The sequence below is a fragment of the Heteronotia binoei genome, chromosome 5 (genome assembly GCF_032191835.1).
Source record: "Heteronotia binoei isolate CCM8104 ecotype False Entrance Well chromosome 5, APGP_CSIRO_Hbin_v1, whole genome shotgun sequence".
Lineage (NCBI taxonomy): Eukaryota > Metazoa > Chordata > Lepidosauria > Squamata > Gekkonidae > Heteronotia > Heteronotia binoei.
The window spans coordinates 169,672,809-169,816,987 of record NC_083227.1 but is presented as its reverse complement, the minus strand read 5'-3'; the positions used below and the strand labels follow the sequence as shown (position 1 = coordinate 169,816,987).

Here is a 144,179-nt window from a genome sequence, read left to right as displayed (position 1 = left end):
TTCCTCGCTAAGAACATAAGAACATAAGAGAAGCCATGTTAGATCAGGCCAATGGCCCATCCAGTCCAACATTCTGTGTCACACAGCGGCCAAATATATATATATATATTTAACCAGGCGTATATTCCACCCCACTTTTCTTCCCTCCCTCCTTCCTCCAGTCATCATCTCACCCAGGGCTGCAGCAATAGAAATTAACCATGCCAGCAAGGCAGACAGGCTGGTGGAACCTGCACTTTGATACAGAGGAAGTTATGAAAGTGCCGGCTTGCCTCAGTGGCATGGGCAGCCCAGGGCTGCTGAAGCTGCTCTTCTATCCCCCGCCCCTTTGCAAAACTCTCACTTGGATTTACACCCGCTTGCTTGATTACCCACCTCGCCATACCTGTCCACTCCCACCTCTTCCTCCTTTTTGGCGGATCTCCTTGGTTTGCATGGGTGGGGGGGAGCTCCTATATGCAGCTCCCTTTCTTCTCAAGAGGAGGGAGAAAAATGAAGGTATATGTAATATAGTGGGTTCTACGCATGGCAGAGTCTCAGCGTAATGATAACAAGCTCTTTATTAGGAATCACATAGTAAAGGTTACAATACAAGACTCTGGATGGGGCCAGGAGGCCCAAATTATATACATCTCTAGGTTCCCGCGCTAGCACATTATTGGGTCATTCAAACTGGTGGGGTCTTGTGATTGGTCTAGGGCTGCAGGGATTTGGATCCTGCAGCCCTTTGTTCCCACGTCCCCAAGCTCAGTCTGCCCGGCTCCAATGAACTGGCGAGAATATCCGAGTCTTCGAGTCCACATACATAACAGTATATTGGGAGCAAAGGAGCACTCAAACCCCACTCGCCCTACTGCCCAGATGCTCAACACCTTCCATTCCCTGCTTAATCTGCACCATCTTTTAAATATTTTCTTTAAATATCAGTCCTCACTGATGATGTGGTGCTATTGATTCTTTCATCCCATGCTGTCATTTCCTCCAGGGGAAGCAATCACTATAATTTGCTGATCAGTTGTAATTCTCCCCCTTGCCTCCTTCCTCTTTAGCTTGCTACAGTGGTGTGTGTGTGTGTCTAGTTTTTGTTGTTGGGCTCATTAGATTCGGGGCAAGGAGTTGTGGCTCAGTTGAAGAGCCTCTGCCTGGCATGCAGACAGTTCCAGGTTCTATCCCTGGCACCTTCGAAGGACCAGGCTGTGGCTTATGAGAAAAACTTCTGCCTGAGATTCTGACAGCCACTTCAACTCTGAGGGTGGGGGGAGCTCGTAATGCCCAGCCATTTCATGTTTTCCCCAGGGTGCTAAGTTCAGTGCATTGATTATATTAAATACTGGGTTCAATGCATAAGGAGGCTCTTGCGTAGTGATTAAAGTTATTTATTAGTGATTCAGCATCTCTACTAAATGACTATAAACTACTGCTAAGTACCAGAATAAGTGGCAATATATACAGTTGGGGCAGGGGAAATCCAGTCCCCAAGAAGCAGAAAACCTTCTGTTTTTGTGCCCTTTTTGGATCCTTCATTAGAATATGCATTCTTATTGGCAGATCCTAGGATCCTCTGATACTGCCTCCTGATTGGCCAGTTTGAATTAAGCAGCCAGTTGGGATGCAGGTCTTTGGATCCTCTCAGTCAATTGTGTTGCACCTCAAGCTCAGGACACAACACTCAACATGTCCAGTCATTCCTTCACATACATAACCCCCCTCCCCCCCCCCCCCAATCTGCAAGCCTAACATATATAGTCTTTCAGATGAGCTGGCCAGTATCAGTGTCATGATGAGTGCTGGGGTGCAGGCTGTGGCGAGGCAGGGGCTGGTGCCGTGGCTCCCGTGCTGCAAGCAGAGGGATGGGGGATGCCGAAGGTTCAGTTGGTGGCTTAGGAGCCACCGGGGCCATCAGTTCATTTGGTGCTGCGCAAACCGGTTCCTCAGATGGATTCGGCTCGGCTGGCAGTAGCGGGGTTGTCTCCGGCATGCTGTCAGGGGCCTGGCCAATATTGACTTCCTCTGTGTCTAGCCCTGATATTCCAAGAATGAGATCCTTTGTTATTTCAAATAGATGCATTTATTAGAATTCAGGTGATGCTTCACTGACATGGTCAGTGAAAAGACTGAGGAAATACCAGCTACACAATCACTATATAGGATAACATAAACCATTATTAAATGGCAGCAATATTCGAACCTAAAGGTTACCAGGGTAACATAACACAATAATTCTGTACTACAAAGCATTCTACCAGGGACCTGTAAACAGATAAGAACTCTGAGAACCAGGGAGGGTGACATCTCACATTCCACAGCAGACACAACAGGAACCATCCTGGGTAATAAACAATAGCATGCCAGATTGCCAGGCCAGCTAAGCAGTAAATAACAGAAGGCCTTGAGCAACAATTAGAGAGAAAATGGAGGGGCTTAGAACATAAGAACATAAGAGAAGCCATGTTAGATCAGGCCAATGGCCCATCCAGTCCAACACTCTGTGTCACACAGTGGCCCCCCAAAAATTATATATATATGTATACACACACACACACACACACACTGTGGCTAATAGCCACTGATGGACCTCTTCTCCATATTTTTATCTAAACCCCTCTTGAAGGTGGCAATGCTTGTGGCCGCCACCACCTCCTGTGGCAGTGAATTCCACATGTTAATCACCCTTTGGGTGAAGAAGTACTTCCTTTTATCCGTTTTAACCTGTCTGCTCAGCAATTTCATCGAATGCCCACGAGTTCTTGTATTGTGAGAAAGGGAGAAAAGTACTTCTTTCTCTACTTTCTCCATCCCATGCATTATCTTGTAAGCCTCTATCATGTCACCCCGCAGTCGACATTTCTCCAAGCTAAAGAGCCCCAAGCGTTTCAACCTTTCTTCATAGGGAAAGTGTTCCAGCTCTTTAATCATTCTAGTTGCCCTTTTCTGCACTTTCTCCAATGCTATAATATCCTTTTTGAGGTGCAGCGACCAGAACTGCACACAGTACTCCAAATGAGACGGCACCATCGATTTATACAGGGGCATTATGATACTGGTTGATTTGTTTTCAATTCCCTTCCTAAAAATTCCCAGCCTGGCGTTGGCCTTTTTTATTGCAAACGCACACTGTCTTGACCTTTTCAGTGAGTTATCTACCATGACCCCAAGATCTCTCTCTTGGTCAGTCTCTGCCAGTTCACACCCCATCAACTTGTATTTGTAGCTGGGATTCTTTGCCCCAATGTGCATTACTTTGCACTTGGCCACATTGAACTGCATCTGCCACGTTGATGCCCACGCACCCAGCCTCAACAGATCCCTTTGGAGTTCCTCACAATCCTCTCTGGTTCTTACCACCCTGAACAATTTAGTGTCATCCGCAAACTTGGCCACTTCACTGCTCACTCCCAACTTTAAATCATTTATGAACAAGTTAAAGAGCATGGGACCCAGTACTGAACCCGCGGCACCCCACTGCTTACTGCTTGACATACTGCCCCCCTTTAAGAGGCCCTTCGGGGTTTATTGGGATATTGCTTATAGAATTATTTAATTAACAACGGGGCGTCTACATTTTCTGATGACAGCCATTCATCCTGTGATTATGGGAAATGTTTCCATCTGATTAGGTAATACAGGACCCCCCATTTGATTTTAGCATCCAAGATCTCCTCTACTTCATGATTGTTCTGATCCCCCATGGGGATCAGGTCCGGCGTCGCTGGTCGGGGGTGCCACCTCATCCCACTGGGATCCCTGTGGAGCAAACTGGAATTAAACACCGGGTGATTTTACTACACATTTTGGATAGATTCAGTTCTACAGTCACTTTATTACTCTTCTAATACAAAATGATCCCAAGTACTTATAGGCCAACTTTCGGGATAGCTGCTGCAATGGTAAGTTCTTGGTGGATAGTAACACTGTATCCCTACTTTAAAGTCCCAAGAGGGTGAATGATGTTTATCATAATGTTTTTTAATATGTCTCTTTGGTAGCCTCTAGATTGTCTTGTATGGCTGACCAGGTGGTCCCTAGTTTGGACCACCATTGTTCTAAGATCGAGGGAGAGTCTTCCTGGTCCCCCCCTGGCAGCAAAGGAAAAGGTTTTCCCTCCTATCCATTAGCTACCCCAAATGGTGTGGCTTTGGTGGAACTGTGCACACTATTATTGTATCCGTCCTCTGCAAAAGGCAGTAGCTGTACCCACTTAGATTGTTGGTGGTTCACAGTAAATACTGTTCTAGCATCGCATTCATGCGTTCTGTCTGTCTGTCCGTCTGTGGGTGATAGGCCGAGTTAAGCCCCTGCTCTATTTGAGTTAGTTTGCAGAACTCCCACGAGAAGGTGGCAACAAATTGTACTCCGCGATCTCTAATTATCTTATCCGGAAATGAGTGGAGTTTCACCACGTGTTGGAAAAATAGTTTGCTAATTTCTTAGCAGTAGGTATCTTAGAGCAGCTTATGAAATTAGCTTGTTTGGAGAACGTGTCTACCACTACTAAGATCATCATTTTCCCCTGGGAAGGGGGTAGTTCCACAATAAAATCCATAAATACTACCAACCAGGGTCAGCTGGTGGTTTCTAAAGGTTGTAACAGTCCCGGGGTTTCCCCCCCTTCTCTTTGTCATGAGGCAGATAGGGCAGGAGGCTGAGTATTCTGAAATGTCTCATTTCATAAAGGGCCACTAAAATTGTCAGTTTACCAAATGTAACGTTTTGACATAGCCAAAGTGACCTGCTGTTTTATTATCATGACAATGCTGCAGTATTTCTTTACATAAGCACTGAGGGACGTACAGTTTATTGTCTTTATACCAAAATCCATTTTCCCCCTCTACTTCCTTGGAGTGGCTTTTGCCTTCTTAGCCTCCGCATTTAGTCTATCCCCCCACAGTTCTTCCACTGGCTGACGGAGTTTTTGTGAGCGGGTTGTTACGGCCCCCTCAATTTGGGAAGGGGGAATTAGCGAGTCTATTACTTCCTCCCTCTGGCTATTGTGTTGTGGGAGATGAGAGAGTGCATCAGCTAAGAAATTATGAGAGCCCGGGATTTGTTTTAGTGTGATATCGAATTTGGAGAAAAATCCCGCCCAGCAGATTTGTTTGCCGGTTAATTTCCGGTGACCCGTCAGCGCCTCCAGATTTTTGTGATCTGTCCATATTTCAAATGGTACTCGGGCCCCTTCTAACCAAAAGCACCAAGTCTTAGGGCATATTTAACCGCAAACGCTTCTTTGTCCCACACAGACCAGTTGTGTTGTTACAGATAAAATTTTCAGGAGATAAGTGCAGGGTCTTAGGTTCCCTTCTTCATCTGGTTGCATTAATATTCCTCCCATGGCCACTTCGCTTGCATTGCATTGTACCACAAAGGGTTTCAGCTCATTAGGGTGGACTAGCATAGATTCACTTGTTAATTCCTCAAACGCTTGCTGGCATTTGTTCGTCCACTCAAGCCTTGCCCCTGGCTTTTTAGCTTCTGGCACTTTCCCCTTAATTTTGAGTAAGCATTGTCAGTGGTATCATTGTGTGAACGAACCCCTGTATAAAATTACGATAAAAGTTCACGAATCTGAGAAAAGATCGTAATTGCTTGTGAGTTTTGGTGGTTCCCAGTCCAGCACCACTTGTACTTAGTTGGGTCCATTGCTAAACCCTTCCCCGACACTTGGTAGCCCAGGTAATCCAGTTCCATCTTATGGAACTCGCATTTCAATAACTTAGCAAATCATTTATGCTCGTAAAGGGTTTTCAACACTCTCTCACCAATTTCACATGAGACTGTGAGTCATTTGAATAAATAATTATGTCATCAAGGTAAACCACCACCCCTTGGTACAAATACTTTCTAAGTACTTCATTTATGAAATTCATAAACACTCTGGGGGCATCTTGTAGTCCAAAAGGCATGACTAGGTATTCGAACTGGCCGAATGGGGTGTTAAAGGATGTTTTCCACTCATCTCCTTCCTTGATATGCACTCAGAAGCAGGCATCCCTCAGTTCTAATTTTGTGACTATTTTCCCTTGGGACACGGTGTTCAGCAGGTCTTTTATAAGGGGGATGGGGTACGCATTTGATGCTGAAATTGCATTGATTCCCCTGTAGTCCATGCAAAGACTCAGCCCCCTGTCTTTCTTTTTGCAGAAACAGCATGGGTGTTGCGGCCAAGCAGATGAACCCTCTAGCTAGGTTCTTGTTGAGGAATTTATGTAGTTCCGCCTTCACAGTCCACCCCATTGAGTAGATTTTGGCTTTGGGGAGGGTTTGCCCCGGGATCAGTTCTAGAGCGCAATCAGTATCTCTGTGGGGTAGTAACTCATTGGCTTCTTTCTCGCTGAACACCTCTTTGAGGTCCCTATATTCTTTTGGGATAGATCTCACCTCTTTGATAGTTAAACACAATTTCTCGTTGATGGGTGGGGAGTTGGGGCCCCAGCTGCTTTTCCATTTGTGACTCTTGCACACTGGGTCTTTAAAATCTAGAATCTGATCTCCCCATCTTATGTTTGGTTCGTGTTTGGCTAGCCATCCTACTCCTAACACTAAATCGAAAGAGGAGGAAGGGTCTACTACAAAGATTTCTGTGCCCAAATGGTCTTGTATTCCCACTGGTACTGGTTGGGTCTGTTCAGTACAGGGCACCCCTTTCATCACTGATCCATCCATCTGTTCAAACTGGATGGGGTGATGCAGGGTTAATCCCAACACTTCCACCATTTGGGGGGTGATTATGTCTCTAGTGCACCCCGAGTCTACTAGGGCCCTTGCATGCATAAAGCGCTTGAGAGTTGGGTTCATCAGAAAATGGGATAAACAGTAAAGTTCCCATGGCGCCGTTAGCTCCTCGACCTTCTGTTTGGCGCCAATCAATGCAGGTCATCGGTTCTTCTTCCCAGAATTCCTCTCCAGATTCCAACACCAGTACGATCTCCTCGCTTTGGGGTGAGGCTGCTGCTGCAGTTTTGTCTCGAGCCGGTTCCTTCTGGCATCCCCTCACTTTCTTCTGCTTGGGTGTGCTGGTCTTCGGAGTAAGGGGGGGCCTCAAGGTCTCTCTGGGCAATCAGTCATTAAGTGATTCATGTCCCCGCATCGGAAGCAGTGCCGGGGACCTGGGGTTTTCACTTGCCCTTCCCCAGGACCCACTTTCTTCCCTTCTGATTTTGTCCCTGACTGAGACTCACATCCCCCTTTACTCCCTTGCTGCTGTTGCCGTTGGAGGGCGACACATTCATGTGGTTTATACTTCCCCTGCTAGCTGGATCCATCCCACCGGTGAGGTTGGTTGGGCTTGATTGTCGAGGATGCTAGCCTTCAGCCCCCTCTGGAACTGCTCTATCTTAATATGTTCATTCCACCCATGAACCTTTGCGGTGTTGGGCTGGAACTCCTGGATGCCTCACTTTCAATGGAGGCCCAGGTAACAGCAGTTGCCAGGTCTGCCTTCTTCTACCTTCGGCAAGTCAGGAAATTGGCCCCCCTACCTCTCCTCTCAGGACCTGGTTACAGTGACCCATGCAATGGTCATTTCCAGGTTTAGCTACTGTAACTCACTCTATGCAGACTTGCCCTTGAGACTGATCCAGAAACTCCAGGTGGTTCAGAATGTGGTGGCACGCCTGCTGATGGCATTGCCTGTGGGGGCATGCATTCAGCCAGTATTGTGCCACTTACATTGGCTACCAGTTTATTTTATTTATTTATTTTATTTATCTAAGATTTATATCCCGCCCTTCCCACTAGGTGGCTCAGGGCGGCTTACAACATATAAAACTAACATAAAATCTAAAATTAAGCATTAAAATCAACATTTCATAGTTATAGTTAAAAATCTAAACATTTGTTATATACATAGACATTAAAATCACAAAGCGGACCTACAGCTACACTCATCGGTTGCATGTTCAATATTCGATGTTCCGTATTCGATGTTCAGTACTCAGTGTTCTGTGCCGATTAGTTGTGGGCCAGCTGGAAGAGGGATGTCTTACAGGCCCTGCGGAATTGGGTAAGATCCCGCAGGGCCCTTACCTCTTCCGGCAGCTGGTTCCACCAAGATGGAGCCATTACGGAGAAGGCCCGGTCTCTTGTAACTTTCAAACGGGCTTCCTTTGGCCCAGGGACGACCAGGAGGTTTTGGGTCCCCGATCTTAGTGCTCGCTGGGGAACATGTGGGAAGAGACGGTCCCTCAGGTAGGCAGGTCCTAGGCCATATAGGGCTTTAAAGGTAATAACCAGCACCTTGTACCGAACTCGGTAAGATATTGGCAGCCAGTACTGGATCCACTTCAAGGTGTTGGCATTACCCTTTAAAACCTTACATGGCCTGGGACCAACATATCTGAAGTACCGCCTCTCCCCATATATGCCCTGAAAAGCCTTGCGCTCACTAGATCAATACCTACTGGTTACTCCTAACCCAAAGGATGTCCGCCTAGCATCAACTAGAGCCAGGGTTTTGTCTGCACTGGCTCCAGCCTGATGGAATCAGCCCCCAGTGGAGGTCAGGGCCCTGTAAAAAACAAATGTCCCACCAGGCCTAAGGGTGAAGCAGTGGACATCCAATCTCAGTTGGCCTTCCTGCTCCAGGCCACAAATTCACTGAAGCACCCACTGACTCCACCGACATGGCCTTCGAAGGTCTCTTTTCTGTAATTGCTGCTACCTTTGGATTTTTAAACCTATTGTAATTTATTGTAATGAGGCTTTGACTCTGCTTTGCTGTGATTCATCCTGAGCCTGTTTTGGGAGGGCAGAATAAAAATCTGAAAATAATTAAAAAAAAAATTACCTAATGCATTACCTGGCTTGCATTAAAATGTTTATGCGACATGTTTTGAGTAAAAACTTTTCTTAAAAAGCGTTTCATTCATTACACAAAGAAAAAACAACCATGGGAAATTTGGCTGGAAATTTCACTGGAAAATTTGGCAAGGGGGAGTCCATAAGGGAAAACAATTCCCTCAATTTTTCCATTTCCTCCCCCAGCTTTCACATTTTTAATCAGGAGTAGAGAAGTAGGGGGCAGATTTGTCACAGTGACTGGTATAGCAAGACAGTCCCATGCTTACAGGAATTAGTGAGATCTCCAGTGTAGACTTGGAATCGATGAGCAACCCTTTACCTAATGGGGCTTTGATCTGGGAAAGGATCTTCCTGGAGAGAATCTGATTTTGTTGTCTGTGTTATCCAGTGGCCAAAGCTTCATTCGGACTGACATTGTGGCTGATTTTGCACTAACCTTTCTCTGTGGCAGGCTTCTGTTTCTCTCTGCAGCAAGCGGCCGCCATTTTGTGTGGGGAATACCTGCAATTTGCTGCACCGCAGTGTAAACCTGGAAAACAGGTTTATGCTGTGGCGCAGCAAATCATGGGTTTTCCCCATGCAAAATGGCGGTGCAGAGCAACTGGTGCAAAATTGCCAGCTCGCTCCAGAGAGAAACAGAAGCCTGGCACAGAGAAAAGTTAGTGTGGAATCAGCCTGTGTGTAGGAGATTTGTGATGCAGCTTTGGTAGACCCTCCCTGAACTCCAGAGAATGAACTAACCTCCCACGTTCATATTAAGCCCTTAGAGACTGGGCAGCCCTTTGTCAGGAACAATTGCAGACTCCTTGGATGTAGATGCAGATCCAACCTAACACTGATGTGGAACAAGCTGAGGCAGGGACAGGTTCTTACTTCTCTGTTTCTAGGTTTTTAGGATCACTGGAGAAAGGCAGGTCCCCACAGACATTGTCCTCTCCTCATTGTATTTCTTTCCCTCCCAGGTCTTTGTAATCCTGTCAGTGAGCAACTCCAGCGGCACCCTTGATTATGAACAGCTACTATTCCTTGGTGTACGTCTGGCCTCCTGGAACCAGATCCTTGACCCCTGGGTATACATCCTGCTGCGGCGAGCGGTGTTGCGCAAGATACTTGCTTTGTTTCTACGACATGCTGATCTCAAGATGCGCATTGAACGCTGGGAGGCCAGCTCCTTCCAAAGCTCTGAGCGCAGCGTTGCTGTTGGCCGTCTCTAGTGCCGTCTGGAATGTGCACAGGTACTTATCCTTGGAAGATGCCTAGGAAGCACTTTTGCACAATTCCCCTTGTTTGCAAAACAGCCTCCCGAAGTAACCATGTTTAGCAAGAAAAGTGGCATGAGATTTGCATGGAACAGAAGGCTCCCTAGAATCGGTATCTGGGGCCTTTTATGGATAGTGCTGTGGGTGATATGGCAGAATACTTCTGGGCCAGCTCCCTTAGTTTTCCATCATAGGTCTTTCCCATCAGTGAAAAGCCCCTGATCTTCCTTGGAGTTTTATTAAGGAATCATGATTACTCCTTTGGAAGGTCATAGCTCAGTGATGGAGCATACAGAATACAATTAAGCAGTACTGGGTTAGATCAACACATCAGATCTAGAAGCATCATTGCTACTTACAGGGGTTGATATTGAGGAAAATAGCCAATGGCCCGACTCAACATAAGACAGCTTCATAAGCCGTACATGGAGGCCTTGGTTGTTATTAATTCTATGAGGATGCTATATATTCCAAGTTAGTGAAATGGAGATGGGGTGTGTGTGTGTGTAGGAGGAGGATTCCATTCATAACAGTATGGTGTAGTGGTTAAGTATGTGGACTCTTATCTGGGAGAACCCGGGTTGATTCCTCCACCAGCACCTGCTGGAATGGACTTGGGTCAGCCATAGCTCTCGTAGTGGTTGTCCTTGAAAGGGCAGCTCCTGTGAGAGCTCTCTCAGCCCCACCTACCGCACAGGGTGTCTGTTGTGGGGGAAGAAGCTAAAAGGAGATTGTAAGCCACTCGGAGACTCTGATTCAGAGAGGGGCAGAGTATAAATCTGCAGTCTTCTTCTTCCTGGCATGGCTCAGCAAATTCTTAAAGAGATTGCCTCTAAATTCTAAGCAGGAGCAAACTTGTCAGTTGACTAATAAGCAGGTGATAAAAAAAGAAACCCTTAGTGTCTTCTTTAGGGCAATTCCATGCAGGCTGTTCCATCATTCAGCTACAGCATTCTGTTTAATCTGCTATTTTGCAGCATCATAGTCATTCCAAGCCTGTGATGTACTTTCCCCATTCCAACCCAGAGGCTGCTCATAAAGTATCCATATATATGAGTACCCTTCCACACCTAAAACATTTAGTGTGTGTGTATAAAGGTTGTACTAGGAGAGAGCAAGGCTAGAGCTGGTAGTTCAGGGTAGCTTTAATGGCTGCATTCAGCCATCACAAACGTAGATGAGTTTGCTCATGAGGGGCACGAACCTAGTTAACGATAGGCTTGCAAGCGCCCTCTTCCCCTTGCAGTCAGACCAATGATGAAGGTCTTCTGCTAATTCCTATTTGTCATGGTATTTGAATGTGAGCATTTTAACAAAACGTGTTTCTTTTCAATCAATCCGGATTTTTAACCCTGAGACCTCTTTACCTGGAAAGAAGCAATCGTGAATTTGTTGATGTATTTGCATTCAGATAGTCTGACAAACTGGGAGTTAACTAAAGATTTCCCTCTTTAATATTGGTGTGCTGCCCGAAGGGAGCATTTCTAAAAAGTTATGTCTGAATGCAGGCTGTGTTTGGGTATAAACTTGGGTACTCCAGGGGAAGCCCTGCTGGAAAATCGATCTTCAAAGCATTGGCACAAGGTTTTCGACACTCAGTGGGGACAGGAAAAGCACTCTTCCAGAAGAAAGTGAGTGGGGAGGCACCCTGTGGGAACTCTCTGCCCACGGCCTTCCACAATGTGGAACCAGCTCTGGAGTTGAGGGTCCCATAACTTTACTATGTAATTTACAGACTGTAAATGTGGTATAGTCATACCCCATACTGGGGGGGAGGTGATGTAGATTGGCTTCTGAGGCCTTCTCAATAAGGTTTGTGCAGTTTTTATTGGAGAGGAGGCAAGAGAAAGGCCAGAGAAGAGATCCTGCAGGGACTGTGAAATGGTGTGGCTGTTGTGTGCCCAGTACCTGGACTGTACAAACTGTTAACTAGTGCATCTTTGCAGAGCATTCTTGCCTTATACAATTTATCGCCTTTATGTCATGAACGGAATCCTCGCATGCCTGCTGGCAGCTTTCTCTGGCAGCCCTGCTCAGCCGCCAAGAGCCTGGTTGCAATCTGGGTCAAACATTCTCCTAGAAAGGATGGACGCTGGCGCCCCCTAGTGGAAGAAACAGACCTATACCTCAGCTATAAACACTTCCTACAAGTTCAAAATAAAAAGACAGATCCAGGAGGGACAGCTGTGTTGGTCCGAAGCAGCAGAACGAAGTTTGAGTTCAGCGGCACCTTTAAGACCACCAAAGGTTTAGTCAAGGTATGCTTCTGTGTGCACACACATTCCTTCAGGCATCAGAAGCAGTGTGCATGCACATGAAATAAAACTTTGGTGGTCTTAAAGGTGCCACTGAATAAAACTTCGTTCTGCCAGTTTAGATGGCATAGTAGGGTTGCCAGATCCAAGTTGGGAATCTCCTAAAGATTTGGAGGTGGCGCCTGGGGAGGGCAGGGATCTCAGTGGGGTCCAATGCCAGAGTCCATCCTCTAAAGCATCCATTTTTTCAGGGGAACTGGTTTCTGCAGTCTGGGGATGAGCCTCAATTGCAGGGGAAGCCCAGCTCCCACCTGGAGGCTGGCAGTTATGGCTACATCTGGAGTAGGATCCCCCAATGTATGTTTTTGGGAATCTCCTCAAAATCAGCCCACAGACACCATAACACAGGCCTTTATTATCTGACACGTTTCACAAAGCTTTTCCCAGGACCAGGGGCATGCAATTCCAGTTTATTCTATAGCCAGATGCCTCTGTCACCTGATGATACAGACTGGAGTTCATTAGCCTCATGAATCATCATATTCTGGAAGCTGTAAGGCAGACAGGGCCAGTGCGAGCAGGCTGTGTTGCTAGCAAGTAGAGCTGGAAGACAGCAAAGCTCCCAGCAGCCTGGTTCTAAATAAGGAGCCATCAGCATGTGTCCTAAAAGGAACTGGTGCTAGCAAGGGACTGCTGGAGACAAGGCAAAAGGATGGAGAGCTTCACATCCTGCTTTGAGGCGTCTGCCTGGCTGCTGCTCAACTAGATGGGCTTTTGGTCTGATCCAGTGGGGTTCTTCAGATGCTTGGGCATTGGCTCCCCCAGTGAAAGTCACTGGGTACTGTCTTAACATCTGATAAGGCACAAGGACAGGATAAGCCACAACATCCACAGTCGCAGCCACACCACTCAAAATATTTGGGAGGAGGCACCTGGCCTCATATATTATAATTAACTGTGAGTTGTTTGTTGCCAGAATTTGCATAGAAGGGTGGAAGAGAGCGGGCTGCTGGGCCTCACACTCCAGATTTCATAAGAAAGAGATGGTAACAAGTAAGCAGAGGAAGCCAATGGTTCCAGCAAATATAGGCATTCCTCAGGTGATCAGTTGTAGAGATCATCATCACCCTCTTCCTGGAAAAGACTCCCTTGCCCACTGTTACTTCCAGTGCTGCCTGTTCCACCACTGTTCTGATTTCCTGCTGGGAACCTATGGAGAAAGAAAACGGAGTGGGTAGAGCAAACTATTTATTCTGTGTTCTGAATACAAGCTCCAGTCCTGTTGCAGCCACCCATAAAGGAAGTGTCGATAGGCGAGTTGTTTTCATGCAAATCCGGATGCGCATTTAAAAGCACTTCCCATGCAAAGTAAAGCACTGCAGGCAGACTTCATTCTTACTCAGATGCATGTTCTGAATGAACAGCTCATTTATGCCCGGAGTTCCTAATCCACAAGGGATACATGTGCCTCTGGGTTTCTGTAACTGGAGTGCTGCAATGCTGTTCTATGAACTGTCTTTTGTTGATTTCATCCATTCAGTTGCTTCATTTTACTGTTTTTATGTTTTGTTTTAATATATCCTGTATATGTAATTTTATCATGTAAGCTGCTTGAAGACAATACTGGAGCATAAATATAATAAATGCTAACATGTCGTAGAGCTTTTTCACACAGCCTAAGTATTCCGGTATGGCAGCTGGCCAGTTACTGAACAGTAACGGGTTTCTGCTGGCATTTCAGACAGACCCGATTCAGTAACTGGCTGCTACCGGAATACTCTCACCTTTTCACACACTCCCGCGGCTGTCCCGGTAGTGAGGCATGCCTGAGTCGTCACAAACAAAGAGCAGCTTCTTCCACTTTTCAACCCCTCCTTCCGGGTTGAATTCGCTATGGGGTGCTGTGTGAAATGTCCAGTATCTAACCCGGGAGCGGTTTTCGCGCCGTTTTTCGCCCGCCGGCGCGCGCGATCTCCGGCTTTTTTTTTTTTGGAACGTCAGTTTAGATCGATATAGCGATATATCGCTATATCGACCTGTCAAAACAGCACCACCATAGGGATGGCTAGGCTCCGTTGAGATGCATGTTGAGATGCATAGCCATCCCTATGGTGGTGCTGTTTTGACAGGTCGATATAGCGATATATCGCTATATCGATCTAAACTGACGTTCCAAAAAAAAAAAAAAGCCGGAGATCGCGCGCGCCGGCGGGCAAAAAACGGCGCGAAACCGGCTGGCGCTGGTGGAAGCGAGATAAGAGCGGAACAGTGTGAAATGGCTCGCTTCAATCACGCTTCAATCACGGAACCCTACCAGGGGAAAAAACATGTGTCTGAAAACTCCCATCGCTGTCTCGGATTACTGCAAGCAGCACAATACCGACTCCCTTCTGGTTTCCAGTGGTAAGTGTGAAAAGGGTCATATTTGCTTAGGAAGGCAAGTCTTGGTATGCAGCCCTCAGGAATCCTTATGGGAGTGCGGCCAAAGGTTCACCATTTTTTGAGAGCAAAGTCCAGGTTTTAGTTACTTTAGTTACCAGGTATCCAGCCTTAGGCCCTTTGGTAAGAATGTTGTTCTCACCCTTCCATTTCCTGGTGTTCACTGAAAACCAGACTGAATTTCACAGATCCCGAATGGGCAAGGGAGATTCTCATAGCCCCTCTCCATAAATAAGAGTCACACCAAAGATCCCATATACTGTCCCAAACTAAGAACATGGATAAATTCTAACTTTTGGGGGAAAGAAAAGACAAGATTCTTTCACTAGTACCTGAAGTTACCAAAGCCACGGCTTTGCTGTAACGTTTGGGCAAACATCTCATACTTGCGTATGTCGTTATCACTGACTGAGCGGCGTGCAAAGCGCATCGCTTCCTCAAAGTGATCACGGCGTATCTCTGGCACTGGATCATAATCATCATCCTGTAAAAATGGGCAGAAGACAAACACCATCAGCCCGTGTCTTCATTAAATTCATAATGCAGGTTAATGCAGTGGAGGATACTAAGTCTCCTCAAGATGGGAACTGTAAACATTCTGGAGGAGAATGTAGAGTACATCACTAAGGGCGGCAGAATCAGGTTGGAGACTATGGTGAAGGGTTTTGTCTGGCTCTATTGGGAAGTGGGGGAGTCCTGTTACCATGGCAGCAAATTTGTGACGCTGACGTTCCCGTTCTGCCTTGATCTCCATCTCGATGGCCTCGCGGATAGCGAGCTTGCAGGCACGTTGGCAGATTTCAGTGAGGTCTGCGCCCGAGAAGCCGTGTGTGATTTTAGCCAGATAATTCAAGTCCACATCCTGCCAGAGGAAGAGACATACTATGGGAAGGGCCTTGGCAGCACAGAGAAAAGTTCCCCCCAACACATTTACCTTTTCTGTCTTGTATCTTCCTCCATTAGAAGACAGAGCAGATTATGAACCAGGATCCACTCATAGCAAGCATCTACTTCCCACAATACTGAAATTTCCCTCCTCTGTTTTCAACCCCACCTTGGCAACAGGTGATTTACGTAGGTTGGCTTTCAGGATGGCCACACGTGACTTCTCATCAGGCAACGGGATGTAGATGAGCTGGTCCAAACGCCCTGGGCGTAGAATGGCTGGGTCAATGATGTCTGGTCTGGATGTCAAAAAATGTAAAACTGATTGTTAGGCTCAATGGCTGCTACGCCCTGGAACTAGCACACTGCTGAGCAGTCGGGTTAGAACAGATAAAAGGAAGTCCTTCTTCACTCAAAGGGTGATTAACACGTGGAATTCACTGCCACAGGAGGTCGTGGCAGCTTTAAGCATAGACAGCTTCAAGAGGGGATTGGATAAACATCTGGAGCAGAGGTCCAGCAGTAGCTATTAGCCACAGTGTATTGTTGGAACTCTCTGTCTGGGGCAGGGATGCTCTATATTCTTGGTGCTTAGAGGTGGGGGGGCAACTGTGAGGACTTCTAGTGTCCTGGCCCTACTGATGGACCTCCTGATGGCACCTGCTTTTCTTGGCCACTGTGTGGCACAGAGCTTCACTCAAGCAGACCAAGTTACAGACCTGTTCATTCTATGGCCATCTTGATCCAGCATATGGCCATCAGGATAAAGGAGGGAGACTGGTGGTCAAGTGGTTAAGCTGGCATAGAGACAAACAGGTCACAAAACCACCAAAACAGCACAGTTCAAGAGGAACCTCAAGCAAACCCCTCATCCCACCCTTCTCTTTGGAGGACTCACCTATTGGTGGCACCAATGATGAAAACTGTCTTCTTGTTGGTCATGCCATCCATCTCTGTAAGGATCTGGTTGATAACACGGTCAGCTGCGCCTCCACCATCCCCTGCGCCACCACCCCGTGCCTTGGCAATAGAATCCAGTTCATCAAAAAACAGGATACAGGGTGCTGCCTGTCGGGCCTGGAGAAGAGAACCAGTAAGCCGAGGAACAGGGGCGGCTCTGCCCACGGAAGTGCTTAGTGCTCACAGGTGCCTCCCTCACATGCAAGACATTATTTCAATGAACGAGATGACAACCAGAAGCTCATCTTCCTGGTAATGGTTATGACAGAAGTGTCAAACTCATTTCTTACGAGAGCTGGATTTGACATAAATGTCACTTTGTTGGGTCAGGCCATGTATGCTGTTGTTGGGGCTCCCAAGGTGGGAGCACATACAGCCGGGGCTACGCGGACTGCACTGGCTGCCAGTGGTATACCGAGTTCGTTACAAAGTGCTGGTTATCACCTTTAAAGCCCTATATGGTCGAGGACCTGCCTACCTGCGGGACCGCCTCTCCCCATATGAGCCCCAGAGAGCGCTGAGGTCGGCTGGAAAAAACCAGCTGAATATCCCTGGGGCAAGGGAGGCCAGATTGAAGGCCGCCCGGGATCGGGCCTTCTCTATTGCAGCTCCACTGCTGTGGAATCAACTCCCAGAGGAGGTACGGGCCCTACGATGCTTAGATCAATTCCGTAGGGCCTGTAAGACCCACCTCTTCAAAATAGCCTTCAACTAACGACAAGCTAGGAAGTGCCGTTGAAAATGCTTTAGTTACTGAATTCTACTGAAGATCTAATGTTTATAGCACCATATTGTTAATGTTAATTTTAATATAATCTGTAATTTGTTTTAACCATGATTTTATAAGTATAACTCGATGTATAATGTATTTTTATGCTGTGAGCCGCCCTGAGCCTGCCTTGGCGGGGAGGGCGGGATAGAAATATAAAGTTATTATTATTATTATAAAATATAGCATGAGGTATCAGAGATATAAACTTTATAGAGATGATTCCAGATGAATGGCAATAGCAGGTGTGAGTGGATTAGGGGTGATATACAGAGGGGTAGCAGGCATGGAGATATCAGCATCAGTAATGAGACAGCAAACCTAGGTCTCATTTTGGTACAGGAGGATTCAATCCAGGAGGATGCAAAGAATAAATGGAAATAAGTCCAAACAAGTGAGCAGTGACTCACAAAAGCATATACCCTTCCAAAAACTGTGTTAAACTTTAAGATGCTAGTAGGTCAGGGGTAGCCAAACTTGCTTCACGTAAGAGCCACTTAGACTAAATGTCAGATGCTCAAGAGCTGCAAGGTGACTTTGGAGGAAGAGGTGGGTTTGGGGGAGTGACCTGAAAGTCACATCACAGAAATGGGTGGTGTTTCCGTGCAGGATGTGACATCATCAGTAGGGGTGGAATTTAGGAAGTGACATCACCTGACCTGAGAGCGGGAAGTGACATCACAGGACAAGACATCATAAATTGATGTCACATCCTTGCTAAGCACCACCTAGCAGCAGAAGCAGGGGTGGAGAGTTACAGCATTTTATCAGACTTTGCCATCTGGCCATTTTATGAAGGGTGGGCTAGTTTTGAAACCTTTTTCAGCATTTCCCCCCTTATTTCCTTCCAGAATTCTGGTAATTAAAGTTACACCCTTTATACCACCACCACCACCACTCCAGTTTACTTTATTTGCGCACTTCTCTCCCCCACCTTAAGTATGTATAACATTTGAAGAGATGACTGCTTCTGCTACTAGTCAATAAATTCTCCTGCTTCCCATTTATCATATTCTACAGTCCTCTCCCATATTTGCAGCCCAAAGCAAGTATAATATACCAGGGGTATATGCTCCATTAAAAATGTAATAATGAGAACTTCAGAAAAGCACTCCTGGATTTGACCAGAGATCCATTCTGTTTCGTACAAGGAGCCAAACAAACGGCACATGGACCAAGCCCTTTGCCTGATGTTGCCTCCCAAAAAGAAGGTGGGCCAAACAACCTTGGATGGACACTTTAAAACAACAACAAAAAACCAGAGGCAGTCTGAGGTTTGCAAGCCTTGCCTGCCAGTTTCAACTACTCATGTTGGCTGGACCTTTTTTCTTGCTGAGATTCTAGCTGTTGTGTTCTTTGCCTGAAGAGTTATGGGTATTTTTTTTAAAAAAAATAGGCGTCGAAGTCAATAAAAGTAATTGGAGAAATCTGTATGCAAAGCTGCTTACAAGGGAATCCATGAGGAATAGAACGAGACCCATCTCTGGATAGATGATGGTACAAAAACACCTACTGAGTATTAATAATGAGGCTCTTCTGCCCACTCTTGGTGGTACATCAGGGGTATGTATTTGTATTCTACAGCACTCCAGCTTTCTACTTGAAGGATGGGAGAGGCTGTGGCTCCATGACAGAGCATACGCTTAGCATGAAGAAGGGTCTCAATTAATTGCTCTCAGCATTCCACGATTGAGGGATACATCAATCTCCAATTTAGACATTTATCTCCTTCACTATGCCCTGAACCCAAACAAACGGTAACCACATAATCTAAGCTTGTTATTCCTGAATCTGATGAACATCTTTTATTGCATGCTCATTTACTACTACTCCTCTGCCTATATGTATGGACTGGTAAATTCTGTCTCATTGTATCTGAGGAAGTGTGCGTGCACAGGAAAGCTCATGATCTTAAAGGTGCCACTGGACGCAAGCTTTGTTCTGTACACTTTTATGTACAGCTTGCTGTAAGTAGGATCCCACTATATAATTTTGTATAATTTAACATGTCATGTTAATACTTAGGTTTTGCTTCAGTTCTGCTTTCAAATTTTTGGTTGCTCCTACAATCATAAAAGTCCCATCATGAATGCAGTCTGTAACGGCCACTCTGTTCTTTTCCAGAGAGAACAGATGAGGAATCCCGCCCCCAACACACCCCACTTGACATCATGCATGCGTTGGAGAAAGAAAGAATTGTTCCTCCAACACTGGAACTCAGGGTCACTCAATAAAATTGAGTGGCAGTAGATTCAGGACAGAAAAAAAAGTTCTTTACGGAACAGACTTCCTTTGTCATAAGAGGCAGGGATGGCCTGCAGCCTTCATGGCTTTAAAAGGGGTTGGGCAGATTCATTCAGGACAGGTCCCCTAGTGGCTGTCAATCATGATAGCAAAATCAGTCAGGGTTGCTTTCGTGCCTTGCTTGTGGGCAGTCTGGAAGCATCTGGCTAGCCATTGCTGGAGGAGGACACTGAGCTAGAAGGACCGTTGGTCTGATTCAGCAAGGTTCTTGTATTCTTACAGGCGAGCCAAACTCACACTGAACCCCTTTCCATGTGGATTTCCACCTGGGAGAAGTCGGCAAAGAGACACAGCATACTAGGAACCCTGTTTCCTTGCTACAATTATATGCAGTTGCACCCATAAATTATATTGGAAACATCTATAGCTCATTTGCAGCTCTAAATAATACAGTTCTTTAGATCAGGCATTATACTGATTGAGACTGTGAAATAATAACCCCGGTTACTACAGTTATAGCTTCTCTGTAGTCCTGGATGGACTATACACTAGTGTATGGTTCGTACACTAGTACATATTACTATTTTTCTTTCCTTCAATTTCCTATGTCTTGCAGCAATAATTGGAAGCATAATTAACTGTTGAATTTCTGTGCCATGCAATGTATTGATGACCACTACCTTAGAAAGCTTTTAGGCAAAGTCTTAGAGATTAAGTGAGGTCTATCAGTGACTATTATCCATAGTGGTTAAAAAAGGATCAACCCTTTAATTGAAAGCCTGGGCAAAATGAAGAATTTTACAGGAAACCAGGGTAAGCCTTGAGGTGAGGGACTATCACTGGAAAAGTGACAACTGGTTATTTTCCACCATTCATTGCCTTCAACCCTTGATTCAGATTCCTAGGAAATTCTCTCCCCCCTCCCATCCCCCACTGTGACTGCCCTCTTTTGTTTTGCTCCTTGAGTGTGAAAGGGGCCACTGCAATAACAAACACATGTGGTTTTTCACAGATAACAAGCTTCTGCTTCCCCTCCCTTCGGGCAAGGGAGGGAGATGTCTCTCACCTTTGGTCAGTTCCCAGGCAGAGAGGTTTAGCTGGCCGCTCTTGAGGGCTGCTGGAAACAGTTCCTGAAGCACCTGCACAGCGCTCATGTGAGTTGCAGAACAGGGCAGCCAAAGGAGCAACAAAGGCACACGAGAGAACGCAGGTGGAATGCTTCACACTTCTCCATGGGGGTTGCGGGAGGGGGGCAAGCCTTGCAGGAACTGCACAAGAGGGCAGCTGAAGGAGCAGCAAAGGCCCATGAGGGAATTGCGTGAATCGCAGGAGAGTGCAGCCAGCAAAGGTGCATGAGGCAGCAGGGTTGCTGAATGAGCGCCAGAGAGGGAAGGCCTGGAATGGAATGCCTCTCCACTGGGGGTGGGGTGGCAAGCCTCGTGCGAGCTGCACAGGAGGGTGGCCGAAGAACCAGAAAAGGTGCACGAGGGAAATGGGGTGGAATGCCTCTCGGTGGTGGGGGGGGGGGAGCCTTGCGTGAGCCACATGAGAGGACATCAAGAAACGCATGCAGCTTGGCTGTCACTGTACTAGATTCTTGCTCTTTCTACTGCTATTAGAAACCACAACATTAAAAAACCAGTGGAGGAACATTTTAATCTTCTAGGACACTCAGTAACAGCTCTCTTTCAAAGGAAGATTAGAATTGCAACTGATAATGAAGCTCAAGACAATACATCCTCCTGGACCTAGATTTCTTCCCACTACCAAGGCCTGCTATGGTCATTTGGCATCTGAAATCACTTCACTCTCCAAGATATATGAGAGATGAACTCACGTGCTAGCTGTATATGAAGAAATGAGCAATGACTCATGAAAGCTCATGCCCTGCCACAAATGTTGCTAGTCATTAATAATAAAGAATGCAAGCTGTGCTCTTAGGTTTCTCCCCCCCACCCAATCTGTTAGGACTGGAAAGGGGGATCTCTCTAAGCGCCATGTGACTCCTCTTCTCTCTCTCTCTGGCATGCCCTCTGGCTTTCTTCCCCTCCTTCCTCCCATCTCTCTGAAGAAGTGTGCAGGCACACAAAAACTTACACCTGGAATAAAACATTGTTTTCAGTCTTCTTAAAAGTGCTAGGGGACTCTCTGGTTCTTTTCCTCCTCCTCCCTCCTCAGAGGAGGGGGTGAGGAGCCCTCACCCAATTGAGGGAAGGGAGACTTGGCTTTCTTTCTCTCCTCTGTGAAGCAGGAAATAGGAGAGACTGGGCAAAAGCCAGGTCTGATGCTGGAAACAGGAAAGAGGAACAGGAAGTAGGAAGCAGCAGACCAAATTGGAGGTTTGCTCATGGGCCTGACTGGACCACTGAAGGGGTGAGATCCATCCTATGGGCCGAATGTTTGACACCCTGGGCTATGATGCCCCCACCCTAGCTCAATGGCAATAAACAGCAAGAGGCTTCTAACCCAGTGGTTCCCAATGGGGGTGTGACTAAGCCAATGAACTAGAGGTGCCAAGTGGACAGACCATCAGGCTGCCCACATGACCAGAGCACAGAAATAATAAGCAACGGTTCCTATGGAAAGCTGTAAACATAATATTCTTCCAGTGACTTCCCTTAATGGAATGCTCTGGAATAAGTACCCTAACGTCCTGAGTCTCAAGAGAGTTATAGTGCTCGTTACAGCCTCCTTCATTTTTGGGGTCTTCATATGGGTCGAGAAGCATGGACACTCTATCTCCTGCCCTCTTCAGCTGCCACCATGGTCACTCCCATTTTGTACCTTGTCAAAAACATCACGGACGTTGGCCTCGCTTTCTCCAAACCACATGGTGAGCAGCTCAGGACCCTTGATGGAGACAAAGTTGGCTTGGCACTCGTTGGCAATGGCCTTGGCCAGCAGGGTCTTGCCACACCCAGGCGGTCCATAGAACAGAACACCTCTTGATGGCGTCATCCCAAACTTCAGGAACTTGTCAGGATACTCCACTGGGAACTGGTAAAAAGGAACAAAAGGTTGAAGTACTGGTACCATTCTGCTATCCATACGGTTACAGCATCCTGCAGTTTTACAGACTTTGAAATACCATATTGCGTCTTTCTTGTCTTCCAAAGCTAAGGAAAAGGGAGTAACTAATTCCCCAAATCTTTGCCTGTGGAGTATGTGTCCCCCAACCATTTTGAAAATATTGTGAGAAAATGCCACGTTTCTGAGAGAGAGGAACAGCGTGGTTCTATCCTGTGCTACTATTCCACCATCCTTATTTTTCCAATTTCTTCAACAGCTGGTACTGGGTTTTGTTAATACGTTGAGTATTAGTATTAAGTCCATGATACAGTTTTACATGCCTTGGTCCCTGTATTTGTTAGATGGCAGATAGAAAGACAGGCAGACAGACGCTGAGTGGCAGCTCCGAATATGTGATTAGCGGCAATGCCTAGTAGCACCTTTAATACCAACAAAGCTTGACTGAGGATGTGTGCTTTTGTGTGCCTGCACACTTTGTCAGGCAATGAAATGGGGTACAGTGAGCAGTGCTACATATGGCTGGTGGGCAGTGGTTAAGCATGCAAAATAGTACAAAGTTAGAATCCAATGGCAAAATAGTGAAATTAACAAATTGAAAGAATAACCAGTTTGGTCTGGATAGTTGTAGTTGCGTGAGAAAACAGCGAAGACAATAAACATGTCAGAATTGGAGAATGATGGTGAGAGAACGCACCATCAGAAGGCAGTAACTGCGGAGTCTATTAATTGCTCTATTTTTCTTCAAGCATGTGAGGGGACTTAGCATACATTTGTACGAAATAGAGGAGATATAATGTACTACCTATCCTCCAACCCCTCCTTGTCCAGATAACACATTCATCATCATCATCATCCTATATCTAATGCTGAATGTAGTCCCCATGCAGACCAATAGATCCAGAGGATGGAACAAAGTTCAGATGGGTGGGAGGTAATTCCTTGGAAGACCCCATGTTTGCAGAAAAATGAAAAGAGTAAAACAAAAGAAAGTGATTCTAAAACATGCTCTTCAGAGAGAGGTATATTGTCTGTGCTTGTGCAGACAATATGCAAGAGTGTCTCCATGGTCCAGAAGTGAATGGAGGAGGGTACGGAAGCTGCCACTGCCCAAACTTAATGGGCAGAGGATGGGATTTATCCCCTGTGAGCCTTGCAGGTTCTCTTGTGTCCCCAACCCCCATGCAGACTGACAGACCTTGAGAATGGAGCCAGTCAGGTTTAGAGAGAAATGTGAGCCCCGCCAAAGAAGGGGAGTCAAACCCCGCAACGAGAGGAACACTGTTTGTTCTTGCACACAGGACATAAGGAAGTGTCCCCTTCAGGGTGGAGGAGCAGGAGCTGCTGCCGCTGCCACAGCCAACTGCGGGGGGAGAGCAGGAGCTGGCACTGCGTGATTCAGCAGCCAGGCACGTGGGAAGAGCCACTGCCACATGTGCCAGGCAGGAAGGCAGGCAGGAGGGGAGAGTGGGAGTCATTGCAACAAGAGCCAGGCAGGTGGAGGTGATGGCTCTGTGGGCAGGAGAGCAGCAGGAAAGGGAGAGAGGAGGAGCTGGAGCTGGTCCCCCTGCCGTATGAACCAGGCAGTTGTTGATGTCAGCTCTTTAGGGGATGGGTTGGCTGGTGAGAGGGTGGGGAAAGCAGGGGTTTCTCACTCGCAGGGCCTTTTTTGTAGCAGGAACTCCTTTGCATATTAGGCCCCACACCCCTGATGCAGCCAATCCTCCAAGAGCTTACAGGGCTCTAAGTACAGGGTCTAGTGTAAGCTCCAGGATGACTGGCTGCATCAGGGGTGTGTGGCCTAATATGCAAAGGAGTTCCTGCCACAAAAAAATAGCCCTGCTCACTAGCACATGTCTCATAGGTTCTTGCTTGTTATATCTAATCCTCAGCATTGCACCAGCTACAGATCCATAAATCTATGGGTCAGGGTCAGGGCCATGCAAAGAGAAAGGAGTGGTTTTGCAAACTGGAGGAACTCCAAGGTTTGCAGAAAAATCTAAAAAAAAAAAAAAATAGAGGCAGGGTTTAACCCCCCTTCCCGCCCACACCTGCATTAACCTGGTCTTCTCTACCTGCCTCAGGTCACAGATGGAGGGCCATGCCTGGCAGGAGTCCCTTTGTAGACAAATAGGTGGTGGAGCTCATCCAGGGATTGTTATGCAGCTGCACCTACTATTCAATGGACAAGGAAGTGGAACTCTCAGAAAGGTTCTGGAGCTGCGCCCCTGTGAGCTCCCACTGAATCTGAGGCCTGCCTGGCAAACACCACCATCATCATATATAACTATCCTATCTAATTACCTTGATCTCTTCCAGAATTCAAGAAGGGATTTCTGGTTAACTTCAAAAGTTGCTTTTTCTCTACCATCTCTTAACTGAACAATTTCAATTGAAAGTTTAGCAGTTTGTTGGGTCTTATTAACACACAATTTAATGGGTTGACTTTCAGTATTCAGCCCATTCGGCACCATATTATTACATTTAGAAGTAACGTTATTGTTGAAGCCTCAACAGAATGACTTCAGGAGGCATTGGTAGCTTATTACCTGTTATTTCGTTTAACCGTAACTGATCTTGAAATTTAAATAGTTTTTCCTGCTCAGAAAGACTGCTTAGCATTTTTTTTTCTTATTCAAGTTTAAACTAAACTTGATGGCACACTTTGTTCCCAACAAAAAAGTTAAGTTATGATAGAAGACCTCTTATTCTAAGAATTAATCTCAGAATCTTTGTCAGTGGGATTCTCTGACATGGAACAATGTCTAGAATTTGAAATAAAATGCTGTTTGCAGCTGCTACTTGTATGAGAGTTTGGGTGAAGTCTGAGCCACACCACAATTCTACTGACCTGCACCAGCTCTTGCAGCTCACGTTTCACTTCCTGAAGACCCCCAATATCATCCCAGCAGACCTGCGGCACTTCTACTACAGTCTCACGTAGTGCTGAGGGGTTACTCTGGCCGAGAGCCCACTGAAAAGAAGCAAAACAGCAGAGCTATAATGTGACTGATATGGAAGCACAAAGTGCTCATAGTTTGCCTGGATTCATTTTTCCAGCCAACAGTCAGCAAGGAAATCAGAACACCCCACTGGTATGAGGCACAAATGGTGCCGATACAGAGGAAGCTGTAAGTCTGTAGGCAGCCCAGGGGGATACATTTCCAAGAAGGAGCAGGATTGGTCACCATTTTAAGTTCATATGAAAAGCACACAAGCCAGAGAAAGTGACACCTAACTTGTGAGGAATATCAACATTTAGAAATTGCAAATCATACTGTTGCTATTATTGTTGTTATTTCTATCCCACACTTCCTGCAACCAGACTCAGGGCAGGTTGCATCATTAAAATGTTAACAGGAGACCGATTTTAAAAACACAATATAGCAAAATCACAGAGCGATAATGCTATGCAATTGAGCAAGCCTGGCAAAGAAAGCTACCCCTCCCCCCTCCTCCCCAAGGGAGGAGTCTCAGCCAATGGAGAAAATAGAGGCTTTGCTCTTTAGCTCCTGTACGACTGAACAAACTTGGCAAAGCAAGCTGTGATGCGGTTCCGTCACAGATGCAGAAGGAAGCAAGAGAGAGGGAGAAGGAAGCAGATGACAGCCAGTTGCTCGGGGGCCTGATAGGAGCTCTCTGGGGGTCTGATTTGGCCCCCAGGCCACATGTTTGACATGCCTGGTCTATATGATGTCTAGGGTCCCTGCCAATGCCACTTCAAGTTGGTCTCGTGAGCCATTTAAGCCCATGGTGATAGTTTGACGTCCGCAGCCTCAACTAAAAGCCTGGCAGAATAGCTCAGTTTCACAGGCCCTGCAGAATTGTAAAAGATCATGCAGGGCCCTGATCTCTACGGAGAACTCATGCCACCAAGTCAAGGCCAGGGTTGAAAAGGGCCTGGCCCTATTTGAGGCTAAGTGGACATCTGTCGGGCTGGGGATATCCAACAGATGTTGACCGGCCAAATGCAAGGCCCTTTAGGGTGCATAAGGGAGAGCAGGTCCTGTAGGTATGTAAAAAACTGAGGAAAACTTTTAATGAACAAAATGCAGTTCTAGGAAGCATACAACCCGGATTGCCACCTTTTTCATATTTTGAGAGCTCTGTTTATAAGTAAAAGACAAAGCTACTATGGACAAACCATTCCATTCTTCCCACTGGAATGATGGAGCGGGCTTACCTGAAAGTCATCCATGGTGACAGCCATGGAGTTAAGGATGTCAGCATCGATAGTGTCATCCTCCAAGTCGATGACGTTCATCTTCTTCCGAATTGCCTGGAGTGCTGCCTCAGAGCACAACGCTGCCAAATCAGCACCCACATGCCCATGTGTTTCATTGGCCACCTGCAGCCACAGACAGTTCATGTTGAAGAGGGCCTGTCTCTGTGAGCGATCCTTCGGACAACTTTTTAGAGGGCAGATATCAGAGCCTGACACGTTTTGGGGATAATGGATAACTCATTGCCTGGACTCAAAGCCAGCTGTCACAGCTGGGTGCACAAACAGCTGTTCTAAGGAAGACACGCTTTAGTTAACTACAGGCAATGAAGAATGTCTCATAACAGTGCCTTCTGGATTTGTCTGCCTTTTCTCCATCACCAGTGTCTGAATCAGACTATGGATGCTCCAAAAAGGCATACATAATCTTGAATGCACCCTGAGGACTCTCTAGTTCTCTTGAGCATGCCAGGTTTTTGTAGAACTCAAGCATCTCAGAATCTTAGCTATTTCCTTTCGTACATTTTCATTCACATTTTTGCAAGGAAGGGGAAGGCTATTAATTCCACTTCCCAGATGCTTAAGGCCAATTCCTACATGCATTTACATCACTTGATTTCTCAATATGATGAATGTGGGAAACAACATCTTCAAAAAGCATTGCACTTGAAGGGATATAATTGTTCTATATGCTGTATTTGATGGCCCGTTCATGCCTGCCAGTTATGTTGCGGTATTTCTAAACTCAAGAAGATACATACATCTTTGATTATCTCTTGAATCCACTTCTCCACACACATTTTCAGTCCTCATCCTTTACCTTTTCCAGATCCACATCATCAGCCAGTTTCATGTTCTTAGTGTGTATTTGCAAGATTTCCAGCCTTCCCACTGAATCTGGGATCCCAATGTCAATTTCTCGGTCAAAACGCCCTGTGGAATCAAGAGAGGCAATTATCCCACAAGAACCAAATTGCTAGCTGTGTTTTTGTGATTCTGTCCATATAAAGATCATACTTGATAGGTAAAAAGCCAAAGAATTAGAGGGGAAAAGATCTAGAGCAAGCCGCAACGGGTGCAGTGGTGTCAGGTTGAAGGGGAAGCTAGGGCCTCAAGGTTAAAAAAGAGGCCTAGAAGCCAGTAATTCAGACACAATGCAGGCTGAAAAGCAGGATACAGGACAAAATAAATGAAGAAAATTGGATGACTCCCTTCAGTTTATGTCTTAGGAGGAACCTGTGGCAATGAGACCTTGATTTCTTCCCTACTGGAGTTAAGGCACACACCCAGAGGAGGGGAGTGTTTGGGATAGGCAGATGAGAACATGAACATTTTCCTACCAAACCGACGCAGGGCTGGATCAATACTGTTGGGTCGATTGGTAGCAGCCATGACTATCACATGTGATCGCTGCTTCAGGCCATCCATAAGAGTAAGGAGCTGAGAAACAATCCGGCGCTCCACTTCCCCATGTGTCTGAAATGGAAGAAGGGAGGGAGAGACACCTCATCATCAGCCGATGAGAGCGAGAGGCACCGTGCATGGCGGCGAGAAGCGAACAATAGTAACAACAGTAACAACAACAAAGACGAGACGCAGCTCAACTGGCCCTCCCAATCAGAGCCAACGGAAACTGTGGGGACAACGCGACGGTGAACGTAACCGGGGTGTGAATGAAGCCGACTGCCAGACACCCGCAACTAGGCGGCCCTGTGCGGGGCGAGTGTTGAACGGAGAACTGGCTAGCCGAGCGCAGGGGACCAGTCTACACCCCGAAGCAGCGGCAGCGGCGCTGGAACCCCCTTATTGAGCCAGTCCACTAAGGCTCAATCCGGGCTACTGGGGGGACACAGTAGGAACGTTAGCTCTCCTGGGCCCCCTAGCTGTTGGAGATTATCGGACCCGGGACAACAGATAGACTGTGTCAATAGAAACCCAGTCGGAAGCCGAAGAGAATAAAAAGCACTAGCGCTTTAAGAACTGTTAGATCACTACTTAAACAAATAGTTCTGCCCACCAACCCTCACGGAAAAATTGCACTGCCGGTAAACTAAGAGATTAGATTATTAACTAGTTAATTAATTATTGATTTATAAATTGTTGGCTGATTGATTGATGTATATTTATTATTATTACTGGCAGATTAATTGGAATGGTTTAAACGGGGAGGGGATATATATATTTATCTTTTTTATTAATGTGCCACAGAGGAAAATGTTTAGCCAATTAAATTATGGAGATAAAGTGGGGAGAGGTTTAATTTAATTAACTATAGATGAATTATTAAAGACCAGGCGATTGGAATTGTGGAGTAGAGGAGCGTGAGGGTGGTGAAGCTTTGGATAAGACAGCTAGGTAGCAAGCTAACTGACACTAGTGAAGGATTGGATATGGAGCAGATGTCTGGCCTAGGGATCCCAGTGCTCATGGGGAGGGGGAGGTATGACGGTGGGAGCAGACAGAACCATGTGGGAAGAAGGCGGAGACAAAACAGTGCTCGACCCTCTTCCGGTCTGCGTCCCATCCCGAGGGTGGCAGGTAGCGGGGCCAAGAGGGAAAGCCAGTCTCCGTCATTGGTGTTATGTAATGCCAGGTCCATAAATAACAAGACCTCAATCCTTAGGGACTACCTGCTCAAGCAGGATATGGACCTGGCTTGCGTGACCGAGACCTGGGTGCGGGATGGGGAGACGGTGGCTCTCTCCCAGATGGCGCCCCCGGGCTACTCGGTCTTTCACCAATCACGGACCACTGGCCGGGGGGGAGGGGTGGCGCTACTCATACGGGAGGGTTACTCCTTTAGGGCTCTCCCGGCCCCAACGATTGATGGCTTGGAATGTGCCGGTCTAGCGTGGGACGTGGGGGAGGGGTTGGCGATCTGGCTGGTGTACCGTCCGCCTAACGCACCAGCCAGCGCCTTACCAGCCCTGATGGAGGCGGTGGCGGGCTGGGCGTTGGAGTTCCCAAGGCTTATGGTCTTGGGTGACTTTAACGTCCATGCAGACGACGCGGCCTCCAATCAGGCGCTGGACCTAGTGTCTTCCATGGCGACACTGGGACTCTCCCAATTTGTTACCACTCCCACGCATCAGGCCGGACACATGTTAGACTTGATCTTTGCGTCCGGGATTCTGGTGGACGGTATCGCAGTAGAAGCGGTGCCATGGTCGGACCACCTAGCCCTTAAGGCCCGTGTGGGTGCGCCCCCTCGACCCTGTACGGGCGGCGAGCCTATTTTGGCTCGCCCGCTGAGTCAGATGGACCCTGAGCGGTTCCAGAGGGCTCTGCGGGACCCCTGGCCCCCTAGCAATTCCCTCAATGACCTAGTGGATACCTGGCATGACAGGTTGTCCAGGGCCATCGACGAAATTGCACCCCGGCGTCCTCTGCGCCCCCGAAGTAGGCTGGCTCCTTGGTATACCTTGGAGCTACGCAAACTGAAACAGGGACTCAGACGACTAGAGAGGCGGTGGCGGCATACTCGTGACGAAGCGACGAGAACATCCTACAGAACGTTTATGAAGTCTTATGAGATGGCAGTCAAAGCTGCAAAGAAGGAATACTTGCGGCTAGGATTGCGTCTGCAAATTCGCGCCCAGCACAATTATTTAAGATAATTGAGAATCTGACCACTCTGCCCCAGGGCAGACCAAACATGAAAGAATTGGAAATAGGCTGTGAGGCTTTTGCGAAATTTTTTGCAGATAAAATCTCGTCACTCCGCCAGGACTTTCCTGCCACATTGACTGCAGCAGACGAACCCGGGGCTCCGTGCCTGTCTTCTGGTGTTATCTTGGATCACTTCGACACGCTTAGTCTTGGGGAAGTCGACGAAGTCCTCTCAACTGTACGCCCTACAACTTGCGACCTTGACCCATGCCCTTCCTGGCTAATTAAATCCTGCCAGAGGGAGCTTAGATATCCTATACGGGATATCATAAATAGATCCCTCTTGGAAGGGCAATTTCCAACATCTTTGAAAGAGGCCATGGTCCGCCCTCTCCTAAAAAAGAGTACAGCAGACCCGGCCGAATTGGCAAATTACCGGCCGGTCTCGAACCTACCATTCTTAGGTAAGGTTATAGAGAGGGCAGTGGCGTTACAGCTGCAGAGTTTTTTGGATGACACTTCCGCCTTAGACCCTCACCAGTCCGGCTTCCGTCCGGGTTATGGGACGGAGACAGTGCTGGTCGCCTTGGTGGATGACCTCCAGCGGCATCTGGATCGAGGCGGCGTGGCGGTGCTGATATTGTTAGATCTGTCGGCCGCATTTGATACGGTTGATCATCAGTTACTGGCCCGCCGCCTCGCCGACACGGGGATTGGGGGATTGGCCTTACAGTGGCTTTCCTCCTTCCTCGAAGGACGGGGACAAAGGGTGGCCATTGGGGGGGAACGGTCCCGGAGGCACCCACTAGTATGTGGGGTCCCACAAGGGGCAGTTCTCTCCCCGATGTTATTTAACATCTATATGCGCCCCCTTGCCCAGATTGCCCGGAGGTTTGGACTTGGGTGCCATCAATATGCTGATGACACCCAACTCTATCTGCTAATGGATGGCCAGCCTGGCTCCGTCCCAGAAAGCCTGGACCTAGCATTGCAAGCCGTGGCAGGCTGGCTCAGACTGAGTGGGCTGAAGTTGAATCCAACGAAGACAGAGGTCCTGTGCTTGGGTCGCGGTGCCTTGGGAGGGGAAATCCCCTTGCCAGTCCTTGACGGTGTGCAGCTTAAAGCGGCACACAGGGTCAAGAGCTTGGGGGTTCTTCTGGAGCCTTCATTATCAATGGAGGCACAGATAGCGGCCGCTGCCAAGTCCGCGTTCTTTCATCTTCGTCGGGCGAGGCAGTTGGCCCCCTTCCTGGAGCGCCGTGACCTAGCAACAGTGATCCATGCTACGGTCACCTCGAGACTGGACTACTGCAACGCCCTCTACATGGGGCTGCCCTTGTGCCGAATTCGGCGGCTGCAGCTGGTGCAGAACGCGGCGGCTAGGCTGTTGTTGGGGCTCCCAAGGTGGGAGCACATACAGCCAGGGCTGCGCGGACTGCACTGGTTGCCGGTGGCATACCGAGTTCGCTACAAGGTGCTGGTTATTACCTTTAAAGCCCTATATGGCCGGGGACCTACCTACCTAAGGGACCGTCTCTCCCCATATGAGCCCCAGAGGGCACTGAGGTCATCTGGGAAAAACCAGCTGAATATCCCTGGGCCAAGGGAGGCCAGACTGAAAGCCACCCGGGATCGGGCCTTCTCTATTACTGCTCCACTACTGTGGAACCAACTTCCTGAGGAGGTGAGGGCCATACGATGTTTAGAGGGATTCCGTAGGGCCTGTAAGACCCACCTTTTCAGGATGGCCTTCAACTAGCGAAAATTAGTGGAAAACTGTGACAAAACTAGATATGCTGCTAGAAATGCTTTTACTCTTGAAATGTTTTTACTGCTGAAATTTATTGAAATCTGTTATAACGCCATATTATTATGTGAATTTTAATATTTTGTAATTGTTTTAACTGTGTTTTATAATTGCAACTGATGTAATGTGTGTTTTATGCTGTGAGCCGCCCTGAGCCTGCTTCGGCGGGGAGGGCGGGATAGAAATAAAAAATTATTATTATTATTTATTATTATCCACAACACAAGTGACAACCTCCCTTCTTATGCCATTTCTAGAAAAGCTAACAATCCTTTTCTTTTTTTGCCGTCAGGTCACAGTTGACTCATGGCGACCCTGAGGTGTTTCCAAAGCAAGAATAACAGTATTGATCATAGAACTGGAAGGGACCTCCAGGTTCATCTAGTCCAACCCCCTGCACAATGCAGGAAACTCACAAACACTTCTCCCCCCCACACAGGGCTGGCACCCCAGGCCCCTGCCCCCCACTCCCACAGACAAGGACGAAAGTGGCAGGTGACACAGCATTGAGCCAGAGCCCTGGCAACAGGCAGGTGAGCCCCAGCTGGGCAAGGTAGGCATGCAGGAGCCACCCCTGCAGCCAGATGGCGCTACAGGCCTACCTCACCAACTTGGACGCGCTGGCCTTGCCTACACACATACATCCCCAATAACCTCTGCTCCATGCAAAGAAGATGGCAAAAACCTCCAAGATCCCTGGCCAAACTGACCTGGAGAAAAATTCCTGACTGACCTCAAAGTGCGAATCAGCATTTCCCTGGGCTTGTAAGAAAGGTCCACAAGCACTGATACAACCCTTCCTGCCCTCCTTCTCATGATCTGCCTAAGTTCATGGAATCGGCATTGCTGTCAGATGCCCATCTAGCCTCTGTTTAAAAACCTCTAAGGAAGGAGAGCCCACCAGCCTATCAAGATCATCCTGTATCCTGTTTCTGTCTTCTACTGTATTTGAGACCCCTCCCAATTCAGTATCATTTGCAAATTCAATAAGCATTCCCTCTATTCCTTCATCCAAATTATTTATGAAGCTATTGAACAAAACAGGTCCCAGGACAGATCCTTGAGGCACTCCTCGTCACCCCTCCCCAAGAGGATGAGGAACCATTCACAAGCACTCTTTGGGTACAATTTGTCAACCAGTTGCAGATTCACCTCACAGTAATAGGATCCAAACCACATTTTACCAACTTGTCAACAAGAACAGTATGTGGAACTATACCCAAAGCCTTAATGAAATCAAGATAAGCTATGACTGCAGCTCTCCCCTGATCCAGGAGATCACGTTAGTCTTGCGTGACTTGTTCTTGAGAAACCCATGCTGGCTGTTTGGCAACAAGACAAGTCAGGAGTCTTTGACCTTTCATTTTAAGCAGAGTTGGACTTCCAAGAGATGTCTGGGTAATTGAAAAATATCCCTTGGGCCATAACAACTGTGTCCCTTCTTTCTGAGAACCTTGCAAGCTGTTATAGGAAAACCTCATCTGAATCCTCTGCCCGGCTTGGTGGTCTATAGCAGACCCCCACCATAATATCACTGTTATTTCTTACTCCTTTTTATTTTTACCCAGATACTCTCCCTTTTATGCTGGCGAGTTTAATATAGAATTGCTGTTGATAGCCACAGAGGAGAGCACTTTTTCATTTTCCAATTCACAAAGCCAGGGCAAAAAAAAAAAAGCAGCTTATTTGTAGACAGAATTTGCCTGTTTGGAAGGAAGAGATGGGGGCTTTACTAATATGACAAAAAAACAAACAACAAAGTGTGATTTAAATAGGCTACCATACTTTTTACTATATATAATTACTTAACAATATACATACTTTTAAAATATAAAACTACTTTTAGATTGACAAATGTCTTTGATACAAAAATACACAACACCACCCATAGGAGACATTTAAACCAATTTCAACAGGGCCCATAGTATTTTAGTGGTACAACATACAAGTAACTAGTTACAGTAAACGCGTTTCGTGTTGCACTTCATCAGTACTATAAAAGTTCTCGTCTTGTTGAGTTGTACACGATAAAGGAATAAGCCAGCTTCCTTCACTCAAAGTATGTGCTTTGGGTTGACTCTATTATAGGATAAAGAGAACTAACAGTGAAAAGAAGGGAAAAAATGAATAATTTTTTTCTTGCTAGCTGGTTCAATATCTAACATGGATCACATATAAATTGTTAGGCTGCCTTAGGGAGAAATAATAATAAAATAAATAAACATGATGTCATGACGTATAGCAAATAAGTCAGTTGGCAACCTTGACTGAGGTTTGTGCACCTTTGGGGCCATGAGACTTTATGGCCAGCTGCATGTAATTATGGGGAACATTCTCTTAAGAAGGACCAGTAGTTGGTAGCTTTTTAGAGTTTCTTGGCCAGCACAAAGAATCAAGGGCTTTGTCCCTGCTCAAAATGAACGGTTTTCTCTTTTATAAGAAATTTATAAAGAATTGTCTCATTGCTGCATAGCTTTCAACTTGAGAGCATTATGCCAATATTAAAATTGAAGGTTGAAACCAGATAAATAGGCTTGCTCCTTATAGAAAAGCACACTGCAACAATGGGTGAGCTTTAAGAGTATATGTCCCCTGTAATACAAAGCAGGAGTCAAGTTGCACCTTTAAAACCAACCAAGTTTTACTGAGAATGTAAACTTTCGTGTGCTCTCTAAGCACACTTCATCAGGCGAGGGGATCGGGTATTGTGGGCTGAAATACATGCAGTTTGTTGTTTAAGTGTGCAAACTGGCTGTGGTCACATGATAAAACAGTGTGGCTTGGCCATTTGTTCTGGATAGCCATAGAAGGTAATAAAGTTCCCTGCCAATTGGTGTTTTTTCAAATCACAGAAGGACATGTATTTCCTAGTTGTAGGCTACCTAACTTACTTATTTACTAAGACTTATTTGGTCTTAAAGGTGCCACTTGACTCCTGCTTTGTTCAACTGCTTCAGCTCGACACGGCTGCCCTCTTGGATCTGTGTTCCCTGTAATGTTTAAATTGTATAATTTGGAGATTAAGTTGTGATTTCATCCCTGGGTCCCAAAAATGCAACCTTTATTAATATTTTGTTTGTATTTTTAAGGTGGTTCCTACAGGAAGCCTCAGTGCTTGGATGGGAAGTTTTTTGGCTGGCAATAAATTGGAAGAATTTGCACCTGCTTTGAGTGGAGGAAGCTGGCTTACTCCTTTATCGTGTACAACTCAACAAGACAAGAACTTTTACAATACTGATGAAGTGTAACACGAAACGCGTTTACTGTAACTAGTTACTTGTACGTTGCACCACTAAAATACTATGGGCTCTGGTTTAAATGTCTCCTATGGGTATTATTGCGTATTTTTGTATCAAAGACATTTGTCAATCTAAAAGTAGCTTTATATTTAAGAAGTATGTATATTGTTAAGTAATTATATATATTAAAAAGTATGGTAGCCTATTTGCATCACAGTTTGTTGTTTGTCATGTATCTCCACTGTGATCCCATTGTTGATTATGGCTTTACTGATATGTCTTTTGCTTAACGCTGAGAAGCATTATAGAAGAAGATGAAGAAGATATTGGATTTATATCCCACCCTCCACTCCAAAGAGTCTCAGAGCGGCTCACAATCTCCTTTCCCTTCCTCCCCCACAACAGACACCCTCTGAGGTGGGTGGGGCTGGAGAGGGCTCTCACAGCAGCTGCCCTTTCAAGGTCAACCTCTGCCAGAGCTATGGCTGACCCAAGGCCATTCCAGCAGGGACAAGTGGAGGAGTGGGGAATCAAACCCGGTTCTCCCAGATAAGAGTCCATGCACTTAACCATTGCACCAGATTGGCCCTCACAGAAGCTGCCCTTTCAAGGACAATGTGAGGCCTATGGCTGACCCAAGGCCATTCCAGCAGGGGCAAGTGGAGGAGTGGGGAATCAAACCCAGTTCTCCCAGATAAGAGTCGGCACACTTAACCACTACACCAAACTGGCTCTCTATAGATGAATGTCTTGCTGTAGGCATACAGGGATCCACTGTTCAGTACAGGAATGCTGTTGTAAATGTTTGTCTGTGTTTACATTCTGCTTTCCAGGGATCTCGGCCCTTACCTTCTCCCTTTTAGGAGCGATGGCATCCAGTTCATCAATAAAAATGATGGCTGGAGCATTCTTCTCAGCTTCCTCAAATGCTTTGCGCAAGTTGCTCTCTGATTCCCCAGCTAATTTGCTCATAATTTCTGGGCCTAGGGAACAGCAAAAGAGCAATAAGTATCCTTTCAGAGTAAGTAAAGAAGATACCTGAAAAGTTACAGAGAAAATATACAAACTGTGCATTGCTGGGAAATATGAAGCCAGCCTTCCCCAGGCAACTATGGCCACAGCTCAGAAATGGTAAGTTCCAGGAGTCAGTGTGTGAAACACCACCAAAGCCCTTTGACTTCAATGCACTAACTCTGCTTACGACTACACAGTCAACCTCACCACTTATTTCCAGAGGGGAAGAGTTGGGAGAAGTATGTGCAGAATGGATGAAGATTAAATAAATTAGTTTTCTCCAAGACCCATGAAGCGGCCATATACTGAGTCAACTCATTGGTCTATCAAGGTCTACTCTGATAGGCATCAGCTCTCCAAGGTCTCAGGAAGGCATTCTTCACATCATCCACCATCTGATCCTTTTAACTGGAAACATTGCTGAGACCTTCTACAGACCTAGTGGATGCTCTCCCACTAAGCCACCGCCCCTTCTCCTCTCCCTCTCCATATCATCTCTCTCACCATTGATAAGGAAGAAAAAGGCTCCAGTTTCATTTGCCACAGCCCGGGCCACAAGTGTTTTCCCAGTGCCAGGAGGACCATAAAGAAGAATCCCTCGTGGAGGCTAAGGAAGAAAAATATGCAGCAGAGTCATTGTATGTGACTCACTCCACAATAACCAGTCTCTCAAAAGAGAGTGGTTTAACAAGGAAGCTGGGGCCAAAGAATTAAGGAAGGAAGACAGCCATGGAAAGCTCCAACCTGGGCGAGCAGAAGCTATCTTGTTAATTCAGCAAGAGAAGCATCTATGAAGATATGAATGAAGGTCAGAGAGAAGGGCCATTCTGCCTCTAGTGAAGTATTTTAAGGGTTAATTTAAGGTTAACTAATCAGGGCTTTTTTTGTAACAGGAACTTCGTTGCATATTGGGCCACACACCCCTGTTGTAGCCAATCCTTCAAGAGCTTACAAAGAGCCCTGTAAGCTCTTGGAGGATTGGCTACATCAGGGGTGAGTGGCCCAACATGCAAAGAAGTTCCCGCTACAAAAAATTCCTGGTTATGAATCTGGAGACTTTGTGCGCCGACCTTCCCACTACCCTCATTGTACCTTCACACCAATAGCTTTGAAGAGTGCTGGGTGTCTCAGTGGTAGCTCCACCATCTCCTTAATCTGAGCCAATTGTTTACGGCAGCCTCCAATATCATCATAGCCAACATCATTGAGGTTCTCCTCTTCATCCTGCAGGAGGAAAGGGGTGAATGGGAAGCATATCTCATTATCTCTCAGCAGCACCCTTTCAGACAGTCTTCACTATACAGCCTTGAATGTCTTCAGCTTTTCCATTTATATTCCTTTCACAACAGATCCCATTCTCAAAAGCCCTGTGCCTCTGCATTGCCCAGCAAAGGGACAGGCATCTCACTGGCAAGCAGGGATGTCAATCCCCAGGTGGAGGCAGGGGACCCCCATATTTTCTGGACTCCTGGCTGCTGCTGGCCAGGAGTCCCCGCCCCCAAGCATGGCCACAGGTGACCACCCTTCTCCCTTCCCTCCTGCAAGATTTAAAGGGGACTCCAACTGATCCATGGGAGCATGTGGCCTGAAGAGAAGAGAGGGGAAGCCACAGGCTGTACCTGAACTCCAAGTAGCAAATCTGTCCTCCCCCTCCCCGCTACTTGCAAACAGCAGTTAAGGGGCCCTTTAAATGCTGTTTGCAAGAAGCGGGGGAGGGTGCCTCCAAGATCCCTTGCCAAACTGACCTCCAAGATCCTGACCTCCTGAAGCTACTCACGATAACTGGGACTAATCCTTCCCAGTTCCTGAGACTAAACCCACGCTTAGCACTTTACACTGCAGTTACAGCTGCACATTATAATTTTTGCACTGTGTTTTCAACACTCCACCAGTCCCTCTCTCTATTCCTTTAAATTAACTACTGCTAATCAGGTTTTTTATTAATTCTTCTGTCAAATTAATTATTGGAAACTGTTTTTAATTCATTGGATTGTTATTTAATTATTAGTTATGTTGATTTGGTAGGAGAATTTGGATTTAATGTTAGAAGCCTAATTTATCATAAATATAGTTGGTACCTTGTAATAGCTACTAATTGATAAGTAATTAATTGGATGGGTAGAAAAATGTAGGGGGGGGTGTGATTATCCAAACTGAGTCTAGTTTAATTAATTAGTGGTAGGGACCAAATCAGGTTGTTTCTATTAAAATTAGGCTAGATAGATTAGGAGTAGATATAAAGTATAAACATTAGAATAGGAAGCACAGGACAGGTGTAAGAGGACATTATCACAGTGTGATTGGGCTGAGGCGAAGACCAGCCAACGTAGGGGGATCTCAGTGCTGCTGGGGCAGGGGAAGTATAGCGATGGGAATAGGCAAAAATTGAAGGGAAGGAGACTGAGATAATGAAACGCTCACTCTCCTTCCAGCCTCTGTCCCATCCCGACGGTAGCAGGTAGTGGGGCCAAGAGAAATTTCCCGCCTCCGTCCCTGGCGTTGTGCAATGCCAGGTCCATTAATAATAAGGCTGCAGTCCGACAAGACTTCCTGCAAGAGCAGGCAATGGACCTGGCCTGCATGACTGAGACCTGGGATGGAGGCTGCGGCAGGCTGGGCATTGGAGTACCCATGGCTCTTAGTCCTGGGTGACTTCAATGTCCATACTGATGACACATGAACTCCTTACAGGCAATGGACCTGGTGCTAGCCATGGTGACACTGGGACTCTCCCAACATGTAACAACTACCACCCATCGGGCTGGGCGCACACTGGATTTGATCTTTGCGGCGGGAGTTACGGTGGACCAGATTACTGCCGAGGCAGTGCCATGCTCAGACCACTACGCCCTGAAGGCCCGTATAGCTGTGCCGCCACAACCCTGTTTATGCGGCGAGCGTATTTTGGCTTCCCCGTGAAGCCAGATGGCCCCTATGCAGCTTCAAATGGCTCTGCAGCATCCTTGGCCCCCTGGTGACTAGCTGGATGAACTAGCAGAGATGTGGCATCAACAACTCTCTGCAGCCATCGACGAGATCGCTTTCTGGCACCCTCTTCACTGCTGTTCATGGCTTGCACTGTGGTATACCCCGGAATTGTGGCTGATGAGATGGCAACTAAGATGGCTAGAGAGGCGATGGTGGCACGCCCGTGACAAAGGAACAAGAACATCTTATAGACTGTTTATGAAGTCTTATGAGATGGCAGTAAAGGCTGCAAAGAAGGCTTACTTTGCAACCCGGATTGTGTCTGCGAATTCTCACCTGACCCAATTATTTAGCACAATTCAGATGCTTACAAATTTGCCATAGAGCAGACCAAATTATAAGGAATTGGAAATTGGCTGTGAGGCTTTTGCACATTTCTTCGCAGATAAGGCCCTGCTGCTCCGCTGTGACCTCCCCGCGAACTCTGATACAGTGAGTGAACTCGAGGCCCCGAGTGTGTCTTCTGTTTTGATCCTGAATCATTTCACTTTACTCAGCTTGAAGGAAGTCAACAAGATTCTTTGTACTGTACATCCCACTACCTGCAACCTGGACCCGTGTCTGTCTTGGTTGATCCGTGCTTGCCGGACGGAATTGCGAGCCCCGTTGCAGGTTCTTGATTGAAGGAAACTTTCCCATGCCCCTTAAGAAGGCGGTGGTACGCCCTCTCCTCAAAAAAACCATCTCTGGACCTGGGCAGTGTCAAACTTGCCCTTTTTGGGTAAAGTTATTGAGAGGGTAGTGGCAGTACGGTTACAGGGATTTTTGGATGACCTGTCTTAGATCCATTTCAGTCTGGCTTCCAGCCGGACGACAGGATGGAGACGATACTGGTCGCCCTCATGGACGATCTCTTGAGACATCCAGGTTGGGGCGGCTCAGCAGTGTTGCTGTTGTTAGATCTGTTGGCTGCGTTTGACACAGTCAACCACCAGCTCCTGTCACCGCCTCAGGGATTCAATCTGCCCTTCAATGGCCTACCTCTTTCCTGCAAAGCTGGGGGGAAAGGGTGGCTATAGGGGAGCGGTCATCCCAGAGGCACCCTCTTGTATGTGGTGTCCCTTAGGGGGCGGTTCCCTCCCCGATGTTGTTTTAACATCTACATGTGCCTCCTTGCCCAGATTGTCTGGAGATATGGGCTGGGTTGTCACCAGTATGCAGATGACACCCAGCTCTATCTGTTGTTGGGAGGCCAGTCCAGCTGTGTCCTGGAAGATCTGGAGCTGGCATTGCAAGCCGTGGGAAAATGGCTCAGGCAGAGTCGACTAAAACTGAATCCAGCAAAGATAGAGGTCCTGTGCCTAACTCGCAGTGGCCTAGGTGGGGAAATCCCCTTGTCGGCCTTTGATGGGACGCTATTAGCACCAGCATCAAGGGTCAAAAGCTTGGGGGTGCTCCTGGAGCCCTCACTGACAATGGAGGTCCAGGTAGCAGCCACTGCCAAATCCGCATTTTACCATCTGAGGCGGATAAGGCAATTGGTTCCGTACCTGGAGCGCAGCGACTTGGCAACAGTGATCCATGTGACAGTCACCTCGAGACTAGACTACTGTAATGCCCTCTACATGGGGCTACCCTTGACTCAACTTTGGAGGCTGCAGCTGGTGCAAAACGCAGCAGCCAGGTTGTTAATGGAGCTACCTGTACGGGCGCACATTCAACCTGTGCTGAAAGCGTTACACTGGTTGCCTGTGGTGTTCTGGATTCGCTTCAAGGTGCTGGTCATAACCTTTAAAGCCCTATATGGCCTGGGACATGTCTACCTTCGGGACCGCCTTTCCCCATACGCGCCCCAGAGAGCACGACGTTCAGGGCTCAAAATCTCCTTAAGACCCCTGGACTGAAAGAAGCTCGATTATTCACCAGAGCTTAAGCGTTCTTGGTAACAGCCCCCACTTTGTGGAATGCCCTCCCCAAAAACATCAGGGCCCTGCAGGACCCGCCACAATCTCGCAGGGCCTGTAAGACCGAATTATTCAAACTTGCCTTTAACAGTTAGGGGAAGGTGGTGATTCCCTTACAGCACCAACAATCTCATTGTATTAATATAATGGAATTCAGAAACGTGCCATCTTGGACTTTTAATGAATGGATTAATGATTATCAAAGATTTCAGGTTTTCACGGCTGGTAACATCATTAGGGTTTGTAGAATCTTTCGGGCTCAAGTGCCGTGTTCTACTGCAGAAAGTTTTCCTTCCAGACGTTTCATTCTCAGCTGCGGGGAACATCCTCAGTGGCGTTGCAGCCAAGCCAATGCACAGCAGCCAAGAAGGTCAGAGCGCCTGCTCCGGCTGCAACGCCACTGAGGATGTTCTCCGCAGCTGAGAACGAAACGTCTGGAAGAAAAACTTTCTCCAGTAGAACACGGCACTTGATCCCAAAAGATTCTACAAACCCTAAGGATTAATGATTGCTGATGTATCGAAATGTTTTATTATATATTTTATTTTAAATATTATATGTTTGTTAATTGTTAATGCTTTTAAACTGTTGTTAGTTGCCCTGAGCGACTAAATAATTAACTAACTAACTAAATAAAATAAAACTCCAGCAGTGGCTTCACCATGGAGTCCAGGTGTGCAGGGCATCAGTCCCCAACATTATGACATGTCCCCAAACCCTCCAGGAACACCTCCCAAAGTCCCCTGCTGGGGAGGAGGCAGAACCTGGCATCCAAGCAAAATCCTGCCGTGTGCTGAGCAATCCCTGAAACGCAGACCTCTCGTTTGATGGGCTCCCCCTCACAGTGGATGATGGTGTCAGGAGCCACAATGCAGTGGGGAGTGGGATCCACCTCAACCACCTTAAACTCCACAGCCCTCATTCCACCTCGCACCAGAAAAATGTCACCTAGGAACATCAACGGGGAGCACATTGTTAGATCAGAAGTAGAAAACCCATTGTGCATATCTGAATTTAATAATAAAATAAGGAAAGAGCCCTTTGATAAAAACTGATGACACAAAACAACTGCCTCAGCTTATAGAAGGACCTGGAAGCAGAGACCACTTGGGCTGCCAAGCATCCTCTTCCCTACCGTCCCAAGGATGAGTAGACAAATTTCTTTTTAAAGCCCTCTTACAGTTACTTAGAGCCCCATGGCACAGAGTGGTGAAGCTGCAGTACTGCAGTCCAAAACTCTGCTCACGACCTGAGTTTTATCCCGGCAGAAGGGGGTTCAAGTAGTCAGCTCCAGGTTGACTCAGCCTTCCATCCTTCCGAGGTCAGTAAAATGAATACCCAGCTTGCTGGGGGGGGGGAAGTGTAGAAGACTGGGGAAGGCAATGGCAAACCACCCCGTAAAAAAGTCTGCCGTGAAAACGTCGTGATGCAACATCACCCCAGAGTCGAAAATGACTGGTGCTTGCACAGGGGACTACCTTGACCTTTTTTACAGTTACTTAAAAGCACCCCCCCGCTGCAACTTCCTTCCAAGCCCCGAAGACCTCTCCCACAATTCTGTACTCCTCCCCACAGAGCTCTCTTCCTCATAGCAGCTCCCACAGAATGATCAAGTAGGTCCCTCCACACCTTTGTGCACAGGTCGATAAGCCTCCAGAAAGTACGGCTTGAGGTAAACTTCAAAAAGGTTCCCCGTCAAGCCTTCAATGGTGTCATCAATAGGTAGTACATGGATCCTCTTTCCATACTTGACGTCTGGACAGGCCTGGACACTGTACAGAAAAGGGCTCAGCTAGCTTGTTATACAGCATAGGACTTCTCAGGGACAACCTGCTGGGTAACCTACTAAGCAGCCCACCCCACTTGCATTGTTTGCGCGAGCACTATCACCTTGTTTGTTACTTTAGCAACTATTAAGTAACAGCTGTATTGGGGTCTTGTAGGGGGGAAGGCAGGGTACAAATATTTGAAATAAATTAATGAATTTACATATGCAAAATACCAATAAGTAGGACTGTTTTCTGGTACTACCAATGCTCTAAGACCACCACGTTAATCCCTACATTCTGTACTAAGGCTTCTCCTTGTGGGGGCTTGCTGCGCGATATTTTCTCCAGCCCCTTCCCCCTCTGGACAATATGTCTGGTGCCCTCTGTGAATACTCTGCAGCACAGTGCATTCTATCAAGTCCTCCCATTAGCTCCCACATTTGGGCCAGTCTCACCTGACCACATCCCCAAGACGCACACGGAGGTTGTTGCGGGTTACACGGTTCATACGAATCTTCTCGCTCTGGCAGGAGTCATCTGTAAGAACAATGCACACAGTCTCCCGACGTTTCTTCCCTTTCAGCAGCACTGTGTCTCCACGGAACAAGTGCAATTCCTCCATCTTGGCCTGCAGAGAACCAGGAATCAAGCTAAGTAAGAAAATGTCAGCATGATGCTGTGCTTTTGTGTGCCCATCCATGCAGTATTCAAGTGGGAGGCCTGTGTTATACATATAGGTACCATTTGTGGGATTTTTTGGGGATTGAAAGTGAACAACTTTGCACACATCTGTGTCTCTGATGTCTTCTGGTGAAGATATATTTACAGTATGTGTTCACAGTATGTGTTTATACGTTCATGAGGCATGAAATCTGAGAAGAATGTGTGACTGACTGGACCACCTATGGAGCACAGGGTGATTCTGTGGGAAGAGGTGCCTAGTGGGCACTGAAGTCCACTGGCTGAAGGAAAGATGGAGCAGAGGGTCTGCAGTTACCTGAGACAGACACACAATACTGTTGTCTTCATTTGCAGCTTCATCCACAATAAGACGGTTTGGACGATGCTTCTGGCGCAAAATAGCAGTGGAATAATCCTCTCCTTTAGCACTGTAGGAAAGAAAGAGGGTTGTTTCACATATCTGTAAACACGGGGATGCTATGTTGAAGGCCCTGGTACTCCTGTCCAAGGAGAGGAAAGAAAAGTAGGCCAAGAGGATTCAGGCGCTAATGAAAGGCACTGGTATCTGAGGCCTAAATTAAAAGGAACAAAATGATAGGAAAGGTTCTTGGACAGGAAAAAGGGTCTGTTCTACTCCAAGCAAGACAGAGCATATCACTACCTATTTTACCAAAGGTTGCCAACAAGGTTGGAGAAAAAATATAGTCAAGTCAAGTCAAGTCAAATTTATTTTTATATCCCACCCTCCCCCGCCAAAGGCGGGCTCAGGGCGGCTCACAGACATGGAAACCATGATTTAAATAAAATACAATATAATGTAAACACGAATTTTAAAATACAGTTCAAATACACAAATTAGTTAAAATAAATAAAAACAGATGTTATAAGGTGCTATAAAATTACAATCAAACATAAGATGGCTAGATGGTTACAGGTCAATTCTAATTTCGATTTAGCCAGGTTCTATCTCAAAAGCCAGCTGGAAAAGATAGGTTCTGCAAGCCCTGCGGAATTGATTCAGGTCCCGCAGGGCTCGCATCGTTTCTGGTAGTTGATTCCACCATCGAGGATCCATTGCTGAAAAAGCTTGCTCCCTGGTTGTCTTCAATCTAGCTTCTTTGGCCCAGGGATTTGTAGAAGGTTTTGAGAACTAGATCTCAGTGCTCTCTGGGGGACATATGGGGAGAGGCGGTCCCTAAGGTAGGCAGGTCCTCGGCCATATAGGGCTTTAAAGGTAATAACCAGCACCTTATAGCGAACACGGTAGATGATCGGCAGCCAGTGCAGGTCCCGCAGCCCAGGCCGCACGTGTTCCCACCGAGGTAGTCCCACCAGCAGCCTGGCCGCCGCGTTCTGCACTACCTGGAGCTTCCGTGTTCGGTATAAGGGCAGCCCCATGTAGAGGGCATTGCAGTAGTCTAATCTCGAGGTGACCGTTGCATGGATCATGGTTGCTAGGTCGCCGTGTTCCAGGAAGGGAGCCAACTGCCTCGCCCTCTTGAGGTGAAAGAAGGCAGCTCTAGCAGTGACAGCTATCTGGGCCTCCATTGATAAAGAGGATTCCAGTAGCACTCCCAGGCTCTTGACCCTGCGCACTGGTATCAGTGGCGCACCGTCAAAAGCCGGTAGGGTGATCTCCCCTCCCGGTCCACCGCGGCCCACGCAAAGGACCTCAGTCTTCGCCAGATTCAACTTCAGCCCACTCAGTCTGAGCCAGTCAGCCACGGCCTGTAGCGCTCGGTCCAGATTTATAGGGACATCACCAGTCCGGCCGTCCATCATGTACTGTCCCTTTAATAGAAGCTTAATGTAGGAAAAGCGCAGGTAAAGACTTTCATGCCAGGAGACAAATAATATCACCTAGTAAATAACATCCAATTAAGTCACTCTTTTAAAGGCAGGACTTTTCTCTCTCTCCAGGTAGTTGTCAATACTATTTATAGCTCAAAGGAAGAGATTTTTGTGGATGATTCATATGACTACTTTTTAGCTTTGCTTTAAGTTTTGTCATGTCATGTTGAAAGAGAAGTCAGTTAATCATCTTTTATAGGTTTCCCATTCATGCATGGTACTGATAATTGTGTTTTAATTCAATACAAACAAAAAAGAAACCCCTCTCTAAGGCAGGACATACCATAATGAAGAAAAGGAGAGGACATTGCAGTAGAAAGGTAGGTGGTACATACAATAAATATCACAACAGACTACAATATTATCCCTGACAGAAGTGACCTCCTGAGTTGTTCTAATCCCTTTATAAAAATACCCTCCAGAACATTTCAGGTTTGCACATTTGGGAAGTGATAGAAGTTTGGAGGCCTTCTTGATTACCCCAGGCAGGCTATTCCACAAGGTGGGGGCCATCACAGAGAATAAGAGTGAATTGGCAGTTGCCAATTTTTACCCAATTTCAGGGTAGCATCTCCAGAACACTATACTCAGATGAGCAAAGTTATCATGGCAGGGTATAGCAGGACAGGTATATTCCTGCAGATATATTGGTCTAAGGCCATTAAAGAGCTTCATAAGTGACAACTAGAACCTTGAATTGAACCCAGTAAATCAGTGTTTCTCCGATATGGCATCCAAGGGCCTGCTAGAAGTTCCCCTGGTGCTGCTGAGTTTTTCAGAAAGTTGGCAGTCAGGGCTTGTGATTGGCTTCCCTCATTCAAATAAAAGGGTTTGCCATGGGTACAACAGCAGCCATTGGAGGATCAGGAAGACCGGGAAGCACCCAGGTATACGGTCCCACTCCCCCCTGCTTTCTTTCGTTTTTTTAACATTCCCTTTCTGTGATTATTTTACAAAGCAAGGAGGGAAGTGTTGGGTTTGGCAATACCTCCTGCACAAGCTGTATTTGGTTTGGCTTTGCATTAGGTGGAATCCATCTTGAGGTGGCTCTGACCACCTCCTCTCGAAATTTCAAACGTATCCACAGGCTCAAAAAGGTTGGGGACTCCTGCAGTAAGTGATCCGTAACACATGGAGTATCTGTAGAATGAGTTTGATATGCACATTCCAATTTGAGCTACAGCATTGTGTACCAATTGGAATTTCTAAACTGTCTTTAAGGGCAGAGTCATGTAGAGTGCATTACGATAGTCTCTGTCTGTAATCAAACTGCCCGTAACAGTCAGCCAAATCAAGCCTGTCCCATGTGGAAGACATCACAGTCAATAGCTGCTTTCATTTTTTCCTGAAAATTCAAGCTATGAAATTACTATTTGCTATTTCTATGATAAAGCTTTCTATAAACTCACAACATTACGTAAGAATTGGAAGGGGAAAAGTCAGGGGTCTGGATTACTAAGGAGGGGTGGCCTTTAAAGTTCTACTGTGGCAAGAAGCTAGACAGACAGAAAGGTTGAAAGACCTAATCTTGGATATATCCAAGATTAAATTAAAAACAACACTTGAAGAAATGGTGGATTATTCTTATATTTCATAATAAATGCTCTTTAGGAGTAATCCATATGCACTATTTTACTTAGATTTTTTTTTTTTTAAATGTCTTCTCAAAGGCAACTGGGGAAGCAACGGAGTCCTCCCAGCTCCTTAATTAGTGCCTATTTTCCTTATATTGCTGGCATCCTAGAGGTACCCTTGACATTTGCACATCCACAAATTGGCACTATTACAATGGGGGCGGAGGGCAGTACTGAACGGCAGGAAGCTCCTTGCCCATCACAAAATAAAATATAAGCCCTGTTATTTATCCCAGTAACCACAGTGCCACTGAAATGAAAGATATCTAGATAGCCTGCAACAGACACCAAGAACCGTGCCTTTAAATACAGGATCTACAGAACAATTTGACAGCTCCCCGTTTTCAATCTGTTGGCAGGGTTTTTCAAACAGAGAAAGTTTACTCGGGGTTTTTTTTTTGGGGGGGGGGAGGGAGGAGGGGTTGCAACAAATCCCTGGGATGTAATGGGGGAACTAAATCTTCTTGCAACACCTCATCGTCCAAATACATTTTTTTTGTGTGGCATAAACTTATCCCACTCTAGGAGGGATCTGACAAAGTTGGCAAAAAAAGGGGGGAGAAACTTGTGCCCCGAGCCTGTCGGGTTTTTTCTCTGCCTAGTCGATTCTGCGGGGAGGAGAAGCACAAACACCTCGCTCATATTTCTTAAAGGGCAGATTCCAGGATCTATAAATACCCCAGCGCCGTCTCCGTCCTCCATGCCCATGTTGTGCGGTCATGGCTGGATATGAGCAGCAGCTGCCCTGCGGCACAACAACACCCCCACCGCAATCCGGATCCAAGCAGCGGAGAAAGGCCCCAGCAACCCCCCCGACGCAGCCCTCCAAGCACAGGAAAGCGGCGCTTGCAGGAGGCTTCCCCGCAGGGCTCCACTCGCCGTCACCCCCCCCCCGGGCCCCCTCCGCCAGGCGGCTGCTCTCCGTGCAGAAGTACTTACTCCCCTCCCGTGGCGGGCATGGCGGCCGCTTTCCGGGGCTCTCGCCTGCCTCTCGCCCCGGCCGGACTCTGCCCTGCTCTGGCGCCCCTGCCTGCCTGCCTGCCTGCTCGCAGCACTTGGCCACCCGCCCGGCTCCCCGCCCTCTCCGCCCGCCCTCTCGCTCGCTCGCCGGGGCTTCCCCGCACAGACGCGTCCAGGACAACCGACGGGAATTGCGAGCAGCTGCAGGGCTTGGGTCGGTTTCGGAGCCGGCTCGGGCAGCGAGAGAGGAGCTGCACGCTCGCCTACGGGGGTCTCCCGCAATGACGGGACGCTGCTTACGGGGGGCGATGGATTCCTCCCAGTTCTGCAGCTGGTTCCGTCGCCGCCCTCCTCCCCACTCCCCCGCTACCCGGTGTGCGTTTGCTGGAAGGAGAAAAAAAAACCCCTGCGGTCTTGCAACGGGGTCAAGAAGCATTAAAGAAGCCAGCAGTTTCTCTCCCGCTGCTCCCAGGAGCCGTTCAGCGGTGCGCGTGACTGCGACTTGTTTTGGTGGGGTTGGTCCGCAGTTAAACTTCAGCGCGCCTGCAGGCGGCGCTAGGCTCTCAACGGCGCTGCTTCGCCCCCGAAGCTTTGCTGGGCTTCCTTTTCTGCTCGGCTGTTTCTATCTGCAGGAGAGGACTGCTGGGGTTTTGTGGGTCTTCTGTTCAAAGAGGGGAATGGGGGCGCTGAGTACAATTCTGGACCCCTGATGAACACGTGGCACACTTGAGACTGGCTTGCCGCAATGTTTAGCTTCACCTGCATATATTATAAAAACTAGGGCTGGCTCTGTGGATGGTTATAGGCAGCATGAAGGTATACAAAAGGAGTAAGAACATAAGAGAAGCCATGTTGGATCAGGCCAACGGCCCATCAAGTCCAACACTCTGTGTCACACATAAGAACATCAGAGAAGCCATGTTGGATCAGGCCAATGGCCCCTCCAGTCCAACACTCTGTGTCACATAAGAACATAAGAGAAGCCATGTTGGATCAGGCCAGTGGCCCATCCAGTCCAACACACTGTGTCACAGAAGAACATAAGAGAAGCCATGTTGGATCAGGCCAATGGCCCATCCAGTCCAACACTCTGTGTCACAGAAGAACATAAGAAAAGCCATGTTGGATCAGGCCAATGGCCCATCCAGTCCAACACTCTGTGTCACATAAGAACATAAGAGAAGCCATGTTGGATCAGGCCAATGGCCCATCCAGTCCAACACTCTGTGTCACAGAAGAACATAAGAGAAGCCATGTTGGATCAGGCCAATGGCCCCTCCAGTCCAACTCTCTGTGTCACATAAGAACATAAGAGAAGCCATGTTGGATCAGGCCAACGGCCCATCAAGTCCAACACTCTGTGTCACACAGTGGCAAAAAATTTTATATACACACATACACTGTGGCTAATAGCCACTGATGGACCTCTGCTCCATATTTTTATCTAAACCCTTCTTGAAGGTGGCTATACTTGCGGCCGCCACCACCTCCTGTGGCAGTGAATTCCACATGCTAATCACCCTTTGGGTGAAGAAGTACTTCCTTTTATCCGTTGTAACCTGTCTGCTCAGCAATTTCATCGAATGCCCACGAGTTCTTGTATTGTGAGAAAGGGAGAAAAGTACTTCTTTCTTTTCATATGGCCCAGAAGTGTAAAAGAAAAACCAACACACCGGTCTTAAAAGCCATTATGAATTGCTTGACCAATCTGCCAGCCATTGTTTGGATTTCTATTTCTTAACAGTTTTGGTTGAGACCAATTACTCAGGAAAGTCTTCACTGCCTGCTTAGTACTTGGAACACTCCCTGGAGTATTGGCCCTAAAGACAGATCGCAGAGATAAGTATACCTGAAGTGGTTAAAAAGTTGGGGTGCCAGCTCCTGACTGGAAAATACCTGTAGATTTGGGGGCTGGTACCTGAGGAGTGTGACTTTTGGGGAGAGGATGGACTTCGGTGGGGTGTAATGCCATAGTGCATCTTCCAAAATGGCCATTTATCTCCAGGTGAACTGAATTTCTGTTTACAGATCAGTTCTAATAGCTGGAGATCTTCAGCCACCACTAGGAAGTCGGTGACCCTGTTAAAAAGTATAAAGCGTTCTCTTAAGAAATACTACAGGAAATATATTGGGACTACTTCCCACTTTTCTCACTGGGAGACCAGGGACGTCAAATGTGGAGCGCAGGGGCCGAAAGACCCCCAGAGGGCTCCTAGCAGGCCCGTAAGCAAGTCTGCTTCCTTCTTCCTCTCTTGTTTCCTTTAGTTATCAGAGACTGTTAAATAAAATATCGCAAAAGTGCTAACCTTTTAAGCATGTTTTATTTAAGGGGTTTTTAAAAAAATTGTGTTTGTGTCCTTTATAAAGTTTATGTCTCTGCTACCTGGCATTACATTTTATGACACACATGACCCGGCCCAATGAGGTCTTATTTGTGCCAGATCTGGCCCTCATGAGTTTGACATCCCAATATGGACAGTCTAAATATTAGGTAGCAGGGAGATTTGAGACTTATCCAGCCAGATGTATAAAGGGCATTGAATCTGTAAATTAATTTGGCCTGAGTAAAATTTAACCCGAACAAAACACAATGTTTCCAAAAGTGCTTCCCCCCCCCCCCATTCCTGTGAAATAATTTTCCCAAGCAACTAAGGCAGATGCTGGAGTGTTATTAATGTTTCTGAATAATAATGAGTATTGGAACTTGAAAATCTAACTCTGCACTTCTCTATGTAACATTAATGGGAACTGGTTGGAAATGGGTTGCTATAAATTTAAAGGAGAGACTGTTATACTGAACTTCCACTGCTTCCTGCAGCATAAAATCTTCATGGACTATGAAAGTCCTGTTTTGGTTTTTTAGCTTGTTTCTCTAGTAAGTTGCCAGTGATGCTTTTTGTCATTGTTTCTGATGACAATATCTGTTATCTCCCTTCTATCCTTTCCTGGCATGGGGCTAGCCAACAGTTTGCTGAAATTGTATAATCATTCCTTGGTTTGATAACTAATCCCATCTGTTTACTGTCTTCCATATGCCCAGGATGCCTGTGGGGGAGGGGGAGGAATGGATCTGGGCTCTTGGCATGGAACATGACCAGATGGAATCCCATACAAGAAGCAGCACTAAGGATGCAATAAAGCTAACACAAGCTGCTCAAGATCCCCACTGCTCAATGATACAAGGCTGTGGATGCTCAGGATGGAAATCAGCACAAGTGAACAGGGCATTCATTCTTTTGGAACTATGTGGTTGAAGGAAAAGATGTGCAGAGGCCTGAAATATTGCCAAAATGTGCCAGTTTGGAGAAAGTGGGTCTGTGGTTTGTAGTCAACTTGCAAGTAAACTGGGACACTATATGGAGAGCCAGTTTGGTGTGGAGAGCCAGTTTGGTGTAGTGGTTAAGTGTGCGGACTCTTATCTGGGAGAACCGGGTTTGATTCCCCGCTCCTCCACTTGCACCTGCTAGCATGGCCTTGGGTCAGCCGTAGCCCTGGCAGAGGTTGTCCTTGAAAGGGCAGCTGCTGTGAGAGCCCTCTCCAGCCCCACCGACCTCACAGGGTGCCTGTTGTGGGGGAGGAAGGGAAAGGAGATTGTGAGCCACTCTGAGACTCTTCGGAGTGGAGGGCGGGATATAAATCCAATATCTTCATCTACCTCACAGGGTGTTTGTTGTGGGGGAGGAAGGGAAAGGAGATTGTGAGCCGCTCTGAGACTCTTCAGAGTGGAGGGTGGGATATAAATCCAATATCTTCATCTACCTCACAGGGTGCCTGTTGTGGGGGAGGAAGGTAAAGGAGATTGTGAGCCGCTCTGAGACTCTTCGGAGTGGAGGGTGGGATATAAATCCAATATCTTCATCTACCTCACAGGGTGCCTGTTGTGGGGGAGGAAGGTAAAGGAGATTGTGAGCCGCTCTGAGACTCTTCGGAGTGGAGGGTGGGATATAAATCCAATATCTTCATCTACCTCACAGGGTGCCTGTTGTGGGGGAGGAAGGTAAAGGAGATTTTGAGCCGCTCTGAGACTCTTCGGAGTGGAGGGCGGGATATAAATCCAATATCTTCATCTACCTCACAGGGTGCCTGTTGTGGGGGAGGAAGGAAAAGGAGATTGTGAGCCGCTCTGAGACTCTTCGGAGTGGAGGGCGGGATATAAATCCAATATCTTCATCTACCTCACAGGGTGTCTGTTGTGGGGGAGGAAGGTAAAGGAGATTGTGAGCCGCTCTGAGACTCTTCGGAGTGGAGGGCGGGATATAAATCCAATATCTTCATCTACCTCACAGGGTGTCTGTTGTGGGGGAGGAAGGTAAAGGAGATTGTGAGCCGCTCTGAGACTCTTCGGAGTGGAGGGTGGGATATAAATCCAATATCTTCATCTACCTCACAGGGTGTCTGTTGTGGGGGAGGAAGGAAAAGGAGATTGTGAGCCGCTCTGAGACTCTTCGGAGTGGAGGGCGGGATATAAATCCAATATCTTCATCTACCTCACAGGGTGTCTGTTGTGGGGGAGGAAGGTAAAGGAGATTGTGAGCCGCTCTGAGACTCTTCGGAGTGGAGGGGGAGATATAAATCCATTATCTTCTTATCTTCTTCATCTATATTTTGAAAATCATCACAGGCCTCTGTAGTTGAAAGCAACCAGAGTATGCTTGCAGTTGAAATAAGGCAAGCAATTAAGTAAGAAGAGTCTTCTAACAAAGTTATTTTATGAGGTACATTTTTTTCTATGAATATATGCAAAAAGTGAGTTTGTTTTGAAAGAAGTATGCAGTTGCAAACCAAACAAACATGAATATGCTCTGGGGAAGCCACAACTGACCATCAATCCCCACCACTTGTGAAATTTTTTTTAAAAGCAAGTCTCTTACCTAATGGCTGATATAGATCTGAGAGAGATGCTAGGAAGGGTTTTGGGAAAGATAACATTTTAGAAGGTGTGATAGGCTATGGCCTTTCAATTATCTCTGTGCATCAAAAAGAGAAGTCCGTTCTTGTTCCCGAGAAGCTGTTAACTGGTTTACTCCATATTCTGGCTACTCTGTCTTGGTTCTCAGGAGCAGTCCAAGCACACCCCTGCTAGTTTTACTAAAAGGAATACAAAGGATGCTATTGTAAAGTGAGTTCAGTCAGCTCTTAAGTAAGCAGCAACAGTTTATTCAAGAAGAAACAGTCACACAACAACAGGCAACACAGCAAACTAAATACATTTCCGCTGAGTAGAACATGCCCCCTTTGGCTGGCAGCATTCCCTCCTATTTGTTTCTCCAGGATCCTTCATTTGCATTTCCTTGAGAAATGCCTTGCACCCCGATTGGCCGGTTCTAAGACAACGGCCAATCGGAATGCAGGCGTCAGGATCTGGAGGATAATGGAAGCATGCTTCAAGCTCAAGCCTTCAACAGTACAACCCAACAGCAAATTCATAACACATGCCTACCTGGGAATGCATGTTTCCCTACTGCCCTTGTAGTAATCTTAAATTATTGAGTGACGCTACTTTGGATCTACCTGATCTTAAAGGTATTCTATTTGAATGCTAAAGTGAAGGCAGAATATAGGGTTATAAATAGAAATCTATTAAAAGGCCTTGTGTTGCTCTAAGCCTTAGTTTCTGGTTGGTAAAATGGGACTAAATGTGGGGTGCAGCCAGACGTACCATTAGTGGCGACACAGCTCCGTCTCGCTGGCGGATTAAATGTGTTCGTTCAGACGTCCACTTCTGGCAATCGAGCATCATCCAGGGTCATCCCGGCTTGCTACGCATCAATGGCGCATTAATTTGACAGCACATACAGTCTGGTCCTTTTTCAAAAAAGCTTCACAAGATCAGCTTTTTCCTGTTTGGACAGCTCACGCGCGATACTGCCTCTCACCTTTTTTTTTTAAAAAAAGCCCCAGCAAACATGCGCATTGCCAGATCATCCGGGAATCTGAGGTGACGCTTCTGCTTCTCCAATCAACACAGGATCGGAGGGGGGCGGGAAACGTTATTCCACTATTTAGAACAGGAAAAAAAATCTCTTTTTTTCAATGTGGAGGATTTCTGGAAACTTCCGCCCCCCTCTGAAGTAACGTTTGATTTCCCACCTCCAAACAGTTGGGCACATGTTCAATGGACCCCCCCTCCCAGAAATCACCACCTGATCACGCATGCTCCAAGAAAAGAGCGTGATAGTATTGGATGTCTGAACGCTCAACAACAGAATGAGGCACATTCTTGGATGCTCGTCTGAATGGCCCTGTGGTCTATTTGATTCATTTACTACTTTTTAAATTCTCTCTCCTTCCTTTATGTACCATACCTTAGGGGTAGTATCCATAGTTCTTTTCTTCCCCTTTCCCACTTATCCTCCTAACACCTGTGTGAGTCTGATTAGGCTGAGAGATAGCCAGTGAGCTTCACGGCAGGGAGGCAATTTGGTCTACATTGTTTGTTGACTAATCTTAGAGTTCTTATATTAATTATGGCTTTTGTTTCATATAGATTTCTGGCAATAAAGTGAAAGATTCCTGCATTCAGCTAGTCATTCCCTCCCCTCCCACATTTAACCACCTCATCAGTCACCTTTTCCTTCCTCCTGTCTTCACCAGGGATGGTAGATCTTAAGAGCTTCTTCCTTCTGGTATTGCTTATGGCCCTTCACCATGAGTAGTTTTACTCTGCTACAGCTAATGGGAACGACAGCAAGAAATTTAAAGGAGATAGATCTCCATGTTCCTCTTCTCAAGTCTTTTATCATAAAAAGTCCAAATGATGTCACTGAAGCAAAAGTCATTCTGGCAAAGTAATGTTTCTTTTTAAAAATCAAACTCTTCCACTCTTTTGCCACCAAGCCATAGCTGATTTACAGTGATCCCATGATCCCCCATGAGCCCCGTGGTGCAGAGTGGTAAAGCTGCAGTACTGCAGTCCTAAGCTCTGCTCACGACCTGAGTTCAATCCCCAGTGGAAGCTGGGTTTTCAGGTAGCCGGCTCGAGGTTGACTCAGCCTTCCATCCTTCCGAGGTCGGTAAAATGAGGACCCAGCTTGCTTGGGGGGAAACGTAGATGATTGGGGAAGGCAATGGCAAACCACCCTGTAAAAAGTCTGCCATGAAAATGTGAAAGCAATGTCACCCCAGAGTTGGAAACGACCTTTCCAGGGGACCTTTCCTTTCCTTTCCATGAAGTTTACAAGGCAAGAGACATTCAGAGGTGGTTTGGTATTGCATCCAAAAATGTAACCAGGGCAGACCCTGATTAGCGTCTGATATCTGAGGAGATTAGGCTAGTCTGGTTTGTTTTTACCAGAATAAGTGTAACTGGGAAGATCTTCAGAAAACATTGGAGGGGTTTTCAGATATTTTGGGCTATGGGGGAGGATGTATCCAATAGAGGGAGCTACCACACAAAGAGTATTGGCTGTTATGTAGACAATTTAATGACAGTTTCATATATAAAAAAGCCCTGTGTGTTACCATAGTGGTAGTAAAGCAAATTTGCCATAAATTACTGTAATCTAGCTGGGAGCCTCTGCCAGCTTCCTGAAAGTTAGTTGTAATGAAGATGGTAATACTGTCTGCACTTCTGTGGGAGTAACTGTATTGGACAAAGTGAAATTTACTTCTGAGAAAATGCATAGGATTTGGCTGCGTGTCTGTCCACGCAGTTATGGCGTTTGGCTGGAAAGATGCTACAAAATGGACTGTAGACAGATGGAATGGATATTTATATGAATGGATCCAGTTGGACATATTATTGATATTAAAACAGAAAAACTAGGTAAGGATAAGATTGTGGAAGTTATGAAGAGGTGGTTTGAGTATATAAAATGGGTAAAAGAAGGAGGGGCCAATAACGATATATTGGTTAAACTCCAAAAGGTGTACTTATGGCTACAGATATAAAATAAGGTATTGTTACTGGTCGTTGTGGGGGGGGGGGAGGAGGGAAATAAAAAGGAAAAGGGGGGAAAGAAGCATTTGATGTATTGATGTCTATTATATATGCTATGTATTGTTTGAGTTATATGGAAGCAGGATTCCAATAAACAAATTTAGCAAAAAAAAAGAAAAGGATTTGGCTGCATGTCACATTGAAATCCATTAGTCATGATTAACTTGTTGGATTTAGATAATTTAGTTGGATTGTGTCCATCTTTTAAAGTGGCTCTAGTGCATTAGAGCAAGTGTAACGAGATGTTTGTTCCAAACTCAGAGAGAGGGTTATGTAGTCTCATATAGTTCTTTAGAGCTCCAGAAAAATTAAAAGCTAAGAGGGAGTACCCAGTGATTCCACTGGTGCATTAACATTAGCAGTCAACAAAATGTTCAGAAGTCCAAGACTCTCCGGATTAGGAGAGATGGGTGAGGTTTGGTGCTTGTCATTGTAACCTATTGTGGCACTCTTAATACGTCTGCAAAAACTGGGCTGGAGGGATCAGGGGAAAAAAACATGTTAGCAAATGTTTGCATCTCCTTAGGGAAGTCAGCCTCTCATTATGAAAAGCATGATCCTCTCCTAAGGATGGCCTGGGTATCTGGATCCCAGGAGATGGATACGGGCCCTTTGAAGAGCAATGCTACATCCAAAGAAGTAAAGATTTGAATGTCCTGTCAATGTACTAGTTATGTCCCAATCTACTAGTTATGCTTCCTCCCCACACTCCCCTGCGATCTCTTAACATCTCTTGTTCTGTCTCTTGGTTCTCACAAATCTTTTCACTACTGCCTGTAATCTCTGTCGAATTATATGATTAGGAACGTAAGAAGAATGCTGAAGCTTATGGCTCTGCCAATCTGGACAGTGGATGTGAGACTTAGTCCCACCCTCCCTTCTGTCCCCTCGGGCCTGAATGAATTGAGTTATTTTATGATGTAGTGGATCCCATGGATGGCACTACCAGACACTGAAACATGTTTCTTGTTAGACTGCCATATTTTATGTTTTTATGCAAGTGAGAGAGAAATTCTGAGTCAGGAAACATCTTTGTGCTTCTTCCCAAAATAAGTTTTTCCCTTTGATGCATGAAATAACCAAGTGGGAAGGAAAACAGAGTTCTGGGAGGAATGTTATCCCTTTGCTGATGAAAGATTTGGAAAGGCGGAGAATCTGTGCTAAAGCAGCATGCCAACAAGAAAAAACAGTGAAAGCTGCATGGACGTTAGACCAGCAGGAGAATTCTTTTAATGTTACAGTTATCATTGCCCTTCCCAAAATGGGACTGTCATCAGCGTGTCCATATGACCAAGTACCATCAGTGGTGTTTGTTTATACCTTTATGTGGCCCGGGAGACCTTTTGCTGATAATTGCAGGAAGGGGTGTAGAGTAGACAATATTTTGTTGGGCTCTTGCCAGTAGTTGACCTTTTTTGGTGAACGGCAGGGCTTGATATGGTCACTTGTGATGTTTACTGTGTATGTGAAGTCACTTCGAAAAGAACAAGTGGAGACATGGATTTATGTGCCAGTGTTTCATGGTATAACCTGGAGCTGTTTATTTCAGCTGGGCTGTATCTCTTACAGGGGTTGCAGCCTGCAAAGCATCAATCTGATGAACAGGATGGGCAGCAGAGTAGGGCGTCTGCTGCAAGCAGATCTATTTAGGTGTATTGGTGCAGCGAGGGCAAACCTGCACAAGTATATGCATGAGGCTGGGACCAAATACAAACTCCAGAGAGGCATTACCAGCGTCTGTGTGTCTCTTCAGTGATCCAATGGAACAAATGTCTTTCAATGGTTATACCCACAAGAGGCTGCTTGAAGAACGAAAGCTATTTTAAATATAATCAGGTCAGTATTCTAGTTATCCTTTCCTTCTCTGTGGGTTAGCCTAAATTAATTTTTAAAAATAGTAACATTAGAAGCAGGCCTCATTTTGGAGAGGAGTTCACAGGGACAAAGCTTCAGAGTCTCTATGTCAAGAGTCAGATCTTGCCATGAATGTTTCATTGCCATGAGTGGTCTATTGATGCTGTGCTGAGCAACTGTAACTCTTGCTGTTTCGACAGTGTAATGTATGTGTAGCAATTCCTCCCTGGACAACAGAAGGCCTGCTCAGACAGCTTGCATTCCTTCCCAGTCTGTGAAGGCCACCTGTTATCTGTTGTACCAGCATCTCCCAAGTTTCGTTTTTAGAGGACTGCCCTGGGAGGGGGTTTTGCCCCTCTTCTTGGAAAATACTGTGAACCTTGATTCTTGCTTTGCCAACCTGCCAAAACTTGCTTATGTAGTAACGGTTAAGGTGATAGTATAATTGTATTGGCTGACCCTCCGGGGTCTGTTCCTCCAGAAGTATCTTGGCTGTAATGTGTCTCAATCAAGAACCTTATTTGATTTACATCATAAAGGTGATAAGTAAATAAGGTAGCCTACAACTAGGAAATACATGTCCTTCTGTGATTTGAAAAAACACCAATTGGCAGGGAACTTTATTACCTTTTATGGCTATCCAGACCAAATGGCCACGCCACACTGTTTTATCATGTGACCACAGCCAGTTTGCACTCTTAAACAACAAACTGCATGTATTTCAGCCCACAATACCCGATCCCCTCGCCTGATGAAGTGTGCTTAGAGAGCACACGAAAGTTTACGTTCTCAATAAAACTTGGTTGGTCTTAAAGGTGCAACTTGACTCCTGCTTTGTTCAATAGCTTCAGACCAACATGGCTGTCCTCTTGGATCTATCATAAAGGTGTGTTACTAAGAACTGTGCAGAACTTGACACTCTAAATTTTATTGTGCTCTGTCCTCCCCCGCCCAGGGTCAGCACGTGGGAGTGGGCAGGGTAGGCACCTGCCTAGGGCACTATCCCACCTGGGGTCACCACTAGGCGCCCCCTTACTCCCTTATGCTCTTTGAGGCTTCCTTAGAAGCCTCTGAAGAGCGTGGCGTTTTAGCTGCGCCCAGTTGCTTTTAGGAGGAAAGCAGTCGAGCAGCGCCTTCGTGGAAAGGCGCCGCTGGGCAGCTTTCATCCTAAAAAGCAGCCGGGTGCAGCTAAAATGTCACACTCTTTGGAGAGTGCGGCGTTTTAGTGATGCCCTGCCACTTTGGGGACAAAAGCGGCCCAGCGACACCTTTCCACGAAGATGCTACTAAGCCGCTTTCATCCCGAAAGCTGCGGGGTGCTGCTAAAATGCCCAGCCAGGTCACCCTGCACAATGATGTCACTTTGTGACATCGTTGTGGCATGCGGATGCATGAAATAACCAGGGGGCATGGCACAGGGGTCCGCCTCCAGCAGCAGAGCCCCTACCTCCGGGCTTGCCCCCTCCACCGAATACTTGCTTCTGGGCTCCATTGTTCAACCCCCCTGTGAGAATTTTGCTGAACTCTTAAGATTTGACAAACTTTCTAATTTTCCCCCACAAAAATGGGAAAATAACCGAAACATAGAAAGCAGAGAGATGGAAATCTTCATCATGCCACTGTGGCCACATAGGAGTGTTGGGTGATTTCTATTGTACCCCCAACAGCAGAAACCTAAAACCAAAACCTGCAGTTACCAAAACAGCCTGCAGTTATCAGAAGGCTAATACTAATAAGTTTTAAGACCTCATAGATAAACTTTCTTAGACTCCATCTTTAGAAAAGCAGTTTATTAGACTCCAAGTTTCTCCTTCAGACAGAAGACTTCAAATATAGTTAGAAAGGCAAAACAAGAGATTACATTAGTACAGTTGCTCATACAGTTCCTTTAGACAGAAGGCTTCAAATGTATAGAAAACAAAGCAGTTAGATAAACCTAGTACATTTCAGTTTCTCCTTTAGATAGAAGGCTTAAAATATATGGATAGAAAAGCAAACGGTTGGATAAACTTTTAAGGAAACAATTACACAGTTAGAATTCAGTCAATCTTAAAGCATAGTTCTACAATGAAGCAGAGAGCATACTGAAAAATATGTCCCAGGGACTTATCCCTATTAGTCTACACTTTCCCATTTAGAATCTAAGTCCCAGGTTCCATTCTATATTAGAGATCTCTAAAATAAGAGTTGTGAAACTCATGGCTTGACCATGAAGTCAGCCCAGAGTCTAAGCATATTAGCTTGGCATGATCAACACAGAGGAGGCCTCTTGTGCAGATCAGCCAATTGTGCCTCCAAAAATCTCTTTATCAGATCTACTGGGTCACATCTGTGCTTCAGATGTAAAGAATTTCACAGCCAGCTGTAAACAATTAGTCCTCAAGTAGTCCTTAGTTCATCCTGGCCTTTCACCCACTTAGCAGGCTTAGTAGCCATCTTGCTTCCTGCCCTGCCATATAAGGACCTTACCATATAGGGAGATTCCTGTCCCCAGAAGACTCTCAACTTTACCCCAGGTTTTTTTTCTATTCTGCTGTCCTCTTATGAATGCATGATAGTGCTGAATAGCTTAGAACTCTGGTGGCCAAGTTCATAACTGCAGCCAACAATCATAGAGAAATATAGAGGTGTTTGAAGAGCTTAGTACTCATTTCAGAAGAGCATTCAGAAAGAATTCTTGTAGCCAATTTCATAAAGGGTATGTTTAAGATCATAAAGAGGGCCAACCCAAAATAAATTCCGCCACAAGGAGAAAGTAATTTTAAAAGTATGATGGAAGTAAGGTTTTATTATGACAATTATAATTCAAGAAGCTTTTTAAGGTAGATGCTGAGCTGATATCATTTAGTACACCTTCTGGTGAAGTCAGGTGCGTGTGGCATATGCAAATGAGTTGTGCTACTGAGCTCCAGCACCTCTTTTGCTATGAAATGGCTCAATTAGAAGAAGCCATACAAAGATGTGAAAATGAAACCAGCAGAGTGTCTTTCTACTTTTTATACATTAGGTTTATTCAGAGGCTTAACTTACACTATGTTGCCTTCTTCCTTAAAACTTATGCTGCTGACTAGAAAGGGCATTGGAAAGAGGAACCATCTACCTTTCTTTTCTTATTTTGAGGCGGGGTAGCTTCCCATTCTCACGCAATTGAGCTGTTCTTGTTCATGTTAGGATCTCAAGTCTTTGTTCCGTAGCACAGGGCCTTTCCTCTATCCTCAGCCATTCCATATTTGGGATTCGTTTGTGGCTTGTTAGGCATATGAAGATCAATAGGTGATTTTTGGATAAGAGAAACACTTGAATTCTCAATTATTCCTGGATAGAGATATTTCTTTCATGTTAAATAACTTTAGTTTTTGAGGGAAACCATGGCTTACTCTTGAAAAAATCTGAAGAGAATAAATATATTGCACAATGTTTTTCTAGAGCGAGCCATCCAAGGACTGAATTGAAAGGGGTTTGACTCTAGCAGCCCCGTAGCTAGGGGCTGCGGGGGAGGGGGCTTTGGGGGGCACAGGGGAAGGGGTCCTATCTATTGTGCAAGAGGCAGGTAATGGCTCCTGCCACTCCCAGCATAATTTAGAGCCACTGATCAGCTGATTTATGGGCCCTTTACATGGCCTGGGGGTAGTGGCTGCTGCTGGGTGCCTCACCTGCATGATTCAAGCCACACAGGAGAGGAAGGGAGGGGGCAGCTCTGGGATGGGGGGGGCAGGGGACCACCAAACTGTCAGGGGACCAGGCCCCATGGACCCCTGGTTAGCTACGGGCCTGGGTTTGAGCAAGCCTGAATGCATGGAATTGTTTCTGGCAAACTAGTTGCATGATAGCAAATATTGCCAGTGTGGTGTCGCTGTTAAAGTAGACTAGGTTTGCGACAACCAGGTTTCAATCTCCACTCGTAGTACAATGACTATATGAATTAACCATGGGAACTGTACACACAATCTGCAACACAAACAAGTTTTCCTTCGGTCCAGACTCTGTTCTGTGCAAAGACTATTTGCAAGCATGGTCATTAAGAGAAATTATTCCAACCTGGCCTGCAGGTGGCAAAGCCTGGCTGTCAAAGGATCTAGGTTTTGCACTTTTCCATGGTTTCAAGAGAGAAAGGGGGTATGGTGTCACCTGGAGAGGAAGAATCAACCCTTAGTGAGGATAAAAGATATTGCTTTATGAGGAGTTGGGGTTCAGAACAAGGATGAAATAGTTGCTGTGAGTGCCTGTGTGAAATTTAAGTCCAAATCCTGTATAATTTGTAAAATGCAAAGTATTACTAGAAATATACTAATCTTCAGAATAGGTTGTGAATTATAAACTTGCATTTGAATTTGGAATTCTATTACAGTTCCTGCGAAATGCTGCTGCTTTCACATTCTATGTCTTAGGAAATGAACAAACTTGCTTGTTAGTGTAATAGTGAGACTATTGAATTGAGGTTAATTGAATTGCCTTTGGGATTTCTTGTCCTCCAGGAAGAAGCTAATTTTTAGCAGGTTTGGATGGCTGAGTGTGCTTGCTGCAGCAGGAAGTATTGAACCAGTACCAGCGACAGTTGATGCCTGCAAAACTTGTGCATCAGTTGCCATGCAAGCTTCCATGCATAAGACAGTGCTGTGTAAGACAAGAAGATTGGAGCATCCCAGGCAATTTCTTTTTGATGCCCAGATGAAAAAGAATGCCTCTAGTCTGTGGTATTTTGGAGTGCTTGAGACACTGTTTGAATCTAGAGGCGACTCTGTGACAATGTACTGCAGAGGTGGGGAACCTCCATCTCAAAGACTGTATACGGCCCACGAGGTCATTTGGTGTGACCCTCAGAGATTGCTGGACCAAAATGAGCCATGTGGAAGCCTCCCTGGGGCCTGGCTGGCCAGTGAGGATCATGGGGCCCAGCTGCGCTGTGCAGCAGCCTCCCCAGGGCCAGGCAGGGATCACAGGTCCCAGATGTACTATGCGGCAGCCTCCCTGGGGCCTGGCTGGCTGTCCAGAATTGTTGCAGGAACTGGAAAAGTTACTGTCACCATTCAGTTTGCACTTGATTATCTCAGAAGGTATGGCCTAATATGCTAATGAGTGTGTGACCCAATATGCTAATATTAAGGGATGCGGTCTGATATGCTATTGAGTTCCTGCTGGGCTTTTTCTACAAAAAAGCCCTGGACCTATGCATGTGCCTATGGTGGCGGGCCCTGTGTGTGTGTGTGTGGGTCAGATTAGGCTTTCCCCACATGACTTCAAATAGAAAAACAATCATTTGCATTAATTTTGCTAGCCTGAATCATTATCCCTCGGCGGAACGTTTTTTTAAGTTGATCATTTTTAATGGCCCGTGAATGATGTTCTAAATATCCATATGGCCCTTGTTAGAAACAAAGGTTCCCCACTCCTGATGTACTGTCTCATCACTGGCCACTGCTGAAATCAAAGTATGGTACGTCTTACAGGATCCGAACGGCCAGAGTTTCCCAGGAGCGTTCGTGAATGCCTGGGCCTTTCTGCCGGAAATGCGACTTCCTCACCATTCAAACCAGCAGCAGTTTGGAGGGGGAGGCAAAGCAATCTCCAAAACACCAGCGGCTCTGCGCATTTCACCGCAAAGAAGGAACAACCTATGGGGGAAGGTCATCAATACGCCTGCAATATAACCGAACTAGCAACAACTGCAAAGTGTGTGTGGGGGGGGGGGGACGCAGCATTAGACTGCCCGAAGGCACAAGAGGACCAGCGATTTCAGTCGAGGGGTGGAGCAAGAGCCGCCGTTGCCTCCTCAGCGAGCCTTGTGCGCCCACGGCTCCGGCTTCCGGGCGGCACTGGAGATGGGGGGGGGGGGGGCCTGGCTGCTTCCTCCGGCCCTTGCCCCACATTTGCAGCTGCTCGCACGTGACCAGGGCAGGGAGGGCGGGGCCAGCAGAGGCGCAAAATGCCCTGAAGCCCCTGCCCTGCCCTGCGCGAGGCGCTCCAGCCGGCCCATCTGGCGGGCTCCAGCGGCGCGGCGAGGAGCTGCAGCTGCAGCAAGGAGGGAGGGAGGGAGGAAGAGCTCGCCCGCTCGCCCCAACTCTTCCCCTGCAGCCGCTGGCGGCTTGTTCCTGGGCGGGCGGGCCGGCCCCTTGCGTGGCTCGACGGCTGCTCACCCGCCCCGCGAGCCGGGAGGAGGAGGAGGAGGCGGAGAATGGCAAGGCGGCGGGTCCCGTGAGCGCTTCCCCGGGAGGAGCGAGCAGGGGCCGCGGCCAGCCGAGAAGCAGGAATGGCCAACGAGGCGCTGCAGGTGAGCGAGGCGGGGGACGGGGGGCTGCTTGCCGCGCTCTGGAGTTGGCGGCGCTCCTCCGGCGGCGGCTGGCGCCTCTTCTTCCCCGTGCAGCCAGGCGGGCGGGCGGCTCCTGCGCCCTGCAGCTGTTCCGTCCTCGGGCCGGGGAGACGGGCCTGGCCCCCCAGAGCAGCCCGGAGCGAGTGGCCCGCCGGTGGGGAAAGTGGGATGGCGGGCAGAGATCACGTGGGGGATTGAAGCGTGGCTAAGGGAAGCCTTTCTGCCCCGCTGGGCATTTCTCTGCCTTCTTTGGAACTGCCGGGAAATGCATCCCCAACAAAATAGGAGTCAAGGGGCACTTTTAAGACCAGCAGAGTTTTATTCAGAACGGAAGCTTTCCTGCGCTCTCTTGCGTTCTGAATAAAACCAAGTTGGTCTTAAAGGTGCAAACTTGACTCCTGTTTTGTTTTACTGCTTCAGACCCACCCGGCTGACTACTAGGCTCTATTCTTCCCTAACGGTTTCCGACTGCCCAAGTGCTGGTCCAGGCTTGTGTGCTCTGCCGCTTTACAGTTTAAGCAACTCAAGGTGTTTGGCAAGCAGAGCATCTCTTAGATGAGCAAGATAAGAGGCTAGCGGCACCTTAAAGACCAACAAGATTGCTGGGGAGCTTTAATTCTTGAAAGCTTATACCCTGGAAGTCTTGTTGGGCTTTAAGGTTCTCCTGAATTCTAACCTTGTTCTTCTACTGCAGACAGACAGGGCCACTCACCTGGAACCACCTCTTAGATAGGAAAGGAAAGGTCCCCTGTGCAAGCACCAGTAGTTTCCGACTCTGAGGTGACGTTGCTTTCACAACGTTTTCACAGCAGACTTTTTACGGGGTGGTTTGCCTTTGCCTTCCCCAGTCATCTACGCTTCCCCCCCAGCAAGCTGGGTACTCATTTTACTGACTTCGGAAGGATGGAAGGCTGAATCAACCTCGAGCCGGCTACCTGAAAACCCAGCTACCGCCGGGGATCAAACTCAGGTTGTGAGCAGAGCTTAGGACTGTAGTACTGCAGCTTTAACACTCTGCTCACAGGGCTCTTACCTCTTAGATCAGCTTGCTGCCTTTTTTTGGGATGTGCTAGTGAAGGGCTTCCTTATTACACACATTTCTCATGAGGCTGCATCAGGTAGCACATCGAAATGGGGAGCTTCACCTGTTCTCAGTTCCCCTTTTGAAAAGGTGATTCCAGCGGCAGCTGATGATTCAGAATAGATATGAACTCTAGCCACCGTGTGTGAATGCAGAGCAGAAGGTAGTTCCTCTCTCTGTTTGCCTCTTACGTATTCTTGCCTCTTTATCACTTGGGGTCCTGATGACTTGCAAGCTTGGGAGCCTGAAGATCTGTGCTAACTTTGTAGGATGCCAAGGATTTTCCTAACTATTTCCATTCATGACTTATCAATCCTAGTGCCAGTTTGCTTCCCATCTATTTGAATTTGTTGTTTGCATCTTATGTGTACTCAAGGGAGTTCTCTTGAGATGAGCTTTACAGTAATGAAGAGACACTGAAGTGAGACTTTTAATAAGAGAGGCCTGTAGTAGAGCTCTGTGGGAGGGAGGACTTCCTATGGGGAAATTTATTTCTTAGACAAGCACCCATTGGGTACTGCTGCCTTGTGTTTAGCCCTTCAAATCAGGCCTGCTGTAGACTTCCAGGGGATGTTCTATGTGTTGGTATTTGTTGACTGTAATATTATAGAAGGGAGTTGCTGGAAATGGGGCTAGATAGTCTACTCTGGGCATTGGATTGTTTTGAAATATTTGGCATCTCTTCCCTTTAAAGAAAATGGCATCATGAGGAATGTGTATGGTCAGTTGCTTGCTTGTTTAAATTATCACTGCCAGCTAAAAATTGATGCTTTAAAACCATTCTTCCTTGCCCGACCAACTAACATCATTTCAGTTGTTAAAAGATATGGTACTGATAATCAAATCCATTACTGTCAGCTCTTTTACCTTGCATTGTCAACAGAGACAGTAAAATCAGATTAAGCTTTTACCCTGACACGGCATTTTGTATTTTGTTCAGCTGAAATAAAAAAACAAACACTAGTGATATTAAGCTTTGTGCTTCAGTCGATCACAGGGTTAAGAGGGTCCTTGCAGATAGCAAGCTTGAGGAAAGGAGGAAGAGGAGGGCTCACCTTGACTTGGAAGTTTCTTAAAAATTAGCACCCCTTGTAAACAATGTGCTCCATTGATAGTTAAGGCACACATTAGTGTGCTTGTGTGTGTATCTTTCTCTCAATGTTTGTTCAAAGAAAAGCTGACTCATGGGATGCTGCAGTTGGGAGTAGAGAACAGTGGTGGGGTGAGAGATGCTTAATCCTTCACTGTATGTGGCGGAAATAAACTATCAGGAAAGGGTTAAGTACTTTTCTGCTCTGGCCTGTACATCCTGATCTTGTTAGGGCTGCTTTTCAATTTAAAAAATTGCCAAGAGAATATTTAATGTCACTTTGCCCTGAGAGTATAAAGGTGGAAAAGAACTTAGATTTCTGTCTCGCACCATGTTATCTAAATTCAGGTCTTTTTTTGAGCAGGAATGCAGTTCCAGCTGGCTTGGTGTCAGGGGGTTTGGCCTAATATGCAAATGAGTCCTTGCTGGCCTTTTTTTTTTTTAATACAAAAGCCCTATGTGAAACAATAGTGATGTTGGGGTGTAGCCTAATATGCATATGAGTTCCTGCTGGGCTTTTTCTACTAAAAAATCCTGTCTAAATTCATAATTGTTTTTGTCTCATGCTGTTACAGATTCTTTCATTACAGACTTTAAGATTCTCAACATTAGATGGATTTTTGTCATTGCTACGTTATTTTAAACTTCTGCACTATGGATGTGTAATAGTCTTGTAGTGGGAATGCTTAATACTGGCTTTCTGTAACCTTCTGTAAACATGTTTATATGGTAAAGCATCACAAGTGGGAACTTTGCCTAACTTTGGGCTTGAACTGGCAACTCTCTTGCAGATTTTTCTGGTTTTCATAGTGCATGCTTCAGTTACATACCCCAGGTTTAGACAGAGCGATTAAGGATTTGGGCCTTGAGAGTTTGGTGTTTTATTTAAGAAATTTGTGCTAAGAGGAATGCTTCAGAAGTTTGAAGGCAGTGAGTTGTAATACTATGTAATAGTTAGGGATAAGGATGCAGTCAGTGCACACTTGCCTGGGAGTAAGCACCACTGAACAAAGTGGAGTTTCTTAGAAGAATGCACTGGATTGCATTATAAATCTTGTTTAAACTCAGCGGCGTAAGCATGCATAGGATCTACAGGAAGCACAAAGTGAAACTGATAAACCCAATTGGAAATGATCTCACTGAAACTAACATTGATCGTAAAAGCAGGGTAAAAATCGAATAGTGGGAAGTAACTGGGAGCCTTAAAGAACTATTTCAGTATTTGGAGCTTGCAAGTGCTTATGCTGCCTCCTCTCATTTTGCCCATTTGAGGAAGTTCTGCTGACTGTGAGGCCACCATGTGAGTGAAGCTAAGAGCATGGCTGAATGCATTCAAGTGGTTGGCTGTGATAGTCTGAACAACGTTTGAGTCCAGCCGCACCTTTAAGACCAACAAAGTTTCATTCATGGTATAAACTTCCGTGTGCATGCACACTTCTTCAGATACAATGAAATGGAAATTACCAGTCCATACATATAGGTAGAGGGTGAGCAGTAAATTAGCATACAGCCTAATGATGTTTAACAGATTCAAGAACCAAACAGGAATACCAAGCTTAGTTTATATGGTTACATATAAATACATGTGAGAATTCAAAGGCATCAGTCTTGGGCTACTAGTACAGTTTTGTTACAGCCAATGTGCATATTGGGATTTTATCTGGATTGATTTAGGTTAAGAGTTATACTGAGTTATACTGAGTTCTTAAAACCCCACTGAAGAGAGTATGGGAAGATACAGAAAGAAATCAAGAATTGCTAATATGGGCTTTCATTTTTCCTAACATCTTGCCTTTTTTTTTTTTAAAAGAAGGAATATGATGCTAACTATTAGTATACAATGTGAACCCAGAGCTCAAACACAATGGTGGTGGTGGGGAAATGGTAAATTAGCATACTTAAGGAGGATGTAAACTCAATGCTGTAATATGCCTTACTTGTGAAATTTTAGAGGAAAAATACATTTTTCTGTCTTTTATATCATCAGATAGTTTGTTTGCATCTGTTTGCACACCTGTGCTTCAGATTTCTACCATGCCATGTGTGAACCTCAAGGGGTATGCAGTTTGCAGTAAATGAAAAGCTCAGAGCACATGGAGGGGAGACCTATTCCGATTATTTTGTTTCCAATCCGATGAGAGAAACTGGGATTCCTATCCTAAAATTCAAGGATTCTGGCAGAGGTTTGATTTCAGTGACACCTTTCCAACCAACAAAGTTTTATTCAAGATATGAGCTTTTGTGTGCATGCACACTTTCTCAGGTACGTTGAAATCGAAGTTCATGCATATAGGCAGAGGGTGAACAGCAAATTGGCATACAACATAATGAAGATGTTTAAACAGATGCAAAGACCAAACAGGATTAACAAGCTAAGTTTATAATCACCACCATTTGTTTGGATTTAATTATGGGGGAACTACCTTGAAGACTGAGAAACCTGTAAGAGAACACTTCACCTTCCAGGACATTCAGTGGATGACCTCAAAGTAGCTGTTTTATTACAAAGAAACTTCAGGAACAGACTGCAAAGGGAATTACAACACTCAGAACACACACCAGACTTAACAAGAATATTGGTTTCTTAACTTATTACATATGCTACACTCATTCGGTCGTCCCCCTAGGGGAGGGACTGTGGCTCAGTGGTAGCAGAAGGTCCCAGGTTCAGTCCCTGGCATCTCCAAAAAAGGGTCCAGGCAAATAGGTGTGAAAAACCTCAGCTTGAGACCCTGGAGAGCCGCTGCCAGTCTGAGTAGACAATACTGACTTTGATGGATTTATTCAGTATAAGGCAGCTTCATATGTCCATATGTATTCTCACCAGGATGGGCTATAATATTCTTACATTCTCTTTTAGTCAGAGCTTTTTTTTGTAGAAAAAGCCCAGCAGGAACTCATTTGGATATTAGGCCACACACCCCTCAAATCACCATTGTTTCATGCAGGGCTTGATTTGCAGGATCTCATTTGCATATTGGCCCCCACTCCTGATGTCAAGCAAAGCCAGAACTGCATTCCTGTGTGTGCTTGCCCAATAAAAGCGCCCCCACCCCCCCGCTTTAGTGTATTTCTCATTTGGAATAGCAAATTGGAATAATGATTGTAATGTAATGCAATGAATATTAGAATGTATTTTCTCTGATCTGATGGCAGAGGAGATATAACACTTCATAACCATTGACCCCTCAAAGAAAAGGATGCTGTTTTTTACCTCCATGCCTGAGAAGAGACAAATGGAGCATGACGACAGGGTCTCCGTTAATTACTCCTAGCATTCCACAATTAAGAAGGAGATTTACACATATTTGTTTGCTTCATTGTGTCCCCCTCCCCATAATTAAATCCAAACAAATGTTGACCATATAAATTTAGCTTATATTCCTGTCTGAACATATGAACATATGAAGCTGCCTTATACTGAATCAGACCCTTGGTCCATCAAAGTCAGTATTGTCTTCTCAGACTGGCAGCGGCTCTCCAGGGTCTCAAGCTGAGGCTTTTCACACCTATTTGCCCGGACCCTTTTTTTGGAGATGCCAGGGATTGAACCTGGGACCTTCTGCTTCCCAAGCAGATGCTCTACCACTGAGCCACCGTCCCTCCCCAGGTCTGGTCTTTGCATTTGTTAAAACCAGGGCTTTTTTTGAGCAGGAACACACAGGAATGCAGTTCTGGTTGGCTTGGCTTCAGGGGGTGTGGCCTAGTATACAAATGAGTTCTTGCTGGGCTTTTTCTACAAAAAAGCCATATATGAAACAATGGTGACATCAGGTGTGGCCTAATATGCAAATGAGTTCTTGCTGGGCTTTTTCTACCCAAAAAGCCCTGGTTAAAGCATCTTCATTATGTTGTACTTGGAATAAGTGAACATAGAAGAAAAGTACAATGGGCTCTAGAAGGAGGCCCTGGGCATGTGCCCCCCCCCTTTGCTGTCTTCCCACCCACCCAAGTGAAGGCATCCACTCCCCCCCCCCCACCTCAAGGGGAGCTGATCTCTGCCATCTGGAGAGCAGTTGTAATTCTGAGTGATTCCCTCCCTCACCTGGAGATTGGCAACAGTGGTTTCGTGGGAGGAAATGGCTGGTAGCCTCAAGGCACCCAGAGGGTGCTGCCAGGCCTAGGGTAGCCAACCTCCAGATGGAGCCTGGTGATGTCATGGGATCACAACTGAACTACAGACAACACCTCTCTCCCTATCCTACAGAAAATCACTGCTTTGGAGGGTGGACTGTATGCTATTCTGTTCACCTGAGGCCTTTCCTTTTGCTGACCAACAGCCTGTGTTGCCTAGCAGCAGCCTCTGGCTAGGACTTCCCAGGTGGCAGGAAAGACTCCCTGCAGGGCCAGGTCTCTCTGGCTATTTCTGCAGCCTTTGAAGCTGAGTGTGGTGAGGGGCCACAGTAGGTCCGCAGCCCTTTCTGAGGCCAGTTGACAAAGAAGAGTTGGAGATGTGGCTTTCTCTGAGGGAAGACTGCTTCTGGCAGTTTGTCCAGCATTCCTGGGCCTGAGTAGGTGGGGCAGACAAGTCAGCCAATGGGAGGCCAGAGACACTGAGTGATGTGTGATGGGCCAGTCATTTGTTCCAGAAATATTAGCCAATGACCACCCTCAATTTGGTCATGGCGATAGAATTATTACTATAGATGTTGCTGGCTTTTGCCATAAAAATGGAATTGAATTATGTTGTATGCTAATTTGCTGTTACTCTTTGCCTCTATGTTTGGATTGTTAACTTTCATTTCAGTGTATCTGAGACAGTGTGCATGCATATCTAGAATAAAATGTTGGTCGTAAAGGTGCCACTGGTCTCAAAATTTGTTCTACTGCTTCTGACCAACATGGCTGGATTTATCTGGCAGATGTTGTAATTGCATGAGAAACATCTAATTACCATTAATATTTATAACAGGGATCTGCAGCTTGTGACTCTAGAGCCAAATGTAGCTCAGTACAAAATAAAATATGTCTTTAAACATGAAATCATCAAGTGAAGGTATATTGGAAGAAGCAGCTGGAATGCAAGAATAACCAGGGAATGGTGATGGCGGGCAAAGATTTTCATGGGACTGAAGAGCTTCTTAGTGCTGTTTTATAGAAAGGGAAATGAGAGAGGTGAACTCTTGCCAGTAATCCAAGTGCAAGCCTTATGGAGATTTATGCCAGTCCACTAAAACAATTATATAGGATGCCTCTTGAATATTTATTGCCTGTTGTGAGGTTTTGTGTGTTGCAACAACTAGCCTTTGGGTTGCAGAAACATGGATTATTAATCGTGTCAGTTACCAACAATTTTAAATTGTACATTTTCTTTTTATGCAAATGGGCTTTCTGACTCTTTGTTGATCTTTGGGTCTAATGATTGACTTGGTTTTGCTCTTCAATTATAAAAAGTTGCTGACCCTTTATATATAAAGTGCTTTGTGCTTTATACATTTCAGAACACAGCAATCCTGAAAGGGAGACTAGTATATTATCATCCCCAATGCATATGGGAGGTTGAGAATACAGTGGCTTTCTTAAAGTCTCTGGGTGAGTTCAGGTTTGAAGTGGGGTCTGAACTGGTGATTTCATAGCCCAATACTCCAGCTTTCAGAGTGCTTAATGAATTTGCATGTCTTCTTTATGCTGGGGCCATGCCAGTTATATAGCCTTCTTGTTTTATTACATGTGGCATTGAAGCAAATACCCATAGGTAGAAATTATATTCAGCTTTCTTTAGAGAGCCAGTTTGGTGTAGCGGTTAAGTGTATGGACTCCTATCTGGGAGAACATGGTTTGATTCCCCACTTGCAGCTGCTGGAATGACCTTGGGTCAGCCATAGCGCTCACAGAGCTGTCCTTGAAAGGGCAGCTTCCATGAGAGCTCTCTCAGCCCCACCTACCTCACAGGGTGTCTGTTGTGGGGGCAGAAGGTAAAGGAGATTGTAAGTCGCTCCGAGACTCTGAAATTCAGAGTATAGGGCGGGATATAAATCCAGTATCCTCTTCCTCCTCCTCGTTTGGTGGAAGAACCAGATTACTCTTCAATAAAGGAAAAGTCAGGTCAGGGTCACAAATCTACAAGATGCTACAACATAGTTTCTCTGTGCTGGAAAATTTGTGGGTTGTTGCAAGGTACACAGGGATCTCTATATTTACATATTGACAAATGAAGAACCAAAATGAGGAGGCTATGGAGAAGAGGCAGAATTAGTCAAGGGTGGTAAGGGTAATTGGTACTGGATTCTGAGCCACATGTCCCCTGGCTAATTGACAATTGTTGGCTTTGCTCTTGGCTGGCATAGGCATGGGTGTGTGAATATGCTCTGTCACACTAACGTACATGCGCAAATCCTCTCTCTGTTAAGCCTGATCTAATCAGGTTTACTTTTAAAAGACATTGTAGCTAAAACTGTTTTTTAAAACATTGTAGCTTCTATCTGAACCCTAGATCTCACATTGTAGTTGGATTACTGTGATTACTGGAATTCCTGATTATATAAGATTCCGTTTGAAGTGCTACATTCCACACTTTAAAAAGCACAACGCTCCTTAGCTATTCTCAGGCAAAATAGATGACTACCATAGACAGGGCCTTCTTTATTGTGGCACCTTATGTTTGGAATTCATAGAATCATAGAAGGGGTCATACAGACCATCTAGTCCAACCCCCTGCTCCATGCAGGATCAGCCTAAAGCATTTCTGACAAATAATCATCCAGCCATGTTTTGAAGACTGCCAATGAAGGAGAACTCACCACCTTCCTAGGCAACTGTTTCCACTTCTGAACTACTCTGTGTAAATTTTTTTTTCTAATGTCCAGCTGGTACCTTTTTGCTTGTAATTTGAGCCCATTGCTTCTGGTCCTATCCTTGGCTGCCAAGTGGAACAGCTCCTTGCTGTCCTCTAAATGACAGCCTTTCAAATATTTAAAGAGAGCAATCATGTTCCCCCTCAATCTTCTCTTCTCCAGACTGAACATTCCCAAGGCCCTCAGCCTTTCCTCATAGGGTTCTTCTCTTCCAATACCTGTTTACTTGGTTCCGAGCTTTAGGCACTAAATGAAAATGTAATTTCTCAAAGGTGTTTGTTGATGGCTTGCTATGTGGTTTTTGTCCATAGTATATTGTTTATTTTGTTTATATTTTTGTTACTGCTTTGGTATATTTTGCGTTTACTGCTTTTATGGCTAAGATTGTTAAGTAATTGTTTCTAGTATAGCAGTTGGTTTTGCATTGTGCTCTCAACTCTGCCTTTAGCGCTCTCCTCCCTTCTGAGTGGGGCTCCTCACAGCGACTCTTTCCCCCAGATTATGCACGGGCATCTCTGGAGTGGAGCTGCATATCCCCTGCTTGCTCTCTGCCCTGCACAAACTCGAGACTCGAGAACAAGACCGGGTCACAGGCTAATGCGGAAACGGTATGTCTCTTACTGCTGGTTTTATCTTGTCAGTAATTTTATTTTACATTGCTTTTAAGTTTTGTGAGTGGCCTTCATGGATTTTGAACATGCAGGATAAATACCGTTCAGTTAAATTTGGGATGACCACAGAGAGATTCTTTGCTAAAGACCATGTGGTGTTATAGATAGAATTGGATTCAGAGTAAACTTTCCTTGTGCATAATGAAGCTTTCCTACTACCTTCCTCTCACACTGTAGTCTGCTAATCTGCACTGCATGTTGCACCAGGGGAACAGGAAACTCTGAAGAACAACTCGAGGAGGATTCTGCAGTGGGAAGAGGGAACTGGTGGAAATTGCCAGTCTGGATCTAACCTGTACATTGACTTGAAATGACTTGCGTACATTTGAGTGATGGTAGTGGACAGACTGGTCAACTGTACACCCTTTTTCGGCATGCTAACTGTATGGTTCATACGTTGTATCAATAAGCTTAAACTAAACTGTGAGATATATTTTTCTCATATTCCTTATTTCCTTCAGCAGGTGAGGAATGGAGCTGCAAAGTTCTAGCAAATGTGTGTTATTACAGAATGTTCAGACGCAGGACTTTTTTTGTATAAAAAGCCCAGCAGGAATTCATTTACATATCAGGCCACACCCCCTGACACCAAGCCAGCTGGAACTGTGTTCCTTTGCATCCCTACTAAAAAAAAGCCCTGTTCAGACATATCGCTAAGCTTCGTTTCTAATTGGACAAGGCAATGTGATCTATAAGCTACCATATGTTCTCTGGTTCAACTCCTGGACTGTCAGACTGATATACAATAAGCTTCAGAGGGGTAGCACAGTTGCATGTACTTCCAGAGCTAGTTATGCCTTGCCAGTGGAGAAGCTAATTAACTCATTGTTACAAACAGAGCACAGTTCTTTCTTTGTGTGAGGTATTACATCCTTTTGAACATTCTCTCCTGAGGCATTCGTTGTATTATTCATGGTGTGAATTAATTGTGCAATTCTATTTGGCCTGGCTTATTGGAGCCAACCCTCCTCTTGATTTGGAGGGAAACTTAAATTATTGCTTTCCTTCCATTGCTAGTTGTGTAGTCGGAAGTGGCTGTTGCAAAGTGCTTATTAGTGTCACAGCTGCATGGTGACTGCTGCCAGGGATGGAGGCCGCTTTCTGGAGTCTGAGCCGAGCTGTGTGTAATTGCTGTCTTGAATGGAGGTTGAATCCATACAGAGAAAAATTAGTTTTATTTGTGAATAATTCCTCTGGGTTTGTAGGGTTTTCGTTGACTTTCCAGATTTCACCCCCCCTCACAACATGTGTGGGGTGGGGTAGGTTTTCTAAAAGAAAGAAGGTGGGGGATAAAGGAGAGAAATTGAAAAGCAGTCTGTGAATGGGATTGGCCTGTTGGTACAAATGCTGGCAGGAATCCAGATTCTGGTCTTCAGTTGTCTTCTGTTCCGGTGCAAGCTCCCAGAAGACCTTGTTCTAAATTTAAACAATATTGAAAATAGTTTCATTGCTCAGAGGTCTCCAGCCAGAGAAATCAAAAGTTTTGTGAAAATGCTAGGAATTCTTTGTTAGAAGTTAACAGTTTCTGCACAAAAGCATTGTTTTTCAGAGTCCTTTAAATATGGTTTTAATCTGTAATGAAAACATAGCCTTCATCTCCTTGTGTTTTGGTTCTGTTATTCTTGCAGTGAGCACGCTTAACTTGTTAATGTGTGATAAGGAGAGTGTCGCTAGTCAGGAAGTGCTATGCTTTATACCATTCCACCTCTTCTGCATTTTTTTGTGGGATGGAGGGAAGGAAACACAGAAAGGCAGCAGGGACAGGGATTTTATAGCAGTGAAATGAATGGGGAAAGGGTTAAGCATCCCCTTCCTCCCACTTGTCCTGTACTCAGACTCAGCATTTAGACCAGGGGTGTCAAACTCATTTGTTACGGGGGCCAGATCTGACATAAATGAGACCTTTTCAAGCCAGACAATGTATATCATAAAAAGTAATGCCAGGTAGCAGAGATATAAACTTTATAAAGGGCACAGACAAAGATTTTTTTAAAAACTTAAAACATGCTTAAAAGATTAGCACTCTTGCAATGTTTTGTTAACAGTCTCTGACAACCGACACCTCTTACTCTGAATTATTGCATCAAAATCTGGAGACAGTGTCTGTGCTGTAACAATCTTGAGTATGGTGTTCACATGTGTATCTCTAAGCTGCAAACCTACTATTGATTTACTGATATTCATTACAGAAATCTCATGGTCAATGCTTTGAGCCTAAGACCCAGAGAAAAAGATAAAATGTCTGGGCATTTTGAGCTTTTGTATATAAGTACTGGTCAGCCAATGGAGAAGATGGAGGCTTTACTCTGTAGGTTGATTGAGCAAGCTTGGCAATGCAAGCTGTGATGCAGAAGGAAGCAAGAGAGAGGGAGAAGGAAGCAGATGACAGCCAGTTGCTTGCAGTTTTCTGGAGGCCTGAAAGCTGGGCCTTGGGTTGCATGTTTGACACCACTAATTTAGACTAGCTTTGATTTTTAAAGAAAGTAATGGGAATAATACATGTGCAATGTCTGTTTGGAGCTTCAGCAAGAGGCAGAGCTGACCTCTATGGGTCTCCTGCTAGGTAGGATTCTTTTCTATCTGATGCAAGAACATAAAAGGCTTTTCAGAGTTTGGAATGGAAGTCCTGTGAATAATGAATGTCTGGCAGTTCTGCTGCTAATGTACAGTGCAGGGAAACAAAAGAAGAGATCATTTGTCATATATCTTGGTGGCAGAGCTGGGAAGTTTCTTGGTAAGTACTTGCTGAGTGAAAGTATGAGGCTATGCATCCAGCAATTTCTGCTGGCTACCTGCACAGTATTATCTCCTTTCATGCTTGTTTCTGAAGTCTCATCCTGAAATCCTGGTTAGTTTCCCCTAAAACTGATTTGGTTTAGTATTCGTTTGGGGACCAAGAACATTGGTCTAGATTCTAGAAGGTGCTACTAATGAGAGTGTGTTTCTTTTCTGGAATGGGGGGCCCGCACTAAAGGTCTGCATTTTCCCACTCCTCATACCATGTTGGGTGAGTTCTAGCTTTCTATTCTTCTACTTGTCAGCTGAGCTGAACTGATAGAACTTGGGATGCCTAAGCTAGAGACTGACCTGAACCCTTACTAGAAACAAATGCCCCAGTAAAGCCAATTACTTGTACATTCATCTTATATTGTAAAAAGGGAGTCTGCCAATAAAGAATTGTGTTCCCCTACTCCCTTCAGTGGAGGATTGTATATTTGGACATAAAACACAATTCTAAGAAGGCTTTACTCAGATGCACCAGGAACCATCACCTTCCCCATGTTAGAGGGTATTTTGGACATCTCTGATAATGTCTGGGACAAGCCATCTAGCATTCCCATCACCTCCAAGAGAGTGAAGAACCTTTACAGAGTACGGCAGGAAGGCTGTCCATAACTATTTACACATGCAGCTCCTTCGCCCCTCATTGCTCAGGAAATGCAGGCTTGTTATCACCTGGGTGCCCACTTGTCTCCTGCTGACAGGGAGCCACTGAAAAACTGATGCTGTTAGCGGTTAGGCCTACTCCTCCTTTGCCTTGAATTTAAGAATTGCCAGTTACACAGCTATAATGGACAGTTACTAGTTATTTTTATGGGAGAGGATGTCATGTTATATTGATCTCTTACCAGATGACAAAAAGTCATTTGCAAAACTCCTCCAATCAGAAACTTCGCTTCTTAAAACAGCAAATTAACACCAGCAGAGATGTCGCGGACTCATCTGCTAGGGCCATGGCCTTGGGCTTCATGCTTCACAGGTATGTGTGGCTTCATTCCACCACTCTCTCAGTGGAGATACACCATAAAGTTGAAGATATTCCCTTTGAGGGAGCCATATTTTCAGCAAAAGCAGATGAGGTCCTCTCACAAATACAATAGAATAAGCAAATGGGTTGTTCCTTTGGTATCTTTGCAACCCTTACTGCACTGTACCACCCAAGGTCTTCATTCAGGTATCAGCAGCATCTTTACAGCCATTATCAGCCCTCCCAGCTGTATCACTGCCCAATGCAGTACCCTCAAGAAAGAGCGTTCCCACCTTCTCAGCATCAGGTGAGGCATAGGATACCTCATAGGTACAGTTCCATGGGACAGCATCAAAAGCAGTCCCCCAAAGACCCTGTGCTGGGTCAAAAGCCCCCTTCCGACTAGAGGACCCACTTTTGGGGACAAGGCCCAATTTTTTTGATAGGTTGTTCCATTTCGCAGGGATTCAGGGGTTAGCCTTACAGTGGCTTTCCTCTTTCCTTGAAGGTCGGGGACAAAGGGTGGCGATTGGGGGAGAGCTGTCTCAGAGGCACCCACTTAATTGTGGAGTGCCTCAGGGGGCGGTTCTCTCTCCAATGCTATTTAACATCTTTATGCGCCCCCTTGCCCAGATCGCCCGGGGACATGGGCTGGGTTGTCACCAGTATGCTGATGACACCCAGCTCTATCTATTGATGGGAAGCCGGGCCGCTGATGCCCCTATAGATCTGGACCGGGCATTGCAAGCCGTTGCTGATTGGATCAAGCTGAGCGGGTTGAAATTGAATCCAGCGCTATTAATGAAGCTCCTGTTTCTGGTGGCTATTACATCAGCCAGGAGAATGGGGAAATTGGCAGCCCCTAGAGCAGATCCCCCATTTATAAAATTTCACACTAATAAGATATTGAGGCCTAGTTTGCATTCTTTTTAAATCCAAGATTGTTTCCGTGTTTCACCTGTTGCAGGACATCATTTTGCCCATCTTTTCCCCCTCTCTTTTCATGATACAACACTGAAGAAATGACACTTGGCTACAATATAAAGTAGTGAGTCTACAGCTTGTATAACAGTGTAAATGTGCTGTCCCCTCAGAATTACGCAACACACAGCCATTAATGTCTAAACTGCTGGCAACAAAAGTGAATACACCCCTAAGTGATAATGCCCAAATGGGGCCCAAGCAGCCGTTTTCCCTCCCTGGTGTCATGTGACTCGTTAGTGGTACAAGGTATCAGATGTGAAGGCGGAGCAGGTTATCGCTCTCACTTCCTCATACTGGTCACTGGAAGTTCCACACGGCACCTCATGGCAATGAACTCTCTGAGGATCTGAAAAAACGAATTGTTGCTCTACATAAAGATGGCCTAGGCTATAAGAAGATTGCCAAGACCCTGAAACTGAGCTGCAGCATGGTGGCCAAGACCATACAGCGGTTTAACAGGACAGGTTCCACTCAGAACAGGCCTTGCCATGGTCGACCAAAGAAGCTGAGTGCCCGTGCTCAGCGTCATATCCAGAGGCTGGCTTTGGGAAATAGACGTATGAGTGCTGCCAACATTGCTACAGAGGTTGAAGGGGTGAGGGGTGGGGGTCAGCCTGTCAGTGCTCAGTCCATACACCGCACGCTGCATCAAATTAGTCTGTCTTCCCAGAAGGAAGCCTCTTCTAAAGGTGATGCACAAGAAAGCCTGCAAATGGTTTGCTGAAGACAAGCAGACTAAGGACATGGATTTCCTGTGATCTGATGAGACCAAGATAAACTTATTTGGTTCAGATGCTGTCAAGCGTGTGTGGCAGCAACCAGGTGAGGAGTACAAAGATAAGGTGAGGAGTACAAAAGACCAACAAGGAAGAATTGATTGAAGAAGTAGAAATATTGGGCACCCTGGGCAGTAGTGACCATGTGATTTTGGAATTTACAGTCTTAGGGAAGGGAAAAGCTATGTGTAGTCAGACTTATAGGCTGGACTTCAGAAAGGCAAACTTTGATAAACTTAGAACTGTGCTGGGTAAAACCCCATGGTCAGAAATACTTAGGAGGAAGGGGGTTCAGGAGGGGTAGGAGTTTCTTAAAAGCAAAATACTGAAAGCGCAATCACAGATGATTCCTTTGAGAAGAAAAAATGGAAAAAGCCTAAAGAAGCCGAAGTAGCTCCATAAACTGCTCTCTAAAGACTTGAGAAATAAAAAAGACTCCTTTAGGAATTGGAAGGAGGGCCTTATAACCAAGGGTGAATATAAACAAATCACCAGTGTTTGTAGAGAAAAAGGAAAACTAAAGCTCAGTATGAGCTTTGGCTGGCCAAAGATGCTAAAAACAACAAAATAGAGTTCTTTTCTTATGTTCAGAGTAAGAAAAAGAGCAAGGACGCGGTAGGCCCATTGCGAGGGCAAGAAAGTGAAATTGTAACAGGTAATGAAAAGAGGGCGGAACTGCTCAATTCCTACTTTTCCTCAGTCTTCTCTTCTGAGGGAAACGGTGCTCAACATGGCAAAAACAGAACATATAAGGAGGGTATGAAGTTCCAACCTAGGATCAGCATAGGGGTAGTACATAAACACCTAGTTTCTTTAAATGAAACGAAGTCCTCAGGGCCAGATGAATTGCATCCAAGGGTTCTAAAAGAGCTTGCGGATGAAATTTCTGAGACTCTGGCTATTATTTTTGAGAATTCTTGGAGAACAGGAGAGGTGCCAGAGACTGGAGGCGGGCAAATGTTGTCCCCGTCTTCAAGAAGGGGAAAAAAGACTACCCGGGTAACTACCAACCCATCAGCTTGACGTCTATACCTGGAAAAGTTTTAGAACAAATCATCAGTCGGTCCTGGAACGTTTAGAAAGAATGGATGTGATTACTAAGAGCCAGCATGGTTTTCTCAAGAACAAGTCATGTCAGACTAACCTGATCTAACCTGACTAACCTGATCTCTTTTTTTGAGAAAGTGACTACCTTGCTGGATCAGGGGAATGCTGTAGACATCGTTTATCTTGATTTCAGTAAGGCTTTTGATAAGGTTCCACATACTATCCTTGTTGACAAGTTGGTAAAATGTGGTTTGGATCCTGTTACTGTTAGGTGAATCTGTAACTGGTTGACAGATTGCACCCAAAGAGTGCTTGTGAATGGTTCCTCATCCTCTTGGAGAGGAGTGACAAGTGGAGTGCCTCAAGGATCTGTCCTGGGACCTGTTTTGTTCAACATCTTTATCAATGATTTGAATGAAGGAATAGAGGGAATGCTTATTAAATTTGCAGATGATACTAAATTGGGAGGGGTTGCAAACACAGAAAAAGACAGAAACAGGATACAGGATGACCTTGTCTGGGCTAAAATCAATAAAATGAATTTTAACAGGGATAAATGTAAAGTTCTGCATTTAGGTAGGAAAAATCCAATGCATGGTTATAGGATGGGGGAGACTTGTCTTAGTAGTAGTATGTGCAAAAAGGATCTAGGGGTCTTAGTGGATCATATGCTGAACATGAGTCAACAGTGTGATGCGGTGGCTAAAAAGGCAAATGTAGTTTTGGGCTGTATCAACAGAAGTATAGTGTCCAGATCATATGATGTGATGGTATCGCTTTACTCTGCTCTGGTAAGACCTCACCTGGAGTATTGTGTTCAGTTTTGGGCACCACATTTTAAGAAGGATATAGACAAGCTGGAATGGGTCCAGAGGAGGGCAACGAAGATGGTGAGGGGTGTGGAGACAAAGTCCTATGAGGAAAGGTTGAAGGAGCTGGGGATGTTTAACCTGGAGAGGAGGCAGCTGAGAGGTGATATGATCACCATCTTCAAGTATTTGAAGGGCTGTCATCTAGAGGATGGTGTGGAATTGTTTTCTGTGGCCCCGGAAGGTAGGACCAGAACCAGTGGGTTGAAATTAAATCAAAAGAGTTTCCGGCTGAACATTAGGAAGAACTTCCTGGCCGTTAGAGCGGTTCCTCAGTGGAACAGGCTTCCTCTGGAGGTGCTGGCTTCTCCTTCCTTGGAAGTTTTCAAATAGAGGCTAGTGTTTGTGAGTTTCCTGCATTGTGCAGGGGGTTGGACTAGATGACCCTAGAGGTCCCTTCCAACTCTATGATTCTAAGTGTGTCTTACCTGCAGTCAAGCATGGTGGTGGGAATGTCATGATCTGGGGCTGTATGAGTGCTGCTGGCACTGGGGAGCTACAGTTCATTGAGGGAACCATGAATGCCAACATGTACTGTGACATACTGAAGCAGAGCATGATCCCCTCCCTTTGGAGACTGGGCTGCAGGGCAGTATTCCAACATGATTACGACCCCAAACACACCTCCAGAACTACCACTGCCTTGCTGAAGAAGCTGAGGGTAAAGGTGATGGACTGGCCAAGCATGTCTCCAGGTCTAAATCCTATTGAGCATCTGTGGGGCATCCTGAAATGGAAGGTGGAGGTGTGCAAGGTCTCTAACATCCACCAGCTACGTGACGTTGTCATGGAGGAGTGGAAGAGGACACTGTGCCCTGGTGAACTCTGGTGAACTCTATGCCCAAGAGTGTTAAGGCAGTGCTGGAAAATAGTGGTGGCCACACAAAATATTGACACTTTGGGCCTCATTTGGACATTATCACTTAGGGGTGTACTCACTTTTGTTGCCAGCAGTTTAGACATTAATGGCTGTGTGTTGCATAATTTTGAGGGGACAGCACATTTACACTGTTATGCAAGCTGTAGACTCACTACTTTACATTATAGCCAGGTGTCATTTCTTCAGTGTTGTCACATGAAAAGATATACTTAAATATTTACAAAATGTTAGGGGGTGTACTCACTTCTGTGACATACTGTAAGTGCAACACTGTTTTCCCTAGACCAAGTAACTTTACAAAAATACACAAGTGAAGCTGTCTCCTTTTAGGAAGACGTACATATCATCTGCAAGCATGGACCTCCACATGTGCAGAGTGAATGTACACATCTATTGGGATTTCATAGTCACATTAAGTACTATCCATATACATGTTTCCTATATTTTCCTGTTGCTCTTTCATAGAACAAGTATCTCCCTTATATTCTTTCATCATAAAGCATCTGCCTCACAGTTTTCTTCTTCCCCTTCAGAAACAGTTGTGGAATTTTGTACAGGAGCCTTAAAAGAGGGAAATAATAGGTAGATAATGTTGATGAACTGGCAGAACCTTCCCTATATTTCCTTTATTTAAAAGGGGTACTGCTTTAGGCCTCTTCACAACTGTTTTGAACCTGGGGTCTAAAGAGCACCGGGGATAGGGGTTTTGCAGGACACTTTGTTAAGGGAAGGCTCAATCTGCTGGGGGTTTGGCTTGGAACCCATGTCTCTGGGTGAGTTTAATAGCCATGACAAGGCAACACGGCCCTTTTCATCAGTCTCCCTTTGCTTCTACTAATTGGAACTGAAATTGGAAACCCAGTGCCATGTAATGCTAGATTGGAGATGTTTATGAGGCAAGAAAGCTTAATGATTTAGCTGTTTGGTGAGCATGTGTATATGCTGGCACATATGCTTAATATATCTGTGTTTTTATATTGTGGTACAGAGCCTTGTGTATATAGTAAGTGTGTGTTGTGTGCTTTTTTCATTGAGGCTTAGAGATTAATTACTGGTGTATTTGGGGAAGGGGGAGTGGAGACTTTTTAATGAATACAAAGCCTGTTGCTAGGACTGCCTCTGTTATTTGAAAGCCCTTTTTCTGGCCCCAGCACAAAACTAGGCTAAAGCATCTCAGAGCAGCTGCTGTTGTATAGTCAGGTGGCTGTCTTTGAATGCAAGGCTAATTTCATTTATTTTCTGTAGTTTTAGCTATTACTGGAAATTCCTTGGTTTTCTACATTTCTGCATTCTCGTTAACTGTGGGCTGGGGAATATGTTTGTTTCTGCTGCTCTCTGCACTTCTACATGTGTATTATTACTCCATCTCACCTGCATGTGCCACGGAATACTACACAAAACTGTGACTACCCCGTACATCTTGTTTTCTTGCATAAAAGCCCTGATCCAAGTGGAGAAATTATAACGATTGAACTTGGATTTTTCTGTGAGTCAGATAAAAGCAACATGAAGCTTGGGCATCAGTTATTGCCATTTCACAAGTATATTAAAGCTACAATGTGGGAGGAACAATTAAAGTTAAAGGTGACTTCAGTTGGGCATTAGCTTAATGTAATATAACAGAACACCATGACTGTGCAAATGTGAATGATTTTTATTGAACTGTGGTAAGTAAATTGTTCTGTCTTGTCATTTAATGGGTCGGTCTTGCAGTCTTGACTACCACCCTTTTGCTTCTCTCTCTAGTCTGTATTATCGATTGGATGATAGTTACTCTCTGATTAAATATGTGTGTCCCATTCTTTCCCTTTTCCTAGGATAGTTATTACAGCAGGCTGGGTATATACCAACTCTAATCTCTTTTATTCCAGAACTTGTCTTCACATGTCTGTCCCGATATTGAGACAAAATTGGGTAACACAGTCTTAATTGGGATATCAGAATGTTCCGTACCATTGATATGGGATGCAAATTCAATCACCATTCACTTTAGAAATGCTCAAAATACCTCCAAAACAAAGCTAAGTCTGAGACATTGTGCTGTCCTGAATTCTTTGTACATGACAGAGAACTCAATAACATAATAGGGTAGAAGGGTCTGGTTTGGTGGCAACTGCAGATGAATGCTGCCTTCTCAGAATAGCCAGAAATTTATGGACCTCTGAGGAAGAATTGTTGAGAGGTTTACCCTGCAAATAATCACTTATGTAGAAAGTGTTTGAAATGCAGGAATTTCCTACATGACATGATGGCAAACATTAATTGATTTAATACAATAGTGATTTGTGTGTGGTGAGACAAGAGACATTAAAGACTCTATTTGCAATAAGACTTAACACTGGCTGTTGCTGATTAATCAGAATGTAAGAATATGTGAAGGTGACTATAAATGTAAGGGTATCTACAGATATACCTTCCTACCAGACAGGTGTGGAGTTTTTTCCCTAATGTCCCACCTCTGTTCCTCCAATGCTACACCTTTGTTCTGACTCCCAGATAAGAGTCCACACACACAACCGCAACACCAAACTGGCTCTCATTCCAAAAAAGGGATGTGGGCAGATCTAGAGTATCGCAAGATATACACATTTGTGTGCAACCTAAACAGAACTTTTCAAGTTGAGTTTAATTATCTTGTTAGCAAACATATCCACCTGTCCTAGTTGTTTTGTGATTACTTTAAGTCTTCTTCTTGTGCAAATCAAGGCAGAGCTTTGTCAGAGCGCTGTGATGTTAGTGATGCTGCTGCTTTGCTTAGAGTCCACCTTGCAAGAGGAGTTCTGATTCTGCTGCTTTCCTACTTGCAGTTGGCCAGGATTTCCATCCTTCATATCAGAGGAGCAGCATTTGTAGCATCAAGTTGGCTTCCCACAGCCAATTTTAATGTTCAGGGTTTGTGGCTCTTACTGACAGGGCAGTATTTGGGTGCTTTTTGTGGCAAAATCTGGAATGCAGGGTGGGCTGTTGATGTTGTATGCTCCAGGATAGTGTAGTGCAACCTAGCAGCTGTTCCACTAACAAAAGTCCTTGTAGCTTGTGGATAGCTTGCTTTGCATATAGACAATAGTTCAGAAATCAACGAGAGAGTTGCTAACTTGCTGGTCATAAGGCTAAAAACATTAGTCTAGAGATAGCTGTACACAGCAATTAGATTTAGAACAACTGTTACTCATTTATTGGACCCTTCTGTTGGAAGTATGTTGAAGGAAGGTTGCAGAAACTTTTTGGTCCCTTTATTAGTGTTCCTGAATTACTGTCTGTGGAAAATAGTTCTTAGCTTGTCCCCCACCTTTCTAGAAACTCTGCAAATCTGTGAATCTTGCTTCTCAGGACACAGCTCCATGTTAGAAACTACTCTTTTGATTTTCTGATTGATAAATAATTGGCTGTGCGAGTTACTTGGTTGGTGACTCCCTTTTTCTTCACTGGAGCTAGTCCATTTTTGTTAAATGTGAACACACTGTTTATATTGTGGCTAAGTTGACAGAGAAAACAGCCTTCCAGGTCTGGATCCTGGTTTCCCAGCTGCCTGTTTCTACTTTAGAAAATGTCAAAACTGGAAGTGAACATCAACCAGGCAGCATCTGCAATTGACAGTGAAGCCTAAAATGAGCATAGAACGGTACTTCTCAGCCTTTTGTATCTTACATCCCATCCTATCAAAGAATCTGGATCCTATCATGATAGAAACAAAAGAACCTCACTTTTCTCAATACGAACATTTATAGGTTTACAGGCATCCCGTTATTATATTTGTCACTTACAGTCAGTTTTAAAGACATTATAAATTGCGGAAGCACAATGGATAATCTCTAGCATTATGTTGTCAGAAAGCAGCATATCAAAGACATTTAATGGTGGGCAGGGGAAATGGGGGATTACTGCTAGCATATCAAAACACAGGTGGATAATTCATGACAAGTAGGGTTGGCAGGAGATGGCACATCACACTGAGGGACTGAGGGAGAGTGAATCCTATATATAGGACATACTGGCCATGACTCACTTCATCAGCCATTGGCCCGTCAACTGCCACTACAGTTCCAATGTGTTCCATTGGTTGTGTGTCCACTCCTGTCTCCTGCCCGCTGTTGCCTACCCACTCTCTGTGGTATTCAGAAGAGAAAGTAAGCAGCGGTGGCAGGGAGACAGCGAAGGAAGGTGGTGCTGCTGCAGCGCCTCCTCCTCCTCCTCCCCTCCAGGGTGGACAGCTACCCAGGTGAACAAGTGGATGGGCTTTCTCCTGTCCTTGAAATGTGATTAGGCAGAAAGGCCTGGCCCTGCTGGGAGTGTTTCTTCAGAGGTCATGGCCTCATTCCTGTAAGTCCCTCCCTCCCTCTTCTCCTCAGCCTCACCCCAGGACAGACTAGGATTGAGCCATTCGTGGGAAGGGCGGGATATAAATCTCGAATAAATAAAATAAATAAATTGTGCCACTGGGGAAGCTGCTTGGCAGTGGCTGTTGCTAGGCAACCAAGTTTGGTTCTGTCAGTAAAAGGCAGGGGGGAAGTAGGCCCTTTCCAGGCCTATTTTGGCCTTTTAGGGAGAACTCTTTGGGGCCAGTCCTGACTGAGGTTCCCAGTTCCAGGTTGGTGGAAAATTCCTGGACATTTTGTGGTGGAGTTTAGGGAAGGCAGAGTTTAGGGAGGGGAGAGGACTCAGCTGAATATAATGCCATAGAGCCAACCCTCCAAAGCAATTATTTTCCCCAGGGGGAGAGAGATCTGTTGTCTGGAGTTCAGTTGTGATATCAGGAGATCTTCAAGCTTCACCTAGAAGAAGAAGAAGAAGAAGAAGAAGAAGAAGAACTGTGTTCTTGCTTTAAAAAAAGCCCTGTTTATACAACATCCTAGGTTCTCTTTCATCGTCACAACAACCATGTGAGAAACAGGTTGGGTAGGGGGAGAGTCAGTCACTGCCCTGAGGTCACCCAGTGAGCTTCATTGGCTGAGTGAAAATTTTAACCCGATTATCCTGGTTCTTGGTTCAGCACTCTTCTATACCACACTGGGTTTCCTTATTGCTCTGTGTTTCCCAAATTACAAGTAAGGAAAGTGTTATGTATGTGAATCCATTTGTTACCAAATGGTGTTCCTGCCTGGCTCATTGGAGACTGAAGGACTGAGCTTGGGACTTAGGAACAATGGGCAGTAGGGTCCAAATCCAAACTGCCCTGCTCCAATCACAGGCCTCCAATAACATGCTAGCGCTGGAACCCAGTGTAGTATATAGTTGACCCAGCGGGCCCCGTTCGCCAGTTGAGTTAGTGCAGCCACCTACCATGCTGTACTCATTAAAGAGCTTGTTATCACTACCACCTCGCCTCTTCAGTGCCTAAGAACCCACTATATTATAGTGGCAACGAGGATGGGATCCTGGTAGGCGATCCAGCAACTGGCACTGCACTGCACCTCGCAGCAGCGGCTTCCAGCTCCGCGCATCGCACTGCCATCTCTGAGGAAGGTCGCCTAGCCAGGACCTGAGATGAGTGAAGATCTCTGTTGGAAAAATTTTTATTAGTTTTCTAGAGTGGTTAAAGGGAACAGGGAAAAGGGAAATAGAAAATTAGAACTACAAATAGCAATACCAATATAATCTAATCTGCATAAGAATACTTCCTTAAAATCGAATATTATTAAGATGTTATTGTTCGCTTTGCACTATATCATCATAACCTAAGTAAAATGTTACAGAGATTGCAAGTCTTCATTTGAATTATCTATTTAAGCTTACATTTCTAATATCTATGATATTGTAGTATACATTACAGGAGATAGAGATAAAAGTTCACACCAAGAGATCTTAAGTATCTAACCACATATATAACTTCACCCAATATTTTCTTGCTTCTTCCTTAGATTTCCCAGCAAGCAACTGGAATAAGTAGTCCATTCAGCCATTTCCAGTATTTTCCCTATCAAGTCTGATCTCGTGGAGATTTCTTGAAATTTCCATTTCTGTGCCAGAAGAATTCTAGCTGCTGTATTAATATGAGCTATTAAATGTCTCATCTCTTTCATATATTCACTAGGATATATATTCAATAAAAATAGTTCTGGTTTAAATTGAACCTGTGCTTTCAAAATTTTCTGCAATAGTTCATGCAGCATCTTCAATAGTCTTTCACCACTTCACAGGTCCACCACATATGGTAAAATGAGCTAGCATGTTTAGTACATTTCCAACACTTATTAGACATATTAGAATACATTTTAGAAAGTTTTTCTGGAGTTACATACCATCTATAAAACATCTTGTGCAGGTTTTCCTTAAAGGCTACTGAGCTTAATATTAAGTTTCCATAACGTCTCCCATTCATCTAACATGATATTATGACCCACATTCTTAGCCCATTGGACCATACAATCTTTTACAGTCTCATCTTGCATCTTCATCTGTAGTAGATATGAATATAGTTTAGAAATTAGTTTTTCTTGAGGGCCCAAGAAAATTTTGTCAAATGGGTATTGTTCCATATTCAAGTCTACTGTCTTGTCTTTGGCATATCTAGATTCTACTTGTGTTCTCAACCACCAACTCATTTGAATATCCACATCTTCTAGTTCTTCCTTGGTTTTCAGTTGATGATCTTTTTTCAACAGTTCTTCATATCTGTTGCTCTGATTTGGTTTTATAAGAGTTTGGGGGTGTGAATGCTTCCTCTGGAGACACCCATCTTGGAATTTTTTTGATAAATTCTCGGTTTTAACCATGTCCACGTGTGATACAGAGATTTCCGGAACCAATGATTTTTAAAATAAGAATGCCCTTCTAGTCTTTGGTACCATAAATACGCATGCCAACCCAAGGTTAGATCATGGCCCTCTAGCAATAACTGTCTCCTACCATTCAATAACACCCAGTCTCTTATCCAGGACAACACCGAAGCTCTGTAATACAATTGCCAATCCAGAAGGCCCAAGCCCACTCTTGTTTTAGAGTCCTGTAATGTCTTTAGTTTAATTCTTGTTTTTTTCTTTCACCAAATATATTCAGAGAATGTTTTGTTCAGTTCTTGAAAAAACACATTGGTTAAGAGCACTGGGATAGTTTGGAACAGAAATAACAATCTTGGCAAAATGTTCATTTTTATTGAAGCTATTCTTCCCATTAAAGATATGTTCAAATGTTGCTATTTTTCTAAGTCTCTTTTAATCTCTTTGAGCAGTTTATCATAATCGTCCGTCTTTAAATTACTGCATTTGTTTGCGATGTATATGCCTAAATATTTAACTCTTTTCTCATGAGAAAATCCTGATTTTTGTTGAAGAAGTTGAATTTGTTCTGTTGTCATATTCTTCGTCAAAAATTTTGTTTTGTCAATTCTGCCCAATAACCAAATTGATCTTATTTGTCAGGTAATCAATTGAGTCTAATGGTTGCTCTAATATGAAAACCAAATCATCCGCAAAGGGCCTCAGTTTATATTGACCACCCTTGATCAATATCCCCTTAATGCTTGAATCTTCTCTTATTTGATTGTTCAATATCTCTAAACATAAGATGAAAAGAAATGGTGACAGTGGCCAGCCTTGTCTTGTACCCTTTTGGATAGCAATTGCTTCTGTTAGTTTACTATCACCTTTGCCCTTTGGGAGGAATATATTGATTGTATCGTTCCCAAAAAATTCTCACCGCATTCCATTCCCTTCAGTTGTTGTAACATAAATTGTCAACGCACATAGTCAAAGGCCTTCTCTGAGTCCAGACAAATTAATGCCAGTTGTTTCTCTGGATGGTTCTCATAATATTCCATTATATTACATACTGTTCTAACATTGTCTTTCAAATATCTTCTAGGAAGAAATCCTGCCTGGTCTTGATGTATTGTGGCTGATAAGACTTTCTTTAAACGCTGTGCAATATTGAGGCAAAGATTTTGTAGTCTACATTTAAAAGAGAAATCGGCCGAAAATTTTTTTATATCTTTCAAATCTGCACCCTCTTTTGGGATTAGAGATATTGTAGCTTCTTGCCATGAATTTGGTATTTGAGCTTCATTTTGGATCTTTTCAGTAAGAAGTTTGGATGGTGACAGTAGACAGTCTTCAAAAGCTTTGTAGAATTCTGCAGGTAGACCGTCTGGGCCTGGGGATTTACCATTCTTTTGAGATGCCATTGCGTCTCCTACTTCTCTTATCGTTATTTGTTCATTCAAAATTTTCTGTTGCTCCTCTGTAAATTTGTGGAGATTATTCTATTTAATGTATTCTTCTAGATCTTCCTTTTGAATTTCTTTGGTTTCATACAATCTTTTGTAGAATTGTTCCACAATTTGACATATCTCCTGTCTTTGAAATTTTTCGTTATTATTTTCATCTTTCGGTACTGGTATTGTTCTTTAGCACTCTCTTTTCTCAATCGATATGCCAACCATCTTCCCGGTTTATTGGCATGTTCAAAATAATTATGTCTGGCAAATCTTAATTTTTTTCTCCACTTCCTCCACAAGTAATAGATTAAGTTGATGTTGTATTTTTAAATTTTATTTTGAAACTCCTGTTTTGTAGGTTGTATTTTTAAATTCTTTTCAGCTTTTTCTGCTTGCAGCATTAGTTTTTGGAAGTTTTCAGTTCTTTCTTTCTTTCTTTCTTTCTTTCTTTCTTTCTTTCTTTCTTTCTTTCTTTCTTTCTTTCTTTCTTTCTTTCTTTCTTTCTTTCTTTCTTTCTTTCTTTCTTTCTTTCTTTCTTTCTTTCTTTCTTTCTTTCTTTCTTTCTTTCTTTCTTTCTTTCTTTCTTTCTTTCTTTCTTTCTTTCTTTCTTTCTTTTTCTTGGCACTGAATCTAATTGCTAACCCCCTAAAATATGCTTTGACTGTGTCCCATACCACTTGTATCTTCACATCTTTGGTTATATTCTGTTTAAAAAAATAATTCAATTTCTGTCTTAGTTTCTTGAAGGAAATCTTTATCTTTTAGGATTGAGGTATTTAACTTCCAAGTTCTTCTCAGTTGGGTTCCCTTGAATTTTATCATTACAGGATTATGATCTGATATGACTCTTGGTTGAATTTCTGTCTTCGCTGGGTCTTTGACCAAATCTGTGGACAGCCAGCACAGATCAATTCTTGACCACAACTGATGGCTAGCAGAATAATATGTAAAGCTTCTCGAATTTGGGTATCTTGTTCTCCATGCATCAACTCGATCCAGTTCTTCTGTGAGTTTCAAAAAGCTTGTTGGCAGTTGAAATTCTTTAGTGTTAGTATGCTTGTGTGTTTTTTTATCCAATTGTCTGTCAAAAACTGCATTAAAGTCTCCTACTAGGAATCTGCATATTCCAGGTTTGCTGACTTAGGATGTAAATCATTAAAAAAATTTTCTTGATGCTCATTCAGTGCATAAATGTTTGCCAGTAGAATTTTTTTACTGTCTACAAAATTTCCACTAATAAAATTCTTCCATCTTCTGAAGCATACTGTAACTGTAAATTAAATTTATCCTTTATGTAAATTTCCAAGCCCCTTTTCTTTTTATTCAAGTCTTTTGCTGTAAATAAATTGCCAAGTTTCTTATTTCTCAAGAAATGTTGACCTTCTGCCAAGATATGCGTTTCTTGTAAACAAATTATATCTGTCTCCAATTTTGTTAAATATTTGAATGTCTTCCTCCTTTTTATAGGAGAATTAAGTCCATTTACATTGATAGAGACTATTGACGCCATTATGGGTTTTTCTTATCACTATCTTTTAAAACTTTTTTAGTCTGCAATCTGGTTGGGTACTTCTTTGTTCCACTTGGATCCTCTTCATCTGAGATTTCCTCTTCCTTCTTTTTCTTCCCTTCTTTCTTCTCAGTTTCCTCCAGGATGTTTTTAGCTTTAAAAATAGAGTTTATCCTATACCTGTTCTCTTCATACGTAAAAAGTAGGGCTTCTGGCATTAGCCATGTGTATGGTATTTCTCTTTCTCTCAGAAAGTTTGTCAGAGTTTGATATTCTCTTCTCTTTTGTCTTAACTGGCCATGGCACCTCTCTCAAAATTTTCACCGTATTTCTTGCTATCATCACTGGCTTATCTCTTGTTTGTCTCAAAATATTATCTCTAGTCTTCTTCCTTGTGAGCTTCAAATGAATTTCGCTAGGCAGTTTGTTCCTTCTCATAAAGTTTATCAGAGTTTGATATTCTCTTCTCTTTTGTCTTAACTGGCCATGGCACCTCTCTCAAAATTTTCACCGTATTTCTTGCTATCATCACTGGCTTATCTCTCGTTTGTCTCAAAATATTATCTCTAGTCTTCTTCCTTGTGAGCTTCAAATGAATTTCGCTAGGCAGTTTGTTCCTTCTCATAAAGTTTGTCAGAGTTTGATATTCTCTTCTCTTTTGTCTTAACTGGCCATGGCACCTCTCTCAAAATTTTCACCGTATTTCTTGCTATCATCACTGGCTTATCTCTCGTTTGTCTCAAAATATTATCTCTAGTCTTCTTCCTTGTGAGCTTCAAATGAATTTCGCTAGGCAGTTTGTTCCTTCTCATAAAGTTTGATAGTACCCGCTTAACTTGGTCAAACTCCTCTTCCATTTTGTTGGGTGTCACTTGTAGAATTTCTGAAAGAGCTTCACTTAGTATTTTCTGTAAATCTTCAAATTTTTCTTCTGGGACATTTTGAAACCGCAATATGGAAGCTGCTCTATCCATTTCCAACTGAAGAAATCTGCTATCATATACTTTCTGCTATTTTTCCAACTGCTCCACCTTTTATCCGTCACCTGTGCATCTAAGACCCTCAGAGCTTTATTGGTTTCTGCTGTTTGCTTTCTATCTCTTGTTCCTGTTTAATTTCTGTCATCTGCTCTCCTATATTATCTGCCTTATCAGTCAGTTGTGCTATGGCAGTTAAGAGAGTATTTTGCATGTCTTTCATATCTCCCTGCATAGCTGCAGCTGTATACTTCCCTGGGCCAGACGAAAAACTGGGCGAAGGGGTTATAGGTCTACCCTCTTGATTCTCTTTTTTCCTTTGGGCCTCCTTCAACCCAGAGGCCATTTTTATTATTAATCTCCTTTAATATATTGCCACTCTCTCCTAAGCACTTTGAATGTTTACACTTCACCCAGCCACCAACATCCAAGCTGAACGGATGGTGCAGGTGACTAAGAAAATGCCGCCTTGCAGAGTGTCTACTGGCACAGCATTCCATCCCCAGTACAGTCACCGGCTGCAGCCCAGCTGAGCTCCTCATGGGCCGGCGGCTGACAACCTTGCAGGACTGCATGCACTGGACCACGCCCCAGTCCTACAAGAGGTTCTTGATGCGGTCTGGGCTCCCAGAGGGTCGGACACAGAGGACTTAGTGTTCGCTAAAAACTTGGGGGGGCAGGCAGCATGGATACTGGCCTGGGTTTCCAGGGTGCTAGGAGCGATCATGTACAAGGTCACCTCAGAGGACGGGTTTACATGGAGGCGGCACATTGACCAATTGCGGTCATGTGAGGGGCCAGGGGTTGGAATTGACCCACCAGCTGCACCAGTCCCGAGCAGCCTGGAACCTACCGAAGCCAAGGCCCTGGTTCCTGCTTCCCCATCAGCACCCGAGACCTCTGGGGAACCGAAGCCACCATATACACCTGAGATGTCCCGGAACTGCCAGCCAAAGTGCCTGCATCACCAGACCTGCAGCCAGCCGTGCCGGAAGCCGCGACTGACCCACCACCTACTCCAGTGCTCCGGAGGTCGACACGAGAACGTTGCAAACCTGCCTATCTACAGGACTATGATTGCTAAAGAGCCACGTGGCGCAGAGTGGTAAAACTGCAGTACTGCAGTCTGAACTCTCTGCTTATGACCTGAGTTCGATCCCGACGGAAGCTAGGTTCAGGTAGCTGGCTCCAGTTTGACTCAGCCTTCCATCCTTCCGGGGTTGGTAAAATGAATACCCAGCTTTCTGGGGGGAAAGTGCAGATGACTGGGGAAGGCAATGATAAACCACCCCGTAAAAAAGTCTGCTGTGTGAGGCAGAAAAATAGTGGGACTGTAGATGGGGCATTCCTTTGCTTGTGAGAAAACTTGTGTCACTCCATAGTTTCAGTGGCCTCTTCAGGGCCCAGAGGGTGGGATTTAGACCAGAGAAATGTATGTGGGAAATGTTTAAACACTCCTTTTTTTATCAAATCCAGAGTCTTCCGTGCCTCTTTTTAAAAACCCAAAATTTGGGATCTCAGATCTTTTATAGTTCATGTTTTGACCCTGAGTCTTTCTTGCAGTGATGAGCATGCTGTGTCCATTCCCAGAGGATTTGATAGAAGTATTCTGGAGTCATCTGCTCCCTGGAGCTAAAGTGAGCCCCAGTCTAGGCATACTGGAGCCAAAGTCCAGCTAAGCAGCCACTACACTGCAGTAATTTAAATGGCAAATGTGCCATTCGGAACACCATAGGATTTGCATGCCGTGCCAGTAGAAATTATGTACATGTACGTAATTTGAACATACTGCAGAATTCAGTTTTTCTTCACAGACTATTTTGAATCACTGCAGTGCAGAATTTTCAGTTCATTTTTCCTGGCTCTGCTCCAGCCATCCATTCCAAAGCACTTACGTAAATTCATATGATCGCAGCAGACAAGCTATTGACCTGGCTGTTTTATGGTTGCATTTGGGAGATGGATCCACATCTGCATTTTGAGCAAACTGCTGGACTGTTCTGAGTCATGCCTGGGAGATTCAGCAGAGTGACGTGCGCTTCAGTTTTTTCATCTTTGTGCAACAAACCCAGAGGTGGGTAGAGAGTGGGAGAGGGCGAAAAACATCCAAGCCAGGGGCGTGGCAGGTTCTGCAGCATACAGTATTTCCTGTGGCACTAGGGATTCAATGTCCCCCCCACCGCCATTTTTGAAATGGACGCCTCAACACTTTTTGACCCTGGATAAGCTGTTGCTTATCCTTACTATGAGACAGGAGGAGACAACCTGCCTCTTGTCCAACAGATCTTAATGGCACTAGCTGCTGGGTGTGATTTCTACTTGCACTGTGGAGACTCAGGTTAGGGATGCTGTTCTATATTTTGCAGTTGTATTGAGACGAGGTCAAATACCTGAACTGTGTTTACATAAAAGTTTACTGTCGCCTTTGTAAAATTCCTCAAACGTATCTAGTGGGCTGTACAAATAATGGGGCAAACAAGCATCAAACCATTTTTTTTTAGCTATTCATCCCAATCCCTTCACTCCCTAAGAGACAGAATAGAAGAAACTGCAGGCCAAACTGGCAGGGGATAGAAACCTAGGGTGCTCTGTCAACATCTCATAGAGACTATTCCAGGCAGGATGGATGTACACTACAGATGTACCTATTTTATATAAAATGTTTATTGTGATTGCTCCGAAGAATTCTGGAATTGTAGTTTGGAGAAAAAGCTGAGGATCCTTTATTGGAGATTGCTGGCTGTTGTCACAGAGCTACAGTTCTCAAGTTTTTTCCTGAGAGTTAAATGCTCAGAGTAGCTCCAGGATGCGAAATGGCATAGTGTACTGCCACTATCACCTGGTTGTACCTATTTGCTTTTAAAGAACTTGCTCTTAAGAACATTGCAGCCAGTTGCAGCTGCTGACTTAGCCTCACTAGGCGCATCCTGCTACAGCTAAGGAGAATGAAGCGACAGGCTCATGTGGCGTTGTGTGGCGATATGCCGACTACACAGAAACTTTACTGTGATGTAGACATAGTCTTCAGTCTGCCATTGAACAAAGCAGGAGTCAAGTGGCACCTTTAAGACCAACCAAGTTAAAGGTGCAACTTGACTCCTGCTTTGTTCAGCTGCTTCAGACCAACACGGCTGCCCACTTGGTTCAATCTGCCGGTTTAGTCTGGGTCTCCTTGCCTGGGCATCTGCTATGAGATGCAGCAGCTATATGACTAGCGCTCCCCTGCAAATCTCTCTTTGAGGGGCACAAATGGCAACTTTTCCCTCTAGTTCCCAGCAGCTGACTCACTTTTTCCCATCTGGCTCCTGTCCTGAGTTAAATTGTGAGATGAAGTTCTGGGATGGGATATGGGGAGAGAAATTAGTTTGCAACCTTCAAAGACGTTGCTGCTAGTAACATCTTGTGCGTTTCTTCTTCATGATAGCTATATGCTCCATCCCAGCCCCTCTATTTGGCATTTCTTAGTGAGTGAAGACGTGGCTCCCCTCTGGTTTTGAATTCATGGCCACTTACAACTAGAATGTTTTTTTCTGAAAGCATTTGTGGTAATCTCTGCTGAATTTTGGTGACTCAGAAATTGAGAGCTTGCTGTCACAGATTTAGATGGTTTGGTTTACATCATCCTGTGTCTACACCTCTGGGTTCTATGATGTTAGAGTGGATCCTGCACTGCAAACTACTTGTCCATCACCATAAAGGATTGCTTTGGCCTTGATCTGTATTTCTGCCTTTGCAAGACAAAATTTGGGATTGGGTGTTGAGCTTGTGACCTCTGTGCAGAATTGCTGGATGGTCTGAATGAAACACAGAATGTAAGCAGAGAGGATCTTTTATTGGAAACAACCAGTTGGGTCAGACAGGAAGACTCTTATTCTGCTTTGACCCTAAGAATGGCTAACATGGCAATTGGCCTGGAATTGCAGAGCTCGATACCGGCAGGCAGCCATTCATAGCAACCATCCAGGCTTTCAAGGATTTCTGAAATATTTCTCCTCCACTCCTTGTATGTGTGTTCGTGTGGATGTGCATGGAAAAATTCTTACAGGAGCTCTAGAGTGCTTTTTGGTTTGTTACATGGTTGTAATCCTTTTAGCGGGGGATACAGAGGGTTCAAATATGGAGAGACAAATAGCTTGTCCTTGTCCTAGCCAGGGATTTAAAAGCAGTAGGTGGAAGTATCCTCCTGATCTTGCTGTTGCTATTTAATTGTCATATGGGCTTGGTTCTGTGTCAGAATCTGTAAAGTTATGCTGTGTTCAAAGATGGCTGAAATAGCACTTACGAGGCATTTCCCATTGAATATGTCAAGCCTCTAGATTAGATAGCTAGTACAGTCTGCCAGTGGAAAGGAACACTGGATTCCTCCATCCTTGGGTTGGCAAGACTCTTGGCAAATAATGCAGTAACACAAAACAGATCCCGAGATAAAAACCTACTGGCAGCTCCGACTTGCACAGCTGATGCATTGGTGAGCCTTGGACTTACTTTTGATGGTATAAATCCATCTACTCCACAATTCTTTTATTTTTCCTGGAAATCAACTAGCTCTTCCAGGGCTGTTTTTTTTTTGAGCAGGAACACACAGGAACGCAGTTCCACCTGGCTTGGCATCAGGGGGTGTGGCCTAATATGCAGATGAGTTCCTGCTGGGCTTTTGCTACAGAAAAGCTCTGTGTGAAGCAATGGTGACATCAGGGAGTGTGGCCTAATATGCAGATGAGTTTTTTGCTGGGCTTTTTTTTTGTCTCTTTTTTGGGGAACCAACACGTGGATAGCTGGGACTGTGGCAGATAAGCTTGTGCCTGTGGCAGGCAGCTGGATATTTCAGGTTATAATTTAACTGAAAAGCATATGTGAATGGAATTCTTTAGTATATTGTGCCGGTCGTCTTCCAGTCCATGAACTGGGAACACTACGTGACCTATCTTCACTTTCAGAATGAAGGCTGACATATTTTTATTGAAGGCCTGGTGCATGCCGTTGCACATCTTAGCAATCAAAAATTTGAACACTAGCCATGCCAGTGGTGAAAGCCCTTCTATTACATTTTGTTAGACTACTAAACAGACAATTTTAGAACTTAATGGTCTTAAGAATACTTCAAACTTTCTGCTCACATACTTCAAGTCTTTCTGCTTTAGCACAGTGCTGATTTCTATTTTCATCTCCTGTTTTTATTCCCATTTGACAAAACTGCTATATTTGGTATTCTGCTGTGCAGCACTTTGCACGCCATCTTAAAACTTTACACACACTTTTAAGTTTCATAAATTATGTGGTAAAGCTACTTATAGTAGATTCCATATAATTAAATGAGTAAAAAGCTCAGAATTGATTAGGGCAATACCTTCTTGACTGACTACCTAATTGCTGGTCTCTGGTACACAGATGTTGACTTACACTTGTATTCCTTTCTTACGAGTGCACTGGCTCACAGCAGCTTTTGTGGACAGAGAATCTCTCTCTCTCTTTCTCTCCCCCTCCCCCTGTGCTGTGAAAGTAAAAGCTTTTTCTGCTACTCGTCCCATTTCCAGCTCCTAATTTGGCCCCTGGGCTGCATGTTGGATACCCCTGACTTAGCAGAAGGCACTTTTAATACCTTTTTATCATTTCTTTATTCTATACTTCAGTTCCTTCTTTGGCCTACACCTCCCCCCCCCCCACACACAAGGGTAGAATGGCTGAGGCAATGAAGAACAGAAAGAACTTCTATAAAACCTCAGAAGACTTTGTTTCCAAGGAGGTTGGAGAACTCATTGTTCTCTCAAAAATGGGAGGAAAGAATTTCTCCTTGGCGCAGTTGAGCAGGTGCAGACCTGCAGAAGAGTGACAAGTGGAAGACAAGCAGAGGCAGCAAGTGGAGCATGCTGCAAAATTCCTCAGAGGACGCCTCAACAGCAATGACTGACTCAGGCTTGGAAGATCCTGTGCCCCAATAAAGTTGATGGACGCTTGAGCATGGCCCTCATGGCCACAGTGGAGCAGTCAAGTAGACAAAGCGCCACCATACAGCAAAGTAGAAATGCCTCCTCCCTCCCAGTCTCCATTTTCCAGATGCTTCTTGGAGATAGCCAGCTGGCTTTGCCATTCAATGTTGGAGGAAGTCCAATCCCTACAAAAGCAGGCCTCATATTCCCCATAAGGGAGCCGGAAAAGATATCATTCAAGATCCTCCTCCAGATCATATTCCCTCTCCCTTCCCCTCCTGAGAATTGTTTGAGAAAGTGGGGAGGATTCCTCAGACGGGGCAGAGTTCAGGGCACTAGCAGCACGCAAAAAAAATAAAAATAAACAATGTGGCAGTGCACAGATGCCCCCCTTCTCAAGGCAAGTGAGCTTCCTCCTACTGGGATGTGGGAGAGTCAAACAGTTCATCTGATAAGGAAGGGAAAATGTTTCAGGAGGAAATAAGAGTGCCAGAGCAACCCAAATGTCTCTTTAATCAAGAGGTCTAGTAGACAAGGCACTAGATCTCTCACAGAAACTAGGGAAGAATACGTCCAAAGGGAACAAGCCATCCCTACCCCGACTGCCTAGCATGGGGAAAAACAGAAGAAGACTGCAGATTTATACCCCACCCTTCTCTCTGAATCAGAGACTCAGAGCAGCTTACAATCTCCTGTATCTTCTCCCCCCACAACAGACACCCTGTGAGGTGGGTGGGGCTGAGAGAAGATGATGATATTGGATTTATATCCCGCCCTTCACTCCAAAGAGTCACAGAGCAGCTCACAATCTCCTTTCCCTTCCTCCCCCACAACAGACACCCTGTGAGGTGGGTGGGGCTGGAGAGAGCTCTCACAGCAGCTGCCCTTTCAAGGACACCTCCTGCGATAGCTATGACTGGTGTTTTAAATCATTAAAACACATCGTTATACAAATATGTTAATGTCCACACCTGTTCCTTCCAGTTGCCTCATGAGCTGATGTAAATAGTCATTTTATTTGTTTACTTTATTTTTAATCTAATTTACTCACTGGGACTCAAGGAGGATTACAGAGTTAGAAAACACTGTTAAAAGGCTAGTATAAAATATGCAGCAAATAATGGAATAAAACTGGATTATAAACCTATAGAATTGAGATAAAAACAATGTAATACATCCAGGAAACTATGCATTGTTTTAACTAAATGTGTCATTTTTTCACAGACATTACAATCCTATTTTATTCCCTTTATAAAAAGTACTCTCCTAAACAGTTCTACAAGCACAGCTGCCTTACCCCTTCCAGGCACTGCTCCACAGCAGCAGGGAAGCAATAGAAAAGGCTTGGGCAGTAATTGATGTATTTATTTACACATTTTAGATCCTGCTTTCCTCCCTTCATCAGGACCTCCGACAGAACTAACAAATTGAAAACATAATAAAGCAAATCTTAAAAACAAACAAAAACTACATAATTAAAACCAAGCTAAAAGACACATACAGAAATATAAAAACAGTAATTAAACAGAGAGCAGGAAGCTGAGATCCCTTAGGGAATGCCAGTCAAATGAAAAACGTTCTGGAGAGTGACGTGACCTTGTTTTGAGGAGTACAGGTGTTGTACAGGTTTATAGTAAGAGAGACTGTCCTTTCAAGTATGTAGAATCTAAATAATGAACAGCTTCCTGCACCTTTAACTGGACCCAGAAGCAGGTAGTCTTTACAGGACACTAATTTTTGTACCAGCTGAAGCTTCTGAATGTCTTCAAGGGCAGCTGCTTGTAGAGTGTGTTGCAGTAATCTAGCCTCAAGGTTACTATGGAGTGGCCAAATCAGATATGTGTAGAAACAGGGTCAGCTTCTAAACTCAATCCAGCTGGAAGAAAACATTTTTCAGTAACAGGAAACATGACTAAGATGACCCAAACTTTTAACTAAGTCTTTTAATTAAAGTTGCACCTCATCAATAGCAGAGAGGACTACCCCATCTAATGTAGTTATCTTACTAACCAGCACCACCTCATTCTTATATGGATTCAGTTTATTTCCCCTTGACTATTTGCCCCCTGGTCTAGTACAGAGATGACAATTCCTAAAGGTTTAGCCAAGGTGACAATACAACTGAGTGTCATCAGCATATTGATGATACCCATTCCAAAACTATATATGATCTTTTTCAGGAGTCTCACACTAATACTGAACATAGAAGAAGACACCAAACCTTGTACAGCTCTCCTATTGCAGCTCCCATGAATCTGATGGTATAAGCAAAACCTCAAATGTAAAGATGTTACAGATTGACCCAGATTTTTTTTTCCACAAGAGATTTTCCTCTCTAGTGACTCTGATCTAGTAGGCTTGAAGATCACACGGGAAGAGCTGTAGAGGCCATTTGATGCATTTTGGAAGCTGAGCTTGGCTTTATAAAACTCATGTGTCCTAAAAGATTCACTGCCCAGTGCATTAGCTGCTTCTGTTGTAGGATCTTTTCAGATAAAGAAAAATAGTGTTGCAACTGTAAAATCTGCACTGATTTCAGCCAGTCGTGATGTGCTACAGGAGTGCAGTCTTCTTGCCAGAGAACTATCAGCAACTCTGCACTGCAGTTCTGAATGTACAGGGGGAAAAGAACTTCCCAGGAACAGAAACCTTAGACTATTTTGGATCACTGTTCATTCCCCGACATAAAAGCAACATTGTCTGAAAAAGCCCACAAGTTCACTTTGGGCCCCCACAGGGGTGGCCCATGGTAGCTCTCCAGATGGTTTTTGCCTACAGCTCCCATCAGCCCCAGCCATGCTGGCGGGGGCTGATGGGAGTTGTAGGCAAAAAACATCTGGAGAGCTACCATGGGCCAGCCCTGGATAGAGATTGTATTACAGGTTGTTAACACTAGGGGTCTTCAGAAATAATCAGTACAGTAATAAAACTAAACGGATATCTGAGAGGCCCTGCTGGCTGTTAGACGACTCAATTCTCCATTGCCTGTTCATCTGTCCCCTGCTCCATGTAGGTAGTAACTGAGCCCCTTTGAGATTCCGCTTGTTCTTGTGTGAGCAAAGATATTTTTCAAGCAGCTTATTAGTGACCTGGTTGGTCACAAGCACCAGTTATTCATCCAGCTGAACAGATTCCATAAAGTGCTACTGGGAGGCTGTGGGGATGTTACAATAGAAAGCATATATGTTTCAAGAATGGTGACCTGGATGGCTGAGGTTAGCCTGATCCCATCAGATCTTGGAAGCTGAACAAGGTTGGCCCCAGTTAGTATTTGTATGGGAGATCACCAAGGAATTCCAGGGGTTGCTATGCAGAGGAAAGAAATGGCAAACCATTTCTGTTGGTCTCTTGCCTTGGAGTTCCTATGGGATTTCCTTAAATCAGCTGTGACAACAGCATTTCACACACACACTCCACACACACACACACTCTTCAGGCACATGGGCAGAACATAAGAACATCAGAGAAGCCATATTGAATCAGGCCAGTGGCCTATCCAGTCCAACATTCAGGCCAGTGGCCTATCCAGTCCAACATTCTGTGTCACACAATAACCAGAACCCAGGTGTCTGCAGGAGGTCCACCAACAGGGTCAGAACTCCAGAAGCATGTCCACTGGTGCCTCCCAAGCACCAAGAATACATAGCATCACTGCTTCAGACATAGTGTTCCATATATACTTTGTGGCTAATAGCCACTCATGGAATGGCGCTCCGTATAGTTATCCAATCCCCTCATGAAGCTGTCTGAGCTTCTAGCCTCTGCCGCTTCTGTGGTAGTGAATTCCATGTGTTAATTACTCCTTGGATGAAGAAGTACTTCCTTTTGTCTGTTCTATGCCTACTGCTCATCAATTTCATTGACTGCCCACAAGTCCTTGTATTGTGAGAAAAGGAGAAAAATACTTCTTTCTCTACATTTTCTGTCCCATGCATAATTTTGTAAACTTCAACCATTGTTTCTCCAAGCTAAAGATCCCTAACCTTCTTAACCTTTCTTCATAGGGCAGATGTTCCATCCCCTTAATCAGTTGCCCTTTTCTGCATGTTTTCTAATGCTATAATATCCTTTTTGAGGTACTGTGGCCAGAACTGTACACAGTATTCCAAATGAGGTTGCACCATAGATTTATACAAGGGCATTATGATACTGGCTGATCTTCTTTGTGGTCTTTGTGTATCACACCCATGGGAACAGGGCACCTGCTCCGATCCCAAACAGTAAACTTCAAAGTCAAAGGGATTTTTGCACCCTTCCCCAGTGATATATGCAGAAGCCCCGTCACGCATGCTCTCTGAGGTGGGCACAGACATCCCACCACTTCTCTTCTGACTGTTGCACTGATTGGATTATCTTCTCTGCTACAGTGGACTTCTTCAATTCCGTTCATCCTACTTTTCTTCAGATTTCTTAAACCCTCTTCATTCTTCTCTTCTTGCTCTTTGGAGAACAAAGACTAGTGAGTGGTCTGGATGGAGTAGTAAGGACCCTCGAGGCCTCCCCCTCCTTGTTTTTCCTCATGTGACAACCCATTATCTTATGGAGAAAGCTGAGGCTGTTTCAAGCACTGTATTAAGTGCAGGAGCAAAATTCCACCACCTGATTGCCATTCTCGTTGCTTAATTTGCCTGGTGGGAAGTGCACTGGATTGATTCCTGCCAATACTATACTAAAGTTTTCAAATAAGATGAGAAAGAACAGGGTGGCGCACCTGTTGGCAGTGCTTTTGGAATCAGTGCTTTCTCCCAATCTGATGGTGTTGATGTCCTCTGCTCCAATCGATACAATGGCCAAACTGTTGACATCAGCACTGACAGCCAAATTGACATTAGTAAACACGGATACTCAGGGCCATTCCCAGTCAGACGCCAATCACCCCCTGAGGAGAGCGAGCTCGGCATCAAAGTTGGAATCCTCTAAACCTGCTAAGAAAAGCAGAGAGTATAAGGAATCAAAAGCAGAAAAGAAAAAGAAGCACAAATATGACTCCCACAAGCACCCAGAAACATGACCACCAGGTTACCACCGCTTCTCCAAAAACACTGGCATCAGACCCAGTGATTCCTATTATACCTCTACTACTGGCCTCAACAAATTCATTGACCCACCCCCCTGATGCTTTCCTTGGTATCTACACAACTGATTCTGTCTTCCAAGTCAGATTGAGAGGTAGAATTAATGCAACAATCTGGCACAGAAGACAGTCACCCATCAGCTCCTCCCTCTCATACATCACCTTGAGATCCACAACAGCCAAACAAGACAACCCAACCATAGGATCACTTCGCTCAGTACTAATTCTCGCCCAGCAAGGATTCAGACCAATCCTCCTCATTCTGTCTTCCATTACAACCGATGATTCCTTGACAATGCAAATGGCAATTTTTGTATGGGGCTTACGCCTTTCAGTCAGCCTTCCCCTGATTCACACCTCATGCCCACAGGACTGGGACCAATACTCAGAATTTTCTCCTCACTCCAGAACTTCCTCCTCACTCCAGAACCACCTTGTCAGCTTGTGTCAGCCTTCTCCTCCAAACCTGACACTTCTATGGATCACTATCAAAAGGACCGCCTTAAGTCTAGCTCGGATAATCCCAATGAGACTTCACTGAATATACCATTTGCCCTGAAACGGGTACTGAAGCTTGACTCCATACTGATACCTCATCTCTCAGAACATTTTGATTCTGAAGATGCTTCCGCTGCTTCCAAGGGAGACTCAGGACAATCCTGAACAACCATCTCCTAATCCTGAGGCTTCACCATCTCAGAAGGTAACAAATGACCTCCCTATTTCTCCCTCTGAAGACCTCAAGTTTCAGCCAAATTGTACATTATGTATGGTTAAATTCACACTTTTTAATAAAAGCTGTTTTCTATATAAAGGGTGTAAGATCTAAGGTTGAATTGAATCCTCCTGAGAAAAGTGTCCCCAATCTATGTGTCCATTGTGCCTCCTGTAAAAGTAGGTGATGAACACAAAAAAGTGTGAATTCACAATGTACAATTCGACTGAAACCATCTATAATAGGTGATTTTATATATGTTTTGTACCTTTAATAGATATCTGCTCTAAATACATTTTCACTAGCCTGCAACCAATTTAGGGAGGTTCCTATACAATTATACTAATGGCTTTCTGACACAAGAGGGAAGCTACCCAAGCTTGAATTTTGTGAAGCTTCATGGTTGTGAGATGGTGATTATCAGGATCCTGAAAAAGACATTTTTTTTGCATGCGTGTGAATAATTAGACCAAGAGATGAGTGTATGAATATAATTCATTATATATTTTTCTTGTAATTTTTAAATATGTATAGTGTTAGTGCACATGCCTGTTTATGCCTCTATAGAATTGTCCTTAAGTGGAATAAGTCTGCCTGATGAAGGGCTACGCTCTGAAACATACTAAGACATCTGAAAATCGTATATTTCAGGAGGCTTCAATATATCAGATTATATTTAATTTGGGAAGATTGCCAACAAAATACCTTGGAGGAAGATTTTCTGCCACATATCAAGGACATTGTTTATAACTGAGCCTTTTGGACCTTTGCTACTTGTTATTGATTTGTTTGTTTGTTTGTTATGCTATGTTGATATTGTATAAATATTATTTGCATGATCTTGTAGCGATATTGAACACAGTTTCTTTGTAGTTGTTTCTTAGATCCATTAAAATTGATATTTAAAATTGATATTTAAAATTGATATTTAAATTTAATTAAAAGAATATTTATTATATAAACTTTCTGCAAAGCTAGCTTTGACTCTGCCTCCCTCCCTTCCTCCCCAAGAGAGGAGCCTCAGCCAATGGAGAAAACAGAGGGTTTGCTCTGTAGCTCCTGTGCAGTTGAGTAAGCCTGGCAAAGCAAGCTGTGATGCAGAAGGAAGCAAGAAAGAAGGAGAAGGAAGTAGATGACAGCCGATTGCTTGGGGGCCTCATAGGAGCCGTCTGGGGGCCTGATTTGGCCCCCAGGCTGCATGTTTGACACCCCTGTGTTAAGTCTTATATCTGTTTTAAAAACACACTGAAGTGTTTTAGCTAAGAGCCCTCATTAATGGGACATGGTCTCTAACTAGCCTCAATCTTTGGCAAGAGGTGCCAGCCTGAGCCCCTAAAAGTTTTTCCTCACAGTCTTTTCTGAGAAGTTCAGATTTTAGTTTCATTGTTGTTTCTATTCTTATTATTATAGGGATATAGACAGGGCTTTTTTGTAGAAAAAGCCCAGCAGGAACTCATCTGCATATTAGGCCACACCCCTAATGTCACCACTGTTGTCACACAGAACCTTTTTGTAGAAAAAGCCCAACAGGAACTTACTTGCATATTAAGCCACATCCTCTGACACCTAGCCAGCTGGAACTGAGTTCCTGTGTGTTCCTGCTCAAAAAAAGCCCTGGATATATCTGTGTCATGTCCCGCCTCCTCTCCAGGGGCTTTCCCTCCCAAGGCCATCTCTTCACCTTGCACTGCGTCTCCTTAAGGAAGGTGGCCAGAGGTCTCAGAATGGGCAGAGAGCAGGGTTGGGTTCACCCAAAGTGCACTGCTGGTATCTGATCATAGTCTCTCCCCCCCCCCCCCCCCAAAAAAACCAACTGTATCAACATCCCAATCTTCAAAGAAACCTTCCTCACCTTCTAAACAGTCTCTTTGACTCCCATACTCTTGTCAAAAGGACAGAGTATCCACAATCTCAAGCCTACACACCATCTGTGGGGACAAGACTCCTGCCATTTCTGCTGGCTTAGGAAAACATCATGACAGATTCTTGTGTTTTAACTGTAATCAGAATAGAGTATGCCATGGCATTTCTTTTGTCCCCTTGGTTCCAACAATTTTTGCTGATTCTTACTTCTTGGACCTCAAAGTCCGCACACTTCTCCAAAAAAAGTCTATTGAGCTTGTGTCCACACATCAACATCGCAAGGGGTTCTATTCCTGCTACAATATTGTTCCGAAGAGGGATGGAGGACAGTCATGGATCTCTGCAAACTCAACAAGTTCATACCCCACAATTTTTTTTTTGAATGATTATCATTCAAACCATTCTTCTGTTAATCCCCAAGAACTCCTGGTTAGCATCCCTGGATCTTCAGGATGGTTATTTTCATATTACCATCTGACCACACCACAGATGGTTTTTGAGATTGAAAATGGGAGATCATCACTACCAATTTCACATTCCACCATTTGGCCTATTGACTTGAACCTGTGTTTTTACCAAATTGCATGGTAGTGGTGACTGTAACACTCAGACAGCAGGGAATCTTGGTCTTCCTTTACATCAAGAACTGATTGATAGTGGCCCAGTCTCCAGACCAGCTCTGGTCAGATATCATGTTCCCTCTAAGCTGAGTTTGTGTAAGCTAGCTCACAGTTTTTCAGCCTCCAGCTCACACATTTTTGTCTTAGTTCAGGAAAAATGGCCCCAGAGCAAACTAATTTATGCAGGAGCTCACAACTCTAATGCCGGTAGCTCACAAAGTAGAATTTTTGCTCACAAGACTCCACAGCTTAGAGGGAGTATTCAGAATATCCACCACTTTGAATCTTCTGGTTTCGTTGAGTCTTTGTGTCAACCTCTCCAAGTTGAAGTTGGAACCTGTCCAAGATTTTCATTTCATAGGGGCTCCGCTATGTATGCCACAGCATATGGTTTATCTTCCTCTCGACTGCAGTCTCCATATACAAAGCCTAGCGACAGCCATTCTCAGCTCTCCCACGCAGCCAGTGTTAATGATTCAATGCATGCTGGGGTTAATGACTGCTGTGACTTCAAATATGCAAATGACTTCAGTCTTGCTCTTTGCCCAGTTACACATGTGCCCACTGCAACTTTGGTTTGTTCAGACATTCTGTCCACATCGATAACATCAGTTAACCAAAGTCACAGTTCCCAAAACCATGCTACTATTACTTCATTGGTGGCTAGAAGAATCCAACCTAATCTTTGGAACGCCACCACCTTCAGCAATAGTTACTACAGATGCCTCCAAGTGGGGTTGGAGAGCCCATTTTGGGGGGTTGACTGTGCAAGCCCAATGGACAACTGCCTAATGATACCTCCATATCACTTGCCTGGAGTTGATGTCAGTGCATCGTGCCCTTTGTTTGTTTCTTCCTTTACTACAGGATTTCCATGTACAGGTCACCACAGACAATGTAGTGACTATCTTCTATATAAACAAACAGCGAGGGATGTTGTCTGTAAAACTGTGCAGAACAGCAGTGTCCCTATGGAATTGGTGCACTGATTATCAAATTCACCTGACTGCAGTACATCTCCCAGAAATGCAGAACACCTGGGCAGATTCTCTCAGTTGGTCTTGTGGAGAAGATCACGAATGGTCAGTACCTCCAGCCAGTCTTTGAATCCTTTGGCTGCCATCATCCTCCATGGCAGGTCACCATCCTGACAGATGTTTTTGCTACCAGGGGCAGTGCCAAATGCTCCATAATCTACACCTATGTCTCCACAAGTGGTCAGACCTCTTCATTATCTCTTCCCACCATCTCCTCTGATTGTCAAAACTATTCAGAAAGTGGTGCAAGACCACACAATTGCATTCTCATGACCCCATGGTGGCTGAGACAACAGTGGTTCACCAGACTTCTCCAGTTATCTTGGAATACTTATTGATTTCCACCTGCAGTAGATCTTCTCTCTCAACAACATGGGGAAATGTTGCATCACAATCCATCCCTGCTGTGTCTCACAGCTTGGAGGACCATGGCTTAAATCTTCCACCTGCTGTACAGCATGTCATTCTCAATGCCAGAAACCTCTCCATAAGCTGTTCATACTTACCTAAGTGGAAACATTTCTCTGCATATGCCATTGGACACTCCTTTGAACTGGAATCAGCTCCTCTGTCTGAAATTTTGACATATGTTTTATGTCTTCAAGATTCAGGACTCATTTTTTCTTTGTTAAAAATTAATCTTTCTGCAATATCAGCATTTCATGCTCATGTTGATCAGATAATTGTTTTTTCCTCATAATCTTACAAAGTCATTCCTAAAGGGGTCTTGCATTTATACCCTCCTGTTTGTCCCGTAGTTTCTCCCTGGAGTTTGTCTCTAGCTTTAGCACAACTTATGTGTCCACCTTTTGAGCCAATGTCGATGACTTATTTCCTTGCAACTTTTATCCTGGAAGACTTCTCTTCTGGTGGTGCTTACATTGGGCAAACAAGCCAGCAATATATGTGTTATATATATGCCAGCATTCAAGGGGGGGCAGGAGACCATGCCCCATCCATTCCTCCATCTGGGTTTGACTGCTGGGCCCACACTTCTTAGCAGGGACGTCTGCAACCTTCTCATCCTCATCTGTCCTGTGGCGATCCTTCTTTCAAACCATGCCTCCTGCAGAGGCCCTACTCTGGCACCTGTCCTGGGCATCTCCGCTGGCCAGCTCCCTGCAAGTAACCCAGTACTGAGGAGCCTCCACAAGCTATTCCTCTGGATCATACCCCCACCAGGGGATCTTTGAACAGGCCCTAGGCTCCGTCTCTCACAAAAGCAGCAGGAGTTGCTCCCCTGCCCCCCTTCTTCTGAGCCAGTGACATCTATTTCCTTGCAACTTTTATCCTGGAAGACTGCTCTTGGTGATGCTAACATTGAGCAAACAAGCCAGCAATATATGTGTTTTCCATTCAGACCCAACATATACCATTTTTTATAAGGATAAGGTAGTTCTTCAGCCTCATCCTACATTTCTCCCTAAAGTTGTTTCCAATTTTCATCTATCTTGATCTATGGTCTTCCCAACATTTTTCTTGGACTCGAAGGACAATGGCCAAAGGGCTCTGCATAATCTAGATGTTAGGAGAGCTCTTGCTTTCTACTTACCACAAATGTAAGTCTTTCCATAAAGACCCTAACTTATTTGTGACTTATGGGAAACCACATCAAGGCTGCAAAGCAAAAGATAGAAAAGGGGGCAATTTTCCTAACATTCATTTTTTACTTAGGTATATTGGAACATCTGATAATTCTATAGAAGGTTTAAATATTTTAGGGCCAATCAAGTTTTTGATTCTGCTTATTGCTTAGTGTTTATTCTGTTCTGGAGTCTGGGGTGGGACATATGGACATTTCCTCATAGAGTATGTTCTTTCCTTTCTGTTACTAATATTAATATTAACATTTGTTTTCCTGGCACTTGAAAAATCAGAGTGAAATCTATCTAGCAATTCTTAATGGTATGAGCATTTAGTTTGAAAACCAAACTATTGAAAATCTGATTAAACATGTTTAAATGCAGCTAACACAATATAGAATTCTGATAGTGGTTTCTGTTTTTTTCAAGGGACAAAAAGGGAAAAAAGATTCTCATTGTCCTTTTTCTTGGCACTCAAAGGACCGATGAAAATCAGTTCTTCTCTAGATCACACTATAAAAGTGACTTTACCTAGGTGAATCTTAATCAGGATAATTTAATATAACACTTTCCCCTTTTAAAATGCAAGACATAATCCTTTTTCACCCCCCCCCCCAAATTAAATCTTTTAATAACACTCATCAACTTACTTGGAGGCAGCTTGTATACTTTTAAGTGTATACATGTAAATCAAGTTGAAATTAGTCTGTCACCATTTTAGCAGATCTCTAAAACTTTAAACTATTGAACAAAATACAAATAGCTTTTGCCTAGACCAGGGAATGTGAATCTGAACCTTTAAACAGGCACTGATAAAAATAAATTTCCATCCCATACTTTTAAACTTGTGTTTCAACCTGTTTTCTCCACAATATATCTTTACTTCTTGTAAATACATCATAATAAAACTTTTAAAACACAACTTCATTACATCTAAAATCAAAACTTAACATACAATAAATATTAATAAAATAATAAATACATATAATATGATAGTATGGCATCACACATCTCTTCTGCAAATAATGGGGGAGGGGTGTAATGTAACATCATATTCCATCAATGGGAAAGTTTTTGACCAAGGAGTATGGCAGTAAAATAGCCCAAATCAACAAAAGCCACAGTGAGCAAAAATTTTTTACTGGAAAACACAGATTTCAATCTTAACTCTGCCTTGGAAGCTTTCTGGGCAACCTTGGGCCCATCATACACCCTCAGCCTAACCCACCTTACAGGGTTATTGTGAGGATAAAAATGGAAAAGAGGAGAATGATGTAAGCTGCTTTGGGTCCCCACTGGGGAGAAAGGCGGGGTGTCAATGAAGTAAAAAATAAAAGTAACCACACTTCCATCTGTAAGCACTAGGGATGGGCATGGAACGCAAAAATGGTGGTTTGCTTCATTTTGTGGTTCGTTGGGTTACCCTATTTGGTAGTTCAGTTCAATTCATGGGGTTTTTTAAATTTCCTAAACAATTTGTGGCTTGTTGGTTCATTCCGATGGGGAAGATGTGGAATGGCCCCCAGAGGGCTAGAAAGGGCAGGCACACTGCAACTTGCCCGCCATGATGATGCCCGGTGGGGAGGGCGGGATATAAATCAAAGACATAAATAAATAAAATGTCACCCAGAAATGACATTATTGTAAGCCAGGCATATCGCTGGGGGGAGGCTCTGCTGCTTGGGGGAAAACTCTATGATAACCACAGAGTGTCCCCCCCCAAGTGATAGAGTGTCCCCCCCCCCGGTGACATGCCTGGCATGATAACGTCACTTCCAGGTGATGTCGTTGCACCAGGCATGTAATGGCACATGAGGAGGAAGAGACAAACTGCCCCAAAACGAAGCTGTTTTGTTTTTATTTTGTGTGCAGCACCATTTGCTAAACCGACTCATAACAAACGATTAATTGGCAATTTTAGCATGAATCGCAGTTCATGCTTTGATTCATGCCCATGCCAAGTAAGCACAGATCTAATATCACCCCAAGCTGGAGGAAAACACCTCTGTCTGAAATAGGCTGACTTCTCATTCCCTGACTTCTCATTCCTAACCCTAACCCTGGTTGTGGCACTTTTGTCTCCTCAGTCTTTATCTGTATTGAGTTTCAATTTGTTGGCCCTCATTCACACCCTTAGCACCTCCAGATAAATCCAATGTTCCACATGATTCAGCTGAAGAGAAGAAATAAGATATGGATATCACCTCACTCTATATCCTTGAAAAGTCTCTCCAAAATTTCCAGCAGACATTAAAGAGCATGGGGAGCAAGACAGACCTCTGCCATTTTTAACACAACTCTAAATTAGGGTACATTACTTGAAAAAGTGATAAAGATACTCTTATATTTTCCCTATTACCTCAATTTGATTTCCCCCTCCCCACTGGCAGTAAAATGTATGGGGCAAAAATGTACTGTTACCAAATGCAAAGCTGGATACCACACTGGAGGTTGAAATTGGGAAGCAGAAGCTCCAGTCATCCAAAAAGGTGATTGTACAGTTAGTGCAATGTGAGAGAGGCTGAATCGGAAAAATATGTTTCAGTTTAGTGTTGCTGTTATTTGGAAGCACAAGGAAAGGGTATAATCAGACACTGCACAAGATATCCCATAGAAAAGTGTTAAGTAGGAATTGTGCCAGCCCTTTCAAGAGAACATATACTGCAAGGGTTACATCTTTTTGGAAAGCTGCACCTCAAAGCAGTTAGAGGAGAGGGCACAGAAGTGAACCACTGCCCTATCTTTGGGATCTGATCTTCTTCTGTGAATTTGTATTTCTGTCCCCCATGCTTTCTGGTGGGTATTATTAAAGAGCTGACTTGTACATATTCTCTAATTCAGTCAAGAATCTCAACCAAACTAATATTTAAAAGGCATCTTGGTCATAATATAGGAGGCTTTTGAAACTTACATCTTTCAGATTCATTCAGGAGGAATAAGGGAAGGGAAGGCAGTAGGAGAGAGGGCACGCAGGCTCAGTCATTGCTTCCTGCTGTAGTCGCCTGTTCTGGTAGTGCCAACGAATACAGGAACTCTGTTTAGGAAGTGGTTTGTTTGCACACAGGCTGGAAGGGCCGTTTGAACTGACAGGCAGGAAGTGAGGGCGTAGCCAGCACGCAGTCCTGAGCAGGTAGATGGCCTGGTGTGCCTCTTCTGGGGCTAGGATGTCTCTTTCGGAAGCAGATACACCCTCTGACCAAGAGCTGGAGGTACTGTCTTTGTAGGTGGATATTGGGGGGCTTGGAAAGAGCTTGATCATCCCTGTTCCCCTCCCTGCTTTGGAGTAATGGGGGGGGGGGGGACATGATAACTTGCTGCAAGTTTATGGTATCTGAGGGGTATGCTGTATTCCTTAGGGAGTGACTAGAGATGGGGAAGGGAGGGAATCCAACTATAAGTGAGGGATCTATACACACAAACTATGTTAGAGATGAATATGTGCATTCCATGTATCTCATTGGGGGTAGCTACTTGAATGAAAGTCAGAAAACATAATTGTACAAGAAGCAGGAGGTATTGCACATGTCGTATGTGTCGCAGTAGAAGGTGTGCCTGGATTTAGGGGCTTTTTTTCTCGTCCTCAAATCAGAGCTGACTTATGGCGACCCTGTGGGATTTTTAAGGCAAGAGACATTCAGAGGTAGCCTGCTATTGCCTGCCTCTGCTCCTGACCCTGGTATTCCTTGGTGGTCTCCCTTCCAAGTACGGCCAGGGCCATTCCTGCTTAGCTTCCGAGATCTGACAAGATCAGGCTAGCCTGGGCCATCCAGGTCAGTGGTGTAGCATACTGTATTCTTTATTAGCAATGTAGTGCTAAACAGAGTCAAACCCTTTTAAGCTCATTGACTTCAGTGGACTTAGAATGGTGTAGAATGGTGTAACTACTTAGGATGGCTCTGCAAGAGTATGTTGCAAGCAGCAGTAAGATGATGTGCACATAGTTAGTAAGCAGAATTATTTGTCTGTTGGGAAGGGGAGTTCAGCATCTTATGAACTGGGGAGGGAGGGGCTGTGATACTTGTTTAGGTGTATCAGACATGTGACGCCAAGAACAGCAAGTGTATTATAAAAGGTGTATATGTGCACATGCGTGGAGCGGAGAGTACAGTCTGTAAGTTGGGATGGCAGTTTAGTGCTGTGTATACTGCCTTTATAATAGCTGTGGAGCCAGGAGGCAGAATGAGTGTTGGGGAGGGAGGGGGACAGTGAACTCCCTTCTCCCCCACATCTGTTTTCAGCCCGTGAAGGAAAGGGGTCACAAGAGCACCCCTTGGAGGTTTTAGAAATGGTCTCTACATTAGGCCTTCCTCTCCACTCCACCATTTCTGTGGGAAATATAGGAGGGATGAGAACTGGTGGTGGTGGGGGGAGGTATCTGGGAGAGCCAGGTTCAGACCCCCCTCTTCCTGAGCCAGGACCATATCGTCTTGGTCACCTGGGGCTGGTCACTCAGCTCAGACCAACTCACAGGATTGGTGGTGGTAGTGGGGATAGGGCAGATGGAGGGTGCAGAGTGAGAGATGGATCATAGCCATTCTCAGCTGCTGAGGTGGTGCTGAAAAGCTACCTTATTTACTCTCCAAAAAATGATATATATACAAACAGTAACTAATTTGTATGGAAATGTAAGATCCCTCGCTTTTTATGGTATTCCTTGGACAAAAACCTAGTCTTGCATATGATAAAATACAGTATTGGGGCTTCTGTGGATTCCATAGTAAATCAGTTGTTTCCACTCCCAGGAAAAAATAATATTTTTAATTGGGTTTGCCTTTGACTTTTATTACGTCTGCAAGACAGAATCTCACAAGAAACTTGTGGGGAGTAGGCATTTCTCTATCTTTTCTTTCCTTCCTCACTCCCACCTGGAGTCTACCTTACATTTTTCTTCCCTCCTTCTTTCCTTTTCTGTCTTCTCATCTTGGGAGGGCTCCTGCTTTGGGAAATATAGCACGCTACCCCCTCCACAGCCGGCGCTCGCGAAGCGCTGGGTTTGTGGAGGGGGCGGGTGCTTCCTCCGTGCCTGTCTGCCTGGCACCAGCTCTGATGCTTAAAGCAAGTGCTGGGATTGGAGGGCAGAGGGAGCGATCCTGGCGCTTGCTGTAAGCATCAGAGCTGGAGACAAGCAGACAGGCACGGAGGAAGCACGCTGCCCTCTCCGCAGCTGGTGCTTGCGAAGCGCTGGGTTTGCAGTGGGGGCAGCGTGGAGCTTGCTGGAAGAAGCTGGAGCCAGGCAGGCAGGCGCGGGGGAAGTGCTGGGATCAGAGGCGGAGGCAACGGATCGCCCCCCCCCCTGAGGAAGGCACCTTCACTCCATAAGACGCACACACTCCCCCCCACTTTTTTTGGGGGGGGGAAGTGCGTCTTATGATCTGAAAAATATGGTATGTCTGGCTGAGAAAAAGATATAGTCCCGTACTTCAGGATTGAACTTCCTCCATATATCCTCCAAATTCTCTTGTTTAAACAGCTCAAAAAATGATTTTGGCAATTTCCCTTCTTTATCAATTTTTTTCTTCCCCGATCTATGTAGTGTATTCTGAATTGTTCTATTAAAGTCCCCTATCAACAAAATTTGCTCATAAGTCACTTCATCAAGATGTTGCGTAATATTTTTAAAGAAAGTGTCCTTTGCACCATTTGGAGCATAAAGTCCCACCAACAAAGTTCTTTTTAGCATTCAATAAAATTTCCACTGCGATGTACCTTCCATCTTTATCTTTTAAAACCAATTTCGGATCTAATTCTTTTTTAATATAAAAAATTACTCCTCTCTTCTTCTGTTCAGCCAATGTATAAAATTCTAGTCCCAATTGCTTATTCCATAAAAATCTATAATCCTTTTGTCTAATATGCATTTCTTGTAAACAAACTATATTACAATTTTTTTTTATCCAATGAAATGTTGCCCTTCTTTTTTGTAGTAAATTTAGTCCATTTACATTCCACGATATTAATTTGTAATCCATCATGGTGCAAATTCTTTATTTTCTCCATAAAATCTACGCAGTTCCTGTGTGTTTGTAATTGTCATCCTTTTCCCTTGAAGTTCAAAGCTCAAACCTTCAGGTATTATCCATCTATATCTCATTCTGTTGTCACATAATTTTTCTGTCAGTTTTTTATATGCATTCCTGTCATTTAACACTTGTCTTGGCAACTCTTTCAAAATTCTTATCCTACTAACCTCCCACTGTCAATGTTCAAAGTTTTTGTTCATGATTTTTCCCACCATTTCTTTCGTCATAAATCTTATGACCACGTCTCTTGGCAGATTGTTCTTTTTTGCATAGAGTGAATTCACTCTATACATATAATCATACAGATTTCTATTCCCTTCAGGATTTTCCTCCAAAAATTCTGCAATTATTTTTATTATGTATTCTTTCAAGTCAGATTCTTCATCTGGTACACCTCTCAGACGAATCTGTGTCTCCATCAACTAGCAGTCATGTATTATCACCTTTTCTTGTAATTTTAATAAGGTGGAATCATGTGTTTTCACTCTCTCTTCCACCTCCTGTACTTTTTTTGTTATTACTACAGACTCATTTCTGAGATTCTCTATCTCTTTTTTTAATTTTTTTTTTTGAGTCCTCAATATTTTTTCTTATTTCTTTTTTAGAGGCAGTTATCATTTCTTTCACCCCCTTCATTATCCTGGCTTCCATTGCATCTAATTGGGCTTGCATTTTCTCCATCGAACCAGATCTAGTACAAATTTGCTTCGGATCTGACATGTAAAAAAGACCGAGAATTTTTATCTCACCAAATTAAATTTGAAGCATCAGGTTTAATAGAGTGAAGCTTGCCCTTTCCAATGAACCCAATTTCGCCGTCTTCTGAGCCTCCCAGACTCAGATATTAATGTTTAAAGTTTTTATTTCCCCCAAAATGGCAGACGCAACTTTTACTTCACTTTAAAAATTGTCCTTCTTTTCCCTTAATCCAATTCAAATTTTTTTCACCACTGTCCAATAGTCCTTATTTTAAAATTACCAACTCAATTAACTCCACCAATTTTAATGTCCCAGTCACTTTAAAAACGCTGTTAAAACTTTGTCCTCCCAACAATGGCTGCTGATGTTTCTCTCTGATATTATAATCCTAGAGTAGGCTGTTTGCTTCTCTTGATTCCTTCTTCTTCCTCTGGTACTCCCTGCTTTTCCTGCAAATATATGACTGATATGCAGAGGACAGAAGGATAACCTACAGCCATGCTTCTTTCTCACGTGCTCATCCCATAGCTTTCCTATCACTGAACAGACCCCCAGGCCCCAGGGCATTGTATCTTGTGTAGCAACCTGAACCAATGGGTGCAGTTCTCTGTTTTGTTTCTCCAGACCATTAAGGGAAAAAAGAGGGCCATCTTAAATTTACACAAAGTGGCCAAGTTTGCGGATGACACTAAATTGTTCAGGGTGGTGAGAACCAGAGAGGATTGTGAGGAACTCCAAAGGGACCTGTTGAGGCTGGGTGAGTGGGCATCAACGTGGCAGATGCAGTTCAATGTGGCCAAGTGCAAAGTAATGCACATTGGGGCCAAGAATCCCAGCTACAAATACAAGTTGATGGGGTGTGAACTGGCAGAGACTGACCAAGAGAGAGATCTTGGGGTCGTGGTAGATAACTCACTGAAAATGTCAAGACAGTGCACGATTGCAATAAAAAAGGCCAACCCTATGCTGGGAATTATTAGGAAGGGAATAGAAAACAAATCAGCCAGTATCATAATGCCCCTGTATAAATCGATGGTGCGGTCTCATTTGGAGTACTGTGTGCAGTTCTGGTCGCCGCACCTCAAAAAGGATATTATAGCATTTAAGAAAGTCCAGAAAAGGGCAACTAGAATGATTAAAGGGCTGGAACACTTTCCCTATGAAGAAAGGTTGAAACGCTTGGGACTCTTTAGCTTGGAGAAACGTCGACTGCGGGGTGACATGATAGAGGTTTACAAGATAATGCATGGGATGGAGAAAGTAGAGAAAGAGGTACTTTTCTCCCTTTCTCACAATACAAGAACTCGTGGGCATTCGATGAAATTGCTGAGCAGACAGGTTAAAACGGATAAAAGGAAGTACTTCTTCACCCAAAGGGTGAATTCACTGCCACAGGAGGTGGTGGCGGCCACAAGTATAGCCACCTTCAAGAGGGGTTTAGATAAAAATATGGAGCACAGGTCCATCAGTGGCTATTAGCCACAGTGTGTGTGTGTGTGTATATATATATAAAAAAATTTTGGGCCACTGTGTGACACAGAGTGTTGGACTGGATGGGCCATTGGCCTGATCCAACATGGCTTCTCTTATAGCCATGTACAGTAATAAAAAACTATGTATAATTGGGGTGGGGTGGGTGGGAATTGTCTTAAATACAGGATCTGCTTCCTTTTGTGGAAATGTGGGACATTTATTTAGGGTTGGATCTAGGGGGGGCAGAGGGGGGTGCTTGCCCTGGGTGCCGATGGAGGGGGGGCACCAAATTGGGTATGGAGTCCATTGTAGTCTATGGGACCATAAGATAGAATGCCCCATAAGGGGATGCCATTTTTTAATTCCCCCCCCCCCCGCTCCGAAAACATGTAGATCCGGCCCTGCATTTATTCTTTCCAGCAGAGGTGTGAGGGTGTATATCACTACGTGATGGGAGGGAAACAGTTGTGTGAATTACTATGGAACTGAATGTGCCAAGTTCTCTTCTGAGCTCCCATTTCTAGCTTGGTGACTGTCTGTTCCAATCTGCACAGTATCCTGGGAATCTATTTTCACTTTCTCTGACATGGAGCTTACCTTTAAGAAAGGTCAAACTTTTACCTTTAAATGGCAATGATGAAAGAGGGCTCATAATTCAGATCTGTGGCACTGGCAAAGAGAGAATGAACATTTTTCTTCCAATGAGGCAAAAAGACCGGATCTTGTGTTTGCTTATGTTTCTTCCATACCTAAACTAGAAGCAACCTAGGAGGACCAGTTTTAATGAGAGAAGTGTTGTGTTTCCAGTCTGTATTTTATGCACACAAATCCCTGTGATTGTTTTAAAGGGTAAATTATGCACTGGAGAAGATAATCACAGGTTCCCAGTGTAACATACAGTTTTGACCCTTTGATAATCTCTAGAAGGGAGGGACGGTGGCTCAGTGGTAGAGCATCTGCTTGGGAAGCAGAAGGTCCCAGGTTCAATCCCTGGCATCTCCAAAAAAGGGTCCAGGCAAATAGGTGTGAAAAACCTCAGCTTGAGACCCTGGAGAGCCGCTGCCAGTCTGAGAAGACAATACTGGCTTTGATGGACCAAGGGTCTGGTTCAGTATAAGGCAGCTTCATATGTTCATATGTTCATAATTAGTGCCAGAAGAATGGCAAGCAGTCCTAAATATAGAGAAAGTGGGCCGTGAGTTCCCTTACTATTGTCTGATGAAGTGTGCTTAGAGCACACGAAAGCTTACATTCTGGATAAAACTTTGTCGGTATTAAAGGTGCCGCTTGACTCCTGCTTTGTTCTACTGCTTCAGACCAACACGACTGTCCATCTGGATCTGTCTTGATTATAGAATGGTTCAGTTATGTGCCCAGCATTTTTATTTGCATTTATTTGTTTATTTAGATACTCAGACTCTGCTTTTCTCCTCCGTGTTTTCTCTCTTCCATTTTATCTTCATAGCAACAACTCTGTGAGGTAGGATTACTCAGTAAGCTTCCTTGGCAGAGGGGGGACTCAAACATGGATATCCCAGATCCTAAGACACTCTGACCACTACATAATGCTGGCTTTTTAAGCATATTTTGGAATGTATTTATTGTATAATAGGAGCTTATTCTCTAGCATGGCAAAAGGGAAGAGCTGCACATGGAGGGACAAGAAATAATGCTAAAGACTTGATGTCCATTCCTGTAACCACCTTTTTGCCATTTCCCCCTTACAGAGTGATTCAGGCAGCTGGTCAGTGCTAGAACACCTGGGCTTGGATCAGAGCTCGGATTTCTCAGACACCAGCGTGCAGCAGAAGTTAGATGAAGAGAAAGAAAAGATTAAGCGTGAGATCCACAAAGAGCTGAAGATCAAAGAGGGAGCAGAGAACCTGCGCAAGGCCACTACAGACCGTAAAAATCTCTCCAATGTAGAGAACTTGCTAAAGAGTTCCAACCGCAAGCTGGAGGCACTGCACCACCAACTGCAGGATCTCAATGCACACATTGTGGTCAAAGACCCTGAGGAGCTGGGGGGTGAGTGTGAATTTAATCATGGGGTGAGAAGAAGTTAAGGAGCCGTCTCTGCAGGGGATCAAAAGGGAAGCAGAAGTACAAGATGGGGAGGGGAGGGCTGTGACGAGATGCATAGCCTATAGCCAGCTGTCAGTGAATTCAAGGCTTTTTTTGGCATTCTGGGGATTCAATCTGGGGAAAGTTCTTGAGACTCAAGAAAAGCCTCTTAAGCTATGTTATGATTAACTTCCCTTGTTAAAGAACAAACAAATTCCCAAAAGTACGTCTGGTGGTAACCAAACTTGGTAGTGCTCACACTTCTCCCTAACCGGGTGACAGCCATTTCAAAGAGAATGGTTGATTCAGCAAAAGCTATACACACGGTTAAAGAAATCACCCATATGATGTTCTCCGGTGGTCCCTGGTAGCGGGACGGTCCGAAACTGTTGGGAGGAGGCTCCTCCTTCGGAAACAGGGTTGTTGATCGTTTGATCCGGCTTGGGGGAGGGGCTGCTCCATTGGAAACTCTCCAGTCCAAACGGCCATGTTACGAGACAGGACATGTTCGTCGTGCGTCGGAGCACAGTGATCCTGGTGAGAAAGTCTCTGCCACCTGATTCTTCAGCCGCAACGGCGGCGGGCAGAGCATTTTACCGCCAGCGTTGGGTTTTACCCAGCAAAGGCAGCACAACTGGGGACTGCCGCAGAGAACGAGGTCGCCCCTCCCAAGCCTGTTGTGGCGGTAAACCAAAAAGTTTCGGATGGAGACGTTGCGTTCCATTCTATTGGCAGTTCAAGAACTAGAATACCTGACGTCCATCGATCTGTCCGAGGCATATTTGCATATTCCCATTCGACCAAGGCACAGACGGTTCCTCAGGTTTGCGTACGACGGGAAGCACTTCCAGTACCAGGCTTTGCCATTTGGGCTCAAGTCTTCCCCGCGAGTGTTTACAAAGATCCTGGTGGCTTTGGTTGCTCATTTACGGATGGGGGCATAGCTCTTCATCCATATCTGGACGCTCTCTTAGTCAGGGCCCCTTCCTTCCGGCAGAGCCTGGAGGACACCAATCAGACTATTCAAATACTGCAGGACCATGGTTTAGTGGTCAACAGGACAAAGAGCAACCTTACTCCAACGCAAGAGATAGTGCATCTGGGTGCCCTGATCAATACTCAGAGGCACAAAGTGTTTTTGTCGGAAGTATGACAGGTGAACCTCAGATCCTTGTTGGAGGAGGTATTGTCCCTGAATCGGATGCCTGTGATGAATCTAGCAAAGCTTTTAGGGGTTCTGGTGTAGTGCCAGGATGTACTGTCTTGGGCGCGTTTCCACCTAAGCCCTTACAATGCTTTCTGGTCCCTTATCAGCATGTGATAGCTCGCAAGCTGCACAAGCTAGTGTTTCTTCCACCGGAGCTGCGGACGCAACTTCAGTGGTGGCTGGAACCATCCTGTTTTCAGCAAGGAGTATCAATGAAGGAGCCACAGAGAATAGTGGTAACTACAGACTTCAGCCTCTCTGGCTGGGGAGCACATTCTCAAGGGATGATGATTCAAGGTCAGTAATCCCTGATGGAGTTCCGACAGAGCATCAACCTGCTGGAACTGAGGGCGATTCGTCTGGGGTTGTTATGTTTTCAGACGATGCTGCAGGAGAGACATGTGTTAGTGAAGACAGACAACGTGACAGCCAAAGCTTATGTCAACCGGCAAGGCGGGACCAGAATCAGGAAACTGCAGCGAGGCAAACAGCTTACTGGATTAGGCAGAGAAGTATCTGTTATCCATAAAGATGATTCATGTAGCCGGGAAGGACAACGGGCTGGCAGATTGGCTCAGCAGACAGAGGCTGGATCAGACGGAATGGTCGCTGGACAAGGCGGTGTTCCAGTCTCTTCAGCGCAGATATGGCAGAATGACTGTGAATTTGTTTGCAACTGCGGACAATCATCAAGTGCAACGTTTTTTTGCCAAACAGAAGGACGATCAGGTGGAGGGCATAGACGCTCTCAACTGCGACTGGCCGGACGGTCTTCTGTACACCTTCCCACCACTGCAGCTGATTCCCCGGTTGGTTCACAAGATTCTTCAGCAAACAGCGGAGCTGGTCCTGGTTGCTCCCTTCTGGCCGAGACGGGGGTTTCAAGACCTCATGCAGCTGTCGACGGAGAAGCCTTGGCGTCTCCCATCATCCAAGACATTGCTGAGACAAGGGACAGTTTGCCATCCTCAGCCAGACATGTTACAGTTAACGGCGTGGAGGTTGAGCGGTCGCAGTTAGTTAAGTTGGGGTTTGACGAATCTGTGATTGACACTGTGTTGGCATCCAGAAAATGTTCTACCACTCGGGTGTGTAATAACACTTGGCGTGTCTTTTCCAGCTGGTGCATGGAAAGGGGTTGGGATCCCTTAAAGTTACCAGTTCGGAAGCTGCTGCTGTTCTTGCAAGAGGGCCTGGATAAGGGGTTGGCTACTAATACCCTTCGTAGGCAGGTGGCAGCTATTTCTGCTGTTCGTGGAGCTAAAAAAGGGGGTTCCTTGACATTACATGCGCATGTTAAGCGTTTTTTTTTGGGGGGGGGGTGTCCCTGTTGAACCCCTACTGCACATAGGTTTCCTACATGGAAGTTAAATGTGGTGCTGAAGGCGTTGTGTCATGCACCTTTTGAGCCCATGGCTACTTGTAGCCTGAAGGATCTTACCCTTAAAACGCTGTTTGTAGTTGGGATTTCCTCTGCCCGCAGAGTATCTGAGTTGCAGGCTCTGTCCGTGGATAAAGATCTTGGTACCTTTCATGAGGACAGGGTAGTGTTGAGACCTGATCCGACACTTATGCCTAAAGCGAATTCAGTTTTTCACCGGTCTCAGGACTTGGTCTTACCCTCATTCTGTCCCAATCCCAAGCATGAGAAGGAAAAGGAGTGGCATCGGTTAGATGTTAAGTGTGCCTTGAGTTTTTATATAGACAGAACCAAGGACTTTAGGAGGTCAGAGTCCTTGTTTGTTTCCTTTAATTCACCCTCTTTGGGAAAACCAGTTACTTCTTCGACCCTGAGCAGGTGGTGGGGGCAATGTATTTCTGCAGCGTACGCGGTGTCAGGTTTAGAGCCTCCAGGAGGAATTACGGCTCATTCCTTACGAAGAGCGGCCACATCTTCAGTGTACAAGTCCTTCTCGTCCCTGGAAGGCATTTGTAGGGCAGCCACCTGGAGTTCTGCTCATTCGTTCACCAGGCATTATAAGGTGGATAGGTGGGCATCCGCTGAAGTGGCTTTTGGCCGCAGGGTGCTACAACAGGTTATACATTAAATGTAGTGGTTCCCACCCGGGGTACATATTGCTTTTGTATGTCCCAACAGTTTCGGACCATCCCACTACCAGGGACCACCGGAGAACGGAAGATTGGAGGCTCTTACTGTGAAGCTTCCTTCTCGGTGTTCCTAGAGTGAGACGGTCCATCCCACCCGGTGTTGTACCTTGCTCCAGGCTGGTAGCTGTGGGAGCTTGGTTGTGGGAGGTACTGGGGCACTGGTAGCGGAAGTTTCTTATTGGTTACAGTTACTTCTGCTGTTGCAGTTCTTAAAATGGCGTTGCATCATTATGGTCTCTGAGTGGTTTGTTACCATGATGCAGAGTTTGTTTTATAGATTTCTACTGATGGGGGGGGGGGGCATGGCTTTTCTATGGACTGGAGAGTTTCCAACGGAGCGGCCCCTCCCCCAGGCCGGTTCAAACGATCAACGACCCTGTTTCCGGAGGAGGAGCCTACTCCCCACCAGTTTCGGACCGTCCCACTCTAGGACCACCGAGAAGGAAGCTTCACGGTAACAGCTTCCAATCTTCCGACTGGCATGTCCACTTTAATTCAAGAAAGGTTTTGTAGCAGATGGAGACTTAAGTGCGGGCTGTTGAATTTGTAAGCATGGAGAATAAAGGCATTTATTGATACCATGGTTTGTCATTGCTGTGTGAATCATGCCTGTGCCACACTGCTTATCTGACTATTCTTCAAATTCTTCAGGGAAACCATGTTCAGACACAGATCAGATTCTGCAGAAATAAACTATATTGTCCAATGCCTTCCCTGAGACTGTTGAGATGCCTTTCTGTATTAGAAGCTATGTGCTTTCCTTCTCTTTAGTTGTTTGGGAATCATTCTTGTGGTTACATTCATTTTCAAATGCTGTGTGGGGATATCTGGAAAATTTCATCACCTCTGGTTTACGAGTAGAGTAGTTTGGAAAACTAAACTGAAAAATGAATAATCTTAATCATCTGTTGTTCTGTTAGTGCTATCTGTGGTGTTTGATCAGTTGCAGGAGTTTAAAATCATACTTCTCCCATACATTGATATCTGCAACCCTTGACTATTCATAAAAGGCTGAGCAAAGCTGAGAGGCTGCATGTGTAAGAGAATCCAGTTTGGTTTGCTAAGCATTATTTGTCTATAGCTATTCCTATACATTCCCACCCTAGTCTACTGGAACCTTTTGTCTGGTGCATGAAACCTTACATTTTGGAACACTACAATACTTGTTTGCTTGCTTCTCCCTACCTGCTTTTTTTCAAGCCCCATTTCCTAAGGAACATTAGCCTTGCCAGTCTATGATTGTGGTTAGAGAGAGGAACAAGTCTCCTACCACTCACTATTGTAGAAAAGGGCAAAGGGACGGTGAAACTCATGGGACAAACAAGCAGACCTGTCTATATGTGGTGGGCCTATCTTCATTTGTTGAAGATAGGTCTGCAGTTTTATGTATTTCTAGAGCGTCCAATCCAAGATAGCTCATTACACAAAACTGGGACTACACCAGATTCAGATATAGCAGCCAGGGACTTTGCAAGAGGAAGTGGTTGCTATTGCATCTGACTGGCCACAGAAAAGGGGGAGGAGGACAGAGGCTGCTTCGGAAACAACTGGGCTAAAGAAGCTCAGGGCCTGGGTGCAGCCATTTCCTTTTCTGTCACACACACACAAAAACTGTAATAAAGAGGTGGGGCCCCGGGCTCAGAGCTCCTTCCAGATGCAGGCAAGTAGCCCACACTGCTTTAAAATGTTGTCACTCTTGCAAAGGGGTAGTACCCTGGCCAATGGCATCCAGTTTTGGCCACCACTGATGATAATGAGAGTTCTGGGTGGATTATTGATTTGATCCAGTCACAAGCTAGTCCCCATTTAGCCCAGGGATTGTAGTATTTTCTTGCTGGCAATGCTTCAATTGTTCTTTCTGACTGGGCATTCTGAAAATCTAGGTGTAAGGTTCTGCCCAGATTCAGTCAAGGAGACTTCTCTGATGAATGCAGAAAAAGCTTCATTTGAAAGATGAGTAGCAAACACTCAGCAAGGCGATCCTTGCCAGAACTGGTTTAATCGAAACTGAGTACATATTTATATACAGATATAATGGTTCTAAATTGCACAGCCAAAGTTTGAGCTCTTCACACATGTAAAAAGTATTCCCGAGCCTTTACAATATCTCTGTGTTCAGTTCAAGGCTGGTTGTTTGTGGGCAGGAGCATCTGTCTGTGCCAGCCCTGTCGGTCACCTTAGAGACCAGGTCACAACAGTCCTTGAGGTCGTGTTCCAAGGCTGATGCTCCCACCAACTCTCTTCTATAGCTAACAATATCAAAACTACAAAATGAAGTCTGGTTACATGGTGACTACATGTTAAGGAATATGGATACAGGAATCAAATGAATAAATGAACAACCAGAATAACGAGACAATATAAAATGAGAGTCATAAGCAAGGAAAAGAATTACCAAGATACAGAACACACCACAGAGTCTGTGATCAATGAGCAAGGAAAACAATATCGGAAACTTAAGAACTCCTGTCAGAAGATCATCCTGACATTAGGATTTATTCACTGGCGTGCTGGCTTTTAAAATCTGGGCTGCCACTTTTCTTTCATTCCAGCTGGCTTACTTTGCACCCGAGGAACCCCAAGACATGGTACCTGTTAGCTGAATTCCATGGCCACTCTGACAGCCATCGTGTTCTTGGGCTGACACAGGGAGAGAATCCTTTTTCTAGGCAGTCTACTTTACAGCATTTTACATATGCGAATGTTTTGCCCTTTAAGGCTTAAAGAGCAGTAGTCATATCTCCCTGTTGTCACAGAGAAGTTCCAAGTTCATACCTCATCTAAGTTTCAGATAAAACAGTCAATGGCTATTTTATATCTGTTATGGTTGCTCTTGAGGTGCAGCTGTCCCAAGAGTGTATGATTTGTTAAAAAATGACTTGATATGAGGATGTCTTGCTCAGTCATTATATACGGGTGATGGAAAAGGTAAGGACCTGTGCCGTAGAGAAATCATCAACCTTATAAAGCATAAGCGCAGAAAATCTTTCCCTTGGTGCTTTTGGATTTGTACCCTGGCATCAACCTCGCTGCTTCTTGTTATTTTTCCAGTTGCTCCCCAGTCACCAGGTAGCCTGAGCCGGTCAACAGCTACCAAAAACCGCATTGCTGGCCTGGAGAAGCAGCTAAATATTGAGCTGAAGGTGAAGCAGGGGGCAGAGAATATGATCCTGATGTATGACAATGGTGCTGCTAAGGTGGGTGTATTGTCCTTGCCACTGTCTCTTGCTCCACACTTTAACAGCTGTCAAAGGCATGTGGTAACCTGGTTAGCCCCTACATACTGTCAAGGTGAGTGTGTCTACCCTTCCACCAGTATGCTGTAAAGAGCAACCACAAGTAAAGTGTTCTGATCCTGCCACCTGAAATTCCTTGAGTTTATAGATGAGAGGCTTGAATCAAGGATCTTTTACAAGCAAAACGCACCTCTTTGCTTTTAGGAATGTGGGAATGGCAGACAGGTTCCTGGGTAGCTACATCAGCTTGAGCCCCTGCCAGTTGACATGGTTTCTCCCTCCTCTCAATAGATTACTTTGAATTAACTAAACAAGCCACAAATGTTGAGTACGAAAACATAATTCCATTCAGATTAAGGAGGTGTTTGTACCTGTCTGCCCAGCTGAAGTTGCTCTAGGTATTGCATACGGTTACCTGTTTCATGTTAACTCTTCCCTTGCATCAGTTAGCTGAAACAGCACCCAACCCACAGCATTTTCACATCTGCGAATTTTGGAAAGGCAGACACTTCTGTGATTCTTTGAGTTTCTTGTATCATGATCCCATACAGTTTCGGTATGCAGTCTTTTATGACTTAAAAATTAAAATTACTTTGATTTGATACCTGCAAACTGCAGGAGTTTTTAAACTTCATATTGGAAACAGTTTTGTTCGAAGAAGCAAGGTGTCTTCTTCTTTTTCAAATAGACTCCCTTTTCAAACCAGAAGCCAGTGACACTACAGATTGACTAGGCCATGTCTCCAGCTCTTTGAACAATGTGGGGACTGGTATTGTCCCCTGGTTTGGGTGGCAAGTGTTTGTGTATTCTTTAGGTTATAAAATGCATAGGGAACCAAATGGGTGAGTTCTGCCCTTGGGTCTGATTACATTCTATTTTTTAATATATAATTTCATATAATTCATTATCTTCCCCTCTTCTTGGTAATCACACCCCACCTGGTCTGCTCCGTAGGATCGGAAGCTGCTGCAGACAGCCCAGCAGATGCTGCAGGACAGCAAGACTAAGATCAATATAATCCGCATGCAGATCCGCAAGGCTATGCAGGCCGATGAGGTGCAGCTGAATGTGGAAGATGGGCAAGGTGAAGGAGAGGCTGATGAAGACAGCAGTGCCTGCGCCTTGCAGACTTTCCGCTTGCTCAGGCTTGTGATTGGTGGGGGGGGCAGGGTTTACCTCTGCAGCAAAGCCCACTATTTCACGCAGACATAGCTACTGTTCCCTAATCACAGCTGTTGGGACCTAACAATACCAACGATACTTGCAGGTAACACTGATCTGAGTGCCATAGAGTTGAGGATTGAGGAGCTGAGACACCACTTCCAGGTGGAGCATGCTGTATCGGAGGGGGCCAAGAATGTTCTGCGCTTGTTGGGTTCCAGCAGAGTTCAGGACCGCCATGCCATCTCTGAGGTAATGAACAGCAATACTTCATTTGGGCTTGCACAAAGGAGACAGGCGTGCAATTATGAATGAGTTGGGGGGAAAGCATAAAACAGCTAGTTTTTCTTCCCCATAACCTGCAAGAAAGTTAACATGTAATACTTTTGTAATAATCCAGTTCCCCTTCCCTTCTTCCACATATATTTTCAACTTTGGAATTCAATGTTAATTTAGGTGTCCAGAAGAGAACAAGCAAACTTCCAAAGAATGGGAATGCCATCAGCTCTCTGTTTGGCACAATAATTATGCCATATATATCCTAATTCTCATAACCTGAGACAGGCAGGAGCTGATGACAAGGGCCATATCTTTCATGTGCTCTTCTTTGTTGTTATGCAGCTCCCTGGCCTGCAGGACCAAGTTTTGGCTACTGCAACTCATTTGGATATAGATCTGTATAGATTATTGCATTTTGGCTTTCCAGTTGTAAGCTGAATTACTGAAACAGCAGTTGGATGAGATTTCAGGATCTTCAACCTTTCCAAAACAAAAGGGTACTTTTCTCCAGGTCTTAGTTAGTATCCCAGGGAAGTTGTTAATGCAAGGCTGGTGAGGTGGATGGAGAAAGAAGGTGGCGAATAGAGCACTACTTGAACCTGAAGCATGTGGCCTTCTGGTGTAGGCACAAACCAAGTTGAATGAGTCAAGCCAGAAGCTGGACCTTTTGCATCAGTCTCTGGAGCAGCGTCTTGGTGAGCTACCCCAAGATCACCCGAAAGGCTGCATCATCAAAGAGGAGCTCATCCTAGCCTCTTCTCCTGCCTTCAGCACTCGCAGTACCACTATCTACCAGCACAACCAATACAACACCCTTTCAAAGCCATCTCCACTGACAGGTAACACGTTTCCTATGGACGTGGCTTGGCTCTGTGCACTACCTAGTCCCTCTTCATTCTCTACTCTGCCAGAATTTTCATTACAATCCGGTCTCTTAAATGACCCCCACTGCTCATAGTTCTCCCTCACTTAAGGGTAAAGTAGGTATGACTCTCCCAGTCATAATGCTGAGGTAGTGTGTGACTTCTGCTCTGAAAGTTCCTGAGCAGAATGTATCATAAAGCCATCAGCAGGTCTTCTTCCTGGATCCTTCGCTTTCTCTTGTTGGCAGGCACTCTGGAGGTGCAGTTGTTGGGCTGCAGCGGGTTGCTGGAGCTTGTTCCAGGACGTAGCCGTGGCTCTTCTGTCTCTCTGCCTTGCGGCAGCCCTGGTGAAGCACGGCCCTCTTTCATGAGCCGGAGTGGGCGAGGTTTGTATAGCCGGAGTGGTAGTGTAAGCGGCAGGACCACCATCAAAACTGAAGATATCAGCAGTGAGTAGTCTTCTGGGTTCAGGGGCACTAAAGTGAGGGAAGGGGTTGAGGGCTGTGGGTAGTGGAAAGGGGGGCACTGGTGGGCCTTCCAGCGTAACTAGCATGCGGAGGCGGCTTGCTTTTTTTCTTCAAGCTATTTGATTAGCATTAAATGGGGTTCACTGCCTTTCACTTATCTGCTGTCCCTCAGACTTCCAGTTAATTGTCCTTTTTGATTTCACAGATGAGGTGAGTGCTGTGCTCAAGCTAGATAACGCAGTTGTAGGCCAGACAGCCTGGAAGCCCTATGGCCTGCAAGCCTGGAACCAGATTTTCACTGTGGAACTGGAGAGGGTATGTGCAAAACCTCCCATGATACTTCTGTAGATTTCAGGGGTTAACTAACATCATTATGGGAAAGAAAGTCATACTCAGCCTGTGATTTGCTGCTGAAGTTCTTCTCAAACATAACTCCAAGATTAATTAAAAAATCAAAAGTCAAATACTGATTAAACAAGGGGAAATTGTTCATCATGCATGGATAATCAAGACATTTTGCCCTTTAACTCAACTTAAAATATATTCTGTAGCATTGGCCCTGATGGCTTTATGATAACCTCCAGGAACTCTCTTCAAGCACATAGTGAAGAAACTTGTTGCCCCAATGTGGTTTATGGTTGTGAGATAGGACCTGGCATGGTGGATGTGGGTGCAATTTGGAGTCATTACCTACTTGCCACTTTGTGACAGAAGAGTTTCCATTCATATCCACACTAGGCGAGAGAGTTGGAGATAGGTGTATACTGGCGTGATTACCGCAGCCTCTGTGCCCTGAAATACCTCAAGCTAGAAGACTTCCTTGACAACCAACGCCACGAAATCCACCTGGAGCTGGAGCCACAAGGCACTCTCTTGGCAGAGGTAACAAATAATTAAATTCATTCTGGATAGATCAAGGGCCATAGAATGGACAGTTGGATCGTCGGTCAGGTTTTGTTGCTGAATGTGACTAGGAGAATATATGAGGAAAAATATAATATCCAATGAGTTCTGTGGCAGTAATACATTCTCTCACACACACATAAATTGGGATATGACTTTAGGCTTTTTGCCAGAAAGTACAGGGCCAGTTGGTTCAGTTTTGCAGCCTATAGAGAAATTCTTCTCATACTGTTTCACAATAAGCAATAGAGCAGTGTAATAGTTTAAAACGGAGTTGGTTATATAACACAAGTGGAGGACCCACAAGACTCCCTCCTTCCTTCCTGCTTACTTGGGCACCAGCACCTAAGACTCCTCCTCATCTCCCCCCACTTGTAGAGTTGCCATCTTCTGCCCCACTTCCTTATGGGGGATGGCTCTTGCGCCTCCTCATCTCCCCACAGTGCCAGCAGGGTAGGAGCCGTAGTGGCTCCCATTCCTCTTCCCTCTCTCTTCCTTGGTTGTGGTAGCAGGCGACTGTTCCTTTCTTCTTTAAAATGACAGCCCAGATCTCACAACAATGTCATGAGATCTTTTTCAGCCAAGCCTTAATTTTTCTTTTAAAAAATATTTTTCTGCAAACCCAGAGGTCCCCCAGGTCTGTAGAAAAACACCACGTATCTGTACCTGTCCCCATTCTGTGGGGATTTAGGTACCAAATTCATTTTATTTGTCTTAGCCTGTCAGGATACAGGATGATCTTGACTGGCTGGAAAACCGGGCTAGGACAAATTAACAGGGATAAACGTAAAGCTCTGCATTTAGGTAGGAAAAATCCAATGCATTATTATAGGATGGGGAGACTTGTCTTGGCAGTAGTATATGTGAAAAGGATCTAGGGGTCTTAGTGGACCATACACTGAGCATAAGCCAGCAGTATGATGCAGTAGCTAAAAAGGCAAATGCAATTTTGGGCTGTATCAACAGAAATGTAGTGTCCAGATCATATGAAGTGATGGTATCACTTTACTCTGCTCTGGTTAGACCTCATGTAGAGTATTGTGTTCAGTTTTGGGCACCACATTTTAAGAAGGATATAGAGAAGCTGGAACAGGTCCAGAGGAGGGCAACCAAGATGGTGAGTGGTCTGAAGACCAAGTCCTGTGAGGAAAGGTTGAAGGCGCTGGGTATGTTTAGCCCGGAGAGGAGTCAATTGAGAGGTGATATGATCACCATCTTGAAGGGCTGTCATATAGAGGATGGTGCTGAATTGTTTTCTGTTGCCCCAGAAGGGTGAACCAGAACCAACAAGTTGAAATTAAATCAGAAGAGTTTTCAGCTAAACATTAGGAAGAACAGTTAGAGTTGTTCCTCAGTGGAAGAGGCTTCCTCTGGTGGGTTCTCCTCCCTTAGAGGTTTTTGAACAGAGACTAGATGGCCATCTGATAGCAATGCTGATTCTGTGAATTAGGCAGATCACAAGAAGGTCAGGAAGGTGGTGTGCGTGGGGGGAGGTATTTGTGAAGATCCTGCATTGTGCAGGGGGTTGAACTAGATGACCCTGGAGGTCCCTTACAACTCTGATTCTATGATTATAAATACAATTTAAAAGTAATTGATTATATTCTTCAGTTTGCCTCTCCTTCTACAGTCACTTGTGTTCCTCACCTTAGCAGGGGAATAAGAAGATAGATAGATAGATAGATAGATAGATAGATAGATAGATAGATAGATAGATAGATAGATAGATAGATAGATAGATAGATAGATAGATAGATAGATAGATAGATAGATAGATAGATAGACAGATGATAGAGAGTGAGAGAGAGAGTAGAATTTTTGCTCACAAGACTCCACAGCTTAGAGGGGACATTGGCTCTGACCCTTATGGATCCCTGGACATGGTGCTATCTAGAGCAGTTAGTGATCTCAGGCTTCAGCGCACAGTTAGCAAGCAAAACTGGCAGTTCCCTGTTACATCAGAATTTGATGGGAAAGGCCACCGATCAGGGTTTGAAGGTCTGTTTCTCTGAAAGTAGCTTACTTTTTAAGAAGATGAGACAGCAGTGAGCAGAACCATTTTCTGGCCTCAAAAGGAAGAATGTTTCCTTTGTTGCTAGGCCATAGTGAAAGCAGAATTCATCCTTTTAGATGAAAATCTATTCAGTGCCACTTCTACATCTGCCCCATCTTTTAACTTGCACAACAGCCTCTGCCTTGAGGCCCCTTTTGTATTGTAATAATATTGGTGGAAATTGCTTGTCCAGTGCGCAGTCCAGTTTCTCCCAACTCTGTCTTGCTGCAGGTTACTTTCTTCAACCCTGTTATTGAACGCATTCCCAAGCTCCAGCGACAGAAGAAGATCTTCTCCAAACAGCAAGGTAAGGAATAGAACTGTCAGGAGGACAGCTGCAATAATTACTACCAACTCTTATCTTGTCTACTTGGGGGCTTCCTTTACCCAGACTTATGTCACACCTACCTGCTATACTACTCTTCCCAGATCACTTGTGGAGAGGTCGTTTGCCATCACAAGCAACATCTGCTGAAATTCTCTCTCTGACCACCTGGGAATCAAAGCTTTGACTGTCAAGGAGTTAGTGTTCCCCAACCAAACTGGAGGGAGAGGAGTGGGGAGATGTTAGCTCACTACTTGTTTCCTGAAAGATAAATCACTTCTCCCTTGAACCTCCTAGTAGTGTGCAGCTGGTTGTTGCAACTTACAGGGATGATTTTTACAAAAATATTTCCTCCACAATGATTGAGCCAATTTTAAAACATTTTATTTCAGTAGTCAGAAGAGACACAGGAAAACAAAGTGGGCAAACAGATCAATTGAAAATAAAACAATTTTTCTGACTGAAGGAATGTTAGCAAGCATCCTTGGTTTACTTGCACCTCTTTTGAAATGCAGGGACAGTCTTCTGTTAGTAAGCAAGAGAAGCAGTTAGCTATAGAACTGTGATACTTTAATGTAGACTAGTGTCATGTTTGGTGAAGAATAGGGGTGGGCAGTATTTTTATTTAGGATTAGGAGAGGTGAAACAGAATGAATGAATCTTACTGCCAGTTATGCATGAATCTTACTGCCATTTTGAAAGAGAAGGAGTGTCCGTGTGCTTAGAGAATAGTGAGTGTCCTAAGGCCACTTCCTATGCAGAGTTACTGCAGGTTGATCTTTAAAATAAATGAGTTTGTAGCTGAGGTGGGTTCACAGCCCTTTTCCTTTGTTACTATGGCATGCTAGCTCTAAGGCAGGGATGGCCAAACTCCAGCCCAGGAGCCACATGTGGCTTTTGAAGCTCCCACCGCATTTGTCTCTTTAAATCACTTCTCCAAGCAAAGCCAGCTGGCAGCTTGGAGAATGTGTTTAAAGTTAAAGTTGCTTTCTTTCCACTTCTCCCTCCCCCATCTGTTTGCCTGCCTGCCTTCCTTCCTTCTCTCAAACATCTGACTTTATTCCGTGTGGCTCTTACATTAAGCAAGTTTGGCCACCCCTGCTTTAAGGTAATGGTGTCTCATATGACAAACCTTCTACTAGAGCTAATGTTTGCAGTTGAGTGCACTGTATGATTGGATTTGGAATGGTGGTGATGTTTTGTGGAGAAAGAAACAGTCTAGTTATTAGGTCTTTCAGAAGCAAAGCCATTCATGACCATGTTACTGAATGTTTGCATTAGTGATGTTTGAGGACTTGCCTTCAGTATTGACTAATGTGCCTTGTGCATTCCAGTTGCCACCTTAACCTGTGATTCCTGATCCTTCGCTTGTTGGCAGCCTGGGTATCACAGTGCATGTACTGATATGACTCTTACATCCCCTCCCCCCCAGGGAAGGCTTTCCTACGTGCCCGGCAGATGAACATTGATATTGCCACATGGGTACGGCTCCTGCGACGTGTCATCCCCACTGCCAACACCACAGGCACTTATAGCCCCTCAACACAGATGACGGCAACATCTGGCTCAGAGATCAGGCACAGTCTCAACTCCGGGTGAGTGTCTTTGTTATTGGTGGGCAGACAACTGGCACTCCAAAGAATCCCAGCATCTGTCACAAGCTTCTGCATCTTGACGTTACTAGTCCTCCCCCCTGCCTTTATTGACAAGGACTAGGAAAGAAAAGTTTGGGGTAGGAGGAGCAGTAGTGTTGAAGCAAATGCTCCATCTTCTGTTCCACTCAAAGATAGATAGATAGATAGATAGATAGATAGATAGATAGATAGATAGATAGATAGATAGATAGATAGATAGATAGATAGATAGATAGATTTATTGTCATTGTTCTCAAAAAAGAAAATGAGAGCAACGAAATGAGGTGCTCTTCCACAAACATACCAACACATCAACACACACACAAAAAAAGGGACATATACATAGACCATTTAAATGCATCTAAAAACAAATAACCATTCATAACCCTGCCATTCAAAGCCCCTTCATGTTCACAGACCTTTAGCCAAAATTGCCTCAATTTTCACCATCCCTGTATTGGTTGTAATGTGGCCTGTTCTTTTCAAATGGAGGTTATGGATCATGGATTTTTTTTTCTAATTCATGGTGGTGTCATAGCCATTCAAGTTCCTAGATCTCCTGACAACTGCATTCCAGGGACCAACTCACAGAGCAGTCACAGCCCTTTCTCTGAGCAAGTAGTGGTCTTTTCCCATTTTTCTGCAGTTCATATATGTCCTACCAGGAAGCAGTGGGATGCTGTGATGGCTCCGTGCTCTGGGGGCTTGCCACAGCCCCACCTTCTCACCAAGCAGCAGTTTTTGCAATGATTTTGCCTGGATTCTCCATATTGGCATCTTCCCCTCTCCAGGGACATTGCCATTGAGAAGCTGAGCTTGGAAGGAGACAGAGCACAAGTGGAACATGTGGGCCAGGATGACCATGACCTACCCAGTAAGGTCTTGTTGGTAAGTGTCTGTCCTTGGTTTGGTTGACCAAGTTCTTGTTGCCTATTGCATAATCTCCAGAATGTTGCTTTCAGCTGTTGTCTTCAGACTTCTCTGGATTGTTCATCTGCTTGTTTCTTCAGACTTCACAGGTGGAGGATGAGATTCCTTTCCAGGTGGAGCTGAGCCCTGGATGTGAGGCCAAAGGGTCTGAGAGTACATTTCACAGGTAAGGGACATGCAGCCATCCCCCATGTACACCTGCATTCAACTTGGTGTTTTCCTGGGTCACTTTACATTTCCTCAGTGTGTCCTAGATTTGCCCCCTTCATCTGAACTTCTCTCATTGTATTGCCTCCTGCTCTCAATAGATCATGCCCACAGCTCTGAAGACTTGCTAAATTGAATTGAGGACAGTTACATCAATGGAATATCCAGTCTCCTGGGAAATCAGTCTAAATTGCAACAATTGCAGAGTTGTGCCTCATCTGTCCTTCAAGAAATGGCTTCCATTTTTTGGAGATAACACACACAGTATACATTGTTGCTTGGAAAACGTATTTGTTTCTCCAGGGTAACAGTGCTGTGGTGATTTTCAGTGCTTCCTGTAATGTGTATGTGCAAATATCACAAGCACTTTCAGGATATTGGCTTTGACTCCACAGTACCCGCACTATAGAATCATAGAGTTGGAAGGGATCTCCAGGGTCATCTAGTCCAACCCCCTGCACAATGCAGGAAACTAACAAACACCTCCTCCTAAATTCACAGGATCTTCATTGCTGTAAGATGACCATATAGTCTCTGTTTAAAAACCCCCAAGGAAGGAGAGCCCACCACCTCCTGAGGAAGCCTGTTCCAATGAGGAATCACTTTAACTGTCAGGAAGTTCTTCCTAATGTTGAACTGGAAACTCTTTTGATTTAATTTCAACCCATTGGTTCTGGTCCTACCTTCTGGGGCCACAGAGAACAATTCCACACCTTCCTCTATATGACAGCCTTTCAAGTACTTGAAGATGGTGATCCTATCACCTCTCCAGGCTAAACATCCCCAGCTCCTTCAACCTTTCCTCATAGGGCTGGGTCTCCAGACCCCTCACCATCTTCGTCGCCCTCCTCTGGACCCATTCCAGCTTGTCTATATCCTTCTTAAAATGTGGTGCCCAAAACTGAACACAAGACTCCAGGTGGGGTCTTACCAGAGCAGAGCAAAGTGATGCTTCATTTGCAAACGGGAAGCTCAAGTTGTTAAGGCTTAAGACAACATGAGAAGAAACTGTTTGTTGGTCCCCACTTCTGTTTTTTTTTTTTTTTCCCCTACCTTGGCTCCAAGGCTTTGAGGGGGTTTGAATGGCAGGCACCTTTTGAGGGAGGGAGAAATCTAGGGTTTGTTGTTTTATTTTGGTTTTAACTGAAAATGTTCTTTATTGTTGTAAGACATCTTGAATCATGAGGAAAGATGGGGTATAAATAAACAAGTTACTACGCACAACTAGGACCTATTTTCTGCTGAAGCTGCATGGGGTGAATGATGGAGGCCATGCCCCAGTTCTACATACTTTCCACTCACCCCAAACAGGCCCCTTTATCATAATGAACCCATGAAGAATTCTGCTCAGAATCTTATTTAGAAGTACTGTTTCAGCCAGTTTCCTTGCTTGTGTGAGGTGCACGGACTAGAAACCCATTGTACCACTAGAACGGTCATTGCTTTGTCCCTCTTGATCTCATATATCTTGATGTTGGTTTTGATCTGCTGTCGTCCCAGGGTGGTTAAAAATCACATCTTTGATTTACTGTTTCTCCCTGAGCAGCAGCCTGAGAAAAACTCCTCTCACTATGGAAGATTTTCGATTTGTAGCTGTGCTTGGACGTGGCCATTTTGGCAAAGTAAGTACTGCATGCCCACCTGAGGTTCCAACCGTTTCCTTTCCTCAGTACTTCTAGACACCTGTCTACCAGTTGCAGAATGGGGGAGTGGACTCAGTGGCCTCCTGTGCTTGAGCCTACTTTGGTCATTGAGCGGAGACATCCCAGAAATCCGATTGAGCTTAACAGAAATCTTGACTATGGTTAATCATGTCTTGCTGGTGTTCTTCCTGGATGTAGGTGCTGCTGTCTGAGCTGCGTGGGACAGGGGAACTTTTTGCTATCAAAGCCTTGAAGAAGGGTGACATTGTTGCACGGGATGAAGTGGATAGGTGAGTCTGTCTAGCCAAGCAGGGTAGTGATGCTGGGATGGCTCTGAATCTGTTACAAAATCTCCTTTGTGATTGTTTTGATATTTCTGGTGCAGCAGTAGTGTTTAATGTGGGCTTGGGTAGTGTTGTCTTGATGAGAGTGCAGTAAGGTATACAAAGGGGGAGGGTATGAGTGAACACTGATTGAAAAAGCATGCCACAACTAGCGCTCAGAGTAGGTGGCTCCAGTCAAATAGGTGCAAGGGCTCCCAAGCTGCCATCATCTCCTGCATTCCATCACCCAATTGGCTCATGCCATCTCCACTTCAAACCCTGCCTTCATTGCTGCCCCTTTCCTTATTAGGGAGGTCTTAGTCCCTCCAACCACACTCATGTCAACCACATGTCTCTGGTAGTACACTGCCTTTTCATATAAATTAGGGTGAAAGCGCCTGTAGATTGGACAGAGTGGTGGGAACTATGAATAGTTGCTGACGTGTATATTGTTATGTATTGTATCTCACTGGGTTCTTGTTGCCTGAGCTTGAGACAGGCACTCCTTGCAAACCAGGATCCTGAAGCCTGGAGGAACTGGCCAGTCAGGATGCTAGGCATGTAACTACTTGTAACAAAGAGATGCAAATGAAAGATTCTGGAATGAGCCAATAGGAGCAACTGTTGCCTGCTAGGAAGGCATGATTAACCATGGCCGGATTGTATATAGTTGCAGTTTTGCCTGTGTTCCTCTGTGACTGTTTCTTCTTGCAATAAAGTGTTCTTGGTTGATTAAGAGCTGGCTGAACTCACTTTATTTCATATATTTTGCATTGCATTCATTGTGTAATGAATGGACCAAGTAGGATTCTGCTTCTAAATATGAGTCATGTGAGTGACATGAAGCCTGTACCCTTCCTGTCTTTCTATTCAGGGCTCACAGTATGTGTGTTTATATACAGTTCTAGTGGAGGTTATATAAAATTAATAGTTCACATAGATGGGTTCAAGCCAGCTTATGGTTACCCTTTGTCCTGACTTGGTCTTCTCCCTACTAGCCTAATGTGTGAAAAACGGATATTTGAGACTGTGACCCACGCCCGGCACCCCTTTCTAGTGAACCTCTTCGCCTGTTTCCAGACACCCCAGCATGTCTGTTTCGTAATGGAATACACAGCTGGTGGAGACCTAATGATGCACATCCACACAGATGTATTCACGGAGCCACGTGCTATGTAAGTCCAGTCTCTGGGGGAGGGAGGCTCATATACTGCAGAATGAAATGGGCAAGAGTTTTCCCAAAAGCAACTCAGTGCAATTTTATGCCGCTGCTCTTAAAGCACCCTGCTGAAGAGGTCTAGTTTCCAGGCCTTTTCACATCACCCGCTACAGCACATTTCCCTTCCAGATTCCCAGAGCCTTTACACTGTAGTAATTAATGTCTTTCAGAGTTTGGTGGACACTGCCTCTTGTTGAAAAAGTCTCCCTGTTACCTTCTGCAGGTTTTATGCTGCTTGTGTTGTCCTAGGATTGCAATTTCTTCACGATCACAAAATCGTATACAGGTAAGTAATATACAGTGAGGGCCATAAACCTAGTAAATTCTCTTCCTTCCAGTGTCATTTCCACATCCTTTCACTTCTTAGTGAATATTGTCCATCCCATCTCTCTTGTGGAAGACTGCATAATAGTCATTATGAGAGTCTCTAAAATGTAAGTTCAAGATTCATTATGCTGTGCATCCGTTATGGCAGTTACTTAGATATTATCCAAAATTCTGCCTCATGTTCTCTTACCTTACAGGGACCTGAAGCTGGATAACTTACTGCTGGACAGAGAAGGTTTTGTGAAGATTGCTGACTTTGGCCTCTGCAAGGAAGGTGACTGCCTAGGGTAGAATAGACACCACCATAGTGGACTAAGGATCCACTAAATCAAAATGGGAATAAAATACATCCTGCAGAAGTGAAAGTGAAGTAGCAGCCATCCTGCTGAGCATTAAAATAATCTGCAGTTGCCCCTGGAAAGGGCAGGGTTTTGAAAAGGGCTGTGGGGGAGTGAGCCACATTTTAACATGTGTTTTGTTCTGTGCTCCCAGGGATGGGCTTTGCTGAGCGCACCAGCACGTTCTGCGGGACACCAGAGTTTCTGGCTCCTGAAGTTTTGACAGACACTTCATACACACGAGCAGTGGACTGGTGGGGCTTGGGTGTACTAATATATGAAATGCTTGTTGGGGAGGTAAGTCCCACTTGTGTGACTGAGGAGAAGGATGCATGGTGTGTACATGTCACAGATTAGGACTGGCTGTTTGGCAGTGAAGCAAAAGGTTGGATATCCATCCTGTTTGAAAAAAGGGGGGTGGCATTTCAGGGAATACTGCATACATAAGTGACATAAAGTCAAAACTAACTAATGGTGATCTCAACAATGGACTTTCAAGGTAAGTAAGAAGCAGAGGTGGTTTTCCATTGCCTTCCTCTGCAGAGTTTTCTTTGGCAGTCTCCCATCTCGGGTAATATTAAACTAGGCTTATTCCACACAAGAAGCTGTCTTAAAGGTAGCTGGAATGAATAGGGCTGGCTCAGAAGGGCAGTATGTGGGAACTGTTTTCAGAGTAGGAAGTTGATCTAGGAAATTATGTGAGACTTCGTTTTTGAGGGGGCCTGGCATAGTTAAAAGTAAGGGCAATAGGAATTCGTTGAGAGAGATTAATAAAACTAGCTCCAGTAGTGCCGCCATCATCTTACCCTGCCTCCATTGACTTTACAGTCCCCATTTCCTGGAGATGATGAAGAGGAAGTGTTTGACAGCATTGTGAATGACGAAGTGCGCTACCCCCGCTTTCTTTCCACGGAAGCCATTGGCATCATGCGCCGGGTGAGTGTGGGTGTTGTTTTTTGCCTAGCCTAATGATAGCTAGGATTACTAGGGGATTCCTAATAAGGGAGTCAAAGCTCTGTAGAACAATGGGAGGACTTGGGATCTTATCTGTCAAGAGTCATATACCTAAGCACAGTATTTGTATTCCCCTTGCCATGAACTCTGTAGTTACCACTGCTGTGCTTATGTGCTTGCTTGGCTTTTCCCCCTTCCTTTCTCTGCACACTGCTTATCTGTGGAACTCATTATTCAAGCTGCCTCTGCCAGCCTCCAAGGTCAGACGCTGAAGAAACAAAGATATTCCAAGACTTTCAGTGGGAGGGGGACCCGCCAGAATTATTCCCGAGCTTTGCATCCCCACGCTTGCTTGAAAATTAACGGTTGGGGTGGGGGGTTAAAAGAGAGTCACTGAGCTAAGACGTAAGTCTTAGCAAAGATGGTGTCCTGCCTTAAGATGCTTATGGAATAAACTGCTGAATTATCAGACTGTGTGGTTCCTTGACTTGAGGTCCTGACATTATCCAGAGATGCAGCAGTCACACCTTTTCTTTGTCTGGCTCCAGGCCTGGATGGTACAAGAAGGGACAGAGAGAGTCAAGTAGAGCAGATGCCCACAAGACTGGGCAAAAGGCATGTATAGGATAATGGTGCATTTGTTTGTCTTTACGATGATTTGATACGGATGGTCTTTATTCAACTTTATTCAGTTGCTGCGGAGGAACCCAGAACGTCGCCTGGGTTCCAGTGAGCGTGATGCTGAAGATGTGAAGAAGCAGCCATTCTTCAGGGTCAGTAGGAGTCCATCCATAATTTACCTTCTAGATATCCTGGGAAAGGGCTGCCCAGTTTCTTAGCAACTCAGAAGTGCTTGCTTGAGCTTTGTGATATTCTGTTATAACCCCTGACTAGTGCAAGGAGATTCTGTGATGGCTGCATCGTTGCTAAGGCTGGAGACAAGTTTGTCACACTAGAGCTGTAAGAATTACTGAGGCATTAGTATGTGAAGCTGTCTACATGCTCACAGTGTTCTGTTGATATTAGCCATTTTAATTAGCCAGCAGTCTTCCTGCACGAAAACCTTACAATTGCCACGGAAGGGAAGTGGGTTTTCCCACCTGTGTGTACAGCAGCATCTTCCGGTTAAGAGAATACAAATTCTGAAAAGAGCACCCCTTGCTGAACCTGCTGACCTATATACATAATGTACTGTATGTACTATAATGCTTACTACATCCTTCCAACACCTACCCTGTAGATTCTCTTGCAAATACTCCATGCTTCAAGCTAAGTGTTCTGTGATTTTTATCGTTGGGTGTTTTTTCCTCCTTTTCTTGTATGTCTGCAGAGCACTGAGTGGGAAGCCTTGCTGGCCCGCAATATCAAGCCACCATTTGTCCCGATAATCAAGGGCCGGGAAGACATCAGCAACTTCGATGAGGAATTCACAGCAGAGGCACCTATGCTGACACCACCCCGTGAATTACGGCCCCTCACCCAAAAGGACCAGGATGCCTTCAAGGACTTTGACTATGTGTCTAATGCCTGCTAGCTCTGGGAGTGGGGGGGGGGGAGGAGATCCCCAACAATACTGCCAGTCTCACAGGGCAGGATTCTGCTCCATCAGTGACTCAGATGCTTGCTAGCCCTGCCTGCTAGCTCCAGAGTGGGGCTGGGAAAGCCCAGCAACACTGCCAGCCTCATGGGATAGAGTAATGTTCATCATCCTATGCCAGCTCTGCAAATAGGTAGGGGAAGCCCCAGAAGTATCTCTGCATGCTCCAGATCATGACATTCTTCATGCAGACACATGGACATTCGCTAGCTCCACAGGGGGGGGGGGCAAGAGACAGGTGGCCACCTCCATCTTAACAGGTGATAGTAACCCAGGGACTTAAGCAGAGACATCTCAGTGAAAACACCTTTTCTCCATTGGTTCCTAGACTTCCTACTGATCCAAGCAGAAATGATTTTCCATATTTAGGGATCCATAGCAGTGCTTCCCCTAAGCTCACACATTTTTATCTCCGCTCAGGAAAGATGGCGCCAGAGCAAATGAATTTATGCGGTAGCTAAATTGCTCGCTCACAACTTTAATGCCAGCAGCTCACCAAGTAGGATTTTTGCTCAGAAGACTCCACAGCTTAGAGGGAACATTGCTTTAGGTGTGGGAGCCAGGAAAGTCAGGCAGCATCCCCCTAACCCCAACACAGACGTCGGAGAGCCTCTGGCAATGGAGAAAGGGCAGAAATAGCTTGCCCTGCGAGTGCTGTTGCTGAAAGCTTTTTATTCTGATCCCCAATCCAGAAGGAAAACCTCTTTTGCCTTTTCTGCACCACTGTCATTTACCTGCCTGTAAAAGCCTTGCATCCTATTGGTAGTTTCATACCTACCACTTGAAAATGACTGATTGAACTCATCTTCCATTTCCATCCTATATCCTGGCTCTCTCTCTGAGACGTTCTCTAAGGGAGAATCTCAAGATGTAGGCAGAGGATGATAGGGTTTTGAGACCTTTGTCCATATTCTTTTCCTGGTTTGATTTGTAGCATTTCTAACAAACAGGCTGTTTCCCACTGCTGCTGACATCCTTATTCCTCCCCCTGCCCTGCCAGTGAATATCTAGATCACACTCAGTGCATCCCATGTCAAGCAAGATGATGTACAAGTAAAGTTGCCAAAAGGGATGGAGAAGGATGCTGCATCCCTTTAACATCTGGAAGGGGTAGCTGAAGCTTTTTCAAGGCATGGAGGTAAATAACATCCCATTAAGTCTCTATTTAAGAGTCTGGACAGTGTTTCTTCAGGCAGTTATCTGCACATCCAGACGAGCTCTGGCTCTCCCAGGCTTCATTGTGAAGGGGGCAACACAGGCATGGGAAAGAGTTTGTGAGCAGCCTTTGCGAGGTAGGCACCGTTCTACACGATCACAGCAAAATTCTTCTCAAAACTTAAACAATGGCTGGAAGATCCATCTTCTCTGAAGTGTTCCCATTTAAAGTGCCCTGGGGTCTAATTGTGGAAAGTTAACTGGTCTCCTTTCTTCAGTGCCTGTTCAAAGAAGTACTATTTTTGTTAGCTTGTCCTTGGCACTGTTTCCTCAGTATGAAGCTGAACATTTCTTTAAAATGTTGACCTAGTATGCATGAGCACAGAGAAATTAAATTGGAGTAAGCAAGACTGTGCATTACTCAGACACAGCTCCCTCTGCAGTAAAGGTAGTCCCTTGTGCAAGCACCGGTCGTTTCCAACTCTGAGGTGACGGCGCATCGCAACGTTTTCACAGCAGACTTTTTTACGGGATGGTTTGCCATTGCTTCTCTGCAGTACATTGGCTTTCTTTTTTAGACATAAAAAACATGCCTGGCGTTGCAAGCTCCATCTGAGATGGGTGCTGTGGCTCATATCACACTACTGCTGTGGCATCCTGTCATATGTGATCAGTTAACCAGAAATAGTGATCATCAAACTTTTTATTGTTCTCTGATCACATTGATTATGAGTATGAAAGGGTTTTTAAAGCACATGAAGGAGTAACTAATCATCTTCTTGAATATGCACCCCTTAAGGGGTGAGGTACTTGTTCACAGCTTGACCAAGAGGCTGTAGGCGACATCCCTTCACATTGTATGGTGAGTACAAAGGAGCAGGGCCTCTTTGCTCATGCACAACATGGCTCTTCCCCTAACAGACTTGTCATAGTCTCTCGCTCACCTGCAGAGGATGCTCCTTTTATTAAGTACTCTCTCATTTTTCAACCTTAGCTTTTCCAATTCCCATTCTGTTTTAGGGTTGGGGAAGAGAGTTCAATCGTAAGCAGAGCTATACCCTTCTAAACCTGCTGAAGGTGAATAGATTTAGAAGGATGTAATTGTTTAGCACTCTGCTATTAGACTAGGAGGGAGGTACCCATGGAAGTGTTCATTATGCCTCAGTCCTTGTATATCTCT

At 44.9% G+C, this 144,179-nt stretch overlaps 3 protein-coding genes across 5 annotated transcripts in view; 2 read left to right on the top strand and 1 right to left on the bottom strand.

Moving 5' to 3' along the window:
• Positions 1-10,120, top strand: part of PTGER1 (prostaglandin E receptor 1) — a 17,350-nt gene extending 7,230 nt beyond the window's left edge. The window contains exon 2 of the mRNA XM_060240709.1: positions 9,762-10,120. Coding sequence (XP_060096692.1) covers positions 9,762-10,013 — 252 coding nt within the window. The 3' untranslated portion in view covers positions 10,014-10,120. The remainder of the gene's footprint in view (positions 1-9,761) is intronic.
• Positions 10,121-12,708: 2,588 nt separating this feature from the next.
• LOC132573035 (transitional endoplasmic reticulum ATPase-like) lies at positions 12,709-44,310 on the bottom strand. The gene is made up of 17 exons (XM_060240708.1): positions 44,187-44,310; positions 43,645-43,817; positions 43,050-43,192; positions 42,238-42,368; positions 37,621-37,752; positions 37,033-37,135; positions 36,364-36,497; positions 28,200-28,335; positions 27,680-27,792; positions 26,821-26,985; positions 25,489-25,611; positions 22,395-22,607; positions 16,536-16,714; positions 15,807-15,936; positions 15,456-15,614; positions 15,085-15,236; positions 12,709-13,523 (listed from the first exon to the last, which is right to left on the bottom strand). Exons 2-17 carry the CDS (start codon positions 43,809-43,811, stop codon positions 13,418-13,420), a joined length of 2,286 nt encoding a protein of 761 aa, XP_060096691.1. The 5' UTR covers positions 43,812-43,817; positions 44,187-44,310; the 3' UTR covers positions 12,709-13,417.
• A 19,797-nt stretch (positions 44,311-64,107) lies between these two features.
• PKN1 (protein kinase N1) lies at positions 64,108-142,940 on the top strand. Of its 3 annotated transcripts, none has more exons than XM_060240707.1 (22): positions 64,108-64,376; positions 119,733-120,033; positions 126,437-126,582; positions 127,576-127,705; positions 127,889-128,034; positions 128,687-128,900; positions 129,173-129,373; positions 129,597-129,706; positions 130,130-130,273; positions 132,579-132,654; positions 134,105-134,267; positions 135,098-135,194; positions 135,317-135,402; positions 136,987-137,065; positions 137,285-137,376; positions 138,408-138,584; positions 138,852-138,914; positions 139,153-139,229; positions 139,448-139,590; positions 140,122-140,229; positions 140,940-141,020; positions 141,578-142,220. In XM_060240707.1, exons 1-22 carry the CDS (start codon positions 64,356-64,358, stop codon positions 141,779-141,781), a joined length of 2,859 nt encoding a protein of 952 aa, XP_060096690.1. In that variant the 5' UTR covers positions 64,108-64,355; the 3' UTR covers positions 141,782-142,220. The 3 variants fall into 3 exon arrangements, with proteins under 3 accessions (XP_060096690.1, XP_060096689.1, XP_060096688.1); XM_060240706.1 differs by lacking the exon at positions 64,108-64,376 and adding an exon at positions 112,917-113,022 and having other exon boundaries at positions 136,990-137,065; XM_060240705.1 differs by lacking the exon at positions 64,108-64,376 and adding an exon at positions 112,919-113,022 and having other exon boundaries at positions 141,578-142,940.
• Positions 142,941-144,179: the final 1,239 nt, after the last annotated feature.

Excerpts from the sequence above, each read along its gene's own strand:
- LOC132573035 (XM_060240708.1), bottom strand. The coding sequence starts at position 43,811 with ATGGAGGAATTGCACTTGTTCCGTGGAGACACAGTGCTGCTGAAAGGG. Across the intron at positions 43,193-43,644 it reads CGTCTTGGGGATGTGGTCAG|TGTCCAGGCCTGTCCAGACG; the intron begins GTGAGACTGGCC and ends TTTTCTGTACAG. Across the intron at positions 37,136-37,620 it reads TCAAAGCTATTGGTGTGAAG|CCTCCACGAGGGATTCTTCT; the intron begins GTACAATGAGGG and ends TTTCTTCCTTAG.
- PKN1 (XM_060240705.1), top strand. The coding sequence starts at position 112,948 with ATGGCCTGGTGTGCCTCTTCTGGGGCTAGGATGTCTCTTTCGGAAGCA. Across the intron at positions 113,023-119,732 it reads CCTCTGACCAAGAGCTGGAG|AGTGATTCAGGCAGCTGGTC; the intron begins GTACTGTCTTTG and ends TCCCCCTTACAG. Across the intron at positions 138,915-139,152 it reads GATCACAAAATCGTATACAG|GGACCTGAAGCTGGATAACT; the intron begins GTAAGTAATATA and ends CTTACCTTACAG.